Consider the following 131218-nt stretch of genomic DNA (forward strand, 5'->3'; position numbering starts at 1 on the left):
TTTTTCATCTCGTTCTTCTTTCTTTGATCTAATAGCTGAAGACCCAGAAAGGTAATTTGATCCTCCACTTCTTTCCATTTTGATGGGTTTTGGTTTTTCCTTGTCAACTCTTTTTGGTTTTTATGTTACTTGGGTTTTCGTTAATTGCTGGATCTGTTTTTGTTTACTCTCTTCTTTTTGGTTGGATCTCATTGTGATTGTGAAATTCTTGTTTCCTGTTACGAAGGATTAGTTAATGACTGCATGGTTTGTTTGTTCCGTTTAAATTTTGGATCTGTAGTCTTTTAATGTGCTATTCTTCTGTTGGGAAACTGTAGATCTGATCTCCCTCTTTATTTCATCAAATAATTTTGCTTGTTTTTTTCTTGGAATCAAGCTTTGAAAACCCAACTTTTTTTAATTAAAGGAATTCAATATTGTTTACATGAGAAATAGATCCAGCTAATTGACGTATTGCCGACATGTTTATTTGATGACTATTATGTTCGATTAGTCGTTTAGGGATCAGTTCTCTTTACAAATCATGTGAGTACATGCTTCAAACCTTGGAATGGAATGAATTTTGGTTGATTTTTGTTTTCTTAAATTGCATGTTTTTATGTTGTAGGATATTAAAAATGGTGAAGATCTGTTGCATTGGAGCTGGGTATGTCGGTGGGCCTACCATGGCTGTCATTGCTCTGAAATGCCCCGAAATTGAAGTGGCTGTTGTGGATATTTCTGTGTCTAGAATTAATGCCTGGAACAGTGATGCACTCCCCATCTACGAGCCAGGTCTCGATGATGTGGTGAAGCAGTGCAGAGGAAAGAACCTTTTCTTTAGCACTGATGTGGAGAAGCATGTTTCCGAGGCTAATATAGTGTTTGTTTCAGTTAACACCCCAACCAAAACTCAAGGTCTTGGAGCTGGAAAAGCCGCTGATCTGACCTACTGGGAGAGTGCTGCTCGTATGATCGCCGATGTATCAAAATCTGACAAGATTGTGGTTGAGAAGTCAACTGTTCCTGTTAAAACAGCTGAGGCAATAGAGAAAATTTTGACCCACAACAGCAAAGGCATCAACTTTCAGATTCTCTCCAACCCTGAATTCCTTGCAGAGGGAACTGCAATTGAGGACCTATTCCAACCTGACCGTGTTCTTATAGGAGGCAGGGAGACCCCAGAAGGTCAAAAGGCTATTGAAGCATTGCGGGATGTTTATGCCCACTGGGTCCCTGTGGACCGGATCATATGCACCAACCTCTGGTCTGCTGAGCTGTCGAAGCTTGCTGCCAATGCCTTCTTGGCACAGAGGATCTCTTCTGTTAATGCCATGTCAGCCTTGTGTGAGGCCACTGGTGCTGATGTGAGCCAAGTGTCTCATGCTGTTGGGAAGGATACAAGAATAGGACCCAAGTTCTTGAATGCTAGCGTGGGTTTTGGGGGATCTTGTTTCCAAAAGGATATTCTGAACTTGGTCTATATTTGTGAGTGCAATGGCCTCCCAGAGGTAGCAAATTACTGGAAACAAGTCATTAAGGTGAATGACTACCAGAAAACTCGCTTTGTGAACAGGATTGTTTCCTCAATGTTTAACACAGTATCAGGGAAGAAGATTGCCATTCTTGGATTTGCTTTCAAGAAGGACACTGGTGACACTAGGGAGACCCCAGCTATTGATGTGTGCAAAGGGCTGTTGGGTGACAAGGCTAGACTGAGCATTTACGACCCTCAAGTCAACGAAGAGCAGATTCAGAGAGATCTTTCAATGAAGAAGTTTGACTGGGACCATCCACTTCATCTTCAGCCAATGAGCCCTAGTTCTATCAAGCAAGTTAGTGTTGTTTGGGACGCCTATGCGGCAACAAAGGATGCTCATGGCATCTGCATTCTGACAGAGTGGGATGAGTTTAAGACCCTTGATTACCAAAAGATTTATGATAACATGCGGAAGCCTGCGTTCGTCTTCGATGGTCGTAACATCGCGGATGTAGCTAAGCTGAGGGAAATTGGGTTCATTGTCTACTCCATTGGCAAGCCCTTGGATCCATGGCTTAAGGACATGCCAGCTGTGGCATAGAAGCATATTGTGGAGCAAGGTGCCGGGTTGGGCTAGAACTGACAATTTTTGAGATACATATAACCCGATCAATTTTTTTTTTCTTTTCCAATTACATTTTGTTTCTTCTAGTTTTAAAATTCTGCTATTTCTGCTTATATTTGGTTACATGACACAGTAGTGTCTGCATCTGTCTTTAGCCAGTGGAATATCTGATTTGTTATTGGCTTAATGTAATAAAACCTTTACCAGTGAATTTTTATACCAGTTATCTCATGCATCATACATGCTTATTGAATTAGAATTTTTCTGAGACTCAAGTAATTTTTTTCCAATGATTGTTGCATGGAGATGTTATATTTTCCTTGGTCATCAGGCTTTGCTTTCTATATTGCAAGAGTCTAAGTAATTACTGCGACATGTTATTATGTCATAATAAATAACAAAATAGTATATTGATTTGACATTTTTTATTTTTTATGTCTATCAAGATATAAAATGATATATTGATAATTCAATTAATAATAATTAATAATATTAATAATAAGAGTTTATTTAATATACTAGCAATCAAAGTAAACTTCACATAAATATAAATCAATCCTTGCATGAAAAAGTTAAAAGAGTTTGTATTCAGTGACCTGTTAATAGTGGGGAAATCCCTTGTCATCCTACTCTTCTACCTTCTTCCCTTTTATCTCAATGCATATGCATGGTGGTGGTGTCAACAAAGATGACCAAACTATAGCTTCAAGCTGTCTTCCTACCCAATAGGTATAATTAGTTTGGTAACAATTATTATTACTCCATCTGTCTTTTTTCCCTTTTTAAAGATGTATCATAATATTATTATTTTTTATATTATAAAAATTTTTAAATTTTAATAGTAAAAATTATTTTAATCTCCATAAAAATAAAAGGATCAAATTGAAAAGAACGAAAATATGAAAGCCAAATTGCTTGGAATTAGGAGCAATTGAAGGACTTTCTCATGGTAGATATTAAGTAAGATTGATGCCAATAGAGATTCTATAGCTATAGCCTATTGGAAATGTAATTGTAATATTGTTACAAGGGCCTTTAGGGAATTTCAGTGAGAACCGGACCGGTCTAGCTTATATTTGGGGTATATAAAAATTAACCCAATCCGGGTTTCTCAATTGGACCGCCTCGTGTACAAAAGGCCCCCGAACCGTACCCTCTCTTCCCCTTATCGCCTCTTTACACTCTCCTTTCTCGATCCCCAAATTAACATCGAAATCGATCTCTGATTTTCTTCTAATTTCTTCCTCTAATCTGTAAATCACGTAAATATCTTGTCAATTCTCGTTCTTCTCGTTCGTTCCATCTCTCTTTCTATACCAGCCGTTGATTTTTCGCGTTTCTAGGGTTAGGGTTCTTCGATCTCCTCGATCGAGCCCCTTTTGTCCCTCGGTATCTGCTGGATTTTAGTTTTCTCTTCGATTTATGTTGATTTCCTTCTTTGATTTGGTCCAATTTTGTCCGATTGTTCTCGATTCGTTTTCTTTTTAGGCTTTAGATTCGCTCGCTTCGTTAGGGTTCGTCTGTTTCTGTAAATTTTTGAGGGTTTTGGTTATCAACGTTGCGGCGTGGTTGTTTCGAGGAGTTTTGCACCGTGATTGTTTCGTTTCCTTGGCGAATTGGGAATTTAGGGTTAGGGTTTCTTTATAAATTTAGGGCTTCCCCCAGTAGTCAAATTAATAAGGGTAATCGTCTCTTTCTATCGTGAAATTAATTTTAGTGTCTAATTAAGTGCTATTCCTATCTCAATTAAGGGTTCTAGGGCTTTTAATTTGTCCCCGGTTTTTTTCAGCTCCTTTTCAGTAGTTAAAAGTTTCAGTTCAACTCAATTTAGAGGTAATTGACTCTCTATAATTTAAATTTATTATTCTTGTCATTTTTAAGTGGTTAATACACTAATTCTCGCTTTTATCTATCATAATTGTTGATTTATGAACCTTGTTAGCTCACCATGGAAAATGAAATTAGTTAGCTATAAAGGGCATAATACCTTTCTTTTTAGTTTTTTCCCTGTATAGTGAAATGCATGTGCATTTTAATTAATTTTGATGTTTATTGTCAATGACTTTTTAATCTTAGCAAACTATTTTTGTTTGAAGCCACTATATTAAACTGAACAAGTTGTTTAATGGAATGGTGCTCGCAAGCACTGTTACATTTCTACTTTTTTAGTCTAAATGAGTTTGAGACTAACTGTCATGTTTATTGCTTGTGTTAAGTGCGCTTTGGCGTATAGCCTAATCTCTAAGGTGCTCTTTTTTTTGGAGGGAGTCTGCTATTGCATGTATAGTACGTTTTACTATGTGTCACTGTGCATTACCTACTAAGCTGTTGAGTACCTTCTCTTCATAATTAATTGCTCGTCCCACAGGTTGTAAATGGGATTTAAGCGTCCTTTTGATGATGAGGAGCTGCAGGAACTTCCTTTCAAGAATCTGAGACAGTTTGACTATAGCAACAAGATGACTCAGTTTGCTGATACTTTTCCTCGTAGTAATACTCCTCAGAAACCTCATATTTCAGGTAATATATTTTTTTGCTTTTTTTATGTGAATGATTCATATTCTACTGCATGGTTTTAATATTGGGTGATCTTCCTATGTGACACAGCAGAAGTTGAGGATGGATTTCGTAAATACCAATGGGATGAAGTATTTGAAACTGATGCTCTTAATGATGTTACACATTTCATTGACAAGGATTTTGAGACTAGTGCTCCCTTGTCTTTGGTCACGAGCCCTTCTAGTGAGGAAGATACAGGTACTGGGGCAGCAGCTATTTTACCTGTTTCTCCAGAATATTTTGACTTTGATTTGCCTCGAAGAACATTTGCTCCTGTTGAGGATGCCTATTCTTTATTTTTGGATCGGTCTCCTCGAAGACAAGTTCTGCTTGGACCAAATCATCAAGCCAATGTTCCATCGTGGGGTAGGCACGTAAAGAAGTATGAGTTTGCTCAGAGTGATGCATCAGACAGCACTGATAATGACAAAGAAGACATGATGATGGGGACATGTGTCATTCCAATGCCTGAGTCATATTTGTCTGCTAACAACAGTGGCAAAGTTGGTGCTGGCAGAACTGACTGTAGCTGCCTGGATAGGGGCTCTTTGAGATGTGTGCAACAGCATGTCATGGAGGCACGGGAAAGACTACGAAAATCCCTTGGGCATGAAAAATTTGTGAAGTTGGGGTTTTATGACATGGGAGAGGATGTAGCATATAAATGGAGTGAAGAAGATGAAGAGATATTTCGTGAGGTTGTTTACTCAAATCCTTCATCATTAGGTAAGAAGTTTTGGAAGGACCTGTCAGTGGTGTTCCCATCACGATCCAAGAGGGAGCTTGTCAGCTATTATTTCAATGTCTTCATCCTTCAGAGACGAGCTGTTCAGAATAGATCCAGTATGCTGGACATTGACAGTGATGATGATGAATGGCATGGAAGTCAACAGGCTTATGAAGTTCAAGATTCAGATGAAGATGAAGACTCAGCTATTGAGTCTCTTGCTGATCAGGAAGATGTGGCTAATCGTGAAGGGGAGTGTCTTCAAGATGATGATGATGATGATGATGAAAGTGATGTTGGAGATGGTAGCTGTGCTCTGACAAGAGAGGATTATGGTGTAAATCATTTGTTAGAAGGACATGTTGCCAAGTCATTTGATGAGAGCAGGTTTGATCCCTGTTTTCAACAAACAAACAAGGTTTCGGGAATAGGGGAGGATTTAAATGTTCAAGATGACTCATGCATGTCTTTTGAGTTTCAGCCAAACATGGTTGACTCTCTTAGTGTGATTGACACAAAGGCCAATTCACATGTTAATGGAGTGAAGACTGACAATTGTTTGCGGGGTAGATTAGATGGGTCTAGTGATCTGGCTCACCATGTGTATTTATTTGATTCTTGTGATACGAAAATCTGGGACACAAGGTATCCTACTGCTCCAACAAAAGGTATTGATCTCCAGCCCACATGCAACATTATTGAAGAGATTTTTGGACAAGATACTCGGGACAACAAGACGAGAATTGAATGAGCATCAGATAGTGTCTCTTCGGAAAGTCCTGAACCACTCCCTGAGGGAGGGCTAAGATTTTGGTTTTTGACCTCTTTTTTTTACTTTTTTTCCCTGTAAATCCATTTTTCCAATGTATTTTGCTGCAGCATGTTAAAAGAGCTCTTAATGGGATCTTTCTGCTTTTGTAAATTGCACAGCAGTACAACACTCTTACCTCTTCTTTAGGGTCCAAGGTAGTCTTTTCTTGGATTTTGGGGCTGAAAATTGTTTGAATCTTTCTGTGGATAAGTAACTCAGATCGAATGGCATTGACTTGTATACAGATACTGCTGATAGCTTATACCTGGCTTTTGTATAGATTTATTAACCAAACAATACATTTATGAGAGGCTTTCATGTTCTGTTTTATTCTTCTATACTTTATTTTTTATAAAAGAAAACAAAGGTTGAGGATGGTTCATGTGTTGTGGTGATCTTCATGTCTTGGTTGTGTTCATGAACGGGTATTGAACTGGTTATAACTAGGCACTGCAACTTGTTAAACCTTTCCTTATTCTGACTGGTTAAACTGTAACCCCAAAGCAGCTGACTTAATAAGTTCATCATAGAAGGAAGCTCCAAGCTCTGGCTTCGGTGACAGCTGACTTATACCATCCCCATGGGACATAAAACAGAGACAGAAGCCCAGGCTTGCCCAATAAAAACCTGGTGAGCTTTGGTTTTCAACCCTATGCATTGCCATTGCGTGCAAAATGGGGATAGTGGTGTTGTGTCAAACTGAGTCAGTCAAAAGATATTACTAGGAAAACAACAAAATTAGAATTTAGACATTTCCTAGTCTTCTGAAATCATCCATCAGCGGCACCAAGCCAATACATTCATAGTCATGCCTTCCAAACTGACCACACTTTCCATTGGCCTCATTATCAGTGGAATCCTCTTTCTTATCTCCAAAGTCAAGCTTTCAAAGAGGGTGTTTGACTTTTAAAACCTGTGAAAATTTCTAACTCGGTTTTGACCCATTTCTGTCATCTCCCAATATGATCATATCAGTCACTCCAAAGAATAAAACCGAAAGAAAAAAAATGAACCTAATGCTCCTTCTGTCACCTTGAATCCAACCCCAAGTATTATTATAATCCAATGTGAAAGAAATCTACAACTTGGTAAAAAGGCAAAGAAAAAGGCAAAATTCTCCTCTCTCTCTCTCTCTCTCTCTCTCTCTCTAATTTCTCTCGCCACCTTTAAAAAGGGTCGAAAGGGATGGTTTAAAATGAGACTTCCATGATCAAACTTTTAGCTATTACTCCCACACCTTGTTGTGGAGCTTAGGCAGAGCAATCAATGGTTGGTCCAGGGGGTGAGCGCCTTAATGAAAAATTTAAACAAGTAGAAACCAAGTCAAGGAAGTTGCATTGCACGACAGACACGGGGAGGGGGTCGAGAGTACTAAATAAAGAAAAGATGAAAATGGATTGTGACATGACATTTGAGACCAATACAAAGGGGATGGCCTTGACTTGATCTTGGATGGGTTATGTTCTGGTAAATTAGTTATTATTATTTTTTATTTTTTATATTTAGGGCCTGGCTGAGAAATTGCAGTCTGATATTCTCAAGTGGACTACATTGGGGTTTTTTTTGTTTTTTTTAAGAGTTTGGTGCGATATGGCACAGCTGAGGACAGTATGGTTTCAAAGTACAACATTCCCACTACTCTCCAAACTTTGGATTATCAATTTTCTTCATGGGGTACATAACTTGGGGCAATCATTTTACTATCAAATTTTTCTTTTTCTAGCAAGATATCCCTATTCTTGAATGGATGACAGTCTTTTGGCATTTGGCTTAAGTTAGCCATAATAGATAATGGAAGACAATCAATAGTGATGGCCATGATTTAATGTCTAATGCCTCTCCAATATTATGATGCACAGCCAATTTTTCAATCCAAGATATGCCCCCCTCAAAATTTTTGGAATTTTTAATAATGTCAAAGGTAGCAAAAACATAGAATACCCAACATATAATAGTGCTTAAAAAATGGAAGAAAATTAAAAGAAAAAAAAAAGAGAGAATGGAGAAGAGAGAATAAAGAAAAATGGAAGGGGGGGGAAGGGGGGGCCAGCCACAGTGTAACATCTTTTGCATATACAATGATCCCTTTTAGTGGGGGCGAATGGAGGAAGCTGAAAGCCAAATAACGGTTGGAGATTCTGACCTTTCACTTGTGTGAGCTTGCAAGCAAGACAAAGTAAGGCATAGTTTGGATGTTGCAGCAGCAGCAGGTTCAGTTTTGGTTATGTTGCAATGTAATCAATTTATCTAGTACTCCTCAGTCGTTGGGATCATAAAAAAAAAATAGAAAAGATACCCAGAAATCGTGACCGTCCAATCCATCACCGAACGGTTCTCATTTGAGTACACGTGCTGCCTATCTTTTCTTCCCTTTTTAATCTTTTGCTTCCATGCATGGAATTCTCCTCCAACTACAACACAAAAACAAAGGGGGAGAGGAGAGAGAGAGAGAGGAAGAGAGAGAGAAAGAGAAAGANGGAAGGGGGGGGAAGGGGGGGCCAGCCACAGTGTAACATCTTTTGCATATACAATGATCCCTTTTAGTGGGGGCGAATGGAGGAAGCTGAAAGCCAAATAACGGTTGGAGATTCTGACCTTTCACTTGTGTGAGCTTGCAAGCAAGACAAAGTAAGGCATAGTTTGGATGTTGCAGCAGCAGCAGGTTCAGTTTTGGTTATGTTGCAATGTAATCAATTTATCTAGTACTCCTCAGTCGTTGGGATCATAAAAAAAAAATAGAAAAGATACCCAGAAATCGTGACCGTCCAATCCATCACCGAACGGTTCTCATTTGAGTACACGTGCTGCCTATCTTTTCTTCCCTTTTTAATCTTTTGCTTCCATGCATGGAATTCTCCTCCAACTACAACACAAAAACAGGAAGGAGAGAGAGAGAGAGAGAGAGAGAGAGAGAAAGAGTCATGGTTTTTGCTTTGATTGTTCTTCTTATACGCCTGTTCATCGCCATCATTAGCGACCCATTTTCTTGAAGTCTTGATTTTTTTCATTTCAAAAGCCATTAAAGTATTTTCTTTTCTTATCTCTGTGCAAAGATTGGAAGGTGTTGAGGTGAAAAAAAATGGGATTTAAAGAGTCTCTTTTCGTGGGTCGGATCTCTTTGTTGTACTTAAAACAAAGAACTGTCACATCTCAACTCCTGATTCTCGTCTGATCATCTCCACTGAAACAAAAGCAAGCAACTTTTTTGATCTGTTTTCTCTGCTTCTTGATCTGGATTTTGATTCTCGTTTCTCTGCTTCTTCACCATTTAAGGTGTCTTCTTGGTCACAGCAATAAGATCATTAAAAATGCAGTATTTTTGAAGATTTGGGGTAAGAAATGAGCTACTGATCCTGTTTGCTTTACTGGGTATTTTTTATTTTTCAGTGATCGACTTCCATTGATTTTTGATGGAACAAAATCAAGAGAAGAAATTTGTTTGCAAGTTTTGCCACAAGAGGTTTCCGTGTGGGAAGTCCTTAGGTGGTCACATAAGGACTCATATGAATAATGAGAATTCTGCTGTAGCAGAGGAAGGAGCAGCTGAACTCACCATAAACAAGCTTCTCTGCAGCAGTAACGCAAGGAACATCGAGAGAGCTGCTGAGCCTGAAGCTGGTGGCCAATCTGGTTATGTCCTTAGGGAGAACCCCAAGAAAACCAAGAGGTTTACTGATTCAGGCAACTCTTCTGTAGTCAAAGAGATGGTTTGTAAAGAATGTGGTAAGGGTTTCCAATCACTGAAAGCTCTTTGTGGTCACATGGCTTGTCACTCAGAGAAAGATAGGGTCTTTCAGAAGTTTGAGGATCATTCAGGTAATAGTGAGAAACAGAAGTTGATAATGGATAGTCAGTCAGATACTGAAACATCAGCTCCAAGTAGGAGGAGGAGATCCAAAAGAATAAGGTACAAGACAATTGGCGTTTACTCTAATAATTCAGTTTCTTTGGCAAATGGTTCTTCATCTGCATCAGAGATAGAGCAAGAACAAGAAGAGGTGGCGATGTGTTTGATGATGCTGTCAAGGGACGCTGGTTGTAAGAAAGGATTGAATTCAGTTGCCGACTCTTCAGATAACAATTCTGTCGTTTTGGAGGCTAAATCATCCTCTATTGATCTGAAGATTACTATTAAGAATGACACGAAATGTGTTTCTAATGGTGGTGACTTTTTGAAGATGAAAATGCCAAGAGACTGCAAGTTGAAATCTGCTAAGTCTGGTCCTTCTTCTGAGAATTCTGATTCTGGGTATTTTACGAACGGTCCCAAGAAGGTGGAATCAGATGTTTCTGTCGATGGGTTTCTCAGGAATGTTGGATTGAAGAAACTTAAGGTGGAGTCCGGATCTGGATTTGAAGACTTTGATGCAAAAATTGGGAAGAGTTCGAGTAATTTCAAATGTATGAAAGCAGAATTTCCAAAGGATTTGGTCAGTGAAGTGGGGGACAATCAAGCAGATAGAGCTTTGACTAAGTATGATTTAAGAAAAAGTGCCAAGAAAGATTATTACAGTCCTGAATTTTTGTGCAACAATTCTCCAAAGGGAAACAAATATGAGTGTTTGACCTGTAACAAGACCTTCGATTCCCACAGGGCTCTTGGAGGACACAGAGCAAGCCACACCAAGGTCAATGACTGCAGTGAGTCGATACATGAGAGCGGTGAAGATAGCTTAGCAAATGATTCTTTTCCAGTTCCAATGACTGATAGCAAAGTTACCAAGTCCTCCCATCATAACAAAAGCCTAAGTACTCCTCGTGGTTCCTCGGGCAATGCTGAGAAAAGATTGGGATCGAAGAAAAACAAAGGACATGAGTGCCCATTCTGCTTCAGGGTTTTCAAGTCAGGCCAAGCTTTAGGAGGTCACAAGAGGTCCCATTTTGTTGGAGGTTCTGAGGACAGAACAGTTGTGATCAAGCAAGACACAGCAGAGATGCCAGGTCTAATTGATCTCAACCTTCCTGCTCCTGTTGAGGAAGATGCAATGGGGAATGCTGGGTTCATGCCATGGTAGATTGGAAGCACCACAAGCATGATTCTTGCTAAATGAGGGAAAATTTTTGGGCATTGGTTCATCATGATGCAAGAGATTTTTTAAGAGTGTATAGACAAGTAAATTTATTTTCTATTTTCTGTTTTCCCTTGGCCTCAGATTCAAGTTGATCTTTGCTAAGGTAAATGTTTCCCCATCTGCTGCTTTTGAACTGTGAAGGGTAGGTTCTCTTGCATTTAAAAGTTGTTTCTTTTTTATTCATCTATATGTTCTTGGATTATATCTTCATTCTTACAACAATTTTCAATTCTTTGTCTATCTAGAGTACACCATTTTCCATGTTAAAAAGTGCTGTACAGCTCTGCTTTACTTCAAATCTGTCAAATAGCTTCTTCTGGGAAGCAAACTCGAAGGGCAAGCAGTGGCTTCTGTTTTTGAACTTACATGATAAAAACTTTTCACTTTAAATCTTTTGATATTGGCAATCATAGTTTGTCCTTGATATAACCCAATCTCACTGTTGCAGTGTAGCTTTAAAAGAATCAAGGACCACCTGCTTTATGGGGAAACATTAAAAATAAAGTGTCATTCTCCTGGAGTGGAAGAGAAGTTTCCTCTCAAAATTTTACATGCCCAAGAACTGTACACTCACATTCAATTGCTCCACACACCCATATTTATACCTGTAAGACAATCCAAGATGAACAGTTAAAAGTGCTTTTGTTTGTTCCCAACTCTCTTTGAAACATACTCTTTACTGCTCTTCTTTCTTTACAACAGAGGAAAGGAGGGGGAGAAAAAGGTTCTCCACCCACATTTCACATTTTGCTCAAATGACCTTGTTTATCACATTGTTCTTCTCCCATAGAATAAATCTTCAAGAATTTTTGGTCAACCCCAAGCCTGTAAAGTAGGCAGCTTACTTCACTTTGTTGCAATGGAAATGTTCCTTTTGTTGAGCTATTGAGAAAGTCCCCTTGGAATATATGGAGTGGTTGGACTTACTCTTGAGTTTGAAGACTTGTTTAGGAGATAATGAATTTTTTTGGAATTATGAGGAATCAAAGCCTGATGGTGCAGTGCAACTTTTTTTGTTATTCAAGAAGAAAATGTGGCTCCAAGGTGGTTGCATTGTCAACTACCATTAAACAAAACAAACCCCCCCGACCTCATTGTCTTGTGCATCTTGTGCTTCCTTTATCTCTCTCTGAATTTTGACAGAGTGGTAGAATTTTTATTATCTTTATTCCAGCACACCATGTCCCTTCTGTTTGTTGCTTATTATATTCTCTTATCCTTTGATTGTGTCTGCTTGAACACACAGAGAGAGAGAGAGAGAGAGCACTTTATAGTGTTACTTATTATAGCTTGGTGATGGGCTTTGATGGTCTCTTGTTGAATCATGCAGCTACTGATTGAGGCCATTGAAACTTTTGGGTTTCTATGGGAAGCTTCCTCTTTGTTCTGGGTTATGATCCAATCATAGAATGAGCCCATTGGGAAATGATAGAGATCCCAAATTGGAGCTCAAATGGTCATTACCAATTTGATAGAAACATGCTTTGCAGGGTTAAACCATCATCAATCTTCCATTATAAAAAAAGAGAGAGATGTATCTTGTTTTGAGTATCTTAATTTTCAAGTGATCCTATTTTTAGGTATATTTTGATTTTTTCAACTCAAATATCCGTCATCTCATGAATAGATAGGCGAGATTTGCGTATTAATAAATGTGAATAATTTACATTCGAAGAAAGAAATCCGTGTGAGGAATTACAATCACCCTCAATAATCTCCTAAAACTAGTCTTTTCAACTTCCTATAGTGATCTTAGGGTACTCCTTAACAAAATCCATCACTATAATTTGTCTACATTTATCTCGAATATCCATTTATAGTTATATGATAATCATGTTGTGATAAGGTCTAGTAGTTATTTCACCAAATCCTAATTTATAATAATTCTTTTGATGCATAATCAAATCAACATAATATGCAAATAAACCTCAATTATATTTAATAATTCTCTTATAGAAAAACAATATTATGATAATGTTGCGTGCTATCCAGATAATGATTGACCTTAGTAATTACTAGATTTAATCTCTAATCTCTATCTAGGAAGTATAGCGAAGATATTTATCTTCGCTATTTATCATTACTTAAGTCAATTTGATCTTATCTTAATTTATTTGTGAATCTTATTTGTGCATTTGTTTTTTCGGATATAATTATATAAATATTATCTAATATGAGTGATGGAATTTCGGAAACTCCACGAGTCGATTTATATGATTACTACATGTTTATAAGATAACATTTAAAAAATTAATAAAAAAATTAGTTACCAATATATATATATATATTTTTACTTTGCCAAGCTACAATTAAGAAGTTATAGCGTACCACAAGAATGAGCAGTGAACTACTTTTTGGGGTTTGGCCTTCAAAAAGTGGAAGGGTTGTGACTGGCTGAGGTTTAGGATTTGGGAAATGGGCCCTCTTGCTACTGACTGATGGTTCAGATTGTGGACCATAGAGATCCAAGCCCCCCTAATCATCAATCAACATGATTGGTGATGATCATCATGGGCTTTGTTTTTGCTGTGGGCCATTGTTGCTCCACTTTTTAAGTTTTGATATGGTTGAAGAAACTCTTCACCATACAAAGACCAAAACCCTAAGTACAATTTGGGGGCTGAAGCACTATCCTACCCGACAAGAAGAGAAAAAAGAAAGGGAGCCGAAGAGGAATTGACACCACCACTTGCAACTTTTGATACAAAATCTAGCCTATGACTGTGAAATCTTAATAATAATAATAATTCAAATGATTTTAATACTAATCTTCCATAATAAATCAAGTTTAAACCTTATTATATGTATACATTAGCATTAAAATCATTTGAATTATTATTTTGTCCTTAGCAAATTCTATGTGCTCCAACTTTTCAATGTTAATTTCATAAAAATCCATTTTGTTTAAAGAGTTTACATATAATGTATCATTAAATGTTAATATTATCAACGAGTTAAAATGTTCCCACTTGATTAATATATCAACGAGTTAAAATGTTGCCACTTGATTAATAAGTAAATTTAAAAACTAATAACCCTAAAAAATAAATACTCATAATTTTAAATATATTTTTGATAAATTGTTAATTTTTTACTTTACACATTTATGAAGTAATAGTGTATAATTACTATATACTTACCGTTCATAAATTATGAATTTTTTTATAAGTCAATTATTTATTTTTGATGAAAAAAATACTAATTGAGTGAAATATTGGATATTAAAAATTTTGATATAAATATTTGATATAAATTATATTAATTTATCATTAGTATAATTATTCAATGAAAATTGGGAGAGAGCAACTGGAGGGAGCGAGAGTCCACCGCATAAAAGTCCAACAAGTGCGAGTGACGCATAACAAACTTCACCTAACTGCCTAACTGCCACCCCGAGGAATCGGCAAAGAGAAAAACCAACGGAATCGCCGAGGGAATAAAAGATCGGGGATCCACCCCCGAACAAAGCGGCGAATAAAGCGCCACTTCCTCTGCCACCGCCATACCGATTTACCGTACGATGATCAGTCTGGGGAAAAGAGAGGGGACATGGGAAATGAGACGCGACACGTGTACGGTGAAGACGGGTCGGATAAGGGTCCGAAAACTACAACACTTGTTAAAAAGGACAGGGAATAATTACCTTCACGCGCGCCCATTGAATTCTCGACAACCACTGCTTCTTTCTCCTTTCCGTAAACAAGATTTCACCATTTCGAAAAAAAAATAATAATAATAATAAAAAAAAAACTTCAATTATTTGTTTGAAATAAGGCACGTAAGTACATAATCATTCGGAGCCTTTCACTACTCAACTTTCCTATTCATCTACATATCCCTCGATAATAATCTTCAGGGATATACTCAGCCATTGATAATTATATCATCGATTGATAATTTGTTTAAACATGATTATGATTTATGAGAGTTTAAACCATTTGGACAAGATCGAGATTTACTAGTGGTTCTTTGATCAGTATCCTATTCAAAGTGAGAAGAGTATATATATCTTTTTAATTTTTTTAAATGACAAGAGTTATCTCTTGATATGTAACTTCAGGCTCACATGTTGATATAAAAAAACAAACTTTGCATTATATTCAAGCTATCTTCATTAATTATAATGTGATTGTGATTGTAATATAATATTATATTATATTCATTTTTTTATTTATCAAATATCGTAATATAATTTTATAATTCACATTACGGAAAACATTAAAAAGATCTCACGGACCAAACACTCTCTTAAATTGCAAGTGTCTTGTTGGCAATAGGTAAAAAATGTTTACTATGTATCTATATAGAAAAAATGGTGTAATTTACTATAGGGTACAAAGAAAAGGATTAAGTCTATCTTTCCTATCTAACCCTTGAAGATTTTACTTATATATTAAACAGTGTTTAAATGGATTTTAAGTTTTTCTTTTCAGCATGACCAGACGGCAGTCTTCGTATTCTAACAACTACCAATAGATACTGAGTTAAAAATGTTTTTAGCTGTTGGAGTTTAGTGGGTGGGCTAGACATGACAGGGAGAGGATACCTTGGATGAGCGTTACCTCGGAACATGGGGCTAACCGTACTGTTATATTCCTTGATGAATTCATGAAACTAATAAAATCCAAGAATTAATCGTTAATCCCACTATGGGTTTATGGTAAAGACAAAGAAGCTCACGTCCCATTAAAAAAAAAAAGTCACCCATGGAGTCGTAACGTAACCCTAAAGAGAAAGGGTTAAAGAAAAGAAGGGTTGAGAAAGTGAACCGGGGGGGGGGGGGGTGGAGATTAAAATAAAGGCGTTGTCGGCTGACTGCCTAACTCTGAAGCAACATTGAAAACCACGCAACTGAGCCACAAAAAACAAGTGGCCCAATTTACAGCTCCTTTTTCTTTCTTTCTTTCTTTTTTTTTCCTATTGGTATTATCGATTCCTGACAGTTCTCAGTCACGTACGAACCATGAAGAGCTAGCTAGCCTAAAGAGTGACCACCCAACAACACAAAAAAGAGAAAAAAGGAAAGCAGCAGAACAGATCCAAGATCCGGTTCTTTTCACATTTTTTTTCCTTTATATATATAATAATAAGGAAAAGTAGCAAGTACTAGTTTGGTTCTAGTCTATGAGAGAGATAGTGGACCAATAGGGGAACCTATAGCGGCTCTAAACTCTCCTTGAAACGTAAAAATAGGGAATTTCATCAATATATTCACATGCATGGAGAACGATATATGATGATATTGATTAGAATTGAAGGCATCAGGTTAGATAAACCTGTTCATGAGAGAGAATGAACTCATGTGAGCAGCAATACCTGATTCATGTTAGTATAACATTGATATTTAAGGAGAGACGTTTGGGAGGGGCGATGTGGTGCAGTGAAAGAGGGTGAGCTCGTCCCAACGCATGTACATCTCCCAAATGGGTCTCTTACGGATTGTGTTTTCCGGTAACGAACTCACTTCTTGGAAAAAATTGCCCTTGGCTTTGGCTCTTCTGATATCCCGGAGATGGTCCTTAGAACCGATCACTGCCTTGCCTGTACACACTAAGAGAAAGGGTTACTATTATTTTATAAAGAAGATGAACATAAACAAAAGAAAAAACAGAAAAAAAAAATTTAAACAGCAAAAAACCCATAAACACTAGCTATGGCATATTACAGTATAATTGGATTCTGTCCTCTTTTATTTATGCTTTGTTCCAAACCGACAGGCGCCTGATATTTTACATAAGGCTAACATCTCAACCATATTCTATCCCTTGACATGCCAAAGAAAAGTTATCATTTTGTTACTACTAACTTTTTTATGCTTTCCTTCATCATTTCCTTACCCCCACAAGTGTTGAACAAAGACCTCCGTGCTTTTTGCTTTTCTTTTTGCTGATAAACAGGCATGTGGTTTTTATTCCCACATGGTCTATAAACCGAAAGCTCTATTTCCTCCTGTAATAATCGGTTGGCATAATCATGTTGACGATGATGGTATATAAAAGAAACCCTCACCTTTCCAGATCAGGCATATATATAACTACAGTATTGGTGCAATCCAGAAACACCCAAAATCAAGCAATGCTTAAAATTAGATTTAGATCCCATAAGCAAACATCTTAACACACCAAAACTAAAGTAATGGAAACCAATTTAACACTCAAACACAAGTAGCACCTGAACTTCTTCCACTTAACCATAAAAAAACCAACTTCCAAATCTCTTGCTGCTGCATATGGTTAATTAGGTAACATAAACGGTTTTTCAAATGTACTTTACTGGTAACCCTTTAGGCTCAACTTTGGTATAACTTTACTAAAGAGAACATCTAAAACGTCAATCCAGAAAATTCTACTGGTTATTAAAAGTATTTTCACTACAACTAAAGTTGCAGTCTATCAAGCCCAAGTCTAGAAAGGAATTTCCAAATGCCTGATAAGCATAATTAAGGGGGCAGCATCAAGAGATAAGGCAGTCCACAAGCACTAAATCTGAAGTAATAGTAGCCAACAAAAACTAATGCACCTGACGTTAGTCATGATGTATTGCTGCTAGGAAACACGTATAGGAATCACAAGACTCTGGCCTACCATATCACTATTACATATCAGTATATCCTTCAACATTCAGGGTCGCATTCAGTCCAATATATATAAATACCTTTCAAAAAATAAAGTCCTATATATCATATATTAGCGCTCCGATGCATTTAATTGTTCCAAGATAGATTAGGACTGGTCAACAAAAGAGCGTTTATATCTCTTGCTTGTGGGGTTTAATGTCAAGTATTATCCACAGTAGTCCGCTAGCTAGTAGCTAAGAAGGTCTAGTCCTGTCATGGACTCATGGGAGAGGTTGAATTATTGATCAATAACTAAGCTGATAACGAAACTAGTAAAATGCTCACTGCTTAAGCTATCCATATGCAGCCACCTGCTTGATGAGAAAAAGGTGCATCTGCCTCACGCCGTTCATAATTGACCATTGGATTATAACATCCTGCTTAACTGATAGTTTTGGGTTAAAATAAAAAAAAAAGGTTTAAATACTGTAGTCCTCTCTCTCAACACCCCTCTCCCTCTCTCTCAACAGTCAACACTCAAGAAGCACACACGGAGAAGTGAACAAACACACAAGAAATTCATGCAGGTTAAATGTGTGAAGGAGTTACAGTATATGACGGCATTAAAGTAATTAAAAAATTCGATTTAGTTTCAGGAAGCTATATGCGTACCATGTTTTCTTTCTCATCTGTTACGCATTCCAGGAGGCACAATATCCCCAAGTAACCCTTCATCTGTGGGAAGCTGAGGGGTTGGTTCTGGCAGCGTACGAGATCCTCCTACGTCAATGGGTACTTGGTGTGGCTGTGTTATGCTTGGAGGAATTTCCCTATGTAACTGTACCCCTGGATAATAAAATTGTGAGATTGCAGGAGTCAATTGACCAGCAAAGGCAGCTTCGTGGCTGATGTGTCCACCACGGGGGAATCCGACACTGTGATGACAGTGTTGACCTTCATATGTAGTAATGACAGTGGTGGGATCTTCAGAGGAACGTTCTACCCTCTTCTTCACTGTGCATTTGCTATTTGTGCAGCGATAGTAGCTCCTGTAAAATATGTGGAGTCAAAATTTGCACAACATTCTTAATATTTTCCTTCCATTAATGAATTAAGCATCATGATCATTCCTTTCTTTTTTTAAAAACCTACTTTGTAAATTCCTATTACCATGTGCTTTATGAATTTGACATTAGATAATACATGGATAGGTTCAATCTCACATAAAATATGACAAAAGCAAAATATTGATGCAGCTGAAAATTAAGAGTAAATGTTTAAGAAAATAGAGAGTCAAAAAAAAAGAGGTGACCTAACATTCAGAGAAAATGCTAATCTGCCATAAAGTCCTAACAATCACATAGTCATGTCAACGTGCATTGAATGGTCACAGCATCAAACTTAAGAAAGTAAGTGGTTTAATATAATCAAAATTCAACTTTCGTTGAAGAAAGGTATTATTAACTCCAGTATAACCATTTGATTTAGGGTATCTTTAGTATATAAACTGATGGAATCTCCCCCTAGCAAAGAAGGTAAAACCCATACACAAACTCCTGGAAGGAAAGTTCACTATAATATTGAAAAGTGAATACGGTGTACAATGTTTTTCACTTTAAAGTTTTAAATTATTTAACAGAAACCAGGCACTGAATCAATTCAAAAAGTGGGTAACATGTCAGTTTTCTCTGATTTAGAAATGGCAACAGACCTAGGGTATGGACTATTTTTAACTGCCTTTTGTCCATATTTCCGCCACCGATAGCCATCTTCAAGATGATCAACTTCACTCTTGGTCACAAATGCAAATCTTGGCTGCCGGATTCGCTTTTGCCCCTTCTTCCTGACCTTACTCCTACAAAAATATCCCACCTACAATTATCACAATGGAAAACAAAATCCTAAAAATTAAGAATATATCATTAAGTTAATGCATGTTTCAATTTGCTACCAAGGTTTAAGGAAAGAGAACAGAAAGACTTAAAGACAGTTCCAAAGAAGAAACTAGAAGTATTAGGTGACAATTACTAGGATATATAATTTGTTTTCCTCAAAGAAGGGAAATCTTTCTAAAATAGGTAATACTAGTAAATGAAGAGCAGAAGAGTGCATATGTAAAAAGTCACCAAAATTAACAAATTGTGGTAAATTTTTTAGAAATTAAAACAACAGAAAAAGGAAGCTGCTATAATTAATATGTCAGGAAGTAGTCAAGCAAATTTCATTGTATATGCACTGAAAGATATTCAAAAGTGAGAACTGTGATTCTTGCAACTGCTTTAGTAGATATCTTCAATGTATATGAAGTACAATACTTGATTATTTCATATACTGCAACCATAAATGATGGTGATGAAATCCAACTAAGTAGATGCTACTAAATATGAAACCCAAACTTCCAGGGAACATATGCAATATGGAAATCCATTATTTTATGAGATATGTTGAATGCCCATTTATTGCAAAAGAGCATTTCATGAATTTAAATGCCTTTTATCAGTTTTTTTTTCAAGAATAATGCATGTCCAAAGCCAGTAAAGTAAGACTATGAAGTGCACTCCCAAGCTCCTAAACAATGGAAAACCCACCTTAGAAATGACACTAAAATCCCACCAACATGAGCAAATTGCAACTCCCATTATGGTTCTGGTAAATGGGAATGGTATTGCTTTATCTGAGGGAATGAATTTAGATCAAAAGACAGACTTCATAAAGAAATGGAAGATGTTTCCTAGATTATGTTACCAAAAGGGGGCTTTTCCGGGCAATATTCTCGCCTTATGCCTTTTATTAACGTAATTAAAACGTAAAAATGAGAACGGAAAGGAGCAAGGGAAGTAGTAAAAAAAAAAAGATTCCTCAAAGCACGCCATTTCCGCCGCAATAACGGCGGTGTTCAAGGCCACTTTTTATTTTTAACCCTATATTACCTTAATTGCACCTATTGTTTCTTAAAATTACAAAACTACCTACAACCCCCCCCCCCCCCAACTTGCATGAATTTGACAGTTTCAGAGCGTACGGACGCCGAAAATTGCACCCGATCTCTCTCGCCCTTTTCCTTCCATACGGAAGGGAAGGCCCTCTATTCAAGCATGACTTTTGACACGGTTAGCTTTATTATAATCTGTCACTTTACCCACCGAAATTGTACTTTAATTACGATTCAGTCCCTCAAAATATCCAAAAAATTAAAGGAAAAAAAAGGCATTTTTTTCATGACTTTTTTCTTAAAAAAAGTTCATCATTGGTGATGTGTGTTCACTACTACTCACGGTATCTCGGGCGGTTTCCCGCCGGAGCCCGTAGATTTCTCCGGCGGATCTTCGCTGGAGCTCGACGACACCGACGGATTCGATGTCGACACGTCAGCTGACCCGCTCGGATTCGTCGCCGTCCCCGAACCCGAACCAGCAGCAGCTGCACCAGAGCTCTGTGAGCCGCTAAAGTTTCCCGCCAAATCAGGCCTGGTTTCGGTACGGTCGAGTTCACCGAACCGCTCAATCTCTTCAGCCTGGTCCGGTTGTAAATTCCAACCAAACTCACTCAGTATACTGCTTTCCCTATCGAAGAAGTAATTGACGCTGTCGGAGACCGGGTCAGGTCCAGGCAGTGTCCAGCTCGAATCGGACGTAAACTCATTCCGTGGATCGGCCCCTTCTTTATCTTCCATCCTTCAAAAGCTTCAGCGAACAAAAGAAAAAAAAAAGAAGAAAAAGAAAATCAAGGATTCAAAGCATCCAAACAGAATCTAAAAGAAACGCGGAGAGAGAAGAAATAAAGAACAAAAAGGGAACAGCAACGGAGAGAGAGAGAGCGCTAGGGTTTGTTTCTGAGGGGCGCGTTTTAGAGTTGGGAAGGGACGCCTAGTTTTTGAAAGCTTTTTGTCCCGTCAATCCAAAGAGAGAGAGTGAGAGAGAGCTGAATAGAACGCGCGAGTAACTAAGAGAGAGAGAGTAGAGAGGGGGAACAGAGGAAAGGATAAGTTAGAAAAATCGGCGTCAACCGAAAATAGTTACGGGAGGTTGATATTTAAGCAAGGGGAGGGAAGGGGGGAGAGGGAAGGGAGGGAAAGGGTATAGTGAGAGAGAGTGATGGTGTGTGGGCCCCACGCGCATGAATGAAAATAGAGAGATACTTTCCGACATGAGGGAGCACCATGTTTTTTTCCTCTCCAGTGACTCGTGTCTTGTTAATGGGATTTTTATTAAGGGGGGGGACGAGTTTGATTTTTTCCCCCTTTTTTTTATTAATTTTCTTTTCTTTTTCAATTAATCCTTTTTTTTAAAAAAAAAACCTTTTTCTTTTAATTCTCCGATGGGTGTTTTCTCTTTTTCTTCTCAATAAGTTAGTTAGTTTTTATAAATTTTTTTTTCATTAAATACTTTTAACTCAAACGATATAATTTTTATTTATAAAATTAAAATCTATTTCATTTCTTTTCCATATAAAATCAGTGAAATTTTTGTCTAGTCCACATAAAGAGATTTAGAAGAGACTTAAACAGCATTGATTGAAGTCATTCATCCCTTAATTTTATACTAGTAAATGTTCCTCTTTCATTTTCTTATGTACACTATTTCTTTCCCTTTATATGATTAAAGATGACATTAAGAGTATCGACTTTAAAAAGTAATGATAGTTAAATTAATTCTGAATTAAACAAAAACAAAGTATGGGTTGACGTCTTAAATGAAAGTTAATTACGTGAATTTTTTGAAATTTTTTTTTCCAATTGATCATTAATAAGTATTAATTAATTTTAAAAAGTTAAAATATATTTAAACATGCGATATAATACGATGAGAGATATTCTCACCCCATAATATTGAGTACTAGACTTTACTTTCTTTCTTTCCAAAATGAAAACATCCAATACTTTTTCATTTAGCAGTAAGATATGTAATTTGGCATTAGATTAAGAGATATTTAGTTTAAAAGAGAAGAAGAGAACTTTTGCACAAAGTAAGCAAGTGGCTCGAACCAGACACTTGTATTTTGCATAACGTTATAATAACAAGTGGTGGGCTCTTCCCTTCATGCCTTGACTGTCGACTAGACCATGGAAAACTTTGTTCACAGATTTGTGAACATTCTTGAGGCACATGGCCTTAAGGGCCATGACCAAACCCCTTCGAGAAAAAAAATAATGTCTTATAGTAGGACCCCTTGGCCATGGCTACACAATTATTTCTTCCTTCCTTTTTTTTTTTTTAAGGTTCAAGAAAGAACCCATATCACTTCGTAAACTTTAAATAGGTTTGGACCAGCTAGCTCTTGTACAAGAACCACATAAATTGGATGTGCCCAAGTCTTTTTCTTAGTAGGGAAAGGAAATTCTCTAACTAGTAGCATATGATCCACAAAAAATTACTCCACAACATGTAAAATTCAACCAAAAGTTAGCATTGAATAACTAAGGTTTACAAGGATGACAGTTAAGTCATTAGTCTAAATGTACTATCCCTTATCCTATCTCGATATATCGTTACAAAAATTTCTCCGTATCAACGTCGATCAATACTTTCTCACCCTTTTTTCAAGATCACTTTAGATTCCTTGAACTACATAATTGTAGGGTTGTCCGAAATCTTTCTCATTCAATACATATTTTCGTCATAATTTAAATTCAATTTTTTTTTTAAATGAGAGTGTTAAGCTTTGACTAAGCGGAGTAAGATGAATATGAATATATATTGAATTAATTTTGTTAATACAAAATAAACTTTTTTATACCTGATTTCTTTTTTTATTTTCAACAATCATTTGAGTTTGAGCATAAATTTGACCTGTATGGATAGACCATGAGTTACTTCTAGAGAAAAGGAAACTTAAATTTGGGATATGCCCCTAAATTAAAGAAGGCAAAAAGATGTAAGGCTTGCAGATGTGGTCAGAAAATCAGAGTAGTACTTTGGGCTGAATTAATATCGGTTTCATTAAATTTGTGAATTAATTATTGTCAATTTTAGGCCTTTGACCCACCAATAGAAAAAGCAATTTGATCATGTGGATAATAATTCTTTTTAGCAACTTTTTAATTAAATAATTGTACGTACAATTAAGATTTTACAATTTATTTAATAAATCAATATATAATTAAAAAAAAGTCTAACATGATGTAAGCATATGAAACTCGTAACTAATGAAATTTAAACTTGAGATATAAAAATTTCAAAATATTTTTTGCTTGTCATTGATATTAATACAAAATTTTATCTATTTCGTTTTCACAATTAAATCTCGTAAAAATGTGTTGTGTGAATATGATTTTATTAGCAAATAAAATGAGTCAAGTTGATGTAAATTAACCCATTATCTAAATTTAATGTACTAAAAGAGAAAATGTAGAACAAGATCATGAATTCATTAATAAATATTAATGAAAGGATTAAGGAGAGAGAGTTGTTCCTGCTGTCTATACCCCAGCTGTTAGGGAAAAGAAAAAAAAAAAAGAACTCTATTGCTGCATACTTGATAATAGTAAAGCTATGAAGAGTCTGGCCCAAGTCCATGCACGATCCCTTCACGTGGATGTGTCTTATCCCCGTGATACCCCGCCCCACAAGCTAAATAAAATCAGTACAATCTAAATTATTGGTAAACTATTGCATCAATCCAAGTACAATTTTCTTTTATTTTTTTGGCTTAATAGTATTCAATAATTTCTAAATAAATTGTTTCAATTTTTCCTTATTTTTTTTCTTTTTTATCATGTTTAACAAGTTTACTAAGATAATGTTGTGGAAATTACACAAGAATCAACAAAGATAAAATCTAAAGAAATTAAGCAAACAGAAAAACACAAAAATTTACGTGGTTCGGTCTTTTGCCTACGTCCACGGAGTGAAACTGTTCATCTATTATTGAGAATTTAAAGTATAATAAACTGACCTTTATGGTTCCCAAAACAATCCAAAATCCCTTGCACACTCTTCCTCAATAACCTCCCAAGAACACTCACTCAAACCACTCTAACTCCACCTAGCTCCACCTAGAACAAAAGATAGAATTACAAGATGTTCCCTCTCTAGAGCTCTCAAAGCACTACTTGCTATTCTAAAGCCTAGAAATCCACTTTTATAGTATAAAAGTCTAAAGTAGAATGTGATTAGGATTCGATGTGGAATAAGAAGTTTAAACCATACAACTACTTAATATTGTATACAAACAAAAATTCTAATCAAATAAGATCTAGAATTATAGTCAACCTAAAACTCAACAGATAANAATGTGATTAGGATTCAATGTGGAATAAGAAGTTTAAAACCATACAACTACTTAATATTGTATACAAACAAAAATTCTAATCAAATAAGATCTAGAATTCTAGTCAACCTAAAACTCAACAGATAATGTGAAAAACTTTTATCTCCCCTTTCAAAAAGAAATTCAACATATTTATCAATACATATAATATATATATATATATATATATATATATAATAATATATTAAAGTTATATATGATAATTGACAAAAAATCCCTCCTGAATAATAAACAAAAGAAAAATTAAGATACAAGATTGAGTCGAATAGGAGAGGTGTTTGGTGTAGAAACATTCAATTGGGGTTTTGCACACTACAAAAATTTATATTTTTTCTGACGAAAATTTTTTTTGACAAAATTTTTTATTTAAAAAAATTAAAATTTTGTTTATTGAAAAAAATTAAAATTTTGTTGAAAATTTCCTTTTTCGATGAAAAATTTTGTTGAAAGTTTCATCGTTAAATGCACCGTGTTTTTACCGACAAAAAATCCGCTTTTTAAGTTAAGAAATTTCGTTAAGAAAAGGGTATAAAATTGTCAATTGTACACCATAAATTCTGTTGAAAAGAAAAACGAAATTTGCCAACGAAAGTTTTGTCAAAACTTATTTTCAACAGAATTTAGTTGAAAATTATCTACAAGATTGAATTTTTTTCACACTCGATTTACATATGTCACTTCTTGTTAATCATTAAGATTGGACCAAACCTTTTACTTACCTAACGTTAAAGACTTTTACAAGCGAAATGTTCTAACGTAACTTGAATTTAATGATAAATTACCTTTTTTAAAAAAAAAAATTGAATCGAATCAAAATTTCACTTTTTCTCTTTTATAAAAAATATAACTAAGAATCGACCTGTTTCCGAAATATCTATTTAAACAAAGGGTATGATTTAGTTATTTTAATTACCACAAAATGTTGTATGGATTGGAATCTGTTTGACATTTGTTTATATATGTAATTTGATGTTACAATTCAATAAAGATACATAGGCTTAACTTGATTCTCAAGAAAAAAACACATCACTATCAAATTTTGTCTAGCAAACAAGAATCATGATAAAGGGAAAGGATTGAGTTACGGCATGTTTCCAAAGCATATAGTAATAATAGTATTATTTAATTCTAAGTAAGATCGTGATGACAATTTGGCACAAGCTGGCTGATGGATACAGCCAGAAAACACACGTGTATTTATAAGTTGATGAGGTCCCATGATCTGGCCCCCTCTAAAAGGGGTGACCGCATGGAATCTTCTAAGATTTGAACCATTTGGGTTATTGGATTTGGGGAAAAAGATGAGTGAAAATTCAGATTACCAAAATGGAATTAATGGTTGCTGCAATGCAATGCAAGCAAACCCATGGTGGGACTTTTTCCATTTTGTGATCACAAAGCATGCAAACTCATGTTGGAGGATTGGATTTGAGTGAGATATTGCCTGCCCTTCATCTCTCTTGATTGGTTTCTTTGGCTAGTCTTGGGACTTGTAGGTGTTGTTAAGAAGTATGGGTTTGAATGCTATGATGAAGAAATAAAGATTGCATTGCAAGTGTTGGGTATTGTTTACATTTTGTCATTTGAATTATATATACCAAATTAGTATTACATGATCATTATTTATATACTTTTGTCATTTAAAAAATTGGATAAATTTATAAATCTAATTTGGTTTAATAATAGTTACATCTATTCTTATCCTCAAAGAGTTAAGTTCAAATCTCTTTTTTTCTCAAAAAAATTTATGATATCTCTTGTCTCTGATGTATGACTTAGGACTTTAATTCGATTTAGACATCCTTCTTCTTTCAAAGTTTTGCATTTATGATGGAACCAATCAGTGAAAATTTGGTATAATTTCATTTTCTTTGTTGTTAGTTTCTATATTTCCATTTTAAATATGATTGATATGGGTGGTGGTTGAGAGGGAGAGATTTGCCCTAATACGAAAAAGAAAAGGATGGCTCACAATTTTGATCCCATGGAGGAGTTTGATGTACATCAACTGCTTGTGGAAAAGTATCTGAGATGTTGTGTTTGTTAATACTTTTCTTGATGTTAATGCGTTTGTCGATTCTCTGATTAATTTTGATGTTGATCAAACAAAAATGTATTTTTAATATTTCCAACTTGTTATTTAATTTCAAAATTTTAAGACATATAATGGTTTCATACAAGATAAAAAAAAAAAAAAGGCATTACACCTTTTGGTCCCCAACCTATGCAAAATAAGCTTTTAAGTTGGCCGGGGCCCTTGAAGGATAGGAATGCGATATGATTTTGATTGATTTAACTCTATATTGGCTTAAATTCAAAACATAGGACTTAAAAACCCAAAACCAGATTAATTTCCATGATTGATCCAAATTAGCCCTAATACCTAATACCTTAGCATAAATTAAACTTGATAATTTTACTCATGTCGGCAAAGTAGACTTCAAATTTTTTTTTCAAGTGTGTTAAGGATTGGAAAATGGATTCTTTTACATAATCTGATGATGAGGACATTCTATCAAAAGAAATTTTGCTTTGACATTTGAATTGATGCCCACTTTAAAATCAATTAAACTTTCTTTTTTCTCGTCAACTTTGGTTAAATAAAATATTAACATAGATCGGTAGTGGAGCAGAGTCGCACCCTTTATATGAATCAGTACATATCGTTTTTCCAAAAAGCATAAGAATATGTTGCATTGCTTAAAACGATCACCTAAGCATCTTCTACTGTGTTGATCTACATAAATGGATATAGAAACAGATTGTCTCGATTTATTAGATTATGGTACGATTACGATATTGTGGGATTACTATTACCATATTAATAATTTGATTTTTTAAATAAATAAAAATAAAAGTGACGGGTATACGATCATTCGTTTGTATTTATATATAATAAATAAGATAGAGATCATGCATTTGATAGTGCCAAGTTGATTCAGTTGCGGTTTCATCTTCAGCATACAAAGTGGTCCCTTAACATCTAAGTTTGGCTCCCACTTCTTTCAATTCTATTATTTGGTTTAGATTTTTTTTTATATATTTTACTCTTTTAAAAAGCAATAATTAAATAAAAAAAAATCAGACCTCCTTGTCATAATCATCTTTATTATTAATTAATCATTCGTTAACACTTTTTTTTTTAAAAAGAAAAATTGAACCTCACGAGCACCTCAGAAATCTTGTTTTCACTCTGATATTTGGTGTTGTCAATTTGGGAGAGATGGGGTCCAAAAGCTACCATTGCTTCCAGCCAAGCTTGGGGATATAGCTAGGGGTCGGTCATCAAGGTATTTGCAAAGCAAGGCAATTTGAATATACGTGTGGAGGAAAAGATTAAACAAATGTTTAATTTTCCATTGATATTTTGAATCAAATCAAACATGCTCTTTGCCTATATAATAATTGATCTAGGTGTTGGACCAATTTGCTCCAATCCTGTTTTTGGTATGCTTTTTACTTATATATATGTCTCCTTATCACATGTATAGAGACACACACACACACACAAGTCATACATATAAATTTATATACGTAATCGTAGTTGAACCTAGTTTGTTTTGGAGTGAATGAAGCTAACTCGAAATTAAGTTAAATATACTTACAATCTATAGCTTTGAAACATAGAAAATTATTTTTATATGCAATATTTAATTTTCTACAAGTTTCTATAATTAGCAATTAAAGGTTTTTTTATATATGGAAATTTCAACAATGATGTTTATAGAAAGTAACATATCAATTATTGCACAGATGCAATTGTTTTGGGTTGATTTTCAGGTTCTCATACGCAAACTGCACAGGAAGGGGTCTACTGTCTCCCATGTGATGTTCTGCTCTACTAGCATACTTTGGTAATCATCTTTTAAGCAAAGAGATCAATTCTTATACTTTTCTAAAAATAAAATTATTACAAAGATACCACAAGTACTAATATAACTAGAATTTTGACAAAAAAAGATTAGATTGCAATGTTAGGGCATAGGGGTTGGTATGTTTCTGATATAAACATCTACATAATGATCAGATTGGAGGAGATATCAGAATCAAACATGATCAGCCTTCAGCTTGAAAGGGATTTGTGTTATTTTATCATTTGATTTTCAATGCAATAATGATTGCATTTAGGACCTTCCTAAGATTGGTTTAAGTACTTTAATATAATCTCCCCATGCTATACACATTTTCAGAGAAGGTTGCTGTTTTCATCATTTCTGCAGCTAAAAACTTGAACCCTTTCCAGGAAACAACTACCTTTGTGAATGAAACAAAGATCTTTCTGTTTGTTAATCAATTGTTAATTACTTTAATTAATATAATTAATCAACACCGACACGCTTAGAATTAATATCTAATGCCATCATAATCCCGCGTTAATGAGCATGATTAGTTGCCTGTCAGATGTCTTGTTATGATCCTGAGGAAATTGCACTACTTGCCCCCATTCAGGTGTTCATCAGGTCATATATATATATATATTATTTCATATCAATCAGCTCGAAGCTTCCAGTTAAAGATCAAAATAAATCAGAAATTAACAATAAAAAAAAAGCACTTGCAACTGTTAGAAAGTCAGCAGAAAGTATCTTTCCATTACAACTCTTAACTTTACTTGAGATATGATCACAAAGGCATGTGCTGCAGTCATTTGGAAGCATATATATTTCAATGTTTTAATTAGGAAGTATGTGATAATTTATGTTATTAATTTTACCTACAGGAGACAATGAAGGTATGCCCTTAAATGACACCCAAACTGAATTTTCCAAGCTCTTTCAACTTTATCTGTCAATGGCTGACAACCAGAAAATTCACCCTGGTTTTGTGAAAAGAAAGAAAAACAATTGATTAGAAACAATCTTGACTACTGATTTATATGAATCCAGGATAAATCTTGCTGGGAGGAAGTAAGCATACATACACCAAGAGCTTGAAGCTAGTCTCTGAGCCATGCACTTGCCGTCACAGTCAGGTTTTGAGGACCACTTTTTATCTTTTATCTCACTCTCTCCTATCTAGTTGCCAATCATGTTGCAGAATGGCAGTGGTTCCTTCATGACCTGATCAGCTGATCAGAATTTTCAAGTAGTATATATATATATATATATAATATCGGTGGACCAACCCTCCTTTCCTTTTCCTATTTTTGGTTTACCTTCGCTTTCATGAAATGACAGGCGTCACATACAACCCTAATATCCTATTTACAGATGCTGGTTATGATTTTCTCACATATTCCTGCCTACATAAAAAAGCAGATTATGTGCCGACAATCTTACTAAAAATACTGCTAAATTTGGGATTTAAAAGTAATATTTGATCTTAGATTTGAGTTCTTTTGTTTATAATATTAATATTTAAAACTTGGTGGAAGAGTATTTTCGTGTGTTAAATCTAATTATATATAGCATTTGAGGCACCCTTAGTTGCATGATTAAGTTAACATATTTAAAGGGTTTGGTTAACAAATGTTTTTAAAACACAATAACAAGTAATTCAATAATTTTTAATACCCTTTTGACGGTGTAAAATCCGTACTATTAATAATTTTACAAAAATACCCTTTTGACGTTGTAAAATCTGTATTTAAAACTTGGTCGAGAGAGCATTATCTACTGATTAGCAACAAAATCCTAAGGGAAATTTGGGGGGGGGGGGGGGGGAGGGGTTAATTAAGGATTAAGAGGCTAACAACGAACAAAGAAATTGCAGCCGACACCAACCTAAATGAATGTTAGTTACCATGATACGATGTAGCAAAAAGTGGGCCATTGGGGGGTTGGGGGTATTATACCAAAACCAGGAGCATTGAATCTGAATAAAATCATCATACAATATTTTCCCTTATTAGTAAATCATGATCATCATTACAAGTAGTGGTGGCAATGCCATGATTCTTGAACAACAACCACGAGAGAAAGGAGAGGTGGTAACCCCCCTCTTAATTCATGAAAGTGACATTCACAGCCAATTTGCTTGCAAAAATACAAAAGAGTTTCATTTGACAGAATCTCAACTGCTCACACTAAGGCAAAGTGAAAGAAAAAAAAATTTTTGTTGCCAATTGTACTACAGATTCTGCAGGTGCAGATCAGTGAAACATAATCCATATGGTGCATGAACCAGAATGCTTGCTTTGCAAGCGACGACTGTTCTTGGGGTCGACCCCCCCTTCCCTTTTTTTTTTTTCCTTTTAACTTTAGCTTTGCATTATTGTTTATAGAGAACCAATCTTAATTAGATAGGTCGCTTTACTATATAAATAAAAATAATGAAATATCTGTATGTCCATGGCTAATGAAGATGGACCACTTTTGTAAACTTTATTTTTGGTGGCGTTTTTCGGATAAGGGATAAGCTCCCATTGGCGTTTTGTTTTGCCTGTTTCCACGCGTTTTGTTTGGGAAGTACTGTCTCTTGCATTTCAAGCAAAGCGCCTTGATCAAACTAGTTCAATAACCCCATTGGCAGTGCTTGAAACACCCAATTATAATAGACTAGGATGCTTCTGATGTTGAGAGGCTGGCCTGTATTATAGCAGTTTAACAGGCTTTCTTGATGCTGTCTACAATTAGGAAAACGAAACTTTTTTCACTGTCAAGTTGCACTTCTAATGCTTATGCTCTGACGTCTCCAACCCCATATATATCAATCACCTAATCGAACTTCAGGCTCGTTGGTATGCTCAAGAGAAAGAGATATTTAGGTTCTGTTAGTGTAGGAGGCACTGTAACAAATCTGGGTTTTAGCTATATTTATTTATTTGCTCAATCAAGATGTATTTGTTTATAGAAATCCATCACAGACCTTAGTCCACTACCATAAGAACAGGTATGGACAATGAAACTTCTGAAACTTTTATAAGCAAAGTGCAGCTGCTTAACCCTTCATGTATATTAATGGATCTAATTAATATTCTTAGTAATTCCTAGTTTATAGTTAATTTGATGATTGAATATGAACATAAAAAGAGAGACATAAGGGGAAAATTAGGATTGTAAATCTTACATTCCATGAAATTTTATGACTACCTTGCATGCTAGAGATGTATGGCCAATCATGGAGGCATCAATCTCTTTTGCCAAGATCAGTTCCTTAAAATATCAGGCTTGACAAGAATTTATGTATTCCTCCCTAGCTAGCTAGGCTGGAAACTTCTGGTGACAAATACTACAAAATCTTATCTTGGGTGGGATCAAGAACTCAAACGCACGCAACTAGTTTTTTAAGGTCAAACTCTCCTCAAAGTTGAGGATTTTCAAAAGCCCAAAGAACAGTTTATGCTTGAACTAGATGCAATCATTATATCACCCGTGTCTCCATTGACTTTTAACTCTCTGCATGCTTGATTTCTTGGAGTGGGAATGGACCAAATTTGGGGTCATTAATTTATACCTAACTTATCAATGAAAAGGAGAGAGAGAGAGAGAGGAAATATAGTTTTGGAACATCTAACAAGCAAATAATTAAAGCAAACCAATCTCCAACTTTTTTATCTTCTAAAAAGTGGTGTTAGTTGCATTGCCAAGACTTTTATATTTTAGGGACTCTAGGTCGTAGGTGACTTATTCATGTTTGTGACACTGAGCAGCAAATGAGCTCGAAAGCAACTTTTGAAAAGGAGTTATTCCATATATATATATATAAAATAGTATTAGTGATATAATAGTAAATGAGCTCGAAAGCAACTTTATAATACTTTTAAAGGGTATCCTGAGATTAACTTTCACAACAGAAGTGTAGAACATGCAGAAAAGTGTATATGGAAACATATTAGTATTAGTCTTTTCATTAAAAGGACTTCACCTTCAAAGTTTTGCATATGGTTCTTTTGCGGTTAGAATTGTTCGATCGATGAAGCAAATCAACAGGCTTTAGTCTACATCAAACGTCTTCAAAATTTGGAAAAAAAAGGAGATTCTCATGATGCATCTGGTGTAGTGATATCAAATAATACATAAAGTAAAACCCTTTTTAATTGATAAATGTTTGGCGGAGGAGATTGGTTGCTGTCTTGCGGGATGAACAAAGCCTTTAAGAAAGAAATGGGTTGAAGACCGCATTGATCTCTCTTTGTCTGATGGAGACTAGAGATTAAGTCATTAGCAACAGGGAAATCGTGGAGGGTCTGCAAGCTCTCAGTCTCAGGTCCATGGTTAAGAGTTAGATAACAGGAACAGGCTCAGGTACCGTAATGGAATCATGTGCACTAAAACCATATCAATAGTACTGGTTTGTTCCATGATTTCATAATTTTTTCATTGGGGGAGCGGGGTTGGAGTGGGGTGGGTGAGAAATTGCATACATATAGAACCACCAGAATCAGTTCCAATGATTTCTGCCAGGAACTGTTCTTAAATTTGTCCTTAAGAGACATTTTATTTAACCCTAGCACAATATTTTACGTAGCTTAACTCACATAAAATTCTGGTTTCAGCATAAACAACTCATGGTGTTTTACTCAGTTTAGCTGCTAAAATTAAGGTAAGAGCTCCTGTTAGTGCTTCATCTTGCAAGGAAAGACAAGGAAGTAATGAAGGTCTCATTATAAGATCTTAAAAACCCAATGCACATCCTATTATTCCCATTTTTTCTGTTCCTGCAACCCTTTATGAAAACAGAAGGACTCAAGTTATGGCAATTCCAATATTTTTGCAACATCACAAAGGCAGGAGGTCTTTGCAGCTTGTAATTGCAGTATTGGCGTTTACTGAACCTTGATAAGAATCTTGCTTGCTGTAAATCACTGCGATCAACTGCATATTTTTTGGGAGATCTTGATGATTCCAGGCCTTCCAGCTCTTCTATATAGTGATAGGACTAATTAGCACTATACCATGCTATACTACTAAATGTACTTAATTCTACACATGGAAAGGCAGAAAGGAGGATGTAGATGGGCTAAACTTGCATTCACCAGGATAACACATAAGTAATCATGGCAGCACAACAGGATCAATCCTCCAGATGTCCCTGGCATAATCATGAATAGTGCGGTCACTGCTGAACTTGTATGAGCCAGCTGTGTTCAAAATCGACATTTTTGTCCATCTCTGTTTAAAAAATGGATCAAATCAGGTCTTGTAGCAATATAAGTATGATGCTGGTCATCATTAATATATATAATCTTACAAATGTATGAGTGAGTGTTATTTTAGACAAAGTTTTACACATTTTCGTTTATGTGTTTAAACAATTATGCACAGGTAAAATTTAAAATTTTATTGAAAAGGAAAAGATTTTCCGACCTAAGATTGCTGAAACTGAGCTAGATTTCGAATTATTGAGGTCCAGGGTCTTGGTATGCAGATTGCTCATTATATAGAATAACCTCAGATGGATCAATATTATGCAATAATTGAACTGGCTGAAAACTACAAAACTGAATTGCTCCCTACCTCTTGGCCTTTTTCCCTTTAGGCAAATCCTGACTGAACAGAGTTAGACTTGCATTATTAGCTTAGACATGTAGGGTACTGATGTTTTATGTGGCAACAAAAGTGTGCACATCCACATCTATGTGTCTGATGCAAGAGTGTTACCACATTGTTGCTTACCTTTTGGTCTCTATATGCCTCGTCAACCTTCTCTTGGCACTCAATGTAACTAGGAAAATCTTTTCCGACAAGGAAATAATCGGCACGACCGTAACCTTCATTTCCTTCCAAGGATCCCATCAGTTTTTCATAGTTGTAGGGACCAAAAACACCACTTCTGACGTATGCTTTCACTTCTTCAAACCTTGGGTCTGGCACAAACTGTGAAAAGAGATCAAACAAGATAATAACAGTGATTGCAATAACCACTTCACCGGTTTCTTCTTAAATTCAGGTTATACGTTTTCTGTTATGTGCCTTCAGGTTCATTCCCAGCTTTCCAAAAGCAAAAACCAAAGGAAGGGAACAGGAAAGTAGGGCTGATCTGACTTATTAAGCTCACCTTTCCCTCAGCTCTTTCTTTCCTTAGTCCAGCTATTTCGTGAGCCTTTGCACCAAAGAGAAAGAAGTTATCTTCACCAACCTTTTGCCTTATTTCAACATTAGCTCCATCTAATGTTCCAATTAGGATGCAGCCGTTCATTGCAAACTTCATATTGCTGGTTCCACTAGCCTCCATTCCAGCCGTACTAAACAATTAAAACAATATTTGAGAGACAGAGAGCAATATATATTAATCAGTACCAACCTATTGGTTTCATGATGTATATTGCAAATTGAACAAGAAAAAGTAGTAAGGAGCCCATGATCAGATTACCTTATATGCTGAGATAGCTCACTGCCGGGAATAAGCATTTCGGCCACACTTACATTGTAATCAGGAACAAACACTACCTGACATATAAACAAAAAGAACAAGATCATGATTACAAACAAGGATCGGTTCCCAACATCAAGCAAGCATAGGAGCACTTAGTATGGGCTTTGTCTAATTCAGAAAATTGGATTTCATTTAACATGAAAAAGAAATAAAAAGAAAAAAAGCAATCATTTTGGTATCAATCCAATAGGATTGAGTAATCATGCTTAACTTAGGTAGCAAAATGACAGATGGCCTTCATCATTTAAACTACATGGGCATGAATACAGCCCTGTCTTCATCTTATCTGGTATGCAATGGTAAACATTTCTTGCTAACAAAATGATTAGTTCAATTGACTGAAATTGCTTGCCTATGATTCAGAAAAGGAATATATCATGACCGTGAGACATCTTTCTTGATCAATAACTATTATCGGTAAAAATCACACCTTCAGAAGATCTCCTATTTCAGGATCATGGCTTACAGTAGCCCCGACATCTGCGATGAACTTCACTATCCTTTTGGCTTGGATGTATGTAGCAAAAGCTTTTCCTCCAAATATGCATACCCGAGGAACAAAGCATGCTTTTCTTTCCTCATGGCTCATTTCTTTCATTTTCTTATAGCGGTAAACTATTCCCATAATGTTCAATAATTGTCTCTTGTATTCATGGATGCGCTTTACCTGCAATTACATCCATAAGGTCGTCTACCATTAATTCATTAGCTTAAAAAGATAATGAAATGGAAGCCACAAATCTTGTTTGGGTTCTTTCTTTTTCATTATTAACGAGTTGTGTGAGCGAGGCTTAGGCAAAACGAAAATGTCGCTCGACTTCCTTTCCATAACATATGTAGCTACAACAGAATGAATAAAAGAAGTAGTCTGAACTAGGAAGAAGTAACCTGCACATCGAACATTGCATCGGGATTGACAATATAGCCAATTTTTTCTCTGAGGAAAGATGCGACCTTAACCTTGTTTCTTCTTTTTGCTTCCCTCCATTCAGATTGAAGATCCTCATTATCAGCAAACTGTGGACAATTCTCATCAGTCCTCTTATCAATATGTATAGAGCTAGCACAACATTTAATGGAAATATAGTATATTCTTTCCTCAAGTGTATATATGAATGTAGGTACTAGTTACATCTGAGAAGATATGTTTCCAGAACACATATAGGAAGAAAATCCTGACAAGGGAAAGGTAACTTGAAAGAGGAAATTCAAACCCAAACTTTATCTAGCTATTAACTAAATGTTGGTCAAGAACCAATGTCTTATTTGTTAGTCTATCAGCTCAGGACAATGGAAATTCCTGCTCTAGTAACTGAGATAATCTAACTGAGGAAGTGAAACTTTATGTGCATGTTTCACATGACTAAGACAAGGGATCCACACTAGATAATATACTTTTCAGCTGACAGATAGGATTGTTAATGAATGAAATGTGATTTCCAGATAAAATAAGATGAATCAACTTTCGACACCACTGTTTAGATCCTTCCACATTTCTAGCACCGCTTAACAGACAGCTTTTATGGATCTGATTAGGACATATGCTTTCTTACTATGCAATTTATTGGCTACCAAGAATTATAACAAGATGCACAGAAGTTTCTGGTGAAGAAACTATATTTGTTGGAAACTACAAGGAATTAAAACATTTGATTAACTTCAAGTTTGGATATGCCACTGTACCTTACGAAGTATCATCAATTTCTCCGTATTTACAACCCAGTCTTCTGATCCAGTCCACTTAGTTATAATTTTGCTCAAGTCTGGAATGCAAAAGCGAATCCATCTTCTTGGTGTAACCCCATTTGTTTTATTTTGAAATTTCTCAGGCCACAACTGCCAAAAAGCAACATATATGCATATCATAAGTCCTAAAATGAAACCAATGCTTCGGTTTTTCAAAATACATTGAATGGGAGAAGGAAAAGTTTATCCCATTTGAATGGCTACCTTGTAGAATTCATTGAAAACTTCATTTTTCACTATTTCACTATGAATCTCAGCAACACCATTCACTGCATAGCCACCAGCAACGCATAGATTAGCCATTCGGACCGTCTTGGGAAGTTTTGGATCTGGCTCAATTGGTGTCGCCTCATCTTTGTTCTCAATGTCCTGTTCCTCAAGTTGGTCTTCCTCATCAATTGGCTTAGTTTCTTCATCAGAAATATCATCTTCTTCAGTTGAATCAACAACAGAACTTTTTTCTGGTTTAACAAACAATTCAGCTACTGACTGAGGCAACTCAATGTTATCTAGAATTCTCATTTGTTTCAGCTTTTCTTGCAACAGTTCCAGATCCTCTGCGCCATACTCATCAATAATAGTTTGAATCAGCTGATGCACAGAATAAAGAGAGGTGTTAGATTATGTGGAAAAGAATATCTACTCTTCAAGAAAAGGAGAACTTTAGTTTAATCCATACACTAGATATATCTCCTAGAGAGGACCTAAAAATCACCATATTGCCTCTAAAGTTACCTCCTCATCAATCATTCTAATGATCTCAACGTGTCGAGGAAGCAATTTCTGCATTAGCTCCAGACTGCATTTCTCCAGTGCCTCAGGCAGAACTGTATGGTTTGTGTATGCAACAGTTCTGGAGGAGAGGTCATCAACAATATAAATACAATATACTATAACCAGAAACCAATTTAAAGTATCAGAAAATATAGTAGTTCTTTCTAGATATTCCAGATGTTTGCAAGGATGTAAAACTTCATATGATGGATAGCATAAGTCTAATGCAACTTATGGAACACGAACATATAAATACCAGAACAGCTCTTTCAAAACAATGTATAGCATTTAAGTCCATGAGAGTAAGTACCGTTGTGTGATAGTCCAGGCTTGTTCCCAGCTCAAACCCTTCACATCCATTAATATCCGTATCAGCTCTGGAATGCTGAGTGTTGGATGAGTATCATTCATCTGAACTGCAACCTTGTCAGGGAAATTTTCCCAATTCTCAGACTCTCCTGATCTCTTTTCGTAGCATGCAATGATGTCTTGGAGAGAAGCTGAGCATAATGTATATTGTTGCTTCAGTCAAAGAGTCTTCCCCTCAAGTGACTCATCACCAGGGTATAATATGTAGCAAATCTGATCATGATAAAATATTTTACCAATCATGTAAGAGATGTAAACATAATTTTGGAAGCCAGCACAAACTGTGTGATACAAAGCACTCAAATTCAATATAGTTGTCGTGTTTCTGCCACCACCACGACAACGTCTTGGCTTTCAAGTGCATCAGCAGACAACAGCAGGGAGGAATTCACACATTGCACTGTAAAACTAAATTCCAAATGATTATGAATTCAAACCTTTTCAGCATTCTTCATTGCTGCGTATGCTTTGGCATGATCTCCAGCATTGAAAGAACGTAAATCAAACTGATCTGGTGCAACTTTAGTAAACCATAGTCGGAGGTTAACTGTAGTTTTAGTTTTATATCCAGGTATTGGAACATCATAAGCAACAGCCATTACATTTTCTCCTCCAACCCATTGTTTAACTCCTTCAGGCCCTGAAATGACTTCACCATAGAATTTCACAGGGTAGGACACATCATTTCTCACAATTCCCCATGGATTTCCCATCTGCAATATAATTGACATTGATTCAACCATTGAAATCACTGTGTTATTACTAAGAAAACAAACAAAGGTCCTAATGAGACTATTTAGAAATACAAATCAATCTAAGTTTTTCATAATTGAAATTGTTTTAACTCGTAATAAGGATGTAATGAAAGATACCTCAAGCCAATTTTCTGCAACTTCCTCCTGACCATCTTTCGTAATATGCTGTTTGAACAGTCCATATTTGTACCTAAGTCCATATCCCCTAGCAGGGTAATTTAGTGTTGCTAGGGAGTCCAGAAAGCATGAAGCAAGACGTCCTAAGCCACCATTTCCAAGTGCAGCATCTGGTTCCTAGTGCGCAATCAACTGAAAAATTTTAGCAACTTAAAAAAAGGAAATGTGCACACTTAAGAAATTTTCTTAATAGGAATTCCCAATTATAAACAGAAAGAAGAATCCATATATGATGGAATCATCACGAAGGCATCTAACCTCCCTATCTACATCCTCCAAACTGTGTCCCAGCTTCTTCAAAGCTTCTGCATAAGCTCCTGTAAGATCTAAATTACCTATTGCATTTAGCAAAGCTCTACCCTGCAAGAATGGTGAGGTAAGATGTTTCACAACCTATACAAATTTCATTAGCAGGAAGAAGAAGAAGTAGTTAAATGGAAAACCTGTAGAAACTCCATAGAAAGATAATAAGCCTGCTTTACATTAATTTTCTCATAGTATTCATAAGTAGCATTCCAGTTTATAATAAGTGAATCTCGAACAGTTTCAGCAGTTGCATAAAATGCCTTGGGGAGCTCAAAATGGTCCGGAGAGAAAGATGGTGTGAACTCAGCATGGTATTTAATGCTTGATGCAATGGATGCAGAATCTGGAACAAAGGTATCTAGAGAAGCTGCAGATGAAAGCAACCCACCATGATCAAGACTAAATTGGAAAAAGAAAAAGAAAATCCTCAAAAATACTATTTTAGGAAAGATTTTTACATTTACAATACATTAATTATAAATTTCTTTCCTTAAAAGGGTTCCCTGCCTACTAATATAGAGTAGCAAACAATACCTTGGATTCAATCAAACAACTAAATATCTACTTGGAAAGCAAGAGTTATTAAAAGTAAACCAAACCTTCCCCAGTGACTTGAGCTCCTTTGATGTGCTGCTTTTGGTTGCTAGCAACACTTTTGACAAGGAAATTCCTCCTTGAGAAAGTAAAACGTGAGTTTCTGGGGAAGAAAAGCTTTGAGTTCCTTGCTGTATAGTTGAAATCTATGAAGGTGGAGTGATGAGAACAAGTAGCAGAGAAAGGCAGAGACGCCATTGTTTATGGTTTCCTTATTTCGCTCACTAGTCACTACCCCCCTTGAAGAGAGAGCGATAAAAAGAGAAGAAAATGAGTGAAAGAGAAAGTGTTGCTTTTTGTCGTCTTATCTTCGTTTTGGCGCCTTCTCTTCTCCCTTTTAAGTCTCTCCCCCTACTACTGTTCCATCCATCTCTCGTTCTCACGTTCTAAACGATGCAAAATTTATAATCATACCTAGTTTCTTGCATCCGTAACCATTAATTATCATTAATTAAAATATCATTTATCACTTTATATATTTACACGATAAATTATACAATATTAATATAATTATATCAGTATATCACGTTACTATTTAATATGATATATTAATATATTAGAATTTACATGATATATATGATAGTATATTAAAAACAGTATTACATGATATAAATAATAAGTGACGTGATTATGTTAATATATTGTATTATTATTTAATATGATATGTTAATACATAAAAATCAATACTACGTAACATAAAAGAAACTATTTTAATAACAGTACTTATAATAAGTTAACAGAGTCAGATTGTTCTGACAAGAACAAAGATTGAGTTGGGGGAAGCAATTGAAGCATGCACCGTCTGTTGGGAAAAGAGGGCCGTACAAAGGCAAGCAGGAGAATTTGGTCACATGGAGCAGTTGGAGCTAGCTTTGTTGTTGTTCGATGGCCAAAGAGGCGTCCATGTCCCAATTGTCAAATTCCAATCAAGTGGGGCTTGTCCTAACATAGAGATATTTCCACTTGCAAAAAGTGATACTTCTGAAGAGAAACTTTCACACATCTGTCCTTTTTTTTTTCATTTAAATTAATTTTGTTTAGTTTTCTTCTCTTTTTTGTTAATTTTATTTTTTTTCTAGATCGTAAAAAGATTAAAAAAATAAAATGAGAATAATAATGTGAATTTTTCGAATAACGAAAAAGTTACCTCTATGAATCCAATAAGAATTATATTCTCATACTTTACGAGAATCGCATTCTTATGCAATGATAATCAATGATGATATTTCTATTTTGATTCTAGATCGTCCACCTTTTTCGGGATGTGAATTGCCATTTCCTTTTCATTTGATTGAGAAAATCAACCAATAATTAAAGAGTGGATCAAATTATCATTTATTAGTGAGAATAAATTCTGTTATTCAAATCGAATTGTAACATTGGTCTTGATTTTTTTTATCATTATTAAAAAAAAACAAAAACTATCATAATTAACAAATAGTAAAAATTTGTAAAAAAAGAATATTATTTTATTCAATATATAAATAATTTGAATTTGAGGGTTTGACTATTCATAAATAATACGAAAATAATAAATTAGAATCAAATTAAAAAATGTTAGTACCTCTATTAAGACTAATCATCTTTTTTTTTTCTGACCTACTGTAATTAAAAAATTATCTTATCTTTTATCTTTTTAATGAAAATATTTTCTTAATGCAAAGATAATTGATATAATGGTCTTAAAGGGTTGGGCCTGACACGGCCCAAATCAAAACCCAATCCCTGTCTCGAGGCTTGGGCTTGGTACGCTACACCATGTACGAACAGAATCTAAAATTAGAAAGGACAGAAAGGAAACAAAACCAATATTTTATACCAAAAAGCGAAAATGAAACAGAAATTCAAATTCCAACGGTTCTCAAGAGGGAGAGCTCCTGCAGTTTTGGAGGTTATTGCAAAGGTGGCTTGCTCTCCTTTTCCGGGGCGCCTCCCATCTGTTTGATCAAAGAGAGAGAGAGGATTACAAGACAACAAATAAACTATAATCAGAAATAAAAAGAAACCCTCTCCTTCTCGTACTCTTCCCCATTTCCTGATAACTTCCCTTTTGCACACAAACCCAAACTTTGCTCTTCCTTCTTGGGTTTGTGTATCAAGTTTTACTCTTCATTTTTGTTCAATTCGAAGTTTTTCTCAGGTACCCTTCCGTTAAATTTGCTTGAATTTGTTGTTTGCTTCTTTAGAAATTCTTTGAATGTGATATAGTCAAGTTATGGGTCCTTTCCTCTTTATTATTTGATCGTGTTCCTTTCAGACTTGGATGGCATTCCCCATAGTTAATCAGCAACTCATTGTTGTTAATTTATTATCTCAGTTTTCAATGCCATGTTTATTTGCCTCATTGTGTTAATGTTAATTGGAGGTTACAATCTCTTGTTTCTCAGGTACCATTTTGTCGAAGAATTGACTTTCAACGTGTACCTGTGGTTTCCTCTCTTGGATTTTAGATTCCTAAACAAGCAATTTTACACTTGACAAAATGTTTGGATTTATGAGACCTAGGCAGAAGTCAGTGGACCCACCAGCTGCTTCTGGTGGTTCCACCCCATTTGATTCTGACACTGAAGATAACAGGAATACTACTACACCTGCTAGAAGAGCTGCTTCTGAGCCTGTGCTATTGGTCCCAGATTTCAATGATGATGACCATGGAAGAAGAAAGCAAACTTCAGCATCCACTAGGCCATCACCGGCAAGAGATCGAGATAGGTACAAGAATGATTTCCGCGACTCTGGAGGATTACAGAACCAGACTATGGAAGACCTGGAGAACTATGCTGTTTACAAGGCTGAGGAGACAACAAGCACTGTTAATAACTGCTTGAAGATTGCTGAGAATATCAGAGAGGATGCTACGAGGACACTTGATACTTTGCATCAACAAGGAGAGCAAATTGAAAGGACCCACGCCATGGCTGTTGACATAGATAAGGATTTAAGTAAGGTCAGTTCTATAGTCTTGTATTTTGCTGCAAGTTTTGTACACAAGAGTCAGCATGAAGGGTAGAAGAAGAATCTGGAGAATATAGTTAAAATAATGGAAATTTTTGAACCTTTAAGCCTGTTTGTCAGGATCATTTTGGAAATTGAAATGACGCAAAGCTCTCTGATCTGCATTGAGATTTTATCATGGTCCGGATGTTAATCATTATTGGCCTCTTTAATTGCCGTTATACCAGATAAAATTTTTTTTTGATATGATGAAGGAGCATGTGTATCTGTTCGTGGTAGGGCTTTAAGTTAATGAAATTGTCTGAGACTTAACATAGAATTTCTATGGCTTAAGCATGTGTTTATGTACAGGAAAGTGTATACTTTTGATGCTTATAAGCTTAGCTATTCATACCTATAAGGCTGTAGGTAAACATGTTGCCTTATATCTTGGTCGATGGGTGATTGATACCTATAGTCTTCTGGTATTTGGATCATATGATGTTATTTGATTCTCTCATATGGAAGGGCAGTCGAGCACTAGATGCAATCAGACGATCAAAAGAGCCAGATTATTCATTGAAAATAACTTGTTATTGTAGTTTAGAAGTCGACTAGCACTTGATGTTCTAAGAGCTTTCATCCTTTTTACACTCAAACCCTCATTTACAATTCATACTGTTGTTTCTTGTGTACTACATTTCCTGTTAACCAGATTCTATAAACTTTGAAATTTTCAGGGTGAGAAGCTTTTGAATAGTCTGGGCGGCATGTTTTCTAAGCCTTGGAAGCCAAAGAAGACCCGAGATATTGCAGGGCCTGTAGTCACCTCAGGTTTTCTTCATCTCACACAACTTCTTCAGTCCCTTCGTGTACTAATTTATTCAAACATTTTCCGTTTATATGGAAGTTGTTAACTGAAATATGGGAATGTTTGAAAGGTAATTAGAATGATTGGTTGTTTATTGCATTGCTTTTGACAGATAAGTCATCCAAGAAAAGTGAAAACCAGAAGGAGCAGAGAGAAAAGTTGGGTCTGGCTCCTGTACCTAAAGCTAAGCCAGGAAGTAAGACGCCTCCTCCTGAACCAACTAATGCCATACAGAAAGTTGAGGTTAGTCTCTATGATTGTTGAGATGGGTGTATACTAATTTTTTTAGTAAAAATTCTGCAATTGGGCTATAAGATTAATTGGTGATCTAACACCAGCTTGAGAAGGCAAAGCAAGATGATGCACTCTCAGATCTAAGTAACATCTTGGGTGATCTCAAGGGCATGGCTGTGGAGATGGGATCTGAACTTGACAGGTCTGTTATCTCTCTCTCGTATCATGTCCAAGTACTAGTAAACTTCTGCACTGCTTTAATGGTTTTTAAATGCCTTTTGTATTGCTTGAAAGTCTGCATTTCATGGTGGCCTTTTTCTTGGAGGGTTTCTCAGAATAATCAAAATAGAAATCTTAGGCATCTAAGTTGTGATAAAGCTAGGCATTTTTCTGACATTCCAGGGTTCATGCTTGTGTTTCTTTTGCGTGGTTACCTCACATACCCAGAACCAGATTAGGTCTTTCCACCCATTCTCAGTTACACTCTTATGTTTTGTGAAATGATTTGGTAAATTGCAGACAAAACAAAGCCCTTGATCATCTTCATGATGATGTGGATGAACTGAACTCTCGAGTGAAAGGTGCCAATCAGCGAGCACGTAATTTGCTTGCCAAGTGAAAGGTTACAGAGCTTTACCAAATTTTGCTTTCCATGCCTGTATTTAGCAGTCTTTAACTAACATTTTCTTTTTTTCTCATTTTTTCCCTCCTATTCGACCAAACATATGCCATTCCTAATTTACTCCATTGGTTTGAATGAAATAACACAAGGTTTTTCTTCAGTCTCCTTCACATATAATCTTCCATTTTGTATTTGCAATCTGTTGGTAGAAACCAAATTACGCCTCTCTCATATTACTTCTGAAAATTGCAATTCAGTTAACCACGAACGAAAAGTCATACATGTTACAATGAAGTGAAATATGTCATGGAATTCTTTAATTCACAACTATTGAGGAAAATGTATAATTTCTACCTGATATGAGATTCAGTATACACATAAATATTTGTCCTTAATTCGACACGACGCTGAAAAAATAATACATGTTACAATAAAGTGAAGCATGTCATGGAGTGCTTTACTTCAGAACCATGAGAGAAATTTTGTATGATTACAAAGGTTTAAAGATGTGAAGTACTTTAAGGCACCGCACGGTGTATCCCAGCTTCTTATCCTTGTCAGAATAGCACGAGAGCATCATTGTGAACCACATAACTATGTGTCACTGCAAATAGGTTTGAAATCTAGAAGCTCACATCACCACATCTCCAGCCACTGAATGACGTTTAGCAAAATCTCTTCATGTCTCCTCACTTTTCACGAAAGTCCAGCTCCTTCCTGAGGCAGCTCGTTTCCTAGCATGTGAAACAAAACCAAAAACATAGCCCACAAAACCCCCAAGCACCAAGACACTACCACCCCAGACATAGTGTGAAAATGAGTACTCCATCGCCTCATCCTTAAGGACAGCACCAACTCTACCACTGTCACCATCACCACCATTAAGAACTTGTCCAGATGCTAAAATCTCAACCATGTCATGCACCTCCCCATCATGGTTTCCTACGAAAGAAAGTATAAGCTTCTCTTTTGTAGCAACTAATCTAGTGTACCCAAACTCACCCGTGCGGTACAAAGACCTCTTGGGTTGTGGGTAGACTGGGTCATGTGGATGGTCTGGTCTAGGTTCCCATGTTGGTTGCCAGTCTTGTCCTGCCATCCCAATCACAACATGGACCGGTAATGCCTCCCAGCTCTCTCCTTTTAACCCCATGCTTCCACATGTGAAGTTCTTCAGTGGACAAAACCTCTCGTATCGGTGAACATGGCCCCATAAAGCAAGGGTCACATTGTTTTTCACAAACAAAGGTTCCAAGTGCTCAAGCATTCTCTGCCTCAATGGGGCATCTCTACTTTCATAGCTTGTAGTGTACATTGGTCTATGCCCTTGAACTACAACAAAAGGGGTCTTTGTCCGATCAACTGACTCTAGATCATGCTTCAGAAAATTATATTGGCTGCTTCCAGGGAGGAAATTGGTTTCAGTTGACATGTACACAAAATGAACTGTCCCCATATCAAAAGAGTAGTAAAGGTTTTGGGTAGCTGGAGCACGGGTTCCAGTTGGTTCTGAAGAGTTGCCAGGCATATTAAATCTAAGGCTATAAGGCACCCCACATTCACCACCCCCATCTGTTCCATAAATTGAATTGGACCACTCAGGTCTCCAAGGCTGTGAAGGCCAATCATATTCATGATTACCAATACACACATGATATGGGACCTTGGAGGCAACAGGCTCAATTAGGTTGAAAAATTCATCCCACAACCAAGAGTAGCCTCTTGCATAGCTGATATCCCCAATATGGGAAACAAGAGCAGGCTTGTCACCAAGAGCTTCAAGGTCACGTAGGATCCACTTCATGGTTGATATGCTTTCATCTTGTGTACGACTAAAGGTTAAGTATGGTGTAGCAGTTCCCATGTCTCCAAATAGGAAGGCTAGTGTTTCCTTTGAACTCGCATCCCATGACACAAAACTGCGGGTTGTGCTCCAACCTTTGGAGTCGCTTCCAACCTATCACAAATAACATAGTTTTTCTTTCTTAGAAGGTGAAAAACAGAGTAATGCAAGTTATCATCTAAATTAACTGCTAAAGTTGAATCCAGAGTACACCATGACTTCAAGGAAAAGGATGGTTTTTCATTTTTGCTTAGTCCTAACAAGTAACAAGAATACAATATAATAGAAATTAACAAGATAAATATACAATTTTCGTTTCACATAGACAGATGAATCAACTTGAATGGATAATTTTATGCAACTGTCAAAGAAAATTATAGCCAACCACTTTTAGGCTGAGCAGTAACTAGCCACTTACTGAAATCATTGGTTCAAAGTTCAAATCTAGGCAACCCAACCCTACTCCTTCCTCATGATCAAAAGTAAAGGCTTATCTAAGCTACTAAAGGGCGAAGAAATGGAAAGAAAGCAATTTCATGGTAATGCTACAAAACAATGTAGCTCAACAGTAGGAGCTCAGCATTTTCCCACAACCATATCAAACAATATATTTAGCTATTGAAAATGAACTTTTTTGTTAGTTAGAACACAATCTAGTAGAACATTTCCAAATTTAGCAACAAATATGCCTGCTTTGTTATTTCCAAATGTAAAAGCCATGATTATCAATGCTATAATCAAGTAGAAAAATATGGTAACTGAGCAAAACCAGATTATACCATGATATTAATCTAAAAACAGCATTGACAATCCTTTAATCTCAAAAATAATTAAATTTTACCTGATAATAATATTTGATTCCACCCTTTAAACCCGACATGACAGCATCAAATATCCAACCAGGATCCCTCCACCCAACGCTCTCATTGGCTGGTGCATGACACATGTCTTCCCTCTCATACCTTCCCGCACGTGCCACCGCCACGTCACCTTCCCACTCTCCTTCCTTCTCCCCATACCTCACGTGCCTCTCCTCCGAATCCTCCGCAACGAACATCACCCGCATCTCCCCTTCCCGACCCGTCCACGCCAAGTGGATCTGCTCCGGCCCTCGACCCGACTCGAACCCCACCCTTTCCGATTCGGCCAACAGATGATCCGTGCCCGGGAGGGGATTATGATCCTGATCGTGACGGTCCGGGTTGACCTCGGATTCGGACCATCGGAAGATTCGGAAGGAGTAGTTGGAGCGGAGGGAGGTGAGGGGTAGAGAAATGGAGCCCGACCCAGATTCCCAAGTGGGGGAAGAGGAAAGGAACTTGTAACCGATAAAATTGTCGTGCGATGAATCGGGGGGCGAGTAGAGGCCGAGCCAGTCGAGTTTGGAAGGCGAGTCGATGCCAGACCATTGTATGAGAACATGGTCGCCGGATTTGGACAGGGTTTTGGGGGAGACAGTGAGGATGGGTTTGGATTGGGTTTGGGAGAGAAGCGAGAGGAGGAAGAACAAGAGCAGGACCATGGCGGACAGTGGATGAGAAACGATGAGGATTGCTGGAAGAAAAGAGACCGGCTGAAAGCATGGGCTTTGAATAGTGTTAAAGATAAAGCATACAGTATTGTTTTGGGGAGAATATTCTAATGTTTGGATATTTGCGTGGCATTTTTGCAATAATATTGTGAGTCTTGTATAAGATGTAGACTGCCGAGTTATCCATACTTTTTTATTTCATCAATTTTACCTTATTCTCCCAAAATAATATGCAGTAAGATAGAAAATATTTTTAAATGTTATCAATTTACTAGCATAAGAAACCAGTATACAATAATAATGAATCGAAATCAAAGTGCCACAAATGAAATGATTAATGAAAATTGAGATGGGAACTAGGTTGATTTTTCAAAAGTATTTACTTCTCGTGTTATTTTATCGAGAATAGTTGTTAAGTATTTTGTATAAGTAAAAGATAAGAAAGAGGTTGGAGTTCTAACTAAAATTCTTTCGCTTAATAAATACGTTATTTGAATTGGAAGTGTGAGCATGTGACAATTGGTATAAGATTTTTTCAACTTTCATTGTGAGATTTCTTATAAAAGATATTAAAATCGAAGTAAGTTAAGATTAAGATAAGTTTTCAATGTAATAATGAGCGTTGTATAATTAAATGAAATAAAATGTCACGGATCTTATAATACTAAGAGATGGGACGAATTTTAAACTCATAAATAAAGTCTTTCTCAATTGAATATATATAATTTTTGAACTAAAACTGTTGATACATGACATTGTCACCCACTAAATCTTAGTAGAAAACAATTTAGAAGTTACAATTTCAAATAAAGATGATGTTGTTTTCATTGGCTACTTTCAATGGTAGATTTAGCTTTGGTTCGGGTTCATTTTTTTTTCTAAGGCAGTGATACATATAAGGTAAGGTAGATATTAAAAAGTCACTTAGTCTCTGTAACGACCCAAGTCTAACTACTGACTCAGCAGCTTTTTGGGCCTAAACTACGTGACACTCAAAAGTTCAAGCTCAAGTTGCTAGTAGTGGTGGGCTTGGATTGTTATATAGGTCTTAACAATCACATTCATATCAGATGTGGGATGTTGGGTATTACAATCTCATCCACTCAAATCCTTGATGTCCTCATCAAGGCCACACATTACATCCACAGGACCAAGATCTCATCAGAGCAATGTGAAAGCTCACATCATAAAGACTCACATTAGATTGGCGTAAACTTTGAGTCTAAACCACGTGGCCCTCAAAAGCTTAAGTTCAAATTTCTAGTAGTTGTGGACTTTGATTCTTAAATAAGTCTTAAATAAGTCTTAACAATCACATTCACATCAGATGTGAGATGTTGGATATCATAATCTCATCCACTCAAATCATTGATGTCTTCATCAAGGTTACACATCACATCCACGGGATCAAGATCTCACCAGAGTAATGTGAAAGTTCACATCGGACTGGTGCAGACTCTGATACCATTTGTAACGACCCAAGTCCAACCACTGGTCCAGCAGCTTTTTGGGCCTAAACCACGTGACCCTCAAAAGCTCAAGTTCAAGTTGCTAGTAGTGGTGGGTTTAGATTGTTATATAGGTATTAACAATCACATTCACATCAGATATGGGATGTTGGATATTACAGTCTCTCTACATGTATGAGAGATAATTTTTTGTAAATAATGAGTGATAATATTAGAAGGAGACTAAATAGTGCTTAGCAAAAAAACAAATTAAAGATTGAAACTTTAAGGCAAAAGTATCGAAAATAGATTAAATAAAGTATAAAAGAATTGCAAGATAGAGAAAGTTTACCAATTTATAATGATTTGGTCTTCATCTAAATTAGGCCTACTACCTCTTCACAAGTAAATTACTTGTTTAAGCTTAAAGTAAAACGAAGTTAGATCTTATAATTTACTTTTAGCTTGGTAATTTACTTGTTTTTCCAATTGTCATTATGATTATTATTATTATTATTAAGGTAAAATATTTTTACTTTTTTAAATTTTGATTGAAATTATATGAAAGTTCATTAGTTTTTACTCCATCCAAAAAAATATTTTCTGCTTGACACTTAGGTGTAGCCGTTAGTTAACCGTTAATGTTTCCATCAATTTGATGACGTAGTAATAGTAAAAAGATAATTTTAGCATTAATTAATTTTTAAAATTACTATTGTATAATTTTATTAATTAAAGAAAAATCTTTTCAAAAAAAATTAATTAAAGAAAAAAAAACCTCACTAAATGGGGAGCACCGAAGCTCCCCTAGGGAGGCCCATGCTCCCTTAAGAAGCCTTGATCGGGCTCCCCTCCCTTGGGAGCTCTGGTTGGTAGGGATGGCAATGAGATTCTATTATAAGGTACCCGAGGATATCCGACCTGATTATATAAGATTAGAGTATCCTATAACCGGGTTTGGGAAGGGTTTGGATACCACCCCTTGGTTACTCGTTATCCAAATCCGATTACCATTTATAAATATTTTATTATTATTTTAATAATTAAATTAAAAATATATAATTTTTACTAAGTTTACAAGCAATTCTTTTTATTAAAAACTAACAAACATATCAAAAATATGGTTACTATGATGACATTAATATATTTAAATTAAAAATTGTTAAATTATTAATCATGTTTAAATAATATGAATAAAATATCATATTATAAAAGAATATAATTATATATATATATATATATATATATGTATACACTTTTAACATAAATATATTTACTTTCTGTTTTATGTTTTAACATTACAAAAATTATGACTTATAAAATTATTAATTATAATATATATACTTTTGTTTATATAAACTTATAATATATAAATCTAAAGGGAAGTTGTGAGATTAGAATAGTTTGGAAACTTAGTTATTTTTTTTAATTTATTGTAATTAAGGACAAACCTATATAGTTAATTAAATTAATTAATGAAACTATGATTATTAATTGACTTGTAATGTCTTTTAATATATATACTTTATATATATTGGGTTCATTTATAAGAAATATAATTATTATTATATATATTAAAATACTTTTAGTATATATATACATTTTAAATATAAATATATTTACCTTATATTTTGTGTTAACATTACAAAAACTATAACTAATAAATTTATTAATTATGTTATAGATATTTGTTTTTGATTATTTATATTTAAATTTTATTATTTGTGTGTTTGAATTAATTTAATTATTAGTAAATTATATGGAATATATAAGAGAAATATTATTGTATATGGATACGGATTTAGATTCGGGTAATTGGGTATCCATGACTAGTATTTTAATAATTTTTTTATATAATCGAGTTTTTAAACAGATTAGAGTAATTATCGAGTTGTGGGGATGTATTAGGGTTAAGGTTAAGGTAGTAATTTTAAAAATATTCAAGCATTTAATAGGGTTTTGATAGTTTATTTTTATAGGGTTCAGGTTCGGGTAGCTCAAAATTAACAAGTACCCTACCCGTTGACATCCCTACCGATCAGTGCTCCCTTTTTTTTGGAGAGTCAGTGCTTTTTTTAATTTTTTTTTTAAAAATATAATAATAAATTTTAAAATTAATAAAAAAATATTTTAATTTTTTTAAACTTTTGTTAACGGTGTAGGCATTTTTTGGACAAATTGTTTATTTCAAAAATTGATAAATTCGTTCGGAATTTCGATTAAAACTTAAGGAGGACATTTTATCCTTATTATTATTATTATGCATCAAATATTTCCAGTTAAATTACTGTTAGTTCCAGCAGACTGATCAAACATCCTAACAGTTCTGCCATCAAACTTACCCAAATGTTCATATGGGGGAGTAGAAAGATAAAACTGGGGGAGGGGTTTGCAGAAGGATATATGAAAAGACAGGAGTGGACAATGAATGAAAAGTTCAGACCCTGTTTGCGCCATGTTTCTTCGTCCAACCCATTGATTTCAATTAACATTTATTACTTTGTTTGCTCGAACGACTAATTAACATAGCGGGTGTACCTCCCACCCCAATTTATCTCTGCAGCACCAAAGACCTCGGATATTGTCAGCACCAGGCTTGAACGTGGAGTTAAAACTATCAGGGAACTCAACATGATTCATCAATGTCATACAAAAACCTGTCTGATAGTTTACTGTTTTACAGGGTTTCTAGAATGAGGGGGGGGAGTGGAGGGTAAAAACATGGAGAAAAGGACTTGGCCACAGCTTGGTACCAGTTAAGGACTTTGCAAGGGTTGAATAAGTTAGTAGATTCACAGGGGGGTTCAGAAATTGTGCGGTATCTCAGTTTGGGTAACCGTACACATACAAGAATACGTGACTAATTTGATGAGAAATAATGAAATTTGCCCCCACTCCCCTCCCCTCCCCTCCCCTCCCTCCCTTATCTAGCTTGTTTTCCCTGGTCAATTATATCTTTTCATGTGCGTCTTGCTTTGCATTAAAGCCCTCCCTCCCATCACCATCTTTCCTTCTCTCATCTCACTTCCCCTGTCGACAATCAGGTTTTATCTCTCTTCCGGCCTCCCATTCCCATATCTCACGAAACCGAAGAAGGAAAACAACAAGAACCAACGCCGCCCCGATGACTTGTTACCGCCTTTTGATCTTTATATTTCTCCTCCTCCTCCTCCTCAAACCCTGCACCCCAACTTTGCCGCGGACCTCTCCAAGAAACCGCTTGAACCACCAGGTCCACCGCCACAAGGCCGCCAACTACTACCGTTCTTGTGATTCTTTCTCCCGTACACAGCAACGGTCTCTTTGTTTTCAGCTTCAAAGAATCCACAAAATCCAGCCTAATTTCTTGCCATCATCATTTCCGCAGCCAATACCACCACCGCCACCATCCGAACTCAATGAAATCGATCCAAGATACGGTGTGGAGAAGAGACTTGTCCCCTCAGGGCCCAACCCTCTTCACAACTGATCCTAGCTCCACTCATCATCCCTCTCATTCACCACCGCTTTGTCCATACACCATCTTTTCTACCTAGTAACCTATATTCTCCCCAAGATTTTGCCTTTCTTTGCAATTCTTGTTGCCTTTCCTGCATGGAGCTTCACACGCAGCTGCCCTTTTTTTTTTCATTCTCATTTCCTCCATTGGATAGCGATGGGAAAACAGAAGATGTCAATTCAGCGGCAGCCAGCAGTTATTGCCAAGGAAAAGAACCCAGGCGGCGGCGCCTAGGCTGCTGTGATCGATGCTCAGATTTAGTAATATTATTAGACATTAGCTAATTTCTTGTTCTGTCTTTCACTGTTCTCGTTACAAGACGATTGCCATTTCCATACTTGTTTTTGGATTTCTATCCTATATATTTTGGGGGGACCAAGGCAGCAAAAACAAGCAAGGAAATGGCGTACCGTTGCTTTTGTTTTAGTTAGTATATGGTTCAAATGAAGGGGAAGGATCGAAGGATAGGGGGGGAGTTGGGATTCAAGAGAAACCCATGAGTTTCATTAATGGACCTTGGAACTACGAAGGAGATAATATTGGTAGCCGTCGGACAAGATGACCTCTCTTTTTGTGGAGTATAGCTTTGGTAATAAATACCTTGATGCTGTCATGTGTTTGTATAACTTGCTTCAATCTATTACTTATATCTATGCTTTTTAATTTTGCTTGCTAGGGGTTTAATTATATACATTTTTCTTGTGAATATTTGTCTTTTCATTTTCTTTTTTCATTCTTCTTGGTTGAATTAGCTATATATCTAATTAAATATTATATTTTTTAAATAAATTTCATCTATTCTTCCCGTGGTTTTAATTTTTTTTGTTTTCTTTAAATTGAAAATTCTCGTGGTTTCAATTTTTTTCATATAACATTTTATTATTTTTTTTCTGATTAGCATATCGTGGATAATTTATATTTAAGTTGTTAATTTTACCTAATAAAATTATAAAATACTCTTTTAAATGTGAACAAACAAGTTAATTTTGAATTAAAATATTTTAATAATTTTATTAAATAAAATTAACCATTTACCTTTCGTGAAATCAGAAATTATTCCCAAAATATTAATCGAGAAAAAAAATGATATTCACATGTTGGTAATTATAAAAAAAAACCACAAGGTATTATATAAAAAAAAATTTGACATGCCGAACAATCTTCTAATCTTACACTCTTTAAATTGGTAAGGCTTTTTATCAATTCAGTTACTTAACCAAGCAATTTTAGGAATTAGGCCTTTTACTATAAGTAGGCTGAATTGATTTATTAGGCTGGGGGTAATGGCTAGAAAAAGTTTCATTAAGAAAAATTTATGAATTAATTAAAGAATTATTGTACTACTTTCTTCTAACACGCAAATTAATTAGAGAATCAATTAATGTAATTAAGAAAATTATCTTAGTAATTTTAATTTTCATCTTTTATTAAACAAAATATATGAAACACTATAAAAAAAGAGAAAAAATAAATGTGGAAAGCAAGTGTTTTTTCCATTTCCAAATAGCCATGTACTTAATGCAGTACCGAGAATTTTGGTACAAAGAAAAAAAATAGTTAAAGTTCATAATTTAATGTTAAAAACAATAAAAATAACTGATATAAAAATTAAAAAAATTAAAATAAATTAATTAGAATATAACATCAATTCTTATATAACTATTTTATATAAAAGTAAATTTATGTATTTAATGTTTCAAAACAAATTACATTCTATAAACTTGATTCTTTTTTATATTAGAAAATAAGAGGAAGCATGCAACAATATTTACTAAATCGAACATCCAAGTGCTTTAAATTCTTAAATATGATTAAAAAAGTTAAAAATTTTAATTAAAAATAAAATATAAATTGTTTTTAGATAAAATTTTTATGTATTAAAAGAAATATTAATGTATAATAGAGAGTGAACAAAACCGCGCCACATGGGATCCGACCGAACTGCCGACGTTGAAAACTATGTAAGACCGGGCCCACAGTTCGTCTTCTCAACCAATCAGAAAAAAGAAAATTTAAAATAAAAAAAAGAAGGAAGTAGCATGCTTTCCATTTCCGCGTCTTCCCCGAACGAACTCAAATCCATACTGTCTCCCACCTTCAGCAATCCGTGAAGAAACTCGGATTTCCAATTATTCAGAACTTTCCTTTGAATTCTTTAACTATGGTTTCCCTCTTCAATCTCCAATTCCCGTAAAAAGAAGGGAAAAACAATGGCGCGTTTATTGCCCCTGTTCTTCATTTTCTCTCTGTTCTTCAGCCTCTCTTCTTCCAAAACTCTCAAACGCGACGGTGATATCCCTGATTTCCTTGATTAGGATTCTTTTTCTTCTTTGTTTTATTGATTTTTTTTTTGTTTTGGGATTTTGGCAGTTAAAGCATTGAACGAAATTAAGGCGTCGTTGGGGTGGAGAGTGGTGTACGCTTGGGTCGGTGACGATCCTTGCGGTGACGGAAACCTGCCGCCTTGGTCTGGCGTCACATGCTCCCTCCAGGGTGACTATAGAGTCGTCACCGAACTGTAATTTTCCTCACTTGGTTTTCAAATTTAATTACATTTATTTGTTTTTCTTATCATTTTATTTATTTTTTGTTCGTTTAATTTTGCAGGGAAGTTTATGCAGTGTCGATCGTCGGGCCATTTCCCATTGCGGTGACGAATTTGCTGGATCTTACACGACTGTACGGTTAATCTTTTAGCTGATCATTAAATTTGTATTTTCAATAAATAATCTCTTTGTTTATTGCATATCGCAGTGATCTGCATAATAACAAGCTGACCGGACCGATCCCGCCTCAAATCGGACGGCTCAAACGTCTTAAAATACTGTATGTTCCCCTTATTTTCTCTTAAAATTATGTGCGTTCTTCAGCTTCATAGCTGGAATCTGAGATTTTGGAATGATGGGTACTTTTTGTTAGGCTTTTTGAACCTTGATTTGATGTCATTCCTTTGCTTTTCTGTTTGTTTGGTTTAGTAATTTGAGGTGGAATAAGCTACAAGATGTACTTCCTGCTGAAATTGGTGAACTTAAGAGTCTAACACATCTGTAAGTAGTACCTGCTTCATTAGTTAGACTGTTGTTCTTTTTTCTTTTTTGATTTCATACTTGTATGGAATTTGTTTGTAGGTATCTGAGCTTCAATAGTTTGAAAGGGGAAATCCCCAAGGAGCTTGCAACTCTACCGGAACTTCGCTATCTATATCTACATCAGAACCGTTTTTCAGGGCGTATTCCAGCAGAGCTAGGCACCTTGCAGAAACTTCAGCACTTGTAAGATTACTTATCTCCATCAATGCATGATCATATCCGTTGAATTTTTAGGACAGACATCCGATCTAAACATGCCATGTTTTTGTAGGGATGTTGGGAACAATCATTTGGTAGGTACTATAAGACAACTCATACGCATTGATGGTTGCTTCCCATCACTTCGGAACCTGTAAGTTAATTTCAGTTGATTCTTGGTTTTTTTTTTTTTTCAAACCCTGGGTTATATTGAATGAATGGCTTGTCGCAGTAACTTTTGTTTGAAACTTTTTGGCATGTAGTTACCTGAACGATAATTACTTAACGGGAGGAGTTCCAGCAGAGTTAGCAAGCCTGACAAACTTGGAAATCTTGTAAGTAATAGCGGTTTAACCTTTGGGGATATGTTAAAGAGTGCTCCGGTCTTAACTCTGATTTATCAATTGTTGTATGGGTTACAGGTACCTATCCAACAACAAACTGTCTGGAGTAATACCATCTGAAGTTGCTCATCTCCCTAGGTTGACTTCTTTGTAAGTTTCTTGTTTGATGTTTGTGATACTTTGTATTTCTTCTGGATCTGTCTCAGGTTTTTTAGTTTCAATTTTACATGAATCGAGCTGCCTGGATTTTAGTCTATGTGACTCAAATAGACTCTTCGTTAAAAGCTTGGAGCATCAACATCTGAATTGATGCCTCTTTGTCACTGGGTTTGCCTTATCTTCCAGCTTTCTGAGCTAATTTTGCATTTTGCTGTCATGTTTGCTGGTTGGATCTAAGTGGCATGCTTGCTTCTTTCTTCAATTAAGAAAATTAGGACAGACTACAGCAATCTATTCTATATGCATGTATCTGGAGTCTTGTACACAAAAATGCATGTAGGTTTATGAATTTGTCTCCGTACATGTTCTTATATTTGATCTTATTTGAACTGCAGGTATTTAGATCACAATCAGTTTGCAGGAAGAATTCCTGAAGCACTCTACAAACATCCCTTCTTGAAAGAAATGCAAGTTCTCTTCAGCACTCTTGTTCCTGCAAACTTACAACTCTTATAACGTCTGTTAATTGACAATTTATTGTACTTTCTTTACAGGTACATCAAAGGAAATTCATTCCGGGCAGGAGTAAACCCAATCGGTGTCCACACCGTCCTGGAACTTACTGACTCGGAGTTCCTAGTTTAGTCAAAAACAGCAATATAGTATTCTTTATTGTTATATCATTTTTGGGAAATTGTGATCATGTTTGCCTTGACGTTGGTTTATCTAGTTCTCTGGCAATGGAAATCTTAATGTTTACCCACTGAAGGAAACTGATAGAAGAAGCAGGTCAAGGTTTTGATTGGTTAAGAGTATACCTTCATTGTTTTCTTTTGATTCTGGGGTAAAACAAGATATCTTAGCTTCTGCCATAAAAGAGACATTTTATCATTTGCCCAAGACAAGGAATAGCACTGTCAACACAATAAAGTGACAGTGAAGGGTATGCTGGTAGTTACGGGGGAGTGTCTGAACTTGTCCTATAATAAAAAAAAGCGGGCCAAAATCACCAAAGATGAACTGAGAAGAAGCTTTCAGACAACAAGCTAAACGCATGTTTAGGCCTTTGACATAGAGCAGATCTGAGGTGCATGATTACACAATTCAAAATGACAAGATCTGATAAAAAAATGAAAAGTAGCATTATAGGTGACATTGACATGGATATCACTATACCAGCTATAAGCATATACCTTTGGAGTCAGCTGCGTGAACACTGAATTTTTACCTCAATTTGGCTAACAGGGTAGGAATGTAGTGGTGCACATAGGAACTATTAACTTGGGGGAAAGGAGTATATTGGCATGCCTGGTGCAATCAGCACATGGAAAGTCAGATTGAGATGGCTTTCTCTTCACCAGATAAGAGGATCTCCAAGCATTTATCATCTTTTTTTCTGTAAAATTGTTGAGCCCCTCCTTACCGTCCATTACATTTGATGTGTTGTCCACAAACCACCATTTAACTATGTGAAACTCCTATAAAATAGTGACTCTTAACTGACAACATCCACTTTGGGTCCATAAAAATCTGGAGAACTGTCTGTATAGATTCGTTCACAGATGCAGGTCTATAGACTCTTCATTCAACACCAACATTTGGCTGAAGGTATACCAAAAACAACCAAAAAACTAAGCTGTTGCTGGTGCTTCATTCGTTACATGGTATGCGCAACAGTAACTGGTGCTGCAACGGATAAGGGCTCAAACAGTCAGCCATACTGACTAAATATATATTGTCCTGTAATCCATTTGCTTTTCTAACTTTTCCAATATCAAGTGTATGTCTTCCATTTGTGGGTGGCTTTTCTCCCCAGCAATAAACTCATGAACTACTCCATTGATCTTGACAGAGCTGCAACCTGGTACCTTATTCACACCTCGGTTTTTCATCATCTGTTTTATTATTTTGGCGTCATAATATTTTCCCAAGGCTGCATAGAGATTTGAGAGCAAAACATACACCCCACTATGATCTTCAAGTTGCATGAGCTTCTCAGCTGCAACCTCAGCCAGTTTGGTTTGTCCATTACTACAGCAGGAACTCAGCAATGCTCTCCAGGCAATGGCTTCATCAGAGGGATTGCTCGAATCAGGCATTCTTTGAATTATTTTATTTGCTTCTTCGAAGAGCCCACCTCGGCTAAGTAGGTCAATTATACACCCAAAATGTTCACTTTTAGGCTCAATGTTGTACACCTTACACATTCTATCCAGTATCGTTAGACCTTCAAATGCCATGCCAGAATAACTACAAGCACTAAAAACAGCAATGAAAGTAATGTCATCAGGCCTCACTCCATCCTTCTCCATTTGCCAAAACAGTTCAAGTGCACTTTCTCCATCTCCATGCATCGCCATCCCAGAAATCATGGCATTCCAGCTTACAACATCTCTTTGCTGCATTCCATCAAACAACTTTTCAGCTATATCCAAATTCCCACATTTTGCATACATATCTAGAAGACAAGTACTCAAACGAAGGCTCAATGGAAATTTTTGTTTATCCAGATACTTATGAATCCAAATTCCGGTATCTAATGCACCTAAATGAGCACAGGCGCAAAGAACACTCACATATATAGCCTCATCAGGCTCTATGTCACTCATCTGCATTAGCCTGAACATATAAAGACCCTCTTTAAAACAATTATTTTTTACATATCCAGAAATCATAGCACCCCAAATTCCTGCATCCTTCACAGAAGCCTCATCAAAAAGCAATCTTGCAGTGTCAATATCACCTATTTTCCCATACCCAGAAATCATAACTGTCCATGAAACAAAATCTGGCCACGGAATCTCATCAAAAATGTACCTTGCTACTTTCACATTATCAAATCCACAGAACATAGCAATCAAAGCATTACCCACAAAAATGTCAAACACAAAACCCAATTTCAAGCAATGACCATAAACCAATTCCCCAAAGTAAAAATATTGCAACTTTGCACAAGCTTTCAACACATAAGGCAGAGTATAATTATCAGGGTGCATGCCCTTATCCAACATGTTATTGTAAAGTTGGGTGGTTTTAAAGATTTCACCTTTGAGAAACAAAGCTTTGATCATGGTGTTGCAGATACAAATTGTGGGGTTTTCAATGCGTTGGAAGAGGTTGCAAGCATAGGTAAGGCTGCCACGATTTGGGTTTGCGCAGAAAGCTAGAAGCCTGCTTAAAGCAAAGCTGTTGGTGCCAAGACCACACGTGATTGCGTGTGCATGAGCTTGCCTTAGTTGGTTCATGTTCTTGCATCTCTCCAATAGTTTTAGGCATCTCCTGCTACTGCTTGACATGAGTTTGACGACCACCTCCCTTTGCCCGCTAGAAAAAAATGGTAACCATCAGCTGGGGCTTCTTCTCTGCACAGCGTTTGTCTCATCATTTGTTCGCCACCGTCGACAGCTTTCGTAGCTCAGTTGGTTAGAGCACCCGTTTAGTAAGCGGGAGGTCTTGAGTTCGACTCTCAACGAAAGCAACGTAACTTTATTTTTCTCTGCTTGCCTGCATTATCTGCCTTTCTTCTTCCCGGATTCTGGCCGAAGCCTGATGAGAATTTAAATTAGAAAGAAATCATCTTCGCAATTTATGTGCAATATTTCTCCATCCTATTAATAAATATAATTTTTAAAATTTTTTTATTTTAAATGTATATACATTATTTATAATTAATTTTAAAAAAAATTATATTTTATAATACGATATCCATATTTAAAATTAAAATTTCGATCCACGATTAGTACTTCAACTTAACAATATCCTACAGCAGCAGCTTTTTCTTTCTTTTGTTCTCCTTGGGTTTGCCATATAAGAGTCCTAAACTAATACTAAAACCAAAGTGATAAGCATTAGTTCAATTTGACTTGCCATGAAACACTCAAGTTCATAGATTCACAGAGATTCTGATTTTTCATTGTCACATAAATATACAGTTCCATTCGACTTGATATGAAACAGTCAGTTTAATAGATTCACTAGATCATAATTTCTTCATTGTTATCAATTTTTAACGGACTCTTACCATATACATATATAAATCCTACCATATCCACTAACATTACTTGTATTAGTTTTTCAGATCCCCCTCCTCCTGTTAGTTTTTCAGATTTTGTGATGATGATGGGTTTCAAAGGTTTAATTTGTTTCATCATCCTTCTTTCATGTCTGTCGTTCTCATCGGCAGAAGACGTGAAAGTTTCCATCAGAGGAGCAACTACAATCGCTAGAACAGATGATAACTTCGTCTGTGCTACGTTAGACTGGTGGCCAACAGAAAAGTGCAACTATAATCAATGTCCCTGGGGAAAAGCTGGACTTTTCAATCTGGTAAATTTATTTATTTATTTATATATATATATATTTATATTTGAGTATGTGTAAATTATATTATTGTAGTTAGAAATCTATAACCTTTTCCTATGATATTATGTCTGTTTGCAGGATTTGGAAAACAAGATTCTAGCAAGTGCAATAAAGGGTGAGTTTTAAATTGCTGGTTTTCATTGTTGATGAGAAATAGTGTTTTTTAGACTAACTGTGGTGAAAACTACTTCCAGCATTCAATCCTTTGAGGGTCAGAATCGGTGGTTCATTGCAAGATCAAGTGGTGTACAAAGTGGGAAACGTTAAGAAGTGCACTCAGTTCAAGAAAGTCGAGGGTGGTTTATTTGGATTCTCCGAAGGGTGCCTACCCATGGAAAGATGGGACGAGCTCAATAACTTGTTCAACCGAACAGGGTATACTAATTTTTTTATTTATACTAATTTATTTTTGTTAAGGTTGAGATCAATAACTAAGTATCTTTATTAATCTCAATTATATTGCAGAGCAAAGATTACATTCGGGTTGAATGCTCTTTTGGGGAGAAATGAGTCCAAAACTGACAAGGGTCTTTGGGTTGGTGATTGGCGTGTGGACAATTCCAGGGATCTGATGAAGTATAATATTGAGAAAGGATACAAAATCGATTCATATGAATTTGGTAACTAAGATTGATTACTACCTGAAGCTTTATATACCCTTTTTTTGGTTCAAATTTTGATCAGTAAATTTTGTCAGGGAATGAACTCTGCGGGTCTGGGGTATCTGCAAGGGTTGAGGCTAAGCAGTATGGTAAGGATGTTATAGCACTAAAGAATCTAGTAAGAGAGTTGTACCCAGATCCCAAGACTCAACCCAAGATCTTAGGTCCTGGTGGATTTTATGAAGAGGAATGGTTTAAGACCTTCCTGAAAGTCACAGGACAAGATGTTCTGGATGGAACCACACACCATATCTACAATCTTGGACCTGGTATACATACTGCACTAATTCATTCATGTTTCTATATATATACATATATATATATATATATATATATATATATATATATTTATGTATGTATTGTTTATTTCCTTGATTTGAATGATGCATGCAGGTAATGATCCAAGTCTGATTACAAAGATTCAAGATCCATTTTACCTGAGTCAAATTGCTCAGACATTCAAAGATGTTGCAAAGATCGTCGAGAAGTTTGCACCCTGGTCAGAAGCTTGGGTTTCAGAATCAGGTGGTGCTTATAACAGTGGTGGCAAAGATGTGTCCCGTACCTTTGCCAATGGCTTTTGGTGGGTTCCCTTTTGTTTCTCTTAGCCATTAAATTTTCTTCGTCTTGCAGATTAAACAGTTTGCTGATGATTCACTTTTCAAATCTAAAACAGGTATCTAGACCAGCTGGGTATGACATCAAAGTTCAATCACAAGGTTTATTGCAGACAAGCTTTGATTGGTGGCAATTATGCTCTCCTGAACACTACAACATTCGTTCCAAATCCTGATTACTATGGGTCAGTATCCTGAAGATTTCCATAGCTATTTTCATTCTTTTTTTTTTTTTGCTAAGTTTAGTTGCATTAGCCTTTCACCATCTGCTGATATTGGTTGGTTTCGTTCCTGCCAGAGCTCTTCTATGGCACCGGCTTATGGGAAGTCGAGTAATCTCTGCAACTCAGGATGTTTCTCCACATCTGCGTGTGTATGCTCATTGTGCAAAACAAAAGGCAAAGCTTACACTTTGATCAAATCTTCGTTTTGTTTACCATAATTTCTGATAGAAAAGTTTGATCAATTCCTGTTCTGTTTGTGTGCTGCAGCCTGGGATTTCCCTACTTTTCATCAACTTGTCAGGCGAGAAATCCTTCGAAGTCACCCTTTCCAACGCCATAGACCTGCAAGTTAAGCCTAACTTCGAGTTCAAAGGCTACGAGAAAAGGGAAGAGTACCACTTGACTCCCGAAGATGGAAACATCCAAAGCGATGTCATGTTGCTGAATGGAAATCCATTGAAGCTCAAGGGTGAATCCGAAATTCCGGAAATGAAACCTACTCGCGTGGATCCTAAGACTGCCATCTCCGTTGCCTCTCACTCCATCGTTTACGTAACTATCGAAGACTTCCATGCTCCAGCCTGTGCTTAATTATTCCACCATATTTGTTTCTTTTTTCTTTTTTCTTTCAGGAATTAGAGTTTTAGGCCTAGTTTTTATATGAACTTTCTAATGTTCACAAAAAATTTTCATTGTTGTTTTATATTTTCTTTTTATTTAGAGTGAAATAAGATTCGGAAAAGTTTTTTTTTACGTATATCATAAAAAAAATCCGAAACAAAAAAATCAAAATATTCTATTGATATAAAATGAAAACCGAAACCGATTTTCTTTTATTAATAAAAATTAAATCAGAGCTATAGTTGCATGAATTTCAAGTTTAAATATCCTTTGGAAAGATAAGGTTTGTAGTAATATAATAATAAATATAAAAGCATATGTATTTATTTGTTATATTTTGATTATAATCATTTTAAGTTATTTTTATTTGATTATAGTTTTCAAGTATAATTATAAATTAATATGAATTTCATCTCTATTGAATCACTTCTATTAAAATCATTCACTTGACTTAAAATTCTTTATTCATTATATTTTTAAAATTTATCCAATCTGTAAATAAAAGTTTTAATTCCATTCAATCACTATCTTTTAAAAATTTTAAATTAAAAAAAAAATCACTATCTTTAAAAATATAATTCACTTTGTTCAGAATTCTTTCTTCATTATAAGTCTAAATCATAACCATATTTAACTCTTTAATTTTTCACCAAAAAAAAAAGCTTGGGCCAAGGAACTATAAACTCTCAATTATTTACATTTCAGACTTTATATTATACATATATATATATATATATATATATTTGAAAATAACATTAACAAATAATATATATTAATTGAAGAATCATGTACAATGCAAACAAATACTGATACCCAAAAAGATTCTTCAGAAACCTTTTGGGAAAAGAAACCTTCCATAAAGGTGTGTAAAAGATGAAATAATATAAATAAATCTGACTATTTAAAGAAACCCAAAAGCATGAAGGGAAAGAATACGTTTCTTGGCTGACTGCACCTTTGAGATCCAATCCGACCTTTGCATGCAAAGCATAATAACCAAACCTTGCTTGCTTTTGTCTTTGCCTATGACTTACCTTAACAATTCTTCCTTCCTCTAGGCTTAAAAGCAAGCAGCAGCAGCAGCCCCCTCCCACACCAATTCTTTGCTCAGAAAACAAGTTTGTGATATTCAGGAGAGAGTCATCTGAAACTGTAATGGAGGTTTTGATTAAGCAGATGAGGTAAAGTTCTACTTTCTCTTTTTGGTAAAGGAATTGGAGTTTCATTAAACACAAAAGCTGATTACACGGGTACTTCTATCCCTCATCCAACATAGGTAAAAGTAACATGTTCCATTTTCTCCTTGATTTTTCTCAAATTTTTCGATTGTATCTCGTGAATAACTTTTGTTCTCACGGGTATATAATAAAGTTAGCAAAATACCTTTAATCCAAAGTCCACATATTTATTTTTATTATTTTAGTAGGTAAAATTAACGATCTAGTTTGTTACGAGAATAGAAATTATCCGCAAAATATTAACAGAAAAATAAAAATTATAATGTGTTACATGGAAGAAATTGAAATCACGAAAGGTGTTAATGGAATTTAAACCCTTTTGAAAGTAGAAATCAACTACTATAAGCAATAAATTTCTGCACTGTTTATTAAGACCAATAGCTGATTGAATTCCCCTACTTTTGTTTCTGACATTAGAAATACAGGAATTGCAGTAATCTTGTATAGAAACTTATTGCTTACTGAAGTGCAGAATATAGGGAAAAAGAAAACTAGCTGTGTAGATAAATTTGAGCAGAAGAAGTAAAAAAATATATCTGCTTGGAAACTTGCCTTTCACCGTGTGTAAGATGTTGATGTCCTTAGGGATCTGCTGCCATTTGACTGACCGCTTGTGTCAGGGGACGATTTTTCTGGTGCCGGACGAGGAACAATAGGAGAGTCGAGCAGTGTTAGAAACCAAAGGCTACCACCACAAAAAACTCAATCTTTCAAAGGAGGTAGCATTTCATCCTCCATCATCATTTTAGAGAGTTAGACATAAAAGTTGAAGCAACAATGACAGAACTGAATTTTGGGTTTTGCAGAGAAGAGAAACCAGAACTGGTTCCAGAAACAATTTTCTCGCCAAATGATGAGTTGGAATAATGATTCAAACCGTAATACAGAGCAAGTAGTTGCAGTTGCAGCTGCTGCATATGTTATTGAAAAGATTGCAGGATCAAGCATCCATGGTCAAAAAAGAAGCAGTGCGGGTCTTGAACCCTCTTTGATCAAGGATAAGAGCATAAGAGAAGGTAAGACATTTTCAATATTGAAACCTTAAATTGTATCTGAAAGATTCTCAGGTAAAGATGCAAAGCGTGAGAAATAGAATCCAGATATCCATGCAACAGAGCATTATAAATTTCTACATGCTGCTGATGCTTAACAAAAAATAAATTGGCAGTTGAAGGTTCAATGAAAGGTTCAGAAAGCGCAGAGAGCAAAGTGCCAGTAACTGACGCCACAGATGGAAAGGCTACTAGACCTGCTCCATCATTTAAAAGAGCTCTTACTTTTGCTGATTACATTGGCAGCACTAGCAGCACAAAACCCAAAAGTAATCAGAAACCAGAAAGTGCAGCACCAAAACCTGATCTCCCTACCAAAAAACCTGAAAGGGCAGCACCAAAACCTGATCTCCCCACCATAAAACCTGTAAGCACAGCACCAAAACCCGATCGTCCCACCATAAAACCTGGAACTACAGCAGCACGACCTGAACAGCCTCCTACCTTTACACCTGCGGCTCCAGTGATAGAAGTGAAAAAACAGAGTGCAGCAATGCCAGAGACAAAAGCAGAGGAATGGGAAAAAGCTGAGATGGCGAAGATCAAAGAACGGTAATCATCCGTTAGCAGCTTATTAAGTACTATCGTATGGTACCAACCAATTAGTAGCAATATATTAAAGCCAGAAGCAACTCAACTTGCATTGAAGCAACAAACGCATTGCCAACATTAAAAAGTCCATCTTCAATTCAACAAGCAATTACTATTATATCATCTTCTTCACTAACAAATAGATTACAGGTATGTGAAGTTAAATAGCACTATACTTGCCTGGGAGGAAAAGAAGAAGAAGAAAGCCACAAACAAGCTCAACAAAGCAAAGGTTGGATTTATTTCCCTTTTTTTTTTCTTTAATTCAAACTAATTCTTAGAAACTAACAGCGTATTTCTTGGGGCAGCAGAGTGAATTGGAGGAAAAGAGAGCACGTGCCTTAACCAAATTTAGGAATGAGATGGAATATATCAAACAAGTGGCAGAAGGAGCAAGAGTGCAGGCAGAGGCAAGGCAAAGAAGTGATGTGCTTAAAGCAAAGGAAAAGGCAAATATAATTAGAACAACAGGAAAAGTTCCAAGGACATGCTTCTGCTGCTGAATGTAAATAATTATGTAGAGTCATAAGTTTTAAGTCACATATGTAAAGATCATTTTCACAACGCTGTGACTAACTCAAGCATGCCAATCACAAGCAGAGACACCAGTAATTGAATAATTTAACACTTGCTTCAATGAGAAATTACTTAAAGGACCTCAAGTAGTTTTACTAAATCTTTCTGCCAATTTATGTTTGGTATGAACATATATGAAGACATATAGTAGCTGATACAGGAAAAATGCACCCGATTGTCCTTAGAGTTTCTTACTCAATCAAATTATATGTTTAGAATGCTAGGAATATGGTGATCAATTGCAGAATGAGTTTTCTCTCATTTTGATTATGAAGGAATTTGAATACTCTCCTTTAGATATTAAGCATGAAAGGAATGGCACATGCAGAAGGTAATAATTAGAGAGCTGAACCATTTCAGTTGTTCATAAGATGCAAGTACTAGATGCGAGCCCAAGCAAAAACCGGGACAACCCCTCCACCCCTGTTCCTTTGAAATCACCATCAACATGAAGACTGAACCAAAAACTATGCCATTTCTGCATTCTGATACATTTAAAAAACCAGTTAAAAGATAATAGTAAGTAAAGCCATAGAGTCATTATGTTAAATGCTGCAATAAATCATAATAATTCTCAAGGCTAGAAAATCAAGCAACCAGCAAAACCATTTACCTGACCTCTAAATCAAGCATGCAACAATTTGAAGTACCAGATATCTTATATCAATATGCAGTAAGACAATAAAGGCGGAAAAAAAAGAGAGGAAATAAACACCACAATTAACTGCATTATATTCTTTTGGGAACTCCAGCTTGTACAACAGGTGAGCAGCCACTTCAATGGCATCTAATTCAAGGACATGATCACAATTTTAAAAACAAGCCTTGAAGACTTTTTGTAGTCATACTCCATCATTGAAACAATACATTAATCTGAAAGCTTCAGGATGCTAAAAAATCCTGTTACCAGCGACGGAGTTACTAAATTTCAAATAAAAGCATTGGGGAGAGCATTGGAAGAAGGACGAGGCCGGCTTAGGGATTACACCATTAGATGAATTCATCTGGAGATTGAAGTCATCCGGAGCCATAAATCCCTCAGACCTTTGAAGTGAGAATGCAGCATCTCATGAGGTTATTTCTCTTACCAGCCTATCCAACATAGGGAATGCAAAGTACAGTACCAAGAAAGATGGGATGGCGAAAACAACTGTCACCAGCAAGTAGAGTACTAAGATAACAGCACTCGCCGGTATTACAAAGAAGACAATTAGAAGGAATATGATGACCAATGGGAACTTGGATGTAAAGTGAATGAAGAAATCCAACGATTTATGAAGTGAGAAATGATGCCTCTCCACATTATTTCTGCCATCATTATCTTGAGAACTGAGTTGTCCAGGACGATGAGTATATGACCCTCTCCTAAAGACACCACTGGTCGCTTGATTTCCAAGCATTAGATTACATCTCGGAGAGCCAACCGGTTGATTGTATCCAGATGAAGTTCTCCTCCCAAGGCCATACCTATCCCCATTTAAGCTCTCAATCATCCATAGAAGGAAGAAATTCTTGCGAGGGAACTTGAGATTCCCCTTATAAACCAGCCGGAGCGATATCAAGTGGCACCACGGGCAAGAAATGAACAAAGGGATCTTGATTTGCTGAGTGGGGAGTTTCAAAACAGCAGGCTGAAGCCCCAAGATACAATTTTGGCAAAGGGTGTGACCACACCATAAGACGTAAGGCACATTCTCAACAATGTTGAAAGATTCCCAACAAATCGGGCATTCCAACCCTTCCTCTCTACTACATGAGCACACCTCATCGTCCGAACACTCGGAACAAGCTCTATCCGCTTCTTTTGTACTCTTTAACCCAATGCTTGCAATGGCATTAGAAGCAAAACCCCACATCGTGACAGAACAATAAAACACAAATAAATCAATAACCACTGCAGCTAACTCTTAACTACTTAGACGGGAAAATCTGGGTCGTTTTCCAATCAGCAATAACTGTACCAAACCTTAAAAACAAAAAAAAAAATGATGATTTCCAAGAAAGGGAGTCAATCATTCAAATATCTTACAATTCTTGATTCTTAAACATAATTATGCTCATACAATGCAAAATTAAATGTCTGGAAGTGGGCAAGGTACATAGGAAAAAAAAAGGACAGAGATTGGAATCTCGAAGACAATGGGAAGCTGGTGGAGGGAAAAAAACAGAAGCGAAATCGCATAACAAATGGAAGAAGATTTACCTTAAAAGTTAGCTGAATTTGAGGAGAAAGGAAAAGGGTGGGGACCGTCGGGAGCAGAGAAGAGATCCAAAGAGAAAAGAAGAGAAAAAGGATTTCGGATTTCCCTCTGTCTCTCTCTTTCTCTCTCTCTGTTCTTCCTCGACGAGTTCGGGGAATTTACCCCATACTCTGTTTATAAATAAAAACCAACCTGTGGTCCGAACGGCAACAGTACAGCGTGTATAGCGCTTTAAAACGCCGTCGTTTAACTCTGCCATGGTTTTTTCCTTATAAAAATAAAAAACTTTTATTAAAGAAAAAGAAAATAATCTAATTATTCTAAGAATTAAAATTGTATTTACTCAAAGAAATGAGCATTTAAATCTATTTTTTTAAGATAAAAATATTATACTTATCATTAAATTAAATATTTATCTTTTATTAATTTACAAATAAAAATAATATTTACAGTACCCAGAACTCATGCAATTGTTTGGTCACAAGGATTCTTGCATCAAATGCTAGATTGTTGGTCATGGCATTCCACAGAACCTTGAGTAGTTCAACAATTATTTCTACTATTGTTGTTGTTGAGAATTTCCTGGAATAAAAAGATAAATCGATTTTTATCTTGTTTTGCAATGCTCCCACAATTCTTGCCTGTTATTTCTTTATTCTCTTTAAGGAGCACCATGACTTCAATTTCCCATCTCCACCCTAATCCCACCCAACTCTTAATTACCACTGGAGTTAAGCTCTAATGGTTTAATTAGTTTTAAATCAAAACCATAAATCTTGGAAGGAATGAGTTAAGCTCTTGAATTACCACTTGATTTCAATTTTGGAAGGAAAGAGTATATACTATAACAGGTTCTTTCTGCTCAGATTTCTAGCGAAGGTTTTCATGTTTTGGCAAGAGCCAGGTTTGCAAAACCAGTAGACCTTGCTCCTCGGTCCTCAAGGAGAGTTCAGGACTACTACAAAGGTTTTAATCAGACTGTTTGGTTTGCGAAATCAAAATAAAAAAATAAAATAGTTCTTCTGTGAGAATGTAAAAATTGACATTATATTAATTTCTTTTTAATTTTTCAAGTTCCAACCACTCACATTATCGGATAGACTTGAACCAAGAGTTAATGGATTGATGAAAAGAAACTATTTAATCACTATTCTTTAAAAGTCCATTTGGATCTATACCAGATTTTCAATACTGAATTGCAATTGAACAACAAAAATTGGGTAATATTCACTTACGATTATTGCAGTAGACAGACAGATTTAGCAGAATTCTAAATCACTTATAGCTGCATATTATACAGACTAATTTGCATAGAGCATACAGCAAGAAAGAAAGGGGGAAAAAAGAGAGGAAAACCAATCATTACAGCTTGCTCAACTACAGGGTTGATCAGTGTTTCTTCAAGAAACCTTGAGCCATCTTCAAGTAATCCCCATAGCCGCCACTTGCAGAATCCTGGTGGCCATGACCATGACCACCGCTGGCATGGGGCTCCGATTGTTTCTCAGGTTTGGTCGAGTGGGCAGAATGAGTGGTGTTGGGGGTTGAATGGGAAGAGTGGTACTGGTGCAGGTAATTCTCAGCCTTGTCAACATACTTACCAACGCCCTTCTCCTGATCCAGCTTGCCGTAGTGCGAGGCAGCACCAAACAGATCAGCGGCTGCACCGGCAACCTTTCCCTTGTCAACCTTATCGCTTTCATGGTGCAGTGAGTTCTTCGCTGCCTCCGCCACCAACTTAGCACTAGAGAGGAGCTCAGAGGAAGATTTTGGGGGGTGCTTCTCGTGGTGAGAGGTTGGTTTATTGTGAGGAGCTGACTCCATTGAAAGGATAGCTTCAGGAACAGGTGTAGCAATAATTGTGATAGAGGAGGATTGGCGATGATATCTCCTTTTTATCCCTAGTGGATGTATAGATGGCTGGTTGTGCCTTTAGGCATAGAAAATTAGACCATTGACCCTCGATGCAGGGAACCTTCCTTGCGGTGTCGGCTACGCGTTACCTTTCCTAGTAAAGACTAAACAGGATTCTTGCTTATTCTTGGTTACTTGATTTCTATTTGTCAAATCAAATTGTGAAATACGCGCTTAAAAATATATAAAAACAAATAGTAGGAAGTATTCTGGAAGAGGTGGGGATGGATTCAACCTTAGGTCATATTCTGAATTGATTCATACTAACAGTTAATCAGACAGATTTTTTTGTCAGACTGGGGACCAATTCCCTACCCTATCTGCTAGACTTTGTCCAAGTGAGAAAAGGCAGTAGGCCAAGAGTCCATTTAATCACCATTGTCCATGGCAAATATTGAAATTGAACATAAACAGGGTAACATTTATTTAAAGATTTGTGCAATAGATTAGCAGAATTCTCACTACTAACTTATTGCTTCATATTACATAGATTCGGATGGAGTCATAGACCATACAGCATAGGGGAAAGGAAAAAGAAAACAGATTAAAAGCCATCAACAGTGAACACAGCTCGGTGAACTACTACAAGACAAAATCAGTTTTACTTGAAGAAACCCTGAGCAACCTTGACGTAATCCCCAACGCCAGCGCTTCCAGAATCCTTGCCATCACCACCGCTTGCATGCGGCTCTGACTTTGCAGGCTCAGGGTTGGTCGGGGTGTCAGACTTTTTGGTGCCCGGGGTCGCTCCGGAAGACTCGTATTGGTGCAGGTAATTCTCTGCCTTATCAACATATTGTCCAATTCCCTTCTCCTGATCCAGTTTGCCATAGCCTTTGGCAGCACCTAGAAGATCAGCAGCTGCACCAGCAACCTTCCCCTTGTCAACCTTATCGCTTTCATTGCTGAATGTGGATTTTGCTGCCCCGGCTACCACCTTAGCACTAGAGAACAGTTCAGAGGAAGTTGGGGTACGGTCTTTCTCTGACGCCATTGTTAAGTCTGGGAGAGCTCTAGCAAAAAGTTTATCAGTGACCAGGATATCGAAGATGTGATCATATCTCCTTTCTATCCAAGCGGATTTAAAGAAGCTCTTGACTTGCTAGGATGAACTATGGACCCACTTCCAAGTGTCGGTAACACGTGTTCGTTTCTTGGTTCCATGGCTGCCACGCATTGCCCTTGGCCTTTGTCAGTTTTGAGAGTCTTGATTGGCCTCACCCTTGATATTTTTTCTCTGGCGCTTGGCTTCAGTATGACATCCAACCAAAGCTGTCGACGGAGCAATCCTACCCTGTAAAAAAGCTTGATATTTTCAAGTGGTCTGTCAATTGTCAACTGTCACATTGTCATCCCTTCCTCTCTCTCTCTCTCTACGGTCGCTGTCTGTGACTCGTGTCTATCCCGTGTAAGGTGCTCAACAGTTAACATGCCCTCAGGATTCGAGCAAAAAGTCTTAACGACTCGATAGGCATTTAATGGGAAGATTGGTGCTTACTGGTTAAAAGTTAAGAGTTAGACAACTACTCCGACAGGGCAATTTCACTCTGGCACTGGCATTCGATTAATACCCCATCTTTGTTAGTTAGTAGTTCCTATCTTTTTAGTCACTTCTGACTATGTAATGGGTATTATCCAAATCGTTTATATAAGATTAGAATAGTTTATAAACAGGTTGAGGTTGAATATAGTTAATAATTTTGATATAGATATTAAAATGTCTTCTATAATTACTTGATTTACATAAATATAATAATTAGGCTTGAGAGGTTAAAAGATGACAACATCCACATGATACTGCTCAGCAGGATGACCACATTCTGTCACCGTGCAGTTTCTCAAAACCCTTGCATTAAAAAGGGGGAACCAACCCTGGCAGAGAGCAACCTATCCTCAATTCTTAATACCAAAAGCCAGCCAGCCAGCCAGCCAGCCAACCTGCCTGCAGCCAGATGGTTTACCACGAAGGGGTGCCACCTAAGAACCCAGGCGGTTTGGCCTGAGCTAGGCCTTTGCCAAGCTGCTATGAAAAGGAAGGCTGAATGCTAATGCAGCCAGCAGCAACCGGTTGTGTTCTCAGGTCACCCCTTCGCGGTACTTCTATCTTCGCTTTTGTTTCTCACTGAATCACCATGCTTATGGCTACATTTTCGCAATAGAAGTACTTGTGTCCGAGTCCATTACCCCCTCTTCAAAACGTTAATCTGCCGAGGTATGCATTGTCTTCTCTTAAATCACTCATTGTGGGACGCTGAATTTGATATTTAATAAAAATTGATATATCATTAAATCAACTTAAAAATTCACTTTTTCATTTTTTTTAAATTAAAAAATATATATGAATCCATTTTTTCAAGGATGACAACGATATTACGAGATATTTTTTTATATATTGGTAATTTAATTTGCTAACAATGTGATATGAATATAGATTTTGTTAAAAATTTAATATCTTATTTGTATTCTATCCATTTTGACATTTTATTCAAGTTGCAGGATATAAACAATTTTTTTTTTGTTTTTTGTTCTTAAGAAAACACAAAAAATAGCTTATTTCATATAAAATTAGTACGACCCACTATAATTTAACATCTTTTTCCAATTGAGTGACATCAAATTGTTATTGGAGTTATTTTATTGAGTGGGATTTTTTAAAAATATTTTTTGAATTTAATTTTTTTATTTAAGGGAAAAAAATATAATTGATTGTCACAATAATTGCATTTTGGAATATTAAAATTATATATAAGAAAAAAAAGATTAATGTAAATTAAAGTTTTAAGACAATTTTAATGCTGTTGATTAATTAGGCTTCAACTCTTTTTCTTTTTTCTTTTTTTAAATTTAAAATGCATTTAACTATTATTTTAAACTGAAGTGCGGTGAGTCACAGTCGGTGAGAGGCGCACCACCGCTCACCGAATCTAAAATCCCCAAAACCCTCGAAGCAAACCCCTAAATCCGCAATTCGTCCGTACAATCCTCACCATAGATATGGAAATCGATCCTCCAAAGAAACAAGAAGATCCCCAAATCAAAGATAAAGACCTCTTCAAAGCGGCGGAGACCGGCGATTCTTCCACATTCAAATCCCTTTCGCAAGACCAGCTCTCCAACTCTCTTAAACTCCGAAATGAAGACGGTCGGTCTCTCCTTCACGTCGCTGCCTCCTCCGCCCACCCCGAGGTAAGTCTATACTCTTTCTCTCCTAAATTTTCTTTTTTTTTTTGGAAATATTTGTTAATGTGAATGGAATCAATTACGTTAGGTGATGAAAATACTCTCAGCTGCTGCTGATGAATCAGTTCTGAATAGTTCCGATGAGGAAGGCTGGGCCCCGATTCACTCCGCCGCGAGCATTGGTAATTTGGAAATTATGGAAATTCTGTTGAGCAAAGGTTAGAGACTTTTCACGCTCATCCTAATGTACTAATTCGTTAATCTTATTCTGAATTCATTTGTGCATATATGTACTTAAATTGATTAAGATTCTTCTACCTGAGTTTAGGGAAAAATTTTACTATGCTGTAAATTTGGTTGTCAAGGATGATAATTGGGCATAAGTCGGTTGTTATGATTCTTGTCTCAAGTGTGGGAATTTTTTCGTCTAGCTGATGATGTTTATCACTTTCTTTCAATTTACCTTTGTGAAGGAGCGAATGTTAATTTGAAAAATGACGGTGGCCGCACGGCTCTCCACTATGCTGCTAGCAAGGGACGGTTGAAGATTGCTGAGCTTCTGATCTCGCACGGTGCAAAGATTAATTCGAAGGACAAGGCTTGTAACTTCACACACAAATCGTTTTGCCTTATATAGGCGCTGTATTTTTTCTTTTTTCTTTTGCTTTTCATTTCTCGAGCAGTATTTTCATTATAACTTCCATCTCATATGCTGATAATGTGATTCAATGCAGGTAGGATGCACCCCATTGCACAGGGCAGCTAGCACCGGAAACTCAGCGTTATGTGAATTCCTAATTGAGGAAGGAGCAGAAGTTGATGCTGAAGACAGAGCTGGCCAAACTCCTCTTCTGAATGCGGTCATTTGTCAGAACAAGGAGGTACTTTCTTTGAACTTTAAGAAACATAAGTTTGAAGCTTGCTGACTATGCTCCCCATTCCGGCTCATTAACCTCATCTATTTTTCATTTTCTTTTCATTAGTGTTACATTTGACATAACTGCTAGTAATGCACAATTTAGACTAGTTAGTTTTAAGCTACTATACTGAGTTACATTACTGTTAAATAGTGAGTTAAGATGGGGAACATCTTACAAAACGTTGTTGACTTTTGGAATTTTTTTCCTGTCAAATTATATTTGTTTGGTTGACAGGTAGCCCTCCTTCTTATAAGACATGGAGCAGATGTGGACATAGAGGACAAGGAAGGATACACTGTGTTTGGCCGAGCTTCAGATGATTTTAGACCGAAATTGGTTGATGCTGCCAAGGCTATGCTTGAAGGATGAATGACTCTTGGCAGGTGGCTGGAGTGTGATGTGCTCATTAAAAGTAAATTTCTGGACAAATTGCACAAATAACGGACAAAAAGAAAGCACTCTCGAACTTTATTTTGTTTTTATCAATCCATCTTGTGAAGAATCTATTGGAGCATTGAAACAGGAGTTTGCTTTAGATTTATTAGGTGAAGGATCAATGTGCTGCATATTTTCAACTAGATTTCTGTCCCTCCCCAACCTGCCCTTCTTTCACAGTGCGCTGCTGCTGGTTTTGACCATGGAGCAGTCTCTCTCTCTCTCTCTCTTGCTTTCTTCTCTATAGCCTCAAATCTGTCAGTAAGTAGTACGTTCCTTTCCGTTTGGTTTGAAGGAAAAGAAAACAGAGAAAGTACAGAGGGAACCATTGCCAAGGTGGTGATAAGCTCTAGACATGCAGGAGATGGTGGGGAGAACAAGGGTGTAAGTGACGTCTGACCCATTTATACTTAACCCAAATTGAGTTTTTTGTCGACCTATCTAGGACATAGCTTTATATTTGGATTTCTTCACAACTAGGTGGAGAGGAAAGAGAGTGCTGGCTTTCATGAGCTTAAGTCAGCTATGCTTATTACCAGTTTTGTAAGAATTTTTGTAATAGTTTTTCTGTATGCTTGAAAGTTAAAACTGTCTCCTTTCGGTACTAGCAGATCCTTAACACGTTCCAACTATCTAAGGCTGTGTAAGCTGTAAGGTAAACGTAAATATAATAATCTCCATTTTCCCTGTGATGATTCAAGAAAGTTAGTTGGTTATATTTTATTGTCCTTGGATTAGAGAATCAAAGGATATAATAATAATCCCACGTTATAAGAAGAAACGATGAACACCCACTCTCTCCGCTAGTCCAGGCTACAGCTTTGCAATTTCCATACTCTGTAAAGATGTCGAACTCCGATGGTATCCAATCCTGTCTTCATGTAGCTCTCTTACCTAGCTCTGGCATGGGTCATCTGATACCTTTCCTTCGACTTGCTGCCTCGTTTCTCCGCTGCCATTGCCAACTCACTTTGATCACCACAGACCCTGTGGTCTCCCTGGCTGAATCTCAACTCATCTCTCGTTTCCTTTCTGCGTTTCCTCCAGTTACTGAAAAGAAATTTACACTCCTCCCTCTTGATCCAGCCACGGCCAATTCCACCGACCCTTTTACGCTCCAATGGGAGACTATTCGCCGGTCAGCACATCTTCTGTCTCCTCTCATCTCCTCTCTATCTCCACCTCTCTCATTTATCGTCACTGATATAACCTTGATGTCCTCTGTCATTCCAATCACTGCAAACCTGTGTCTCCCTAACTACATGCTCTTCACATCGTCAGCCAGAATGTTCTCCCTTTTGGCATACTTCCCTTCAACCAAGACTGCTGATGGTTCTTTTCAGTTTGGCAATGTCATTGAAATTCCAGGCATTCCACCAATACCCAGATCATCACTGCCTCCTGTACTTTTAAACTCAAACAGTCTATTTGCTAAAAATTTTTCAGAAAACAGTCAGACGATCACTAAATTGAACGGGGTTTTGATCAACACCTTTGAAGGGCTAGAAAAACAAGCTCTAGATGTGCTTAATAGTGCAAAAGGGTTGCCGACAGTGTTCCCTATCGGACCTCTTCTGCGCTGTGAGTTTGAGGGAGCAGAATCTCTTGCCACTTTGAAGTGGCTTGACAATCAAAAGGAAGGGTCGGTACTATATGTTGGCTTCGGAAGTAGGACAGCCACGTCAAAGGAGCAAATAAGAGAGATCGGGATGGGGCTACTCTTGAGTGGATGTAAATTCTTGTGGGTGGTGAGGACTAAGATACTTGACAAAGAGGAAGAAGAGGGTTTGGATGAGATACTGGGGTATGAACTAATGCAGAGGATCAAGAGTAGTAATAATGGTTTGGTCGTAAAAGAATGGGTGAATCAATTTGAAATACTAAGTCACAAGGCTGTGGGTGGTTTCCTGAGCCATTGCGGGTGGAATTCGGTGGTGGAGGCTGCCCTGAATGGAGTGCCTATGCTGGCATGTCCACAACGTCAGTTTGGGGATCAGAGGATTAATCTAGAGGTGGTTGAAGCCGCGGGATGGGTCCTGTGTGTGAAGAGTTCGGGGTGGGGTGAGGATGTTTTGTTGAAGGGAGAGGAGATTGGGGAGAAAATTAAAGAACTCATGGCCAGTGAATCAGTAAAACTGGAAGCCGCAAGAATTGGTCAAGAGGCAAGGAAGGCCGCTGGGGTTGGTGGAAGTTGCGAGGATTCGCTCAAGAAACTTTTGCAGAGCTGGAACAAGGCGCACTGAGAGATTCATGGATTCATTTCTCTGACAGTTAGCAGCTTCGTGCCAGCTATTCTCTGTTTAGTGTTCTCATATATGTTTTATTACCACTTGTTTGTGCCATATGTAGTCTTGTTGTAGGTTGCAACTGGCTTTGTTTTACCGGCAGGTGGCCATTCCGACAACAGCTGTTTATAATCCAATTAATAAGATATTATTTCTATGGCAATCAAAATCTCTCAGACGCGACCTCGATTTCCTCTCTCTCTCTCTCTCACCCTCATTCCAGTCACCTGAAATCTGTCTCCCTACCTTCATTTTCCATTACTGTACGTTTCCAGGGCTGATGATGGTTCTTTACAGTTCGGTGATGTGATCTATGTTCCAGGCATTGATCCATTACTACCAAGATCATCACCTGCTCCACCACTGTTAAACTCGAACAGTCATTGCAAAAGTTTTCTGAGAAGACAGTCCCAATCTCTTGAAACTCAATGGGGTGCTGCTGCTCAACACGTTTGAAGGGCTGGAAAATTAAAATTATTGCAAAAGTTTTCAAGGCTATGCTTGAAGGATGAATGACTCATGGCAGGTGGCTGGAGTGTGATGTGCTCATTAAAAGTAAATTTCTGGACAAATTGCACAAATTACGGACAAAAAGAGAACACTCTTGAACTTTATTTTGTTTTTATCAATCCATCTTGTGAAGAATCTATTGGAGCATTGAAACAGGAGTTTGCTTTAGATTTATTAGGTGAAGGATCAATGTGCTGCATATTTTCAACTAGATTTCTGTCCTTCCCCAACCTGCCCTTCTTTCACAGTGCGCTGCTGCTGGTTTTGACCATGGAGCAGTCTTTCTCTCTCTTGTTTTCTTCTCTATAGCCTCAAATCTGTCAGTAAGTAGTATGTTCCTTTCTGTTTGGTTGGAAGGAAAAGAAAAGAGAGAAAGTACAGGGGGAACCATAGCCAAGGTGGTGATAAGCTCTAGACATGCAGGATATGGTGGGGGAAAAAAGGGTGTAAATAACGTCTGACCCATTCATACTTAACCCAAATTGAGTTATTTGTCGACCTATCCAGGACAGCTTTATATTTGGATTTCTTCACAACTAGGTGGAGAGGAAAGAGAGTGCTGGCTTTCATGAGCTTAAGTCAGCTATGCTTATTTTCAGTTCTGTAAGAATTTTTGTTGTACGTTTTTTGTATGCTTGAAAGTTAAAAACTGTGTCTCCATTCGGTACTAGCAGATCCGTAACACGTTCCAACTACTTAAGGCTGTGCAAGGTAAACGTAAATATAATAATCTCCATTTTCCCTGTGATGATTCAAGAAAGTTGGTTATATTTTATTGTCCTTGGATTAGAGAATCAAAGGACATAATAATAATCCCACGTTATAAGAAGAAACGATGAATACCCACTCTCTCCACTAATCCAAGCTACAGCTTTGCAATTTCCGTACTCTGTAAAGATGTCGAACTCCTATGTTATCCAATCCTGTCTTCATGTAGCTCTCTTACCTAGCTCTGGCATGGGTCATCTGATACCTTTCCTTCTACTTGCTGCCTCGTTTCTCCGCTACCATTGTCAACTCACTTTGATCACCTCAGACCCTGTGGTCCCCCTGGCTGAATCTCAACTCATCTCTCGTTTCCTCTCTACCTTTTCTAAAGTTACTGAAAAGAAGTCTACTCTCCTCCCTCTTGATCCAGCCACGACCAATTCCGCTGACCCTTTTACACTGCAGTGGGAAAAGTATTCGCCGGTCAGCACATCTTCTCTCTCCTCTCATCTCCTCGCTATCTCCACCTCTCTCATTTATCGTCACCGATATATCCTTGCAGTCCTCTATCATTCCAATCACTGCAAACCTGTGACGCCCTAACTACATACTCTTCGTGTCATCAGCCAGAATGTTCTCCTTTTTGGCATACTTTCCTTCAACCAAGACTGATGATGGTCCTTTTCAATTTGGCAATGCCATTGAAATTCCTAGCATTCCAGCAATACCCAGATCATCACTGCCTCCTGTACTTTTAAACTCAAACAGTCTATTTGCCAAAAAAATTTCAGAAAACAGTCAGACCATTACTAAAGTGAACGGGGTTTTGATCAACAAATATGAAGGGCTAGAAAAATAAGTTCTAGATATGCTTAATAGTGCAAAAGGGTTGCCGCCAGTGTTCCCCGTTGGACCTCTTCTGCCCTGTGAGTTCGAGGGACCAGAATCTCTCGCCACTTTGAAGTGGCTTGAGGATCAATAGAAAGGGCCAGTACTATATGTTGTAGGACAGCCACGTCAAAGGAGCAAATAAGAGAGATAGCGATGGGACTAGTCGTGAGTGGGTGTAAACTGTTGCGGCTGGCGAGGACTAAAATAGTTGACAAAGAGGAAGAAGAAGGTTTGGACAAGATACTGGAGCATGAACTCATGCAGAGGATCAAGAGTAGTAATAACGGTTTGGTCGTAAAAGAATGGGTGAATCAATGTGAAATACTAAGTCATAAGGCTGTGGGTTGGTTCATGAGCCATTGCGGGTGGAATTAGGTGGTGGAGGCTGCCTTGAATGGTGTGCCTTTGCTGGCATGTCCAAAACGTATGTTCGGGGATCAGAGGATTGATGTGAAGGTGATTGAAGCGCTCGGATGGGGCCTGTGTGTGAAGAGATGGGGGTGGGGTGAGGATGTTGTGTCGAAAGGAGAGGAGATCGGTGAGAAAATCAAACAACTTGTGGCGAGTGAATAATTAAAACTGGGAGCTGCAACAATCAGTCAAGCGGCAAGGAAGGCTTTATGTTCTCGTTTCTTTTCCCCTCTTTTTATTAAAAGATCTTCAATTTTTTTTTCATTATCTAATTGAATTATTTATCTTTTGATTTTTTTTAAACTTTGTGTTTTTTCATTCTTTTTTAATTTTCTTCTTTTTTCAAGATTTTTTAATTTTTTTCCACGTTATGCTAACTTTTTAAAAATATTTCTTAGATTAAACAATCGTTAATTTTTATTTAATAGTAAATAAAAGTTTTTATTTAAAAAAAATAAATTATACAATTAATCTATATACTCTGATAAAGTGATGGATTTAGTTTTTGCATAATCATTTGTAAATTTTAAATATATGCACATTTTAAAATTGACAATAACAATTCAATAATTATCAATATTAAATTTTTTTTATTATATTTGCTGNATAATTTAAATTTTTTTATGTATTATGCTGATTATATAACGTTGAATATGATGTATCAATGATGATATAATATTTTTCAATACTCTTTTTACTACTTTAATTTATGAAGTACAAAAATTTAATTTTTCTTTATTTCATTATATTCTTATCCTAAATCATAAAAGCCTATTCATATTTTGATCTATTTCTTTTTTAATTCTATTTAAAATTATTAATTCACGTTAAATAATTTTATGTCCATACTTATAAAATTCGTTTTAATGCTTAATCAGGTCCTGGGAACACTACTATTAGACTGTGCCTCCGTTCAGGCGGTGTAAGGTAAAAGTAAATATAAGAGTCACCATTTTCACCGTTATGGCTTTATTTTACTGTGCTGGGGTTAGAAAAAAATAAGGAGCCTATAAAAATCCCACTTTATGAGAAAAGATAAACACCCACTCTCTTCCACTCATCTAAGCTACAGCATTGCAATCACAGTACGCCCTAGAACATGTCAAACGCCGATCTTATCCACACCCGTATTCATGTAGCTCTCTTCCCTAGCTCTGGCATGGGTCACCTGACACCTTTCCTTCGATTTGCTGCCGCGCTTCTCCGCTGCCATTGTCAACTCACTTTGATCACCACAGACCCTGTGGTCTCCCTGGCTGAATCTCAACTCATCTCTCGTTTCCTCTCTGCCTTTCCTCAAGTTACTGAAAAGAAGATTACTCTCCTCCCTCTTGATCCAGCCACGATCAATTCCGCCGACCCTTTTACACTCCAATGGGAAACTATTCGCCGGTCAGCACATCTTCTCTCTCCTCTCATCTCCTCGCTATCTCCACCTCTCTCATTTATCGTCACCGATATATCCTTGCAGTCCTCTATCATTCCAATCACTGCAAATCTGCGTCTCCCTAACTACATACTCTTTATATCATCAGCCAGAATGTTCTCCCTTTTGGCATACTTTCCTTCAACCAAGACTGATGATGGTTCTTTTCAATTTGGCAATGTCATTGAAATTCCTGGCATTCCACCAATACCCAGATCATCACTGCCTCCTGTACTTTTAAACTCAAACAGTCCATTTGCTAAAAATTTTTCAGAAGGCAGTCAGACTATCACTAAAGTGAACGGGGTTTTGATCAACACCTTTGATGGGCTAGAAAAACAAGCTCTAGATATGCTTAATACTGTAAAAGGGTTGCCGCCAGTGTTCCCCGTCGGACCCCTTCTGCCCTGTGAGTTTGAGGGACCAGAATCTCTTGCCACTTTGAAGTGGCTTGAGGATCAAAAGGAAGGGTCAGTACTATTTGTTTGCTTCGGAAGTAGGACAGCCACGTCAAAGGAGCAAATAAGAGAGATCGGGATGGGGCTACTCTTGAGTGGATGTAAATTCTTGTGGGTGGTGAGGACTAAGATACTTGACAAAGAGGAAGAAGAGGGTTTGGATGAGATACTGGGGTATGAACTAATGCAGAGGATCAAGAGTAGTAATAATGGTTTGGTCGTAAAAGAATGGGTGAATCAATGTGAAATACTAAGTCACAAGGCTGTGGGTGGTTTCCTGAGCCATTGCGGGTGGAATTCGGTGGTGGAGGCTGCCCTGAATGGAGTGCCTATGCTGGCATGTCCACAACGTCAGTTTGGGGATCAGAGGATTAATCTCGAGGTGGTTGAAGCCGCGGGATGGGTCCTGTGTGTGAAGAGTTCGGGGTGGGGTGAGGATGTTTTGTTGAAGGGAGAGGAGATTGGGGAGAAAATTAAAGAACTCATGGCCAGTGAATCAGTAAAATTGGAAGCCGCAAGAATTGGTCAAGAGGCAAGGAAGGCCGCTGGGGTTGGTGGAAGTTGCGAGGATTCGCTCAAGAAACTTTTGCAGAGCTGGAACAAGGCGCACTGAGAGATTCATGGATTCATTTCTCTGATAGCTAGCAGCTTCGTGCCAGCTATTCTCTGTTTAGTGTTCTCATATATGTTTTATTACCACTTGTTTGTGCCATATGTAGTCTTGTTGTAGGTTGCAACTGGCTTTGTTTTACCGGCAGGTGGCCATTCCGACAACTGCTGTTTATAATCTAATTAATAAGATATTATTTCTATGGCAATCAAAATCTCTCAGACGTGACCTCGATTTCCTCTCTCTCTCTCTCTCCCTCATTCCAGTCACCTGAAATCTGTCTCCCTACCTTCATTTTCCATTACTGTACGTGTCCAGGGCTGATGATGGTTCTTTACAGTTCGGTGATGTGATCTATGTTCCAGGCATTGATCCATTACTACCAAGATCATCACCTGCTCCACCACTGTTAAACTCGAACAGTCATTGCAAAAGTTTTCCGAGAAGACAGTCCCAATCTCTTGAAACTCGATGGGGTGCTGCTGCTCAACACGTTTGAAGGGCTGGAAAAACAAACATTCTCTAGAGAAGCCTACTCAGAAATGCTAGGTGAAGAACAGAGAATTTCGTTGAAGTATCTCTAATTATAATTATATTTTAATCAATAATATGAATGTTCTTACAACTACCAAGACTAGATATTAAATTTTACAACTAATTATATACATCCATGATCGTGTAGCAACTACTATATTATTAACTTTTGCATTGAGTTCACTTCCATGATTTGTCATGTTTCAAAGGTATAGCATGGGCCACGTGTTTCAGAATTCGAATGATTACTATATGAACCACGTACCCTACTTTTCGTAGTGCATTAAGACACTGGCTAGTGCATCTGCAGCCAGGCAACTAAAGAACAGGGAGGGGCCTGGTTTATCAGGGTTGTACTGACTCGAGGGCCCGGCTAGTTGAACACTAGCATGGCTTTACCGTTCACTGCTGGCCCTTTACATTAAAACAGACACCAAACTTGGCGGTGCAATTTCTAGGAATAGGCACAAAAAACAAAAATCTAAAGGTTTTAAAATGGATGCTGAAAGATATAAATCCAAAGACCTGAAGAAAAGAATACTGTGAAAGTTCAAACAAGCTTACTTCATGCAGCATTTAACAACCAAATGGAAATACAAACAACATGCTTCAAATTCTAGTTAATCAAGACAGTTTTGAACATCTACTGTTTACCATATTCGTTCTTCATAGTTGTCTGTTTTTTTTGTTCCTTGTGTTCATGGACTTACTCAAGCTATGTTCACTACTTTTGGTATACAGTTTGCTTGAACTTGTGTTGTTGCTGGTAAGTAGAAGCAAATGCTTCCAACTGTGTCCTGCCCCCCATCCCCCCGGCAACTGCTTGAGGCGACATCAGCAAAATCCTGACCAACCATTTTTGTTGCAATGACTTTTAGGTTTTTTTTCTTAGTCAAATGAAATTTGTATTAAAATAATGGAAACTACAGTGTAAAATCAGCCCATATATGAGGGTCAAGGCCAGGATATACAATCAAGGTATAGTACCATTAAACAAAAGATTCTCCTATTGGTGCTTAATTAGTTCCGCAAAACAATGCAAACGTTTTAAACAAATCAAAATATTAACATAAAATAAAAGGCAACATCTCAATTTAATAAAAACATCAAAAGTTACCATTGTGCTGAAAATGTCATATTGCTTTTAACTCCAAACTTCATTAGGAAATTTGTAAAATAATTTCCTTTTCATAAAGAATGGGTAAAGGACACCATACCTAGTGAAAGAACAAGTGCATCAACCTCGTTAAATAAATGCCAATTGTCCCATGGCCTCGTATCAATGTTAATCACCTACGATAAAGCATTCTTGGAGTCAGATTCAATAATCAACTTAGAATTTACAAAGGAGGAACGGGAGAAAAGAAGCAGTGCATGGAGAATGGCCATAAACTCTACAAAGTTGGAATCTTGGATGTCAAGTTTTTCAAAATTAAAATTAATAAATGTGTTGATTATATTTTTAATTAAAAAAAATATTAAAAAATTTTGATTATAAAAACATAATTAAAAATTTTACATCTCAAAATGTTAGAAGAATAAAATTTTAATAAAAAATATTATTTAAATATTTTTATTTAAAACATTTGAAGATATTGAGCCACTTTGTATTAACGCCATCACCTGCTCGCACCGGAACATAAATCGCAATCTAGTAAGAAAGAATATTGCGAATCAGTCTCGTTTTTTGTTGTTAAAAACCGATTCATTATAAGCAAACCACAAGGTCCAAAAGTAGACAGCATAAACTATCATCTACTGCTTGTGTGTCATCTGCCAAGGCTCAACCAACCCAAGATTGCAAAAACAATAAACCATGACATGCCCCAGCAAGAAGGTTAGTTGGCTTACTGTTTTGGCTGACGAGTAGATCAATTAAGGAGCCGGTCCCCATTCATTCATTGATTCCCAGTCCTTGATAACTGTCGATCTGATGACTTGTTAATTATTTGTACCAAGATTTTCTTCCCCCAAAAGTTTTGAACCTCACAACATACCAAATTTAAACCAAGATTTTCTTCCCCCAAAAGTTTTAAACCCCACAACATACCAAAAACAATCCTCAGTTCCTCACCCATTTTCTCCACTCAATTTCCAGGCTTGAGCTTCCCAATTTCCAGGCTTAGTTAACATGTCGAACTCTGACGGTATGTACTCCCATCGTCATGTTGCTCTCCTCCCTAGCTCTGGCATGGGTCACCTGCTGCCTTTCCTTCGGCTTGCTGGGTCTCTTATCAGCCAACGATGTCAGGTCACGTTAATCACCACACACCCCATAGTCTCCTTGGCTGAATCTCAACTTATCTCTGGTTTCCTCTCCGCCTTTCCTCAAGTTTCTGAAAAGAAGTTCACGCTTCTCCCTCTTGACCCGTTAACTGCCAATTGCAATGACCCTTTTAAGCTCCAGTGGGAAACTATTCGCCGATCAGCCCACCTCCTCTCTCCTCTCCTCTCCTCGCTATCTCCGCCCCTCTCCTTTATCATCACTGATATGACCCTGATGTCTTCTGTAGTTTCAGTCACCGCTAATCTCTGTCTCCCTAACTACATCCTCTTCACAACATCAGCCAGAATGTTCTCCCTCTTCGCATACTTCCCTTCGATTGCTGAGTCGAAGACCGACGGTGGTTCCTCTCGGTTCGGTGATGAAATTAGAGTTCCAGGCCTTGGTTCACCAATCCCTGTGTCGTCACTTCCTCCAACACTTATAGACTTAAACAGCTTCTTTACGAAAAATTTCTCAGACAACAGTCGAAGTATCAAGAATGTCAATGGAGTCTTGATCAACTCTTTTGAAGGGCTTGAAAAGCAATCTCTGGAGATGCTTACTGTTGGAAAAGCAATGGAAGGATTGCCTCCAGTGTTTCCTGTCGGACCTTTACTGCCCTTAGAGTTTGAAGGGCAATCTTCTTTTGCACCGTTGAAATGGCTTGAGGGTCAAAAGGAAAGGTCGGTAGTTTATGTCAGCTTTGGCAGTAGGACACCTATGTCAAAGGAGCAAATAAGAGAGTTAGGGACCGGGCTGGTACTAAGTGGATATAAATTCGTTTGGGTGGTGAAGAGTAAGGTAGTTGACAAAGAGGAAGACGAGAGCTTGGATGAGATTCTTGGGCAGGAGCTGAAAGAGAAGGTCATGAACAATGGATTGGTTGTAAAAGAATGGGTGAATCAGTGGAAGATACTGAGTCACAAAGCTGTCGGTGGATTTATAAGCCACTGCGGATGGAACTCGGTGGTGGAGGCTGCTTGGCATGGAGTTCCTGTGCTTGGATGGCCACAACATGGGGACCAGATGATCAATGCAGAAGTGATAGAGGGAGGTGGATGGGGGCTGTGCATGAAGAGTTGGGGATGGGTTTCTGACATTGTGGTGAAAGGAGAGGAGATTGGGGACAGAATTAAAGAGCTGATGGGGAGTGAAACGTTGAAATCGACGGCTGCAAGAATCAGTGAAGAGGCTAGACAGGCTGTTGGGGTTGGTGGAAGCTGCGAGAACATGTTGAAGGAACTTTTCCAGAGCTGGAAGAAGACAGAACAGGATGGCATAATTAATTAGCAGCTTGGTGGCAGCTTCTCTGTCTACTGTTTTTAGATTAATAACCAAGTCCATTAAATGTTAATTAAGGAGTAATTACCATGAAAATCTGTAGCTTTTCCTTTTGGATCCTATTATCTCTTCTTTTCCATCTCAAGTATTGATTAATAAGCAAACTTGATGGCAGATTTTGACTGAGGAAATCGAATATGTCACTAGAGACAAAGAATACCTTAAGATAATGTCATTAATACTAAATTTATAAAGTTAATATCAACCGCACATTGTTTTTTTGCCTCCTCTTATCCCCCCAACGCCTATCGATTACAGAGAGAGAGAAAGGCCTGCAGCCCAACAATGACTTGCTTAACAGCCTCCTCTCTGCCAAGCACCCTCTTCCCAATCTGTCAAAACCCCATTTACCTTCATAAAAGAACCTCAACCAGGTGCAGTAAAAACCTGAAAACTTCTTCTTCTTCTTCGTCTTGTTTACCATTGAATCGGGTGCTACACAAGTCTCTTCTTCCTTTGGCTGCTTCAGTTACGATCTTCCTCTCTCCAGCTCCAGGTAGATAGAGTCAGCCCCTATTTGTTCTGTTTATCATCTGAGTTAATGTTGGGTTAGTTATTTCATGGCTTCAGCTATTGAGTTGAGCAGTAGGCTGAGTTGGGTTGTCTTTCTTTTGCAAGTTGAATGACACTGCAATGTTACATCTGCGTGGAATTCAACAAATTTCATGGTTGTAGAAATTAAAGATATAATAGAAAATGATCACTTGAGCTTCTGGTTTTTCCTTTTGGCAGCTAAAGCTGGATTCCTGTCAGGATTCTCTGGAATAGAATCAGTTCCTGGTCCTCAATTACCTCAAATTGACTTCTTAAATCGACTCAACGGTTTGATTCTCTCTAATTTTTTACTAATACTGTGATTCTGTGCCTTGAGTTCAAGTTTTATGAGACACAATGGCCTTTCATTATGCAGAAGAAAACCAGAAGAAGTACGCTGAAGCTGATGAAAGATTCAAGTCATCCCCCTTGCTCAAGCAGCTGTTAGAGCGGTCAAAGCAGAACAAAGAAATGTAATTCAACATTAACCCTTTTGACTTGAGCTATTTCTCTTATTATAATAATGTAGATTTTTACACTTGCCATTGCTGTAAACATAAAGTTCACCTCTAGCAAGACCCATTGTATCAAACAGGCTAGTTTGAGAATTGCAACAATGCCTACAATACCTCTGCTTGATGTGAGCTAATGTCCCTAACCTGAGGCAGAAAATTTTTACTGCATCAAACCAAAATTTTCCAATAAATAAGTATCTACAATGTACTGTCCTTAGGTAAAGTTTAGCTTTGAGTGGTTGGGGAGTTGCAGGTTGAGACTTTGAGGTTATTTCCATCAGTTACAGTGTTAACGCATTTGATTGTGATGTTTTTTTCTGCAATGTGGTAATTTCCAGGAACAGGCAGGAAACTCTAGACAAGTACTGCCTACGTGGGGCAGAGTGGGGTGTAGGGGATTGCTCAGTGGAGGCAATGTCGCCCGAAGAGAAAGAAAGCTTCATCGCCATGTTGAAGCAGAAGTCTGGAGTAAAATGAATGGAGGGTGTTCAGGTCAATGCCTCCCCTTAGACTAAGAGTAGAAGCAAATCCCAACATGGCAAGAACCCTTTTTGCCCTCCATTTCTTAGACGAAGTAAACATGTAATGGTGTTGGTTACAGGCATTTTGGTGAGGTAAGATGAAAGCCATGCTTGGATTGAAATGGCATGCTTCTTAAGCGTGACTGGATGAGTACTTGTCTCAAATCTTTTGTAGCTTGAAGTTTTCCCTTTTAATGGAAAGAAACAGTTGCTTATAAGCTTTATGTGTGATGCTTGTAATCCAACCCTAAAAGACAGCAAATCAATGGTTAAATAACTTCACAAATGAGGAACTGGATGAATGCTTCCTCATGATTAAATTAATCAAATAATTTACCAATTGCATGCTTATATAAATAAAGAAAATCGTTGATTACGCAATGATGATCAAGTTTTTAAACTTTATAAACACGGTTAAAAAGGATCGACACATGTATAAAATAATTCATTAAGTTTATATCAAACTTATGCTTATCGAGATAGCTAAGATTTTATTGTTTAAATTTTTAAATTTATTATAAAGTTTTTTTGACATTTAAACTTTGTCTAATCACGTTTGAATATAATTTGATTAATTCTGTTGAGAAATTTTATATCAAATTAACTAAATATTTTTTAAAAAATAATCGAACAAATAAAAAATCAAGTATTATTAATTGATTAATTAAATCAAATAGATTAATTTGATTGGTAATCGAATTAATGGAAAATTTCAAATTCAAGCTCAATTTTTTTACTTTTATATTTTCTATACTAATTAAAAAGAAAATAAATTTAAATTATACAATCCTAACAAAATCATAAACTTAATAACATTCAAATTTTCTAACACCTTAATAAAAATATACTGAAATACACACCTTTATGCTTATAATCTTAAATCGGTTCATTCGGGTAATCTAAATAACCCATTAAGTTAATTAATTGAATATGATCATTTTCGAGTTAATCAAACCGTTTTAACCAAATTATTCAATTCCTATAATTAATTCAATTTTAACCGAAATTTACTCGCCCGTGACAAAAATTTAACTTGACAGCATAAAAGTATAAAAGAGAGGGCCTTAAACGGAATATACCGAAAGTTGGAGGGCCCCCTGACATCATGAGTCAAAACTGACAGAAAAAGACAATCAAGTATAGTTTTGTTTTTTTCCACTCAAATCCATTTCTGGCCAAAATGAGCACCGCAACCGCCAGCTCATCGACCCAGCAATAGTAGTTGTAATTTCCTCATTTATAGAAATAGAAATTAAAACCCAAAATCAAATTGAAGATCAATTTTGATTCCCAAGCTTCTCAATTTCAGGTACGTTCGTTAATCCATCTCTGAATTTTGATGGGTTTCTTTGAATTTTGATTTTTTTTGGTCAATTGTTTTGTTTTAAACGAAAGCTCGGAGTATTGGGTTTTCCAACACGTAATTGCTTAATTTTTTTAAGCTTAATTTGGTTGTTGTTGCTAATTTTTTATAGGAATTTGTTTAATTCCGGCATTTCGCGTATAAGGAATTATGGATTTCAGTTTTCTAGCTTATTCATGTATGTTTGTGGTGTCAAATCAAGGTGATTTGAGAATTGGGGAATTTTTGAGAAGTCGGTTTTGGTGATTGATATCTCAATAGGTTAAAAAGTCTTGAAATTTGTTGATGATCATTGATAAAAACTCTCCTTTTGGTTCAAATATAGATTCTATTCTGATAATTTTTGTTATTTTGAGGTGGGGATCGTGTGAATTACCTTTTGTTTTTTTTTTCATTATATAATCCATTATTTATTTTGTTTGGTTGAAGTTTGAGTTACTAAAGGACTTGTGATTCACTATTGGTAGGGACTCTGATTGGGAGTTGGGACAATGTATCGGACAGTGGCTACAGCCACGACCAGGGGGGGAGTCCCAACTGATAATGGGGACTCTGTTGTGACCTTGGATCAAGTCCCACGATGGATTGATGCGGAGTATAGGTCTTCTTTGGAGGATGAGAATGAAGATCCTTCGTTTTCGAATTCGTTTTTCCCTGACCCGTTAACATCTCCTGGGGAGGAGAGTAGTAGCAATGGGATGGTATCAAGGTTTCCTGTTGATCATGAAATAAACTCAAAGATATATTTGTGGAGGGGACAGCCGTGGAACCTTGAGGTTGATGCTGTTGTTAACTCTACAAATGAGGTAAGCACCAAGTTTCCCAACCTTATTTGATTTGTAGAGATGCAAAATATTTTGAAGAACCACATCAATTGCTTTATCGTTGGTTATGGACAACCTTGCATTTTTCACACTTACACATGTACGTTATGTGGTTAAGCCAATATGGAAAGGAAATGATGAGAAAAAAGACTGCTAGTAACATTGGAACTGTACTGAATTTCTATTGAGGATTGAAGTGATAAAGAAAAGGACTGAGTTTTAAGGAGGCTTGATTGGTTTTCCAATGGATAGTTAAAATTGACCTGCATGTGCTTTACAATTTTATTCAAAATCTTTGAACTGAACTGAGCTGAGATTTTTTTTTGTTCCCACACTTGAGTATATTTTAAAATTAATTTATGCTTGTGTATTTTCATTTTATCTACCCTTAAGGACTTGAACTTTCTTCTTTGTATATCTAACAATGTGGAAAAAGCTTTGTATATCTAACAATGTGGAAAAAGTTGTAAAATTGTTGGGCTTTTTACTTAACCTTTGTGCTAACTTGAGCGGGTAAGTTTGATACTTAATGTGCAGATATGAGGAATTTGGTTAACGTTTTGATCCCATTAAGGATCAAAGTTCCTCAGCTAAAAACATATCATTATTTAAAGATGTAAATATTCTGATATGTTATTTGCATGCTTGATTGCAGAACTTGGATGAAGCACACAGTAGTCATGGTTTGCATGCAGCAGCTGGGCCTGGTCTTGCAGAAGAATGCTCAACACTGGTATGCTCAACATTAATCAGGAAGAAATTATATGAGAACTTTTTCCATGGATACACTTCATGATCTGTTGCACCATTTGATAGTTCCGTTCTAAGCTTTTTTTAGTGTGTGAAAAAGCTTTGTGATTATGAAGCATGCTGTTGGAAATAAGTAAACCTAAAGCAAGAATGACTTAATGTACCTTTTATGGACAGGGTGGATGCAGGACAGGGATGGCCAAAGTTACTAATGCATATGATCTTCCTGCTAGGTGAGTATGTTCACATACTTCTGTAACTTAGACTGTATAGAGACAATGGTTTGCAAGGATATTATCTGACACTTGCATCTGATGCACTTCAATAAAGTGCTCTGTAAATCTGACTGATAATTATCTTTCAAAAAAAAATCAGAATGATAATTTCTTTTTGTTTATAGTCGAGATGTAATGCTTTCCTATAATTCTTTTAACTGTTTCACTTGCCTTTGTTTTTCATTTGTTTATAATTTATTGTAGAAGACTGAGGAATATAATAGCTTGATGTCATCATTTTGTTTTAATCGTGCATTGATCAGTTTTGTGATCATGCTGCATGAGCAGTGGTTCATACCTCTCGTTTGAGCAGCTGTGATGACTTGCTTGTTATATTCCTTATTTTTGAATCCATTTGGTTCAGTTTGCACTGAAAGTGTTATAGTTAAATTATAGTCATGAAATCTTGTCTTGACTGAAAACTGATGGTTTTATGTATCATATTGTTAGGAGAGTTATCCATACTGTTGGTCCCAAGTATGCAGTAAAGTATCACACTGCTGCTGAAAATGCTCTGAGTCATTGCTATCGATCTTGCCTTGAACTTCTCATTGATAATGGTCTTCGGAGGTTTGATATTGCAGATGCTATACACTGTATTTCTCGAATTTGTTTACTATTCTGTTGTTTTGTGGAGTAAGATAATTATTATCCTTGACATGTACGAATGCAGTATTGCTATGGGCTGTATATACACAGAGGCTAAAAACTATCCCCGTGAACCAGCTGCACATGTGGCTATAAGTGAGAAAATTTCCTACGCGTTACTGCTATTTTTGGCTTCTGTTGATATTTTGTGAACTAAAATATCTGGAATTTCAAAGTTTTTCTTTTTGGTATTACTTTTTGCAACTTTGATTTCATTATTCTAATGCTGTTATTACAGAAAGTGGTGAATTAAAATGCAAGGAAATTTTGAAATGTTTTTCTTATGAAATGAACAAGAACAATAATATAAGATGTTATATTTTGAATATTTGCAATGGATCCGATGCCGTTTGTGCCTCTAATTTTCCTAAGTTGACTGTTTCAATGTGCTATTGGAATACAATGTTCTTGGAGCCATTGACTTTTGTGGACTGTTCATTACCTTTTAAAACCATTTAATTGACAATACATGTCATCTGAAATTTTCATCACTAATACATGGTTTTTACAGGGGTGAAATTTCTTTAAAAAAAGAAAGAACGCTATCTGTTTGCATTTACAACCTTTGTTTCATATTAATATGTTATTGAAAGTGTTTTGGAGGTTGAATGTTTCTGGATTCAAACTTTTTCCTGTTCTTCAGGGACTGTTCGGCGATTTCTTGAAAAGCAGAAAGATAAAATTACTGCTGTCGTTTTTTGTACTAGCACATCACCTGATACTGAGATCTATAAGAGGTAATCGTACTATTTTTATTCATTTCTACTACCTTGCAAAGATGGCTTGCTTATTTAGATGCATTGTCATGATGCCTTCATTTCTTCTTACTTTGTTTTCTTTTTTTAAGAATGCATTGTTATGAGGTATTTTTTTTCTTCGTTTTCCTTTCATTTAAAATGCTATAGGTCTGAGGTGTCGTCTCATTTAATACTGTAAATTGTAGATTGCTTCCGCTTTACTTTCCTCGAGATAAGCATGAGGAGGAGGTGGCCATGTCCAAGCTTCCTGCTGATGTTGGGGATGAGAATGGTGAGACTATCATAGATGAGCGTAAAATCAGAATAAAGCCATTGCCGAAAAAGGCCATCCCAAAGCCTCCCCAAGCTCCAGTTGAACTCCCTGTTAGTGATGTAGGTTTGGTACGAAGGTCAGTAACTCTATTTCATGATAAAAGTCTTTATCATTTTTATACTTTTTTATATTCACTTCTTGGTCGTAGATTGATCAATAAATGCATCATAATGTGAAGATATTGGAATGTAGGTGTGCCTATAGCACAACCTTGTGAATTTGTTGGTTTGATATGCTGTTTTTCCAAAAAAGTATTGTTTAATATATCTAAGTGACTAAGTACTTTTCACAGAGTAATAAATCAAAACTTCAGATTCCATTCCAGCATTTTCTTGTGATAGTGAGTTTAACTTATAACCAGAGTAGTTTTTGATTCAATATTTTGGATTCCTTTGAGCATATTTCTTGCTGTGGGCGAGTACTACTTGCAACCATAGTTGTTTTTAAGATATTTGAAGCCTCTCTATTTCTCTCGTAGCCACTGACTCACACCTACACTTGCTCATGCATTTGTGTACTTGAACACATTTAAAAGCTATGCACTTTATGAAGGGTGGTTTTTAATGAAATATGCTTTGCCTGTCCATATTTAAAAGTTATGCACCTTATGAAGGGTGGTTTTTAATGAAATATGCTTTGCCTGTCCACATTAAAAGCTATGCACCTTATAAAGGGTGGTTTTTAATGAAATATGAATTGCTTTCCCTATCATTTCTGGAGATTATGCATTTCACCATTTTATTTGATCTCTCTATCTTGCACACATATGAGCACGCATGTAGACTCATGAATACTCACATAATAGCCACATGCTTTAGTGAGGTTGGTTTTAAATCTCTTGGATGAAATATGTCCCTGATGGCTCTTTCTTTTCTAGAAATTATGCAGTTCTTTCATATTTGTTGCCGTATGTGGATGTCTGCATCTTGCTATATGCTTTGATCATATATGAGATATGCATTATTCCAGCTTTGTAGATTTTTTGGGTTTTGACTTTAGAGAAAGATATTATAAAAGCAAGAAGTAAAACTTGTTACTTTTTTACTTATTATGTCTAGTTGCTAGATAGTTATGTTTGGCGAAGTGTAACAAACTATTGCTTCTCTGAGTTTCCATGTAGTTTCATGTATTTGCTCTCTTCCAATTATCGTGGTTCTGTTTTAATTATGCTAAATGATCGCTGCCTATTTGAATTTCTAGTCATCAAACGACTATTGGATGATTGTTACTCTTTCAGGAATTCAAATTACTTAGATACATATTTGGATCCCGCTTTCATGTCCTTGATCAAAGATCCAGATCAGAGACGCCAGGAACAATGGGAAAAAAATGCTCAAGCACAAGGTGGTTGGACCTGTGCTAAGATGCTTGGATTTGGTGACCTTGGTGGGCCTCCATTATCAGCTGCTGAAGAATACTCACTTCACTCCAGATACCTCGCTAAGGCAAATTCTCTTAATCTTTCTGAAATTGCAGAGATGAAAATTGTGTAAGTGTATCGTGCAGATGTCCTTTAACTTTTTCCTATCTTGAGTTAGCATTCTGTTTTATTATATTTCATTATTTTTGAGAATCATTTGGTCAAAATTTTCGTTTCCATTGAATAATTTGGGTGTCCCTGTAGTGTTAGTGTTTCTAGGATATTATTCACTATATAAACAGCTGAAGTCGTCAGACTGTTTACTCTTTACTCTCCCTTACCTTCTTCTGAATTTCCGATTTTTATTTGTTGGCTTTGCTAACTGTATGTGGGGCCATGTTTTGTTTATAGTATGAGACTCATTAATTCCATACATGCTTGGATTGGTCCTGGTCTGAATATAATGTTTAGTTAGTTTATTTGTTTTATGTCAGTTACCGCGGGGGAGTGGACAGTGAAGGTCACCCTGTTATGGTTGTTGTTGGAGCACATTTTCTGCTGCGGTGTCTTGAGCTTGAACGTTTTATTCTCTATGTTGTAAAGGTATTAGCTAACTGGTTGGTTCATTTGGACTTCTAAAATTCCAGACACAGTCTCATTGATTGCACATCATTTTACACTGCTTGATTTTGGGAAAATTTTTGTGGTTATGGATGCCTAAAAGCATATTTGTACTCAAAACTGGCCTTTTGAGCTAATATCATCTTTTGATTTTTATTCAGGAATTTGAACCCTTAATGCAGAAGCCTTATACTATTGTATACTTTCACTCTGCAGCATCTTTACAAATGTAAGTATTGTATGGTTTGCAGAATTTTGGTGAAATTTTATGCACTTCAAAGCAACTACAGGGGGTAAACGGTTGGGGGTGGGGGGGTTGGTGTTGGGGGTGTTGGTTAAATGTTTGGATTCTTTAAGTGGAAGGTTTTAGACCTTTTTCTTCTGATAGCAATAGTTCCCCTTATATGTTATTAGCTCATAACCATTGCTTTTATAAGCAATGAATTCTCAACGCATTTCTTTAGGGTCATTAATAAAAATTTTACAGGGTAGCTGGGTCCTACGGGAACTTCCAGCATAAAAAAGGGAAAAGCCTCTTTTCTTTAGGGTCATCAGTAGCATGGCTGTTGGTTATCATGCTTTTCCCGGTGGGAAAGTTTATTTTGATCTGATTGTCAAAGATTAACATATATTAAAACAGTGCCACCATTCAGAGAAGAAACAGTGATGCTATTGGAAAATTGAACTTGCTGTACAACTGCATGTGATTTTATTAAACAATGATCCATAATTTCTTTTACACTTGTGACAGCTGGTCAATTTTTATGCTTCTCATACAAGTCATTCTATGAAATTGCATATAAAATTTTTGGGTACCAGAGGATTTCCTAGACGTTGATAGCAGTAACAGATAATGGCTCGTAGGCAATTGCATAGTTAAAGCAATGAAAACAAGCAAAAAAGTTGTGCCTTTGCAAAAGAATCTAGATTTGGAAATTTCCATTTTAATCAATACAAAATGATCTTGGTACAACACCATTATATAACCAAGATTGTCTTTGTATGCATTTTCAGAATTCAATTTGTTTTTTATCCTTCGCTGCTCATGTTACATTTTTCTCTTTCTGGAATAACCAGCCAACCAGACTTAGGATGGATGAGAAGATTACAGCAAATACTTGGTCGGAAGCACCAACGTAACCTGCATGTATGCAGCTCAACTATTCCATATAATCTGAATATACATTTACAGTCGTAGTTTTGATCCTCTTTCTTGTTTGGTATAGGCAATATATGTTCTTCATCCTACCTTTCACTTGAAGGCTGCAATTTTTGCTCTGCAAATGTTCGTGGACAATGTGGTATGTCTTAATTGTTTCTCATCAAATGATTTACCTGTCTAGGAATTTTGCTGTAACTTGATGTTCTCGGAATTTATCTATAGGTGTGGAAGAAAGTGGTATATGCTGATAGGCTTCTGCAGCTATTCAGATATGTTCCTCGTGAGCAATTGACCATCCCCGATTTCGTTTTTCAGTTGAGTGCTCTAGTTTAATCTAATTATTATTTCAAATGAAACATGCCACCGTTTCTAATCTGTAGGCAAGGGGCATTCTTCTGCAGTGTTATAATTGCATCAATGCAATTCTGTTATTCAACAGTTTGCCTTATTAAGCTTATTAATATGTTGAATGCTCAAGACATAGAACGATAACTGAGAGTAGGATAAGAAAGTTGATTCCAATCTTTTTTGTTGATATGATCATTGCAGGCACGATTTAGAAGTGAATGGCGGAAAGGGTCTTATCGTGGACCCCAGAACGAAATATGTATACCATCGACCATAGACATTTAAATATAGAGTTTCACCAGTTGGAAAAAAGCCACTGATTCTTGTTTTGATTTCTCTTCAACTGTATTTTCTAGGCAGGGTGGGGGGTTTGTATTTGGTGGTTGTTTATCGTGTAGAAATAGTCAAATTCTTAATTTATTGAGCAATGATATGTTTGTTTTATGATGAGGAAAAGTAATATTCTCTCTCTCTTGTATCATCTTAAATGATTTGTTAATAATATTTCAGGGTGATCTGAGCTTTCGATTGAAAGTTGTGCAGTTGGCTTTGTTACAATGTGTTATTTATTCTCTCAATCATCATCATCATGATTTCTTGATGATCATTCTAGGATCTTTCTGAGTTCGTTTTAACCTTTGTTCTGGAATAATGAGTGTACATTCTGCCCTTAAAAGCTCATCAGACAGATTTGAATTGGATATTGGAAAAAGAAATTTCAAGTTCTTACCATTGAAATAAGATATCGGAAATAAAATCAAAGTTCATTGGATGAATACATTCGAGTTTTTGATTTATTATTTGGTATATGATCTTTTTATTTTAAAAAAAAAAACAGAATTTGAATTAGATATATAAAAAAATGAAATTTCGAAGTTCTAACAGAATTTGGAGAACAAGGAATGGATTAATGTGGGCTGTGGCCCAATCGGCCCAAATAACACTACATGGTCCAAAAGAATTCCACGTGTCAGGACTTTGTTGAATAACACACTCAACTCCCTAATCCAGACTGCATATGATTTTGAGTTTTTGACCCCCATAAAATTTTGATATTTTCGTTTCTTTCCCCTTTAGTTTTAGTTTCGTTCACCCGTGTCCCTCTGTTTCCCGTCTACTCTGAAACTAATCGATGATAATTTTAATCTCTCTTGCATCTCTCTTTTTTGTCATAAGATACTGATATTTGATTCCAGAATTTCCTTTTTCTTACTCGTCGGCGACTTTCCGGTGGTTTCTATCATAGAAGGAAAATGGTGCAGAGCCTTTCATTAAGCACCTTAACAACCTCCGGAACCACGGCTGTTTATGGGTCAGAGGTGGTGGGGAGGCGACATTATGAGATAGTTGGGAAAGCCCATGTGAAATCTGGGATTGGTAGACAATCTCTCTGGCATGGGTATGTATCAAGTTTTTACTTTAAAGGCAACCCCAATTTGTTAAGGAAAAGAAATTTGCGGGTTAAAGCCGGTTGGCCATTTAAAGGAGGTGATCAGGAGTTGGGTGCAAGCTCAGAGCGTAGTGAGACTGCTAATGAGGATATATTGATTTTCTTTTTCCAGCTGGACTTGGCTACGCAAGTGCAGGTTTTGATGTCAGCTTCTTATTTTTAGGATAGGACTTTACTGTCTTTTCTTTCATGGGCAAATTGTTTCCACTTATCTTTCAGTTTATGGGGTTGCTTGTGTATTTTGGATTTGCAGCGTGCTTTGAATTTGGAAGAGTATGAAATTGCCCAGCAACTTAGAAACAAGCTTACTGAGGTTTGTCCTGACATCTTTCACCCCAGGGGCCTCTATAACAAATTGCTGGATCCTTTTTTTATGCTTGGCCATCAACTATTGAAGAAATGATTAGTCTGGCAGAAACTTTCATTTTTCTTTTTAACCCATTGCATGCATAATTTATTTATTTACTGGAATTGATTAAGGAAATGATATTGTTGCTGCAGAGGATCATTTTCATTCAAACTTTACACTACGATGTCATAACATCATGAATTTATGTATGCTTGGTTGCCACAATGTGTACCCAAGTCTCTTCATGATAAATGGAGTTGGCAGATGTGTATGCGGTGTGTTTATTAACAGGTATTCCCCTTTTAAGGTTGAAGCAGAAATACTTAAGCAGAAAGAAGCTAAAAGAGGATTGTCCTCAAAGAGTGAAGCCCAAGATAAGGCTATAAGTATAGTGCGACTACGGTGAGTCTCACATTTACTTATCTGCATTTCTTCTTAGGGTGCATATAATTGATTTTTGAGAAAAAGTGTTCATTTTGACTTATTTTCTTTGTAATTTGCTCCCTTGGTTCATTTGGGGTGCTTTAGATTATTGATTTTATTTGTTTCACTTCAGTGGAGACCTGCAGAATGCAATTGAGACTGAGAATTATGCTTTGGCAGCTAAATTACGGGATGACATTTCCAAACTTGAGGCAGAATCTTTGGCTGCATCTGCAAAAGCATTGGCATATGAAAATGCGCAATATGCATTTCGTTTGGGACAGAAAGTTCAGCATAAAATTTTTGGTATATAATCAATATGATTTCCTCTACATTATTTGGACTTTCTTTTTCCTCCTTATGTAGTTCTTGTCCTTCCCTTTCCCCTAAATTCCAAATGCAGATGGTAGTATTGGGAATTGACTTCTTTGTCTTTTTTAATTTAATAACTCCGGTTTCATTCTGTTAAAGCATCAGGACTTGACATGATAGCAAATTGCTACGGTTTTTGTACTCACTCAGTCCTCAGGGAGGGGGGGTGAGGGGGGGGACAGAGAGAAGATGGGGGGTAGGGAGAGGACAACACTGTAGAGCCTTTACATCTATCTGGATTTCCTATGACTGGCATTAATACAAGGTTTTTGTCCTCTTTTTAACTGTCTTTCGCCTGCTTGTTTATCTCATTCAGGTTATCGAGCTGTAGTTTGTGGGATGGATCCAGTGTGCTGTGAATCAAGTTCATGGATGGAAACTGCACAGGTTGAAAAGTTGTCTCATGGTTCTAATCAGCCATTTTATCAGGTTTGATTAATACTACTTTTATAGTTCATCTGGAGTGGGTTGGTATAATTTTTCCTATGTTTTGCAATGGACTACCTTTTGTTTTGCTATGACCGTATTTATATGATGCTGAAACCAATAGAACATAGTATAAACATCATTACTGTAACCATTAGCATTGGATCAGCAAAATCCAGGCAGGTCTTAGTTGTGCTTGCTTTAAATTATAGATGCAAGGAACAGATATGATCAAACTCTAAACTCTGCTAACATCCCTTTGCCTATAACCTAGTCCATTATCATTTAAGTTTTAGATGTTATACATAGGACCTTTAGTGCTTTTCTGTTTTGACTATTTAATCAAGTAACCTGTGAGCCTTTGCTACAATTGTCCCTATGAAAAGTTCATTTCCTTAGGGTGTGTCAGTGCATAGTGCCATTAGTGAGGTCATTCCAGCATTTGAGGATGTATTGATACCAACAATATTTACATGATGTATTGGTTTAATACCAGGAGGATTTAATTTCAAAAAATAAAGTTGTGAGATGATTTTTTTTTTTTTAAATGAGAAAAGAAAAATAAAGAATCTTATTTAAATGTTACAGTATCTAAAAAAAGTTAATATTATTCAGCTTGTTTCTTAAAAAGTCTACTAAATAAGAGCTTTATATACTATAGTGAGAAGGAAGAACATGCTTTCAAGTAGTATCAGGTCATGGCAGTATAGGCAATTTTTCTTATGTAATAGCTATAGCATCATCTGCCACTGAAGAGGGCGGTTGACAGACTGCTAGTTCATAGAGATTTAATGAGGTTCTCTGTTGTTTGCCAGGTCTTGGTTGATGTATATGCAGACCCCAATCTACTAGTGGCATATGGTAAACCATTGCAGTTCTGCTGTTTGCTCAATCCCTTCTGATATTGATTACCTTGTCTCTTTTGTTATTCGAAATCAGTATTATCTCCATTTGCATTTTTTTTACTTCCATCATGTCAGGATCCTGAGCTCTAGTCTTTTCCCATAGTTCTTACCTCCCAAAGTAAATTCTATGCTGGATATGTTTGGATTTGTAGTAATTTTATACAAGTTATCTTGCTAATGCACTGGTGAACTCAATAAATGTTTTCCTATGCTGCAGTTCCTGAGGAGAATCTTTTAGCCCCTGAACAACCAGACTTGGTGAGTGGAATTGTCATTATGCAACATGGTACTCGATAATATCCTCTTGGATTCACTCTGGCTTCCAATATCCAATGTGCAGAGAAGGTTTGATCATCCCTATATATCTTTTCTGTTCTACGGGATGGATGCAGCTGGAGATTTCATTCCCATCAAACAGCTTCGTGAGAAGTACAACCGCCCCCGACATGAAATTCCCCTCAATCCAGAAGGCGATGAAGGTGGAGGCATCACAGGAAATAAGGGCTGATTTTCCTTAGTAGTTTTTAGCATGGCATTCCTCGCCAGAACTGCCATGAAGCATGTATATGGCACTCTTTTCATGTATAGCCAAACCAATGTATCTTTCCTTTCCTTCTTTTTGGTTCCTCTAAAAGGAAAACTGATGCCTTCTAATCAGTATGTAGATAATCATCAAGTAAACCTCTTGCTGAAATCAGAGATTTTCAGGCATTTTCATTGGTTTTTCACTCTTTACAGTTTATATATAAATTTATCCAAGGTTTCCCTGATATTGACAGTATTTTAATTTGAGCTGGCATCCATTCAACACAAGTTAGAAGTTAAAAAATTTGGGCTAGAGTAACATTATAGTGTTTCTTTATAGTGGTATTATATGAAAATATAGTCAAATTTATCTTTTTTTATTTTTAAAAATTAAATTAAAGAGCAAAACATATTGGGATTTATAAATTTTCAAAGAGAGAATAAAGAGGAAATTATTTTGATTAATAGCACCATGTAATATAAAATAACAGTTGATTAAATGTTATTAATCAAAATTTTATTTTTTATTTTATATTACATAATATTGATATATCATGATAAATAATAAAGTGATATATATATATATATATATATATATAGTATGATGATATGATCATGTAGTAGTATTCATAGGTTCAATTCCTTTTAGATATCTGGTTCTCTAAATGGGCCAAGACCAAAGCCCATTGACCCACTCTACTGTATAGCCTTGGCACCAGTTTCTCTTTTCTTGTCCAGCCTCTCTCGCTCTGTTTCCCTTGCTGAGCTAAAGGTACAGTCAGTTCCTTTCTGCAATGACCACCCTTTACATGCCCTTATTCAGATCATGTACCAAGCTTAGATCACTAACTCAACTCCATGCCTACCTTTTAGTCGCCGGGCTTCACCGTGACCCACTCCCTTCCACCAAGCTCATTGAATCTTATGCCCAAATGGGTTCCTTTCGATCTTCAAAACTTGTTTTCAAAAACTTCCCAAACCCAGATTCTTTCATGTGGGGTGTTCTGATAAAATGCTCTGTTTGGAACAACTTATTTCAAGAAGCCATTTTTCTCTACCAAACCATGATGAAAAACAACCAAGCCCAGATCAGTAGTTTTATATTTCCTTCTGTTTTGGGGGCTTGTTCTGGTTTTGGTGATCTGGGCACTGGTGGAATGGTCCATGGGACCATAATAAAAAATGGGCTTGATGAAGATTCTGTAATTCAGACTTCACTTCTTTGCATGTATGGTGAAATGGGGTGCTTAAGTTATGCTAAGAAAGTGTTTGATGAAATGCCAATTAGAGACTTGGTTTCGTGGAGTTCGATTATTTTGAGCTATGTCGAGAACGGGAAGGCAAGTGAAGGATTGGAGATGTTTCGTTTAATGGTCTTGGAAGGTATTAAACCGGACTGGGTAACAATGCTTAGTGTAGCTGAGGCTTGTGGTGAGTTGGGACTTCTGAAATTAGCAAGGTTGGTGCATGGTTATATAGTAAACAGGAAGATTGAAAGTGACGGTTCATTGGCTAACTCTCTTGTTACAATGTATAGCAAATGTGGCGACCTGGGTAGTGCACAGAGGATCTTTCTAAATGTAACTAACAGGAGTACTACATTGTCGACAGCAATGATTTCCAGCTATAATAGAAGTGGTAGGTTTATAGACGCGATAGAAGCTTTTGTTGATATGTTAGACGCTCGTGTGGAACCCAATGCAGTAACCATGATGAGTGTTTTAGGTTCTTATGCAGGGTTAGGTTGGCTTAGAGAAGGGAAGTTGGTTCATTGTTACATTATCAGGAAAGAAATGGATCCTGAGTATGATATTTTAGGGCCAGCTCTCATTGAACTATATGCAGAATGTGGAAAGTTGAACTATAGTGAGAAGGTTCTTCAGAGTGTTGCAGGCAGAAATATTGTGTCATGGAATATGCTCATATCAATTTATAGTCAGAAAGGGCTGTTAACAGAGGCATTGGTACTGTTTGTGCAGATGCAGACCAGGGGATTGATGCCTGACACGTTTAGCCTTGCAAGTTCTCTCTCAGCTTGTGCAGGTGGAGGTTTACTGCAATTTGGAGATCAGATACATGCTCATATTATCACGAGAGGCCTCTCAGATAAGTTTGTCCAGAATTCGCTAATTGATATGTACTCAAAATGTGGTTTAACAGAATTAGCATATATGATATTTGATAAGATCAAAGAGAAAAGTGTCATAACATGGAACTCCATGATTTGCGGATTTTCTCAAAATGGTAATTCAGTAGAGGCAATTAGCCTCTTTGATCAAGTGTACTTGAACGGTCTTGAGATGAATGATGTCACCTTCTTAAGTGTACTTCAAGCATGCTCCAATTTGGGATATCTTGAGAAGGGAAAATGGCTTCACCACAAGCTCCTTACATACGGTGTGAGGACAAATCTCTATATTGATACAGCTTTAACTGACATGTATGCTAAGTGTGGAGACCTTCGAACAGCCCAAAGAGTTTTTGATAGTATGTCAGATAAAAGTGTGGTGTCGTGGAGTGTCATGATTGCTGGATATGGAGCACATGGTAGGGTAAATGCTTCCATCTCACTCTTCAATCAAATGGTGGAATCAAGTGTAAGACCTAATCAGGTTACCTTCATGAACATTCTTTCAGCTTGTAGTCATGCAGGATCCATGGAAGATGGAAAATCTTATTTTAACTCGATGAGGGATTTCGGTGTTGAGCCTAACTCAGAACACTACGCGTGTATGGTCGACCTTCTAAGTCGTGGTGGTGATCTGAATGAAGCATATAGAATCATCAATTCGATGCCATTTCCTGCAGATGCAAGCATTTGGAGTGCCCTACTTAATGGTTGTCGAATCCACCACAGGATAGACATGATCAAAACCATTGAAAAAGACCTTTTAGATATTAATACAGATGATACTGGATACTACACCTTGTTATCAAACGTATATGGTGAGGAAGGAAACTGGAAGGAATTTGGGAAAGTGAGATCAGCAATGAAAGGCATAGGTCTTAGGAAGGTTCCTGGCTATAGCACAATTGAGCTTGATAAGAGAGTTTATAGATTTAGTGTTGGAGATACTTCACTTCTGCAAACTGAGGAAAGTCTCTGTTTTTTGGAAAATTTCCAAAATTTGGCTCAAGAATATATTTGTAATTTCGAAAACAGTAATTCAATGCTTGACAGTGTCATAATTTCCAAGGATATTTACTCACAACAAGAAGTTAGCAATTGTACTTGGAATAATCAAATACCAGTTGATAACTACACAAGTCATCTCATAGATCTTTGAATTCTTTAAGAAAAATTAACTCAAGAATCAAGCACAGAGCAATTGCTGTGCACCTAAGTTGTTACGCTGTTACAGATAATTTGAACTTTGTACAGAGAATCGGTAAACTAATACCAGATGTTTTGACATGTATCAGCACTTCCTTTACAGGTAACATAGCTATGAAGCAAGCTTATTAAGTAAACCTAAGCTGTTCAGATGATCTGCATTCTCCAACCAAAAGAATCAAAAGACTTACTACATTTGGAAAAACCTACTTGAGTAGATCATCTCACCCTACCTCCATAGATCAAGCTCTGTATTATACATAATTGGCAATGGGTACAGCATGATTCCTGTAGATTGTTCAGTTATACAGCGAAACCAGGATAGGTGCTACATGAGATGTAAAGATGATCCCTTCTGTATTCTTCTGTGCATTCTATATAAGATTATATTATCATCTTAGCAAGTGAAAGGGCTTAAGGCCAACCCTGGGTCACTACTCAAAAAACTACACAAAGAAAGAACTATGGGATGGAAAAGTCACCTCAAGAATGGTTCTAACCCTGTGAGAACTGAACATAATTCCAGATTTGTGCATCACTGGAATCAACACTCGTTGCATTATAGGAGTCCCACCTATTAAACACACGGTCACAAGGACCTTCTTGCACACTGCACCACCATCTCAGTGATAGATTATTGATGTTGCATATCGTCTCAAGTTCCCTCTTGTTAAGATGTATACAGAGATCCATGGGTGCAGCAATACAAAACAATTTTACAAGCTTGACAACTGCTGATACAACAAGCTCTTCATGGTCATGTTTAGAGGAGTAAAATTCCAGAAAGTTATCCACAATGAATCTTCCAACAATCATCTCCCCTATCAGTTCTTTAATTTTGGGCCATGAGTTTCAGTGCCTAAATCTAAGACAAATGTATCCATGAAGATCCAAGCTAATTGAAATCAGTACTCAGGACATTTTCAACTTGAACCAGGCACAAGTTCTGGGCAAGTTTCTAATGCAAACCAACATCCAGAATTCAACCTGTCCTTAAGAGAACCTTACATTCATCTTCATAAATTCAATTCAGTTCCTGATTGCCTCCATTTTTTCAGTAAGATCCTACGGACTCCAAACATGCATGTAAAAGACTAAGCAAGACATGCTACTCTAGAATATGAAAGGTCTTTATAAGTATCCATCTCTGTGATGCTACAAGCAGGGTCCTTGCTCAATCCTCTATGCTTCATCAACTCTCTCACCTGATTAACCTGAGTCCATCTTCCATCCGAGGCATACAAGTTAGAAATAAGCACATAATAACAACCTCTATCAGGATGTAAATCTAGCATTTTCTTGATAGCCACCTCTCCAAGATCAAACCTTGAATGGAGTCCACATCCATGAAGAAAAGCTCCAAACAAGCTAAGGTCTGGTTGAATAGGCAATTTGTCAATAAAGTCCCAGGCTTCTTCAAGCCTTCCAGCACGGGCCAACATATCAACCATGCATGCATAATGCTTCATAGAAGGGACAAAGTTATAGTCCTGGCACATCGAATTAAAATATTTCCATCCTTCCCCAAGACTCCCTGTATGGCCACAAGCAGATAAAATGGTTGTGAAGATTACTTCATTTGGCTCCACATTTTCCTTAACCATATCATTAAAAAGTGCAAGGGACCCACTACTGTCCCCTTGAATTCCATAACCACCAATCATTGCACTCCATGTGACAGTGTTTTTCTCTCCCATACTGTCAAATATGGCACGCGCAGATTTAGAATCCCCACTTTTGGCATAGAAATTCAAAACTGCAGTGCCAACATAAACACTAGATGATAATAGGCCACCTTTTGTAGAGTAAGCATGAAGAGAAGAACCAACTTGGAGAGCACCAAGTGAAGCACAGGCTGAGAAGATGCTTACCACTGTGACTGCATCAGGTGATACAGATTTTGACCTCATTTGATGAAACAGTTCAAAGGCTTCATATGCAGACCCATTTTGTGAATAACCAGAAATGATTGAATTCCAGGCAATTATATTCTTATCTGAGACTGTCTCAAATATGTACCTAGCATCTCCAATCATTCCGCACTTGGCATACATGTCCACCAGAGCATTTATGACTGTTGAATCCTTAAGTCCGAGCTGAATCCCCAGAGCATGAACTAACCTTCCAAAACTCAAATTGCTCAACTGCGCACATGCTGAAAGCAAACTTGCAATGGTAACGGCATTGGGCAATATCCCAAACCATTTCTTATCAATAAACAACTTCAAAGCCTCATCAGGAAATCCACTCTGAGAATATCCAACAATCATTGCTGTCCATGAGACAAGATCAACAGAAGAAAGCTCATCAAATACAGAACGAGCATCTCTTATGCTGCCACACTTAACATACATATCTAAAAGAGTAGTCACCGAGTAGGAATTAAGTTCAATACCATTCTTAATAACATATCCATGTACCCATTTCCCCTGATGTAAAGCCCCTAACTTTCCGCAAGCAGTCACCAAGCTCCCTAACGTGAATTCATTACCCTCAACCATTGCTTCTCTCATCCTATTAAACAAAACCAACGCGTCTTCAGCACAATCATTTTGTACATACCCTGCAATCATCGAAGTCCACGAAACCACATTTCTATCAATAATTTCACTAAAAACCTTACGAGAACATTCAATTTCTCCACATTTAGCGTACATATCAACAAGACCAGTTTGAACAAAACTATCAGGATTCCCTACCTTCACAATCTGGCAATGCACTTTCCGCCCTTCATCAATATCCCGCATTTCGCTACACGCCTTCAACACAACCGAAAAGACAACATTATCGCACATTCTAACACTCATTCTCATACGAGCGTAAAACCCAATAATCTCCATACACAAATCATTCAAAAAGTACCATCTGATCATCACTTTCCAGGAATAAAAATCTGGGTCAGGAATTTGATCAAACATTAACCGGGCATAACCAACGTGCCCAAACAAACCGTACAGGCTAACCAATTTGGTGTCACATAAAAGATCACCTTTAATGCCATTTATAACGAACAAGGCGTGGACTTTCTTGAGAGAATCGATGTTTCTGCAAAGACCCAGAAGAGCAAAACACGGGTTTAAAGAAATCGAGTGCATTGAAGCTAAAGTTCGGTCCATCGAAGGGTATTCCAAAGGATGGTCGGTAGTGTAAGAAAGACATCTCAATTGAAAGCAAGGCTTCCTCCTAGTAAGAGAAACAAAACCTTGCCTATGAAAGAAAGTGAGAAGCCTTTTCATCATTTTATATGAGTTTAAGCTTCCTAGTCAAGCCCTGCCGCCATTTTTGTGATATGGCTTGGTTTTCTCAGCTATGGTTCGGTAGTTTATTTACAGTAATCAGGGTTACTAGCTTTCTAGTAGGCTTAAGAGACGTTTAGCTTCCTTAATCTATGATTTGTTTCTCCGAAAAGAACAGTCTTTGAAACCATTTTGTCCGTGCAAAGTGTGTGCTCGGTCGGACACACAAGACAATTCATTTGTATTCCCCTTTTTGCCCTCCTTCTTGAGTGCAAGAAAGGGAGATTATTCAATTTGTATTATTCTTGTAATAAATAAAACTTTTCTTTTCAGAAATATTTTTATTCTGTATTTTTATTATAAATGTTCAATGAGATAAAGGGTAATAATTGAATTTGAAAACCCATATAATTTTGTTTTTAAATATTTAAAAAATATCAAAATGATTTTCTAATTTAAATTTCTTTTTTAAAATTTTATTACTTATTTTATCTTATTGACCCTATTATATGATAAATAAATCTTACACAGATACAATTTATACCTGTCCCATCATTAATATGCAAAGGTAAAAATTTTTAAAAATTTAAAATTATGAGGATTTAATTTTAAAAAATTTTCAATTTTTAAAGTTATTTATTAACAAAATGATAATATTTAATTAAATAATAATATATAATATTTATCCATCAATATTCAATAATTCATCAAATATAAACCCAATTTGATAAGACAAAAGAAATATTTAATAATATAAAGTTTCTAAACATTAGATTATTACATTGGCATGTGGATCCCCCATGCTGAAAGTCAGATTATGCTTTAGAAAATCATTATAGGTCATTATCACACCAATAAAGAAAGTTCAAATCTTAAAAGAGGGGGGGGGGGGGGGGTTATCAGAAAAGGGTAAACAAACAAGTGGACTAAAACATAATATTTAACTAATTTTTTATTAAGAAAAGAAAAGGCCAAAAGAGAAGAAATAAAGAAAAAATGGGGGCCACATTGCAAATAGAAAGCAAAGAAGACCCAGAAATAAGAATAATATAAAAGAAAGGACAGATAAGGAAGAGTAGCACTCAAAAGGAAAGGACAGGTTTGGGGTGAGATATATAATAATAAATAAAATAGGAGATTGGAATTGATAGGTGAAAGGTGATTGGGGGAGAGAGAATCTAAAGGCAAGGGGAAGGCATTCTGGAGAATTTGACTATGACCACAGAGATTTGTACAACCGAATCAACTCAGACACCGACACGGACGCTTCTGCTTTCTGCTTTTCTGCTGCCCCTTCTGCTTAAGCTGCGTACAAAAAGTTAGATCTTCTCATTCCCCCCACCCATTCCCTCCCCCCACGCGCCCTTTCTTCCCGTGTTCCCACTCTCTCCCCTCTTTTTTTCTTATTTTATAAAAATAAGTTGATAAAAAGTTTAAAATTTTTAAATACGAATTTAATGATATATGAATTATTATTCGTTTTTAAGAAAATGCTTTTATAGTTTTATTTTAAAATTTTCAAATTCAAATTTTAAGATAAACAAGATAATATTTTATGAAATACGAAAATATTCCGATATTCTAAGTAATTTTACGTTATAATGATTATAATTACAACAAGCAATGGAATAGGAACAATGGGTTTTTGCTTTTTTCTTTGAATTATTATTGAAATAGAGAAAATCAAGGACTGTAGATGGTGAGTGGTGGGGCAACTAAAAGAAACTACAAGTAGGACTAGTTTCAGCTGAGAGGTATCCCATAGTATCTACAAGAGGACAGGCAAAGAATTAAAGCCAGCTTCTTTGGAATTCAGAAGCAAACATTGCAACAGACAAATCACACGTTCTACCCTTTGTGTAAACTCACATGTACTCATTCACTCTCCCAAATCATTTTAATCCAGTGAATCCAGGATTCCGCCCCACTTGTTCTTACTCAAACACTTTCCTCCTCTTCTTTTGTATAACTTCCATGCACAACATACCAAAATTTTCTCAAATCAGAAATCACCCAAATCCCAAAGTTGTTGGGATATTTTACCCTTTTCCATTCCTGGGAACAGTCTCATTGTCAACATTCAAACTGTACCAGGAATCAAAACATTTCTACTACATGTTTTATACGATAATTCAGTCTTCAATGGAGGATGGACCGTTGTGATTGCATCAACTGTTACGTGATTAAAACTGGAGGCTCAACAAGGGTTGCATTGCCCTTAACGTGAGTTACATTATCATGGTGAAAAGAAGCCTGTAACTTAATGTTTCTATTAGGAAAATATTAACCAGACTAAGCAGCTACAAGCACGGGCGTTGCTTAGAATCTGCACTAAAACACAAGGAGAGCTCTTACGGTTTTCACAAACTGAAGGAATGCTGTCATATATCTTGGAAGAAATCATGCAACATTATTTATGAATAATACAAGTTGTTCGTAACCACCCAAAGACAGCCAACCAAGTGTAGCCAAATTTCAGGCTAAGAAATGTACAAAGGCAATCCCCAAGGATCATGATAACCTCACTTCTCAAAGCCGATGAAGCAACAATGTCCTAGTTCCCTCTATAGTATCCTCAATTAATACATTAAAGCCTGTTCTTGTAATTAGGTTAATGCAAGAGATGGAGGATTACCTGCGGGACATCTTTGCCTGCGAGGCCGTCTAGTTGTCTTTCCCCATCCGGTAAGGCTTCTATCCTCCAGCCCCACTTCAATATTATTTAGCTGCTGCATCAATGGCGCGCAAGTTGTGGCAGCTGCCAAAGCAGGAGAGGGGCTAGTTACTGACCGTCGCCTCCCCCTGCCACACCCATTTCTAGTAGAGTTTCTTCTTGTCAATCCTGAATGCCATGAATGACCTGTTGCTCTCATAAGCCCTCCAAATGTCTGAAGATCTTCTGTTACCTCATGCCTTGATAGGGAAGCAAGGCCTGGAAGGATGTCCCTTTGGAAGTCCCTCCGCTGCCTTCCCCGCCTTCCCTGGCCCTTTCGAGTTCTAGGTGTTAGCAAAGAGGTAGTTCCTGTTTCTTCCACTTTAAAGTTTTCAGGAACTAGAGGCTTGGGCATATAATCCTCTTCCTTGGTTTCTTCTAAATTCAGAATCATTGATTCAAAGTAATCAATCTCTTCTGAGGAAGATTCATCTCGATCCCCATCTTTACCTCTCAAAAGAGCCTCAAACTTGCTCTCAAGATCCTCACCAAAAGAGGAAATCGTCTCGACAAACCAATTAAGGGGGTCTGTCATAGAAGTTTCAGATGAATAGCGATTGACATCATCAAAATGACTGTACTCACCAGATGATGAGATGGCAACTATTGCCTCAGCTGCACTCTTGATAAGTTCATCCTGCAGGAAGTCATCTTTGCTTTGTGCTGATTGCAAGGGTAATTCGCGTGCCTTTTCCAGTAATTCTTCTCCATGAATGACATCTTCAGGCTCAGGAACTAGTGGAGCTTCCAAATCTATCCCTCCAGTCATCTTCACACAGGTAATTGGAACAGAGGCTACAAAAGAAGCTTCATCCTCAGTAACACAGGAGTTCAAGTCAATTTGATGTCTGAAACTTGATAATTTTGTATCTGGTTCCTTCTCTGTGGCTGAATCCTCTGCAACAACGTCTTGGCTCACATCAGGAACATTCACATCACACGGTAAGTTAATATCAAGTAACCTATTTCTCCCCTTATTTTCTGCTTCACCTTCAGATGGTTGAGGAACAGACACATAGGGGGAGGTGTAAGATGACTCATTCTTAGAAACATAAGGCTTATCAAAAATGGGAATCCCTAGAATCTTTTTATTATGCAGGCATTCACTTATTTCACTTCTGCTGGCCTCGACATTATTGGAGAATGAAACTGACTTCATATTCTGTGTAAAAATTTGACTGAAACAATTTCCAGTCTCATTTTTATTAGTTGAATGCTTTGGAGAGGACTGGGAGAAGCTCAACTCTCCAACATTCAAATCCCTTCCTGCACTTGTGGCCTCATTCTTACAAGCAGGCTTGGCTCGTAGCCATGGCAACCCTGGAAGACGGTCCTCATGCTTTCTTCCTCCGTCTATTTGAGGACCCCGTTGCGAGACTGGCTCATTAGATGAACTGTTTGAAAGCACCACATTCAAATTCACATCATTTGTAGACTTCATATCAACACTATTTGAGCAGTTGTATGGCTTAGTCGAACCATGAGTAGGGAATTGCTCAGAGGCCCCCTTACTATCATTACTACAGTTCAGATATTCATAACTGATTGAAGGGAAGCGAATTCCAGTTTCCTTGGACGCAGATGAGGATCCATAATAAAAACCATTTCGATTAGGCAATTCACTTCCAAAACCTGGGTTAAGTCTAGAATTGCTACTCACCTGCCACTTCTCACCAAAAATCCCATTGCTCTGGGGTGATATCACAGAACTCTTACTAAAAGGACCAGATGAATTCAAATATGGGGGAGTCTGAACTGATATTGACTTCTGGCTTAAGCTACTGGAAGGCTTTTCCCAAGAAGAAACTGAATGAGACCATGGCTTTACCATATCAGAAGAAGCAAATGGATTCAAACTAGGTACATTAGAAGTCATGATTGACTCTGGATGACTGTTATTGGAGATTTCACGATTTCTTTCAGGAACTTCTAAACAATGGAGCATTCTGTCTCTTGAGAGATCTGCCTTGCTTTGATCGGTTAGCAAAAAGGTTGGAGGATCATGAGCTTTGTCAAAAAGAACCTGTGCCTGCTGGGAAGATACAGGCAACTTCTCCGGCTGAAAACCTTGAGAAACAGACATAGAGTTGCTTTTTGTGTGCCCTGCAAACCAAGACAATATTGACATGAGAATAATCAAAAATACATGTAAAATTACAATAGGACAATCCAAATATCAGTTGTAAGCAAGGTAGTACAAGACTCTGTGTCTAGCACAATAAAGGAAAGACAACACCACATAATTTATTTTCTTCAATACAAGCATACTTAATCACAAAAATGGAAATGTGACTGTCCATTATCATCTGCATAAGATGGGGCATAGAAACCATACTAATACCAACCAGCCAAAGAAGATAATACAAGACTTAACAGATAACAAGTAAAAAAAGAACATAATGCAAGTTCAGTAGTCACAAGTGAGCATTACCTGCTTCAAACACATGGGAAAAGAATCCTCTAGCATTTCCATTGTTCTCAAAATGTATTGTATTTATGGACCTGTTATCACTTTGGTGATGAAAATTCACAGAAATGCCTTTAGGCAAACCAAGAAGCTCTTGCTTTGGTTTTGCAGGCAGTTCACGGCCTCCATGATAGGGGTCATGGCCTAGAAGTTCAGGATATGCAGAACCATTTGTTTCTTCAATCTGAACAGGCTCATTCAAGTCGGCCAAACTATTTGTGCCCCTCAAACATTGATCAGATCTTGAAGCATCTCCTTGTTGACCAGTCTTCCCAACATCACCATGAAGTAGCTTTCCACCACTCTCAGGTCCAATTTTCCCATTTCCATTCGGAAGATAACTTGACATGCCAGATGCTGTGTCATCCCTGAACTGTTCTGCTTCTTCAGTATCAATGTATTCATCTGCCGGAAGTTGAAGATCAAACATTTTCCTTCTCACTTTCGTGGGTCTGCACTCCAGCACCTCAACATCCTTTGAATTACCTCCATTTTGAGGCTGAAAAGGACCAGCCTGGATGCTGCTTCCTTTCACCGAACTCAGAGGAGAATGACTATCTGCAACACCAGATATAGATGGTCTAGCACAAACAGAGTTTGCCACAGGGAAGCTGGGGATATGCCATTTGTGAGGATCTTCAGTTGTAATTTGGGAGGCTAAGGGGCTTGATGATAATGACGGTTCAATAGGAATCCGACTTTTTTGTAATTCTTTCTTTTTAATTTCATCCATCAAGTCCCTTTGTATTCTGTACAAGCGATGGAGCTCAGACACCTAGATGAAGGCAGAGAACTCAGATACTTAAATGTCTACAAATAAAGTGGAGTATATAAACAAGCAACACTCAACTTCATTGAACATGCCAGGTGAAGCCAACGTAAAATAAATTAAATACACACATACAAACACTAGAGACTTTATTACCTGATTCTTAAATATAGCCTCATGCTCAAGCATCGTTCGCTTCAATGCATCCTTATCATAACCAGGATATGCATCCGCAATGGCCCTTGGGAAAAAGCCATTGTAATACTGACCATTAGTCAAGGTTTTATCCCCATAATAAAGTGGCCAGCTACAACTGTTAGAATCCTCGTTGAGATCCCTCATTGAGTAATATCCTGGCAAATAGCTTTTAGACTGCACTTTTGTTCCCATTCCTGGAATCAATAAACAAGTCTTAGTAATTTGACATATAATGAACAATCATAACTACAAAAATCTTAACAGTTAATTGCCAAACCAAATTACTTGCAGTGTTATCCATTGACAATATTAATCAGACCAGACAAACCATAGATAATAGATACACAGATATATCAAAAAAAGCAAATTTTCTCTAGATTCTCTAAGTATAAAAGCAATATAAAAAAAAGGGAAGAGAATCCTTCTGACAAAGATGCATTGTGCAAAAGACCTTGGAAGATGGTCATTGGAAAAGGAGGACACCATTGCACTGCAAATGCAGGGATCCTATTCTACCACAAAACAAACAAAAATAACATGAATTACAAGCAATTATGAGTCCATTTCATGCACCACTGTAATCAACATAAACCTCAGTTTCCCAGAACCCGGACTAAGGTGACACATGTGAAAATACTATAACATCTATATTAAGGCCAACAAAGCCAGGGAAAAGGTGGCATTGCTTGTGGTGCTTGTGCCAGGGATCAACTTAATTCCTGAGTTGGTAAGCACTCAATAATAAGCAAAGCAAGCTGAAGTTGATGAGTGGAGAACTGGAAGGTGATATGAATACAAGGGCCTGAATAATATATCCACCAAGAAATTCACTCCTAGAGGAAGAAAATTTCTGTCTTTGCAAACTCGTTAATAAATCCTTAAGTAAAATGTGAATACACAGAAAGAAAAATCTACAAGTCGTCAAATTTCAGGAAACCTGACAATGGCAACACATGCATCATGTTCACTTCATTTTCACATGTCTATCATTTTTCTCATTCTTTGCAGTCTATCATCTTCTTTCTAATTTCCTTGTCACATAAATTCTTTTGACTTATTTCTCATTCCATGGCTAGCACTATTTTCCCCATCTGCAAACACTCGAATCCCACAAATCAATTAAAAAGATTCAATCTCATTTTCCTTTACCTAGTTTCCTGAGCCAGTAAGAATTTGTCCATCCTCTAGACAGAATAACCGCATGTGAGACAATTGTCTCTCATGAACTTCAACCCTATTTTCAAGTGCACCCCTACCAAGGATAGCAAATGTAAATCCAACAGGCCTTGCCCACCAATAATCCAAAAAAGGTAGAGGAACAATAAAAGAAAATCTAGACCAACTTCATCACACCTGATTATGTTGCCCTCTCAAACTTGATCACCTATGATTTCCATCTAAAACACAGTTCAGTCCAGAATTTTCAGACATGACAAGAAGAACAGAAACCCATGCCCGATTCCATGAACCTTCTAACAGATAGCCACCAGAATGCTGTTATCAGTCTGACTAAAAAGTTGCTACCTTGTTGAATCATCGGTGAAGTTGCAAAATGAAAAATCACATATGGATTCAAATTCTTCTGCCAACAAAGATTGTACATATTATATGGTGTTATTCCTGAACCACCTAGTTACATATTTTATGCATGCCTATCTTTAGAATGCACAACTGTCAGTGCACTATCTTACAGCATATGACCACATTTCTCTACTGTCAGGTAACAGGCTATAGAAGTACTTGAAATGAACCGAAGTACAAAAAAGGTGAGCATCCAGGCAGAGGTGAGAGATATATATCCTGTTAAAGTAGGTTTGAAAAATGTTTGATTGATGAAATGAAGGTTAAGTTTAATAATACCTGAATTTAGACAAGTTCTTTGCATTGAAGGAGAAGAAAGACAGTTTGGTAAAAATCAAGACTTATCCATGATCAAAAGAGTTTAAAGAAAGAGGGAGGGACGTGGGAAGATAGAGAAAATCATAATATCAACTTCCCTTAAGTACCCTATGCTAAAACCCATGTACAACGCATATGTTGAGGATTATTCCATCAACAAAAATCTAATAGCGGCAAGAAAAGAAAAAACAAAGAAGTAGGAACTTTGAACCACCTTTAACTTCAAAGAGAGAAACTCAGTGGACTTCTTGCTGTCAGTGGTTTGACAACTAATTTAAGAACTAAGAACTTCAACCATAATTGAATAATCAAAATAGTGAAATAAAGATAATTTAGAATGCATGTCACCAAATATATTTATAGCATTATTATATTCTGGTAAAAACCACTGCCCAACAGTTCATGCTAAAATGAGAGATCACTACTTCACATCCAACAACTATTGCTTAATTCCCCTAAGATTCACACTGTTGTTTAACGGTAGAAAAATAGTTGACCTGAACTGCATTCCAGATTGCCAACTAATACCTTGTCAAAGCAACAAATATTATTGAATGGACTCACATAAAAATGACTAGTGAACAAAATTTAACATGTGATATGGCTGAAGGTCTAGGTCATATTCCTGGTTAATGTGTAAATTCAACAGCAACTCAAGGGAATATCCTGAACCACCACAAGAATAAAGGGCACAATCACCTAACATGGCAGAGTAAATGGCTTGTTACCAAAGAATCACAATATTGAAGAAAAACACCCTCATGGATGCTAGCCCAAATTTCAAATAATGCATGTGACAAACAGCAGCGCGTCAACTTAAAAAAGCAAGGAGCAATAATTCTGTAAATATAGCAATTAACCCAAGGAATCATCACACTTTTCTTTGGTAGAATATCTCCATACACTAAATAGTTCCTATACATTGTTTCAGCTTAACTGTGAAAAATTTGCCCTATTATCAATGGCAAAGTAGCAAAATCATAAACTCATAACTAATGCCACCAAAAGCAGACACATAAAACCAAGATTTAGAAGTACAATGTAAGCCACAACATCATCAATTAATCACCACACCCACTTCTTACATGTTGAAAATTCCCAGATACAGACAAAATTTTGCAGAAAAAGGTCCTGATAAAGCAGGAAAGTTAGGAACCCTATGATCAAGAAAGTAAAATCCTTTACTATTTATGAAGAAAGGAGAAAATAAGAAGCTAAATTAGTATGCAAAGTTAATAGAGTAGATCCCACATAACTAATACCTAAATTAATATGGCATATTAGCATATATTAACAGCTGAACATATCATTACAAAAGCTATGATCATCCATCAAATCAAAAATACCATCAATCCCAATCCAGAAACCACAAAATAGAAGCTAAAGGAAAAATTCACAAATAAATGAAGAAAAAAAAGAGAAGCTACAGTTAAGAGTACAGGTTTAATTAACTCAATTACAAAGCCACTATAACCCCACGATTTATCAGACTCAAAGAAAAAAACTAGGCAAAAAAAGAATAAATAAGTAAATAAAGAAAATAAAGAAAACCCAATTAACCAAATCATAAGATAATAATAAATAAAATATCTATAAGTCAAATTACTAGAAAGTGAAAAAGAACAAATTTTACCTCAGACCCACATCCTCTAATCACCTCTCCTTCAAGATTCTCCTATGGATTTAGCTGCTATACTTCCCCATCATAGATAATTCACAGCTTCCAAACTTCCCAGAGTATCAACAAAGATTAAAGCTTTACAACAACAACAAAAAATACACAGTAATAAATACAGCTAGAACAACAAAGTGGGTGTTTTGTTAACACCATTAAAGAAGCTTAGATCGTCATCAGGTTGAAGGAAAAAAAGCAGGAGATTTCGATCTACTGGGCCACTCTTTTCTCTCTCTCTCTCTCTCTCTGTCTCTCTCTTTCTATTCCCTCTCTCTCTCTTAAACTAAAAAGAAAGAATATTGTTGAAGTTCTAATTTTTATTTTTGTTCCTAGAGAGAGAAGGTTGAGAAGAAGAAAAAAAAAAAAAGAAAAGTTTATTGCTTTGCGGTGGTTTAGAGAGAGAAAGAGAGAGATCCCAGATAAGAAATCTTCACACAAACAAACGACCTTCTAAGAACAGTGACATGAAATTTGTCAACATCCGGTCTCTTTTTATTCTCTGCTTTTTCTTCACTTCTCTCTCTCTCTCTCTCTCTCCTCGCACATTTCTTTTTTTCTTCTCTCAAAACTTATTATTTTTCTCCCCTTGGGGTTTTGAGGAACTATAAAAGAAATGGGCATTTCTAGATTCTCTCCACCTTCCTTGCTTTTGGCACAGATATTTAACAAAAATTAATATAAACCCATTATTTATTAAGGCCTAGTTTGGCATTAAAACATCTTAATCTAGATTTTTAACCCCATTGATCCCAATTAAACTCGACTTATTACCATCAAGCAAACACAACTCCATTGAAATGTCAAAATTAGCATACCATTTTACCACGTCAAGAACCAGAATTAGTGCAACAAGAAAGCCTGAAAAGAATGAACAAAACAAAATCTCCTAATCCAGTGGGTACTGGCAATTAATCAGACCTAATTTACATTGAAAATTTTCCGTTTTAAGCAGTGTTTAATTGGCTAATGCAGCAGACAACAAGTGGGGCCCCCTGATACTGTGTGAAGGATGAGGTTTCTTGAGGCTTAGGAGAGAGAGAGAGAGAGTTCCACTAATAAATGCCCGCCAGTATGGGACATATTACGAGATTAGGTTTCTTTCGATACTGCCGTAGTTGTGGTCGATTTTCATTGGCTGATCCTCTGCGCCTTTAACAGCGAAAGGCTAATTTGTGGGTACTGTTTACTAAGTCATGAGTTATTGTTGTTGTACTACTACTTTTCTTTTTTTATTATTATTTATTTATTTATTTAAAAAATAAATAAAAAAAGAAAGGGAATTGTTTGCAATCTAACACGTGGCATCTTTTTGCAGGATATCTTTCAGATTATCATGGGATGTGGCCAAGAACAGAGAGAGAGAGCCAATCCCTAGAATGTTTACAAAGAAATAAAAACCCTTAGATTTTATTTTCTTGCGTTTCCATTTTAAGTGGTTCTAAACATAAATACGTCTTCACGTTGAAAAGGAGAGTCAATTATTTTACTCATAATAATAATAATAATTTTAACACATAATAAGAATTTAAATACAAAATTTGAATCTTACATATGAGTCCGATTCATCATTAATAATAATCTCAAATATAAGTTTTTAATAAAATATAATACATCTCGAATCTGTTCATTTTGTATATTAAAAAGAATATAAATAATATGTGCAAAGTAGAGAATTTTGTAATATAAAATGACGATGAGACTACATAAGTAAAATTTAAATACATATACATATGATATAATTTTTTTTTACGTCAACACATATATCATTGTATTCATTATTTTGGTATGTAATTATATGTTTTTTACATTACATGTAAAAAAAAGTGCTGTCACATATCAAATATTTAATGGCAAATACTATATTTGTCAATGTGAAATTTATGTTTCCTTTTGATTCCTTAATCATCAAGTTCAATTTTGCTCATTGATCATTACTTGCTCTTGTTTTTTGTATAGAGCAATCATATACCTTTCAAATGACCTTATCAATTGGGCATTTTGAGTAAAGAAAAGAAGAAAATTAAGGTGGGAGAGAAGAGCCTGTTTAAACCCTCTCAAAATTTTACTTTATATTATTAAAGGAAAATAAAACTTTGATTTTATACATAATAATAATAATAATTAATTTGGTATCCTTACATAGAATTTTGCTGACCCAAAAATAGAAATAAAAAGAATGGGGTTAAGGAAGCTTCATCCCCTTTCTCGGGTGAGTCTTAATTTGATTTAGATCAATGTTAAACAAGATAAAACAATATACTTTCACATATTTCCACCTACTATTTCTTTTTCTCTTTTTTCCCCCTTTATTTTGTTTTTTGTTTGGCAGTGAATTTGACATTGTCTGCATTGAAGAGCAAAATTGAGTTATGCACTATGTATATAATATGCAGGGTAATTTATTTGGAATGTACTCAATGAAATGTATCCACAAGAAAATGTAGGGGAATTGCTATACAGTTCTTATCATTTTACCACCAAATCAATTCACTTCATTTATTGAGTACTTGCATCAGAGAGAAAAGAAGGAAACCCCAATATCTGATTTTGGGTATGTTTGAATTTAACTAGAAAAGAAAATTCCAGTTAGATTTTTATGCTTTATTCAACTGTTGATTATATGAAATCTGATATATATGCACATCCCAAAGCTTGAACTCATGTCTCTGATGTGCCTTGAAGATACGTTGCTTGTGTTTATATGGTAAAAGAATAAAATTGCTCAAGCTCTAAGAGGCATCCTCGCAACAATTAATAGAGAAATTAAGAGAAAATATTTTATAAATTTAAATATAGATATTATATATAATAATAATAATAGTTTTTTTTTTTATTTACATATACATATCGATAAAAGTTTTTATAAATGGAATATTTTGTGGATAAAACCCATAATTTATGTCTCCGCACACAAGCATTAAGATAATTAGCAAATTAAAATTGGGAGTTGAGATTAGCATAGATTGAGTAATTAGTTGTTGATCAAACATTTTAATTGAAAACATTAATCTTAACAGCTAGTAGTATATGATTCCTTTTTAAATCAATTATAATCATAGTGATTATTATTCCTTAATTGATGAAGAAAAATGATGTGCCACATTGTCCAGGTGCATGCTTATTGACTTGTATAACCCCTCTCAATAAAATTAAATCATTTAGATTTTTCACAGATTATAAGAGTAATTATAACAATCTTTTTTTCCTCTCTTGAAAAGAGGAGGAAAGGATAATAACAAAATACACTCATTTGTCAATTTTTCCTTATTATTTTACATTTTATCATCTTTTAGCTATCGGTTTAAAATAATATATTGGTTTAGTGTATGAATTATTGTTGCATTATATATATATGAGACTATTAGATTAATCCTAATTGCAATTGATAAGAGTTTTACTTAATTCAAAAATAATACTGATTCAATATGAGATAAATTAATAAACCATATACGATAATTTATTGATCGAACCGGTTAATATATCAAATTAATAACTAATAGCTAGGCTTGATCAGAAATAAAAACCCTTTTATTAGCTTAAATTAGTTGCATATATGTGATTTAAATGATGGTACGTATGGTCACAAAATTTCCATAGCCAACTCCCCACACCATCTTCTGTGGCGGCACACCAACATTTATCTGCTGCAAACCCAGAGATGACAAAAATTAACATGACTTGCGCATGGGCACAAACACCATTAATGCCATTATCCCTTTTTCCAATTTCCTTTCTTTTAATCTTTGGACCCAAATAAATATAGTACCATATAGTATTTAATAAATTGTGGATACCAAGTGACCAACACCACCTCCACAAGAGACAATAGAGTACGATTCATTTGGGTGTAAGTGAGGGTCCTAATTCTATTTAGCTTTGAAGTCATGAGTATTGATGGAATAATTAATGAAATGATTCAATTTTTCCAATGAGCAGGACATAATTAAAAGCTCGATAACCTCGTAATTCTTTTTATATATGTATCTAAAAAATAAAATACGAATCAAATTAAAACATTTGATAATTGAATTACAAAATTAGAAATTCTATAATTGAAGATTGCGTGTTGAATTATTCTTTGGGTGTTGAATTGTTCGGGGAATAAAGTAAGAGATTGAATTAGACAAGAAAGCAAATCAACATAGTTGGTTTGAAATTTAATTGTCGTAAAGACTCATTTTAAATATGTATTCAAGAAATAAAACACGTAAAAATTTAATGTTTAAAATTATTAAATTTTAAATTTTAAATTAAAAGATTTCATGATTGAATTATGAAGACGGATTGTTGAATTATACTTTGGGTATTGGGGCGGAAAAGTTGCAAAGATTTTGTTTTTTATCTCAATCGAACATGGTTGGTTCGAGGTTTAGCTGCCATAACAATTCAGGGCAGATAGGATCTGAAAACAATGTGGCCCAAGTCATTATCAGGCAATTAATCAAAGGAAAAAAACGTTATACAGCAACGAATATAATGAATTGCGAGTCAAGTAAGTTTTGTAATGATTCAAGAGACCCAGCCCCCCTCAGATATTTATTTTATTTTATTTTATTTACAATTCTGTGAAGGTTAGACCTTAATCTTAATGTGGTCCCCCAAATGCTTTGCATTTGTCATTTTCATGGAAAATGTGTGAAGCTTTCTAAAGTCTTAACTAGTGGGAAGATTTAGCTAACTAGATGTTAAGGGTCCCACCCCAAGGCTTTATGTCCCACAAAAGTTTGATTGACTTAAAAATCTGAGGGGGGTCTCCTTTTGCAGTCGTTTGATTTTGGGTCACATTACAATCATTTCATTCATGCAATAGGGATCATCACTTCAGACATGTAATTAACAACTACTCTGCTGTGTCCTGAACCAATTCGACCCATAACTTTACCTTCATTATGAAGCCAAGGGTAATGCTGATATTTACGTATTTAATTATTCCAACATTGAACCAATTTTTATCTTTTCTATGATACGTTTGACGAGATAATACCATTGGGATTCATCATTGGACCGTCTTAGAATGCCAAACACTATCTTGCAACGAAAAAAAAAATCATGTTAAATCAAGTATTTATTGTTAATATTTGATGATTTTGTCTAGTAATAGTGTTTAATAGCACTAGGAAGGATAGCAAATATTCCATCAAAGAATGGGATTGAGCTTTTCTTTTTATGATTAAGATAAGAGCAAGTTGGGAGAGAAGTCATTAGATAGTGGGAATGATGAAAACGAAGCTGTGGAGCATCTAATCAGCTGAGCATGTTTTGTTTGAATAAATAAAATAGTTTATTCTAACAGCTTTTCTGGGTGAAACTTTTGTTTAACAGAAACTACACAAAATACTGTAGATTGTAAAGCTAGTAGGCCTTTACTTTTTCCTTCTACAATTAAAGCTTAGACACTTTGGGCTGTCACCTGTAAGTTCCCCTTTTTACCTTAATTATGACTTACACTACTAATTCCTCCAAAACCCCACCCAAAAAATAAATCAAATCAACATGAAAGGGAGAAGGAATCAAATTAGGGATGGGGGCTTAATCATGAGAAATATGAGATTGGGTTAAAATTATTTGGTATAATTTTTTAAAAAGTTATTGAACTATTTAAGAAAATTTAAATAATTACTATTCTTTGACTGCACTGAATTAAATTTATATATTTTTATTTTAAGTTAAGTTAGTCTTTTGGAGTAATTATTATTAACTAAAGTGGTATTCGTCATTTTATACTCACATAGCAATAACATGAAAGATAAAAATTTTTCATGATCATGTCATCATATCACATCAATATATCATGTCATTATTTATATGATATGTCAACATATTACATTAACGTCACGTGTTATAAGATAATAAGTGATATTTTGATTAATAACAATTAGTCAAAGTGTTTATTTCACTTAAAATAAAAGTATAAAAATTTTATTAAATGTAATAAAAAATAAAAATTTATTTGAATTATTTTTTATATTTCAAGAATTTTTTTAGATATTACATCAAATTAGTTACTATAAGTTAAAAGTGATATGCTAATTAATGCTAATAAATGTCAAATTTTGTTTCCAATTTTAAAGCCTCCCACGCTATACACACATTCAAAAGAGAGTTTAGATTCTAAAAGTTTCATTATTTTTGTCGCATGCTCAAAAGATGAAAAGAACAAGAGAGATGTTTATTCCCAATTTCAGAATTTAAAGATCAACATCATGTATGATTCGATTGAACTAAGGCATCTGAAAGCATATCAATATTTATTCCTTTTTAAAGTGTGAAAATCAGATTTGGGTCATTTAGGGCTTTCTCATCTCAAAAAAGAGATGATAATACTCTAAATAGAATCAATCTCCCTTTAAAGTTAACTTAGCATTTACACAACTATATACCTTTCTTTGAGCTTGGCCTTGCCTTGACCCTTATTGGCTTTTCTTGAATGTATATGCAATTATGCATGCATGGTATAATATAGGAGATTAATTATGATCTTTATAAATTAATTTTCACTAAAGTAAATGCAAATTGATTTATACTCTTTTTTTTTAATATAATAGGAAAGCAATATATGCTTGAATTCATGTTTTTTTTTTCTTCCAAGTACAAGAAAAAATTATCAATTTAATCATGCACTGTCACGTTAATTTACTTTTTTTTCCTTTTTAAATAAAAAGATAACAGTATCGGGTCGAATTTATGTTTTTCGCCTACATGTCATGAATTAAGTTCAAAACAACCCATCAACTTGACTATATTTTCCAAATTAAGCCTAATAACTATCATTCAATTATAGATCCCATAATGGAATTGCTAAACTTGTTGGGGTACATGTGATTAGTACCATGTGGAAATTCCCAGAAAAAGATGTGAAACAGAAATTGACAAATTTGTGACAAGCTTTTTTCAGGCATGCAAGAAAAAGATTGAGAGAAATTTCTATTAGAAATTATTCATATGCTGGTCCATTAAATAATCTTGATGGAAGAAAAAAAAAATAAATTCATACACCAAATTAAAAACAAGTAGGTGGGGGCTTGTTGCATACACAATCAGCGTCAACAAGTCGGCATAGCCAATAATAACAATTTGATAGCTGTCCCTTTATAAAATAAAATATATCTCATAAATTCACATGGCAGAGCAGTCTGTCTAAGGTCATGACCTCCATAAATATAGAAAAAAAGTAACAAAGAAAGAACAAGATTTTTGGTATATATATATATATATTCCAATTCTTCAATTTGATCATTTTCAAGCTAAAAGGGATATCTTACTTAATTTGGATTACTTCATCTATTCTTTATCTTGGTTTAATTAAGTTCTGGCTTTGTGTTGAGTGCTATTTTGATCAATCAATGTTAAAAGAGAAGGGAATTATTTAAGTTAATATAGTTTGGGTAAAATCTCATTTGAGTTTCTAAGTCAACCCAATAAGAATTTACGTTAGTGGCATTACTTTTTCTTTGTTTTTTAATGTCTAGGGTTATGAAAAAAAATTCAGAGTGTATGTATATATTTATCAAGTTTTTATGACAATTATTATTTAACATTTGTTATGATTTTTATGTTTAAAGAGTATGATTCGAAATCTTGTTTTAAAGTTATATGAAAAAAAATCGAGTGCATATATTTATTGGGTTTTTATGAGAATTTTTATTCGTCGGTTGTCACGACTCTTATAACTAAAGAGTAGGATTCAAAATCTCGTTTTAAGAATATGATAAAAAAATTTTGAGTGTATATAAATCAAGTTTTTGTTGAAGAATTTTTTTATTAAAAAAAAGTATTTGTTGAATGCTGAAGTGTTTTGACAACAATTCATACGTTTTTGTCTGGCGTGGGAAAAAGGATTCCAAGAAAATTTTATAGTGCAAAGACAGGTTGGAAAGAAGCAACCTGCTGTTTAATTTTTCATTTTATTTCAAATTGGCAGTCCATTTTGACCCTCACTACGTAGAAAAGAACTTAGAATTTACTCAGAAATTCCTTGGTCAATCGATAGTCCGAGAAATTAAATCACTGAGAATTTTGACAAATTAACGTGTGAAATGTTCATTGAAAATTATCGTGTCATCTTAAAAATGAATTTAACCGGTCATGATATAATTAACTTTACTAATTAAATTTTATTAATTTTTCTATCGCATTGTACCTTGATTTGTTACATTCATAACCAATGTAGATAATAAGAAAAATATGCCTATTTAATAATTTATCATGCACCTAAATAGATAGGGTTTGGGGGATTTTAACTTTAATATTTATAATTAACATATAAATGTAGCATAACGTGTAAGTCTATGTATACATTAAGATTTTTATGAAATTTTAATAGTATTTATAAAATAAGAGAATATTAACTTTTTTATGTTACCCAAAACTCAACAAATTTTCATAAATACCAAAATTATTTCATACAAATTTCTTTTTAACAAGTTATGCTAATTAATTACATACTCAAGAAGCAATTTTTCTTATCTCATAAATGTCAATCTAGCAGATTAAAATTTAAAACGAAACATCTAAAATAAAAAAAAGGTTTAATTTCGTTATAAAGGAAAAAAACCCAACCTTTTTTAAAGTCAAAAACCTTCTAAATGGTACATAGTTGTACTAATATATATATATTATGGTCTAAAGAGATTCTAATTCTAATTAAGGAATGAATTTGCCAATTGCATTATTTATTATTTTACGAGGACAAAAGGGCAGATAACGAGCATGTCGTCACGGTCTTGACAGAGGGGGACATACAAGCAATTATAAACATTACGCAAACCTAAATTCGTAAATTCGTGCCCTAAAAAATCCCAAGGTTGTCCGTACGCTCATTTTTCTGTTTTGGTTTTTGTTTTTAAATATTCGGCTCAGCGAATCAAACTCAAAGCCTTGCGGCGACACCAACTCTCAAATCCCTATGCCGATCTGTGTCCACGAATCTTGGGCCTTCCGGACACCAGACATTAAAATTAAAAAAAAATAAACTTAAACTTCCACACCCTCGTTTTCCTCAAAATAACGGAACTACCCTTTTCCGAAATTACCCCTGGGAGTGGTCCCCCCACACGTGAAATTGGAGAAAACGAGGGAGCAAAGGGGAGCATCTTGCTTTGCTTTCCTTTCCCCCGCCTTTTTCGAGAAAGTTAGTCGAAAATTATGTCCCCCCACTCTCAGAAATTTACCAGATTTGTCTTTTTTAAGGTCACATTTCTTTTTTTTTTCTTCTTCAGAATCTATCCTATCTCATTACAAAAGCTAAAGTCCAACAACATAACTTAGCTCCTTCTTACTTCTGTTTTATTTATTACTATAATAATCAAAACCCCAAATTATATTATAATCCCAATATTTTTATTATTAAACTTTTATGCAACTTACGTGTAAGATAATGTGTGAATTATTAAACCCAAATCTTACTCTTAATTTGCAATACATGAGTTTGTTCCTCCCCCAACCCATTTAGGAGAATTTTTGAAAGTGAGCTTGTTTAGATTTAAACAAAGAAGGTAAGAGGTGGTTGATAATGAAGAATATGTTTTCATAATTTGAAGAATAAAGTATGATTTTTTTTAAAATTAAATTATTTAAAAAAATTCAAATAAATGCATAATTATTCTTTTATTATATTCAATCAAGTTTTTATATTTTTATTTTGAGTTAAATAAACTTTTGTAACTAACGATTGATTAACTACTATTAATTAAAATGTCACTTGTTATTTTTTATTCATGTGACATTGAAACTAAAAGTAAAAATGTTACATGAACATATCTTCATATTACAGCAACATAACGCATCATCATTTATTATGACATGCACACACACACACACACATAACATGTCCATTTAAATTCAAACTAATCTCTATTTTTTTTTCGCAATTTAAATTTGAATTTTTCAATAGGAATATAAGTTGATTTTGTGATTTTTTTTTTCAGCACCTTTAAGTCAATATTAGTGAATATTTGGAAACATTTTTGAACCATTTTCAAGTAATTGATGCTTTTTACTTGAAATTTTTTTCCAACTAATGCAATTGCAACTATCTAAATTAACCCTTTTTAAAATTAAAAAAAATTTATTAAAAATTATTACATTTCAAAATAACGATCTCATTGAGTAAAACAAACCTAATACAACTAAATCAAAGATGTAAACATGATAGACACTCTATACCATTTTATGATTGAAACTCGAAATGTATCATAATATCTTATCGCATTTAATAAAATTCATTCAAAATCAAGGAAAAGGATGATCTAGAATTGTTTTTTTTTTTTTTGCATATTGTTATTTATGATAGAAATCCTTTGTTGTTGTATCAATTAAGGGTCCACCAATTGATGCTTGTCATTGTGACATTAAGGGGTTAATCAGTCATGTCCCTCGTTTGCACAAAATTTTTATTGTCGTCTCTCTTTCTTTCTTTTCTTTCTTCATTTTCTCATTTTCTTTTTAGGGAAAAAAAGGTAGGTGAACGATTTTATTTCCAATATAAATGGCCAGTTGGGCTTCCACTGTTTTTTAAACAAAGATGTGACGACATCCATTAATCCATATCTTATTTGTGGGACAAACCCTTTTATTTTTCTTTTTTTTTATATAATTATTCAAGTCTAAATAGATCTTTGAGTGCTAATCACGGGAATTTGGTCTAAAAGGTGGTGCTAAAAGCTATAGTTGGATAAATGTTCATTAGTTTGTGTAGTTGGTCTGTTAAATTAAGGAATACCTCTTTAACCAACCAGAAAGAAACACCTTATTTGTGATTTATCATATTTAATCTTTACGTATATTATCATCCCATCTCAAATTTGAATTTGAAATTTTTTAAGTTTTAACAATTATAACGTCTCAATATAACACCTTGTTTCTCGAACATTGAAAAAATATGAATAAACATATTTCATGTTAAATGTTTTATGAGAGTCGTCGACATTCACTATATTTAATTAATAGTTTAAATGATAATTATAATAATAAAATTATGTTCAAACAACTAAATTTGACACCTTGAGTAAACGCAATTGAAGATAAGCACCATTGCCAAAATCAAATTCCTTGTGTCTTAGAAAGCTGTAGCCATGTCTAGTTGATTACAGAGCTCATACCATGAGAAAAAGGGAAAAGGCAAAGGCAAAAAAACAAAGGGAGGAAATGGAATACATGATTGGGGTTGGAAAGCCTCTATGATAGGTCTTTCATAAGTTTGTCTATTTGATTCCCACATTAAGGAGTCCTTTTGCCAACACTCATAAAAGCTTGTTAATTTCCAATGGAACAATATTGGACCCATGTGGGCTAACCCTAAATAATAAAAGGGTTTTTTCTTTTTTTGAACATTTCAAACCGATATAAAAGAAAATTAATTTACAAATTTAAATATAATAACAAGAAATTTGAATATCAAACGTCTCAAAATCTCAATCTGTTTATTTATTAGTGAATCAATACTTTATTTATTAAAACTGTTTAATTTTTTGTCAAATAATTTAAAAATATGATATAATTCTTATGATCATATGCTATATTTGGAATTAGGGTCGGCTTCATTTCTATCTTAGGGTAGCCTCAAAACTCTCTCTCTCTATTTATCTATCTCTCTAGGTTCTTGAAGAATGCATTCAAGAATGTACCTGTAAATGGACAATAATGCAAAAGAGGAAGAGTCAATTGACAAACCTTACTTTCCTAGTCCAACCTTGCTTGAATTTATGGCCCAATTTATTGATAAATGGGCTCAAAAGGTCTAGTGTCTGCTATGTTGTCATCATAGGGAGGACAATATCAACAGAGTAGAGATCAAAATAGATAAGATAAACCAAATTCTTCCATTTTTTGGGCAATATATCCCTTCATATATCATGGCTTGCTTCAAGTCCCATGTTGCTTTTAAACAACATGTGTTAAAATGTTGATATATGAAAGTTTCTAATTAGGCTTTTTCCTTTTGAATTTTCTCTTCCCTTTCCTTTTCACTTTGTATAGTATAAACTACCGTATGACAAGAAATGTAGACGTTGGGAAACTAGAGGATGAAAGATATAATTTATTAGACATAATATTTAAAAAAGGTTTTAAACTATTTGTAATAAGTTATAGAAGTCTTTATTCTTTTATTACATTCAATTAAATTATACTTTTATTTTGAATTAAGTAAATTTTTATAATTAATTATTGATTAATTATTATTAATTAAAATATCACTTGTTATTACATATAACATGATATTGATATAACTTTTTAAGATATTATAATAAATAATGATGGCATGATGACATATAATTATGATATTTTTTATTTTTTACCTTAACATCACGTGAACATAAAATGATAAGTGATATTTTAATTAATAATAATTAGTTAATAATTAATTATAAAAACTTATTTAGTTTAAATTAAAATTAATAAATTTAATTGATTATAATAGAAAAATAAAAATTTATTTTAATTTTTTAAACAATTTATATATTTTTATTAAAGATTATGTTAATTTATTAATATTATTATCCATTTACCCTCTTCGAAAATTACCCGATAAGTGAAAAAGTAGAAATCGTTCTCAATTTTCTCGTAGGTTGAAACAGTAAAATAGTACTGCTATAAATACAGTAATTAATCTACAGCGGTGAAAAATTATTTTTGGAAAGTACAATCCATGTACCTTGGACAATGGACAGTTACAGCCGGACCACCCCCATGTTCCTGTCACTTTGCAGGTAAACCCATCTTTAGTTTTGTGGGACCTACCCAATCTAATTCTCCTCTTCTTCCACGGAAGAGAAAAATCTGCTGTTGCCGTTCTCATCATCCCTCCATCTATCTTATTAGCAGATTGTAAGGGAAAAAAGAAACCTATTTAATCGAATCAAGTCCTCTATTTTCTGTGAATTATACCTTGATAATGATAGAAAAAGAGATTGGCCGATGAGAACTTCTATTTTTCTTCAGATTGAATTGGATTTGGACCACTCTATAACCATAGGCTCGACTTGACTGTTAAAATGTTGACCCAGTGATTGTAGTTTAGCCAATGAACATCTTTAAATAGATATGTCAATTTGTGCGTTCAAATTTTAAACGTATTGACATGATTAAAATTTGAAATATAATAAAGTTAAATATAAATATGAATATGATATAAATAATTATTAATGTCCTTATTTAAAATATGCATATGAATATTTTTAATACCGTGTAATATAATGCGACTAACTCTTTTGTTAAATGTGTTAGGGTTTTTTATACGATACGGCACAATTAATAAACACGATTAAAAAATTAACACATTTAACATAATTAACTTAAAATATTTACAATTAAATATAATTTTATTATTCAAATTTAAAATTAATAATTATAACAAAATAATAATAACATCAAATATAATAAAATTTAACATAAATAACATATATAAAATTTATTATTATACTAATAAAATCCATCATTAATATTAAACGTGTCATTTCTACACATTTAAACATGATTAACACGATTAATAAAATATATTTAAATATGTTTATCGTATCAACACAATTAAAACACGAAATATAATAGAATTAAATCCAAATCTGTA

General features: G+C 35.8%; 25 protein-coding genes, 1 non-coding gene and 1 pseudogene across 34 annotated transcripts in view; 18 read left to right on the forward strand and 9 right to left on the reverse strand.

Moving 5' to 3' along the window:
* Positions 1-2340, forward strand: part of LOC18610282 (UDP-glucose 6-dehydrogenase 1) — a 2570-nt gene extending 230 nt beyond the window's left edge. The window contains exons 1-2 of the mRNA XM_007045849.2: positions 1-51; positions 608-2340. The exon at positions 1-51 is cut by the window's left edge and continues 230 nt beyond it. Coding sequence (XP_007045911.1) covers positions 618-2060 — 1443 coding nt within the window. The 5' untranslated portion in view covers positions 1-51; positions 608-617 and the 3' untranslated portion in view covers positions 2061-2340. The remainder of the gene's footprint in view (positions 52-607) is intronic.
* On the forward strand, positions 3208-6504 carry LOC18610283. Of its 2 annotated transcripts, XM_007045851.2 has the most exons (4): positions 3208-3766; positions 3874-3917; positions 4453-4604; positions 4692-6504. In XM_007045851.2, the coding sequence occupies exons 3-4, from the start codon at positions 4460-4462 to the stop codon at positions 6119-6121; spliced, it is 1575 nt and encodes a 524-aa protein (XP_007045913.2). In that variant the 5' UTR covers positions 3208-3766; positions 3874-3917; positions 4453-4459; the 3' UTR covers positions 6122-6504. The 2 variants fall into 2 exon arrangements, with proteins under 2 accessions (XP_007045913.2, XP_017971049.1); XM_018115560.1 differs by having other exon boundaries at positions 3208-3917; positions 4695-6504.
* On the forward strand, positions 9076-11491 carry LOC18610284. The gene has a single exon (XM_018115559.1). The coding sequence runs from the start codon at positions 9592-9594 to the stop codon at positions 11194-11196; it is 1605 nt and encodes a 534-aa protein (XP_017971048.1). The 5' UTR covers positions 9076-9591; the 3' UTR covers positions 11197-11491.
* LOC18610286 (probable WRKY transcription factor 57) lies at positions 16444-21827 on the reverse strand. 2 transcript variants are annotated; one of them, XM_007045854.2, is made up of 4 exons: positions 21085-21827; positions 19521-19664; positions 18482-18858; positions 16444-16803 (listed from the first exon to the last, which is right to left on the reverse strand). In XM_007045854.2, the coding sequence occupies exons 1-3, from the start codon at positions 21480-21482 to the stop codon at positions 18495-18497; spliced, it is 906 nt and encodes a 301-aa protein (XP_007045916.2). In that variant the 5' UTR covers positions 21483-21827; the 3' UTR covers positions 16444-16803; positions 18482-18494. The 2 variants fall into 2 exon arrangements, with proteins under 2 accessions (XP_007045916.2, XP_007045917.2); XM_007045855.2 differs by having other exon boundaries at positions 16444-16794; positions 21085-21826.
* On the reverse strand, positions 33597-40396 carry LOC18610288 (alpha-1,4 glucan phosphorylase L-2 isozyme, chloroplastic/amyloplastic). Its single transcript, XM_018116465.1, is given in 15 exon segments — positions 33597-34131; positions 34636-34836; positions 35018-35204; positions 35333-35409; positions 35826-36062; positions 36284-36412; positions 37079-37231; positions 37346-37732; positions 37877-37994; positions 38226-38497; positions 38722-38997; positions 39157-39333; positions 39475-39576; positions 39660-39889; positions 40122-40396. Coding segments are annotated over 15 exon segments (2856 nt in total). The 5' UTR covers positions 40315-40396; the 3' UTR covers positions 33597-34014.
* On the forward strand, positions 41970-45334 carry LOC18610289 (putative SNAP25 homologous protein SNAP30). 2 transcript variants are annotated; one of them, XM_018116083.1, is made up of 7 exons: positions 41970-42256; positions 42504-43063; positions 43791-43884; positions 44034-44164; positions 44260-44357; positions 44675-44777; positions 44927-45334. In XM_018116083.1, exons 2-6 carry the CDS (start codon positions 42599-42601, stop codon positions 44772-44774), a joined length of 888 nt encoding a protein of 295 aa, XP_017971572.1. In that variant the 5' UTR covers positions 41970-42256; positions 42504-42598; the 3' UTR covers positions 44775-44777; positions 44927-45334. The 2 variants fall into 2 exon arrangements, with proteins under 2 accessions (XP_017971572.1, XP_007045922.2); XM_007045860.2 differs by lacking the exon at positions 44927-45334 and having other exon boundaries at positions 41971-42256; positions 44675-44912.
* Positions 45108-48250, reverse strand: LOC18610290 (probable inactive purple acid phosphatase 2). The gene is made up of 2 exons (XM_007045861.2): positions 47462-48250; positions 45108-46734 (listed from the first exon to the last, which is right to left on the reverse strand). The coding sequence occupies exons 1-2, from the start codon at positions 48140-48142 to the stop codon at positions 45457-45459; spliced, it is 1959 nt and encodes a 652-aa protein (XP_007045923.2). The 5' UTR covers positions 48143-48250; the 3' UTR covers positions 45108-45456.
* LOC18610291 (CLAVATA3/ESR (CLE)-related protein 10) lies at positions 52518-53804 on the forward strand. The gene has a single exon (XM_007045862.2). It carries the CDS (start codon positions 52724-52726, stop codon positions 53066-53068), a length of 345 nt encoding a protein of 114 aa, XP_007045924.2. The 5' UTR covers positions 52518-52723; the 3' UTR covers positions 53069-53804.
* LOC18610292 (probable leucine-rich repeat receptor-like protein kinase At1g35710) lies at positions 55131-57703 on the forward strand. The gene is made up of 11 exons (XM_007045863.2): positions 55131-55387; positions 55469-55616; positions 55706-55777; positions 55853-55924; positions 56074-56145; positions 56227-56370; positions 56459-56539; positions 56649-56720; positions 56808-56879; positions 57284-57355; positions 57443-57703. The coding sequence occupies exons 1-11, from the start codon at positions 55309-55311 to the stop codon at positions 57531-57533; spliced, it is 975 nt and encodes a 324-aa protein (XP_007045925.2). The 5' UTR covers positions 55131-55308; the 3' UTR covers positions 57534-57703.
* On the reverse strand, positions 57905-60448 carry LOC18610293 (pentatricopeptide repeat-containing protein At5g66520). Its single transcript, XM_007045866.2, has one exon. The coding sequence runs from the start codon at positions 60182-60184 to the stop codon at positions 58613-58615; it is 1572 nt and encodes a 523-aa protein (XP_007045928.2). The 5' UTR covers positions 60185-60448; the 3' UTR covers positions 57905-58612.
* TRNAT-AGU lies at positions 60293-60366 on the forward strand. Its single transcript has one exon. It is a non-coding gene; the product is annotated as a tRNA-Thr (tRNA).
* Positions 61000-63487, forward strand: LOC18610294 (heparanase-like protein 2). Its single transcript, XM_018115058.1, has 9 exons — positions 61000-61214; positions 61329-61365; positions 61445-61625; positions 61716-61870; positions 61948-62181; positions 62306-62495; positions 62589-62714; positions 62828-62927; positions 63021-63487. Exons 1-9 carry the CDS (start codon positions 61002-61004, stop codon positions 63342-63344), a joined length of 1560 nt encoding a protein of 519 aa, XP_017970547.1. The 5' UTR covers positions 61000-61001; the 3' UTR covers positions 63345-63487.
* Positions 64138-67316, forward strand: LOC18610295 (uncharacterized protein At3g61260). Of its 4 annotated transcripts, none has more exons than XM_018115061.1 (5): positions 64138-64650; positions 65198-65628; positions 65781-66216; positions 66406-66487; positions 66564-67316. In XM_018115061.1, exons 2-5 carry the CDS (start codon positions 65463-65465, stop codon positions 66756-66758), a joined length of 879 nt encoding a protein of 292 aa, XP_017970550.1. In that variant the 5' UTR covers positions 64138-64650; positions 65198-65462; the 3' UTR covers positions 66759-67316. The 4 variants fall into 4 exon arrangements, with proteins under 4 accessions (XP_017970550.1, XP_017970551.1, XP_017970552.1 ...); XM_018115062.1 differs by having other exon boundaries at positions 64138-64555; XM_018115063.1 differs by lacking the exon at positions 64138-64650 and having other exon boundaries at positions 64660-65331; positions 65419-65628.
* LOC18610296 lies at positions 67536-69283 on the reverse strand. The gene is made up of 2 exons (XM_018115065.1): positions 69035-69283; positions 67536-68797 (listed from the first exon to the last, which is right to left on the reverse strand). Exon 2 carries the CDS (start codon positions 68685-68687, stop codon positions 67899-67901), a length of 789 nt encoding a protein of 262 aa, XP_017970554.1. The 5' UTR covers positions 68688-68797; positions 69035-69283; the 3' UTR covers positions 67536-67898.
* Positions 70225-71050, reverse strand: LOC18610297. Its single transcript, XM_007045870.2, has one exon. It carries the CDS (start codon positions 70854-70856, stop codon positions 70422-70424), a length of 435 nt encoding a protein of 144 aa, XP_007045932.1. The 5' UTR covers positions 70857-71050; the 3' UTR covers positions 70225-70421.
* LOC18610298 lies at positions 71341-72018 on the reverse strand. Its single transcript, XM_018115067.1, has one exon. The coding sequence runs from the start codon at positions 71938-71940 to the stop codon at positions 71548-71550; it is 393 nt and encodes a 130-aa protein (XP_017970556.1). The 5' UTR covers positions 71941-72018; the 3' UTR covers positions 71341-71547.
* On the forward strand, positions 72874-78946 carry LOC18610299 (26S proteasome non-ATPase regulatory subunit 10). 2 transcript variants are annotated; one of them, XM_018115066.1, is made up of 7 exons: positions 72874-73158; positions 73825-74132; positions 74215-74344; positions 74600-74724; positions 74861-75007; positions 75281-75429; positions 78293-78946. In XM_018115066.1, exons 2-6 carry the CDS (start codon positions 73941-73943, stop codon positions 75413-75415), a joined length of 729 nt encoding a protein of 242 aa, XP_017970555.1. In that variant the 5' UTR covers positions 72874-73158; positions 73825-73940; the 3' UTR covers positions 75416-75429; positions 78293-78946. The 2 variants fall into 2 exon arrangements, with proteins under 2 accessions (XP_017970555.1, XP_007045934.2); XM_007045872.2 differs by lacking the exon at positions 78293-78946 and having other exon boundaries at positions 72875-73158; positions 75281-76173.
* LOC18610301 (UDP-glycosyltransferase 13) lies at positions 76256-77929 on the forward strand. The gene has a single exon (XM_007045874.2). It carries the CDS (start codon positions 76327-76329, stop codon positions 77722-77724), a length of 1398 nt encoding a protein of 465 aa, XP_007045936.2. The 5' UTR covers positions 76256-76326; the 3' UTR covers positions 77725-77929.
* Positions 79133-81217, forward strand: LOC18610302 (annotated as a pseudogene).
* On the forward strand, positions 81250-82988 carry LOC18610303 (UDP-glycosyltransferase 13). Its single transcript, XM_007045876.2, has one exon. It carries the CDS (start codon positions 81386-81388, stop codon positions 82781-82783), a length of 1398 nt encoding a protein of 465 aa, XP_007045938.2. The 5' UTR covers positions 81250-81385; the 3' UTR covers positions 82784-82988.
* LOC18610304 (UDP-glycosyltransferase 13) lies at positions 84932-87035 on the forward strand. Its single transcript, XM_018115059.1, has one exon. It carries the CDS (start codon positions 85446-85448, stop codon positions 86868-86870), a length of 1425 nt encoding a protein of 474 aa, XP_017970548.1. The 5' UTR covers positions 84932-85445; the 3' UTR covers positions 86871-87035.
* Positions 87128-88709, forward strand: LOC18610305. The gene is made up of 4 exons (XM_007045883.2): positions 87128-87417; positions 87654-87743; positions 87832-87928; positions 88309-88709. Exons 1-4 carry the CDS (start codon positions 87207-87209, stop codon positions 88445-88447), a joined length of 537 nt encoding a protein of 178 aa, XP_007045945.1. The 5' UTR covers positions 87128-87206; the 3' UTR covers positions 88448-88709.
* LOC18610306 (protein GDAP2 homolog) lies at positions 89656-97464 on the forward strand. Its single transcript, XM_007045886.2, has 15 exons — positions 89656-89800; positions 90322-90660; positions 91334-91411; positions 91606-91661; positions 92154-92273; positions 92377-92447; positions 92995-93088; positions 93295-93498; positions 94660-94911; positions 95277-95385; positions 95565-95632; positions 96481-96550; positions 96630-96704; positions 96788-96879; positions 97115-97464. Exons 2-15 carry the CDS (start codon positions 90346-90348, stop codon positions 97188-97190), a joined length of 1680 nt encoding a protein of 559 aa, XP_007045948.2. The 5' UTR covers positions 89656-89800; positions 90322-90345; the 3' UTR covers positions 97191-97464.
* On the forward strand, positions 97953-101566 carry LOC18610307. The gene is made up of 8 exons (XM_007045888.2): positions 97953-98499; positions 98617-98676; positions 99020-99114; positions 99269-99441; positions 99824-99936; positions 100749-100794; positions 101056-101096; positions 101179-101566. The coding sequence occupies exons 1-8, from the start codon at positions 98167-98169 to the stop codon at positions 101344-101346; spliced, it is 1029 nt and encodes a 342-aa protein (XP_007045950.2). The 5' UTR covers positions 97953-98166; the 3' UTR covers positions 101347-101566.
* On the forward strand, positions 102061-105076 carry LOC18610308 (putative pentatricopeptide repeat-containing protein At1g69350, mitochondrial). The gene has a single exon (XM_007045893.2). It carries the CDS (start codon positions 102158-102160, stop codon positions 104648-104650), a length of 2493 nt encoding a protein of 830 aa, XP_007045955.2. The 5' UTR covers positions 102061-102157; the 3' UTR covers positions 104651-105076.
* Positions 104635-108157, reverse strand: LOC18610309 (pentatricopeptide repeat-containing protein At2g03380, mitochondrial). The gene has a single exon (XM_018115057.1). It carries the CDS (start codon positions 107934-107936, stop codon positions 105792-105794), a length of 2145 nt encoding a protein of 714 aa, XP_017970546.1. The 5' UTR covers positions 107937-108157; the 3' UTR covers positions 104635-105791.
* LOC18610310 lies at positions 110291-117931 on the reverse strand. Of its 2 annotated transcripts, none has more exons than XM_007045895.2 (4): positions 117613-117931; positions 114039-114274; positions 113078-113888; positions 110291-112749 (listed from the first exon to the last, which is right to left on the reverse strand). In XM_007045895.2, exons 2-4 carry the CDS (start codon positions 114270-114272, stop codon positions 110540-110542), a joined length of 3255 nt encoding a protein of 1084 aa, XP_007045957.1. In that variant the 5' UTR covers positions 114273-114274; positions 117613-117931; the 3' UTR covers positions 110291-110539. The 2 variants fall into 2 exon arrangements, with proteins under 2 accessions (XP_007045957.1, XP_007045958.1); XM_007045896.2 differs by lacking the exon at positions 117613-117931 and adding an exon at positions 115230-115323.

Source organism: Theobroma cacao, chromosome 2, assembly GCF_000208745.1.
Source record: "Theobroma cacao cultivar B97-61/B2 chromosome 2, Criollo_cocoa_genome_V2, whole genome shotgun sequence".
NCBI classification, from domain to species: Eukaryota; Viridiplantae; Streptophyta; class Magnoliopsida; order Malvales; family Malvaceae; genus Theobroma; species Theobroma cacao.

Excerpts from the sequence above, each read along its gene's own strand:
- LOC18610283 (XM_007045851.2), top strand. The coding sequence starts at position 4,460 with ATGGGATTTAAGCGTCCTTTTGATGATGAGGAGCTGCAGGAACTTCCT. Across the intron at positions 4,605-4,691 it reads TCAGAAACCTCATATTTCAG|CAGAAGTTGAGGATGGATTT; the intron begins GTAATATATTTT and ends TATGTGACACAG.
- LOC18610284 (XM_018115559.1), top strand. The coding sequence starts at position 9,592 with ATGGAACAAAATCAAGAGAAGAAATTTGTTTGCAAGTTTTGCCACAAG.
- LOC18610286 (XM_007045854.2), bottom strand. The coding sequence starts at position 21,482 with ATGGAAGATAAAGAAGGGGCCGATCCACGGAATGAGTTTACGTCCGAT. Across the intron at positions 19,665-21,084 it reads GGGAAACCGCCCGAGATACC|GAGTAAGGTCAGGAAGAAGG; the intron begins GTGAGTAGTAGT and ends ATATTTTTGTAG. Across the intron at positions 18,859-19,520 it reads AAAAATAGTCCATACCCTAG|GAGCTACTATCGCTGCACAA; the intron begins GTCTGTTGCCAT and ends CATATTTTACAG.
- LOC18610289 (XM_018116083.1), top strand. The coding sequence starts at position 42,599 with ATGTTTGGATTTATGAGACCTAGGCAGAAGTCAGTGGACCCACCAGCT. Across the intron at positions 43,885-44,033 it reads AGGGCCTGTAGTCACCTCAG|ATAAGTCATCCAAGAAAAGT; the intron begins GTTTTCTTCATC and ends TGCTTTTGACAG. Across the intron at positions 44,358-44,674 it reads ATGGGATCTGAACTTGACAG|ACAAAACAAAGCCCTTGATC; the intron begins GTCTGTTATCTC and ends GGTAAATTGCAG.
- LOC18610290 (XM_007045861.2), bottom strand. The coding sequence starts at position 48,142 with ATGGTCCTGCTCTTGTTCTTCCTCCTCTCGCTTCTCTCCCAAACCCAA. Across the intron at positions 46,735-47,461 it reads GAATCAAATATTATTATCAG|GTTGGAAGCGACTCCAAAGG; the intron begins GTAAAATTTAAT and ends TATTTGTGATAG.
- LOC18610291 (XM_007045862.2), top strand. The coding sequence starts at position 52,724 with ATGACTTGTTACCGCCTTTTGATCTTTATATTTCTCCTCCTCCTCCTC.
- LOC18610292 (XM_007045863.2), top strand. The coding sequence starts at position 55,309 with ATGGCGCGTTTATTGCCCCTGTTCTTCATTTTCTCTCTGTTCTTCAGC. Across the intron at positions 55,388-55,468 it reads CAAAACTCTCAAACGCGACG|TTAAAGCATTGAACGAAATT; the intron begins GTGATATCCCTG and ends GGATTTTGGCAG. Across the intron at positions 56,721-56,807 it reads CTGACAAACTTGGAAATCTT|GTACCTATCCAACAACAAAC; the intron begins GTAAGTAATAGC and ends TATGGGTTACAG.
- LOC18610293 (XM_007045866.2), bottom strand. The coding sequence starts at position 60,184 with ATGTCAAGCAGTAGCAGGAGATGCCTAAAACTATTGGAGAGATGCAAG.
- LOC18610294 (XM_018115058.1), top strand. The coding sequence starts at position 61,002 with ATGATGATGGGTTTCAAAGGTTTAATTTGTTTCATCATCCTTCTTTCA. Across the intron at positions 61,871-61,947 it reads AATCGATTCATATGAATTTG|GGAATGAACTCTGCGGGTCT; the intron begins GTAACTAAGATT and ends AAATTTTGTCAG. Across the intron at positions 62,715-62,827 it reads CCAAATCCTGATTACTATGG|AGCTCTTCTATGGCACCGGC; the intron begins GTCAGTATCCTG and ends CGTTCCTGCCAG.
- LOC18610295 (XM_018115061.1), top strand. The coding sequence starts at position 65,463 with ATGATGAGTTGGAATAATGATTCAAACCGTAATACAGAGCAAGTAGTT. Across the intron at positions 66,217-66,405 it reads ATGGCGAAGATCAAAGAACG|GTATGTGAAGTTAAATAGCA; the intron begins GTAATCATCCGT and ends AATAGATTACAG. Across the intron at positions 66,488-66,563 it reads ACAAGCTCAACAAAGCAAAG|CAGAGTGAATTGGAGGAAAA; the intron begins GTTGGATTTATT and ends TTCTTGGGGCAG.
- LOC18610296 (XM_018115065.1), bottom strand. The coding sequence starts at position 68,687 with ATGTGGGGTTTTGCTTCTAATGCCATTGCAAGCATTGGGTTAAAGAGT.
- LOC18610297 (XM_007045870.2), bottom strand. The coding sequence starts at position 70,856 with ATGGAGTCAGCTCCTCACAATAAACCAACCTCTCACCACGAGAAGCAC.
- LOC18610298 (XM_018115067.1), bottom strand. The coding sequence starts at position 71,940 with ATGGCGTCAGAGAAAGACCGTACCCCAACTTCCTCTGAACTGTTCTCT.
- LOC18610299 (XM_018115066.1), top strand. The coding sequence starts at position 73,941 with ATGGAAATCGATCCTCCAAAGAAACAAGAAGATCCCCAAATCAAAGAT. Across the intron at positions 74,133-74,214 it reads CCTCCTCCGCCCACCCCGAG|GTGATGAAAATACTCTCAGC; the intron begins GTAAGTCTATAC and ends CAATTACGTTAG. Across the intron at positions 74,345-74,599 it reads GGAAATTCTGTTGAGCAAAG|GAGCGAATGTTAATTTGAAA; the intron begins GTTAGAGACTTT and ends ACCTTTGTGAAG.
- LOC18610301 (XM_007045874.2), top strand. The coding sequence starts at position 76,327 with ATGTCGAACTCCGATGGTATCCAATCCTGTCTTCATGTAGCTCTCTTA.
- LOC18610303 (XM_007045876.2), top strand. The coding sequence starts at position 81,386 with ATGTCAAACGCCGATCTTATCCACACCCGTATTCATGTAGCTCTCTTC.
- LOC18610304 (XM_018115059.1), top strand. The coding sequence starts at position 85,446 with ATGTCGAACTCTGACGGTATGTACTCCCATCGTCATGTTGCTCTCCTC.
- LOC18610305 (XM_007045883.2), top strand. The coding sequence starts at position 87,207 with ATGACTTGCTTAACAGCCTCCTCTCTGCCAAGCACCCTCTTCCCAATC. Across the intron at positions 87,744-87,831 it reads CTTCTTAAATCGACTCAACG|AAGAAAACCAGAAGAAGTAC; the intron begins GTTTGATTCTCT and ends TTCATTATGCAG. Across the intron at positions 87,929-88,308 it reads TCAAAGCAGAACAAAGAAAT|GAACAGGCAGGAAACTCTAG; the intron begins GTAATTCAACAT and ends GGTAATTTCCAG.
- LOC18610306 (XM_007045886.2), top strand. The coding sequence starts at position 90,346 with ATGTATCGGACAGTGGCTACAGCCACGACCAGGGGGGGAGTCCCAACT. Across the intron at positions 91,662-92,153 it reads GCATATGATCTTCCTGCTAG|GAGAGTTATCCATACTGTTG; the intron begins GTGAGTATGTTC and ends TCATATTGTTAG. Across the intron at positions 92,274-92,376 it reads ATTGATAATGGTCTTCGGAG|TATTGCTATGGGCTGTATAT; the intron begins GTTTGATATTGC and ends GTACGAATGCAG.
- LOC18610307 (XM_007045888.2), top strand. The coding sequence starts at position 98,167 with ATGGTGCAGAGCCTTTCATTAAGCACCTTAACAACCTCCGGAACCACG. Across the intron at positions 98,677-99,019 it reads TTAGAAACAAGCTTACTGAG|GTTGAAGCAGAAATACTTAA; the intron begins GTTTGTCCTGAC and ends TCCCCTTTTAAG. Across the intron at positions 99,937-100,748 it reads CTAATCAGCCATTTTATCAG|GTCTTGGTTGATGTATATGC; the intron begins GTTTGATTAATA and ends GTTGTTTGCCAG.
- LOC18610308 (XM_007045893.2), top strand. The coding sequence starts at position 102,158 with ATGACCACCCTTTACATGCCCTTATTCAGATCATGTACCAAGCTTAGA.
- LOC18610309 (XM_018115057.1), bottom strand. The coding sequence starts at position 107,936 with ATGATGAAAAGGCTTCTCACTTTCTTTCATAGGCAAGGTTTTGTTTCT.
- LOC18610310 (XM_007045895.2), bottom strand. The coding sequence starts at position 114,272 with ATGGGAACAAAAGTGCAGTCTAAAAGCTATTTGCCAGGATATTACTCA. Across the intron at positions 113,889-114,038 it reads AGGCTATATTTAAGAATCAG|GTGTCTGAGCTCCATCGCTT; the intron begins GTAATAAAGTCT and ends GCCTTCATCTAG. Across the intron at positions 112,750-113,077 it reads TTCCCATGTGTTTGAAGCAG|GGCACACAAAAAGCAACTCT; the intron begins GTAATGCTCACT and ends CTTGGTTTGCAG.